Source organism: Enoplosus armatus, chromosome 9 (assembly GCF_043641665.1).
Source record: "Enoplosus armatus isolate fEnoArm2 chromosome 9, fEnoArm2.hap1, whole genome shotgun sequence".
Lineage (NCBI taxonomy): Eukaryota > Metazoa > Chordata > Actinopteri > Centrarchiformes > Enoplosidae > Enoplosus > Enoplosus armatus.
The window spans coordinates 13,219,806-13,349,203 of NC_092188.1; the positions used below are offsets into that span (position 1 = coordinate 13,219,806).

General features: G+C 40.9%; 13 protein-coding genes across 15 annotated transcripts in view; 4 read left to right on the plus strand and 9 right to left on the minus strand.

Moving 5' to 3' along the window:
* Positions 1–3,165: 3,165 nt before the first annotated feature.
* Positions 3,166–7,195, minus strand: LOC139289665 (sperm-associated microtubule inner protein 4). The gene is given in 9 exon segments (XM_070911268.1): positions 3,166–3,296; positions 4,501–5,260; positions 5,352–5,440; positions 6,080–6,254; positions 6,334–6,422; positions 6,494–6,684; positions 6,829–6,858; positions 6,946–7,005; positions 7,101–7,195. Coding segments are annotated over 9 exon segments (1,620 nt in total).
* A 3,920-nt stretch (positions 7,196–11,115) lies between these two features.
* pde11al (phosphodiesterase 11a, like) lies at positions 11,116–20,270 on the plus strand. The gene is made up of 20 exons (XM_070911679.1): positions 11,116–11,889; positions 12,577–12,735; positions 13,965–14,054; positions 14,343–14,483; positions 14,642–14,706; positions 14,954–15,074; positions 15,319–15,394; positions 15,481–15,548; positions 15,632–15,724; positions 16,681–16,731; positions 16,890–17,036; positions 17,117–17,224; positions 17,860–17,969; positions 18,053–18,143; positions 18,724–18,824; positions 19,032–19,109; positions 19,211–19,274; positions 19,478–19,552; positions 19,733–19,816; positions 19,938–20,270. Exons 1-20 carry the CDS (start codon positions 11,116–11,118, stop codon positions 20,268–20,270), a joined length of 2,829 nt encoding a protein of 942 aa, XP_070767780.1.
* An 18,189-nt stretch (positions 20,271–38,459) lies between these two features.
* cbx3b (chromobox homolog 3b) lies at positions 38,460–42,289 on the plus strand. The gene is made up of 5 exons (XM_070911619.1): positions 38,460–38,594; positions 39,035–39,175; positions 39,273–39,414; positions 39,860–40,029; positions 41,070–42,289. The coding sequence occupies exons 2-5, from the start codon at positions 39,036–39,038 to the stop codon at positions 41,188–41,190; spliced, it is 573 nt and encodes a 190-aa protein (XP_070767720.1). The 5' UTR covers positions 38,460–38,594; position 39,035; the 3' UTR covers positions 41,191–42,289.
* A 369-nt stretch (positions 42,290–42,658) lies between these two features.
* On the plus strand, positions 42,659–44,562 carry snx10b (sorting nexin 10b). The gene is made up of 6 exons (XM_070912324.1): positions 42,659–42,691; positions 42,948–43,073; positions 43,157–43,257; positions 43,383–43,484; positions 43,659–43,868; positions 44,095–44,562. The coding sequence occupies exons 1-6, from the start codon at positions 42,659–42,661 to the stop codon at positions 44,222–44,224; spliced, it is 702 nt and encodes a 233-aa protein (XP_070768425.1). The 3' UTR covers positions 44,225–44,562.
* Positions 44,563–53,701: 9,139 nt separating this feature from the next.
* On the minus strand, positions 53,702–62,795 carry skap2 (src kinase associated phosphoprotein 2). Its single transcript, XM_070912065.1, has 12 exons — positions 62,707–62,795; positions 62,171–62,276; positions 62,061–62,086; positions 61,607–61,708; positions 60,744–60,824; positions 60,328–60,411; positions 60,057–60,181; positions 59,642–59,705; positions 59,338–59,442; positions 59,062–59,136; positions 57,229–57,341; positions 53,702–54,066 (listed from the first exon to the last, which is right to left on the minus strand). Exons 1-12 carry the CDS (start codon positions 62,744–62,746, stop codon positions 53,974–53,976), a joined length of 1,014 nt encoding a protein of 337 aa, XP_070768166.1. The 5' UTR covers positions 62,747–62,795; the 3' UTR covers positions 53,702–53,973.
* A 3,369-nt stretch (positions 62,796–66,164) lies between these two features.
* hoxa2b (homeobox A2b) lies at positions 66,165–67,938 on the minus strand. The gene is made up of 2 exons (XM_070911533.1): positions 67,560–67,938; positions 66,165–67,071 (listed from the first exon to the last, which is right to left on the minus strand). The coding sequence occupies exons 1-2, from the start codon at positions 67,936–67,938 to the stop codon at positions 66,404–66,406; spliced, it is 1,047 nt and encodes a 348-aa protein (XP_070767634.1). The 3' UTR covers positions 66,165–66,403.
* A 6,205-nt stretch (positions 67,939–74,143) lies between these two features.
* Positions 74,144–75,358, minus strand: hoxa9b (homeobox A9b). The gene is made up of 2 exons (XM_070912210.1): positions 74,842–75,358; positions 74,144–74,382 (listed from the first exon to the last, which is right to left on the minus strand). The coding sequence occupies exons 1-2, from the start codon at positions 75,356–75,358 to the stop codon at positions 74,144–74,146; spliced, it is 756 nt and encodes a 251-aa protein (XP_070768311.1).
* Positions 75,359–77,812: 2,454 nt separating this feature from the next.
* Positions 77,813–79,824, minus strand: hoxa10b (homeobox A10b). Its single transcript, XM_070912165.1, has 2 exons — positions 79,064–79,824; positions 77,813–78,101 (listed from the first exon to the last, which is right to left on the minus strand). Exons 1-2 carry the CDS (start codon positions 79,822–79,824, stop codon positions 77,813–77,815), a joined length of 1,050 nt encoding a protein of 349 aa, XP_070768266.1.
* A 4,199-nt stretch (positions 79,825–84,023) lies between these two features.
* Positions 84,024–85,838, minus strand: hoxa11b (homeobox A11b). The gene is made up of 2 exons (XM_070911982.1): positions 85,232–85,838; positions 84,024–84,256 (listed from the first exon to the last, which is right to left on the minus strand). Exons 1-2 carry the CDS (start codon positions 85,836–85,838, stop codon positions 84,024–84,026), a joined length of 840 nt encoding a protein of 279 aa, XP_070768083.1.
* A 6,908-nt stretch (positions 85,839–92,746) lies between these two features.
* hoxa13b (homeobox A13b) lies at positions 92,747–93,871 on the minus strand. The gene is made up of 2 exons (XM_070911748.1): positions 93,238–93,871; positions 92,747–92,985 (listed from the first exon to the last, which is right to left on the minus strand). The coding sequence occupies exons 1-2, from the start codon at positions 93,869–93,871 to the stop codon at positions 92,747–92,749; spliced, it is 873 nt and encodes a 290-aa protein (XP_070767849.1).
* A 3,697-nt stretch (positions 93,872–97,568) lies between these two features.
* Positions 97,569–106,510, minus strand: hibadhb (3-hydroxyisobutyrate dehydrogenase b). The gene is made up of 8 exons (XM_070912082.1): positions 106,441–106,510; positions 105,221–105,381; positions 105,017–105,126; positions 104,809–104,930; positions 99,389–99,522; positions 99,088–99,164; positions 98,817–98,973; positions 97,569–98,283 (listed from the first exon to the last, which is right to left on the minus strand). Exons 1-8 carry the CDS (start codon positions 106,508–106,510, stop codon positions 98,125–98,127), a joined length of 990 nt encoding a protein of 329 aa, XP_070768183.1. The 3' UTR covers positions 97,569–98,124.
* Positions 106,511–107,412: 902 nt separating this feature from the next.
* On the plus strand, positions 107,413–123,144 carry tax1bp1b (Tax1 (human T-cell leukemia virus type I) binding protein 1b). 3 transcript variants are annotated; one of them, XM_070911959.1, is made up of 18 exons: positions 107,413–107,494; positions 109,704–109,897; positions 112,730–112,832; positions 113,350–113,540; positions 113,778–113,936; positions 114,895–115,043; positions 115,503–115,593; positions 117,143–117,328; positions 117,457–117,708; positions 118,457–118,633; positions 119,091–119,163; positions 119,504–119,622; positions 119,790–119,915; positions 120,468–120,554; positions 121,141–121,342; positions 121,449–121,606; positions 121,715–121,800; positions 122,085–123,144. In XM_070911959.1, the coding sequence occupies exons 2-18, from the start codon at positions 109,721–109,723 to the stop codon at positions 122,281–122,283; spliced, it is 2,535 nt and encodes an 844-aa protein (XP_070768060.1). In that variant the 5' UTR covers positions 107,413–107,494; positions 109,704–109,720; the 3' UTR covers positions 122,284–123,144. The 3 variants fall into 3 exon arrangements, with proteins under 3 accessions (XP_070768060.1, XP_070768061.1, XP_070768062.1); XM_070911960.1 differs by having other exon boundaries at positions 119,094–119,163; XM_070911961.1 differs by having other exon boundaries at positions 119,094–119,163; positions 121,144–121,342.
* Positions 123,145–124,754: 1,610 nt separating this feature from the next.
* Positions 124,755–129,398, minus strand: part of jazf1b (JAZF zinc finger 1b) — a 12,217-nt gene continuing 7,573 nt past the window's right edge. The window contains exons 2-5 of the mRNA XM_070912510.1: positions 127,823–127,895; positions 126,920–127,116; positions 125,647–125,816; positions 124,755–125,096 (exon numbers count right to left, since the gene is read on the minus strand). Coding sequence (XP_070768611.1) covers positions 124,920–125,096; positions 125,647–125,816; positions 126,920–127,116; positions 127,823–127,895 — 617 coding nt within the window. The 3' untranslated portion in view covers positions 124,755–124,919. The remainder of the gene's footprint in view (positions 125,097–125,646; positions 125,817–126,919; positions 127,117–127,822; positions 127,896–129,398) is intronic.

Genomic DNA, 129,398 nt, shown 5'->3' on the forward strand with positions numbered 1-129,398 from the left:
CCAAAGCTTTAGTTTCTTTTCTACATGCCTAAAACCACGTCTACCTGCTAACATATGAAACCACATGAATTATTTATGGAGGGCCTACTGCCCACGCAAAAAAAGGCAACACCTGCCACATGCAGGGAGATGCTCACAACAGCTGCTCTGCAGGTCCTATTTATCCACTTCCTGCATTATTCACTTTGGTGAGTAAAAAACATTGGTTTTTATTTTTGGAGCAGACCCTGCAGCAATGCTACACAGGTTAGTGGATGACTTATAATACTGTGTTTAGGTGACTGAAAGTGACTTCAACTTGTGCATTTACAGCTCTATACTACATCCTCTACTATCTCAGTGGTGCCAATCAGAAACACTCCATCTAAAGTAAAGACACAGGATAGATGGTGGAATCTAGTAGATTATAGGTTGTGCACATTTATTCAAAGATTCAGCTTGACGCTCGGGGAAAACTGTGTAGGTGACCTCATGCAATGCAATGGCCCACTGCTGTTTTAAATATATGTCTTGCACAGACAAAGAAGTGTTTCTTTCCTGCCGCTGCATTCCACAGATGCCTTTTGATTCCTCTCCCTCCTTCAGTATCCCTGTGTTTGACTGCAATCACTGATGTGGGAACAAAAAACCTCAGGGGCTGCAAAGGTAACATGTTGGCCAACCAAACAATCCACGCAGCTGTGACAGTGGAAAAGGAGAAGCAGTCCACATGCTGAATTTTACTACCAAGTAGTTATTACAGGACAAACAAAGTTCTTCAAAATTTACTGTTAATTTACTTTTTCCACTGGATGTGATTTTGTCCTTCACCCGTGTACCGACCTGAGGCAGGATGTGGGCACCATCCACCTTCTTCACTCCATGTCATGACATTTTCACAGAAACTCTCAGTAGCCCCTATTGAGCCTAACACAAAACACACACACACACACACACACACACACACACACACACACACACAGCCCAAGCAGCAACTGAAAAGCCTCCTCTGTAGTTCTGTTGACACAACACGAGCTGAGATAACACTGTGTAAGTCCTAAAATTGCAGCTACTCTGTACGAGAGCCACAGCAATATTTCACCAAACAAAAGTAGCTTTGACTTTTTCAGGATTAACGCAGACGTTTGACTGGAAGGTTTTGGCACAAGCCCCATATTCAGTATGAGAATCCCTGTTATTATGCTGGATTTACACAGAATTGTAATTATCAGGGACTGTGCTGATAACTGGGATTCATATTCTCTGCATGGTAGAAATAAAATTGCAAAATCTCCCATATTCCTGTTTTTGCTCCAAACACTGTGTTGAGAGTAAGAGATGCTGAGCTCAAGCCCTGATTACAACTGAAAATGGATCCTATCTGCGCTCACTGTCATCACACACCTACATCCACTCAGCATGAGAGATGCGGCCACTCATACTGTAAAGGCACATTATTGAGAGTGCTGGCTTGTGGTTACACTGATGACTTGCTATGGAGACCTGCTGTATGTTAGGTTTTTATGGAAAGACTTATCCTCCACAACTTGTATTTACTTGTGTAGAGGAAGAGGAAGGGGTCTTAGAGTTACCATGGAGACTGAAAGGATCTATTGGTGTTTATTGCATGAATCACATGTTATGATATTTTAACAGGAATATTGCACAAGATCGACTGCTTGGAAACCCCTACAGGAGACTTGAACCCAGTATTTACAGAAATGTGGCAGTAAAAGTACTTTACTGTTGGCTTGTTTCACTAAAGAGCTTTACAAGTGAGCGCTCTGTTTAACTGTTGTGAAGTGTTTCATGCTGCCTCAAAGAGCAAGAACACTGCAATGCAACTTTTAAATGACTTATTCAGTTGACATGGTTTTCGAGGGGAAACAAGACTTGCTTTGTAAAAGAAATAATTAAACTATATAGTAAAAGGACATTGAATTTTACTTGACCCCAAAAAAAAAAAAACCGCACTCACCTTGACCGAGTTACAGATGTGAATTACAGGTGATGAAGGCGGAGGTCTTGGAAACAGTCGGTTTTATCTAAACCCAAAGGAAGAGTACACAGCCAATGAGGAGATCCTCAAAACTACAGCCTGAAGCAGACGGCCGGCCCTCCCCAGTCTGACATGTACACACATGCACCGTCCGCACTCAGCCCGCTCTGAAACCAGCAACAATTTCTGCACCGCTGTACGGAGGAGGGCGGCGGTGCGTGACTGACTGAAGCCAAACTCCAATTAAAAAACAGAACAGAGATAGGCGTCACCTCAAAGAGGCGGGGTTTGTGCCATTGACAGCATCTTTTCCATGACGTATTGTGGAGGACCCCAAAAGCAAGGACACACAGTGCGGAGACAATCTCATCACTTTGCAAATGAGTCATTTAATTATGATCTTGTTGTTTTTATTGCAGATTTATTCAGTTAAACTATATTAGATTTGTATCAGTAGGCCTATTCAATCTTACATTCCAGTGTCCATTTGTAGATAAGGAGTGGGATTACTCTTTTCTGTTTTTACTAAGTGTATAGGATAGTGGAGATGATGTCAAAATCACCAAAACGACAAGACAACCGTTATCAGAAAAACGAAATGAAGTCAGAGTGATAAATAACAGATATGGTGATATACTGTCACCTGCTGGACAAACGCTGAATCACAGCTCATCAGTCGCGCTCACGGCACATTGAGAAATAGCAGTTAAAGAAGTAGAGCATCTTTTGCAAACAATTTCTGGGATTAATTAATTAAAAATATTAGCATATGCTTAATGAGTGACTAACTAGGTCTGAAAAGTTTTATGACCTTGAATGCGACATAAGTGGAAGTTTTTCATAAATGCTTGTTTGTTTAACATGCTCAATAGCAAAAAAAAGAAACAAACAAAAACAACAAATTACAACAACAAAACCATCCTTATCTGCAGAAGTCTCCTGGTTAGAAGTAGCCACACAACTTGAGATTGTCTACAATATTCTGCAAGAAAATTGTACTGGTCCATTTTGCTGTGAGAGTTTTTATTCTCCCTCAAAGTCTGAATGAGAGGCTGTTATATCACTCAAGGCTGCAGGCTTGTTGTTCAAGGGCTTGCTGTCACAAAAAAAAAAACCTTTCGCAGCGAGTCAGTCTGACTGCAACAGATTACGTGCATGAAGGCATTTTTCCCTTTCACACTGGCCAGCTAGAAGGCTACTGCAGCACCTACAATACAAAGAGACGGATTCCATAACACAGCCAGCACAATACTCTGTGCTGAACTCTGTGTCACAGTTGTGGGGGGGGAAAAATCCTCTTCACACAAATTTTTCTCCTCTCTAACATTAGAAAGGTTACAGTAAAGACCAAAGTATTCATCTGTGCTGCGTTATGAATTTACTGCCGCTGAATATTCCTTCTGTGTGGACTGTGCAGGCAGAGTGAACTCACAGAAGTGAGCTTTGAAGGCTGTTTCTTTTATTTTACCCTTACAATCTGCTGCGGCTTGTGGGAGCCTTATATAAGACCATTATTGTATAACACATCCCGAGCTCTAATGAATATTGCAAATGAAAAGCATAGAACCAAATTAGCAAATTAACAATATTTGCAAATTTGCCTGACTGTTTACTGTACTTACACACTATTGAGCAAGTACAGAGTTAACTAAACAGTCAGAAAGTCAGACTTTTATTGTGAGCATGTTAGAAATCTTACAGCCTTTACAGTCACTCTTTGTTATGGAAATTATAACGTAATAATTTCAGTCTTAAGCAACTGAATACCTTATTGTGAAATTTAACCACAGCTGTATAGGTCATGTTGAAACTGAAACACCTCTGAATTTATTGCATTTAAATATTTTATTTTGAAAACCATGTGAATTGATGTGCTTTGATTTATGTGGTTTTCCCCTCAAGTTGTTTTCAAGGTTTACAAATTCAGATTCAAATGCCCATATTCAAGAAGCTATTTTCAAGTTGCTCAAATTCTGAAGCAAACATTAAAATCAGCCAAATTCAAGATGAAAAATTCAAACTTGAACATCTGGACTTCCAAGGATACATCTGGCAGATTAGATATTTGGATCACATGACAGAATATAACCAGAGAGGACAGAATTGGACTAATCCGATTTCAGCAACCTGTATTTATGACCAATTTTGTGCATCATAATTTGAATTGAGCAACTTGATGTGATATTTCTGAATATCACACACCTGAATTTTCTTCCTGGATTTGTCAACCCTGAAGCTTAGAAGTTGTTTAGATGACCCTCTGGAGATTTCAAGGACAATTCAAAGCTAATGAATTCAGATAGATTATTTTCAAAGTAAAATTTTGCAATACTATAAACCCGGTGGTGTTTTCAACAAATATTCAGTTGGATGTTAGCATCAATGTCCATTAGGTTATCCATGGAGGTAGTAAGAGTTGATCCCATAGAAGTCGTGTTTTTTCCCTGTGACTACATTGTCCCTCAGGTTCACGGCAGCATGTGTGATGGAACTGTTAAAGCTGCGATGGGCTGTCGACTTACTGAATGAATTTTGAAGATCCAGGAGGCTGAGAGCTGTACCTTCTCTCCCCACAGTGCCAACTCTGTCCACTGGCCGAATGCCAGGCAGGACAGGAGGTCTCGGGAGGATGCAGGGGTTAGAGATACTGCGTGGCAGCTCTCTGATCTGTGCCAGTTTCTCCTGCTCTGAAGCTGCCCTTGATAATAACTCCACTGATTCACTATGGCTAGATACATTCCTTCCAGCTTTAAAATACTCATTTTTGCTACTTGGTTCATCCATCAGGATTTTCTCTCTGTTGACCTCCTTCTCTCCCTGGAAAAGTGGGCGGTTGTACGGGTCATGGGGTCGTTCTGTGTCTGCGAACCGTGCAGCATTAGCCTCTTTGCTGCTCTGTGACATGGATACTTGCATGGGACTTTCATATAACTGGACTTTACAGTTTTCTCTCTCCCTGCCCTCATACAGAGAGCTTTGGCTTGCAGTTTGTTGTTTGTGTAAGACCTCCTGGGACGGCCCTGTGCTGTGTGCTTCTGTGGAGCCAGAGCTGTACTTTGATTGACTATGCCTCCATTGGTTTGAGTCTGGTGCCTCATTATGCTTAACTGTGATCTCTTGTGGCCTATGTGGGTTTATAGGAGCTGAAGCAGTGCCTTGGTTTGGAGCTGGAGATAGATTTGGGAGTTCAGCAGCAGTGGGACTGCAGATGCTCCTCGCCTGTCTTCTTCTACATCCTCCTCTTGCTTTAGAGGGAACAAACACAGGGAAGGACCTTTCTCTCTGTAGGGAACAGAACTCATTAGGATCACTGTAAATGTTGTTGTAAATGCTGTAAGGTACGGGTTAGGTACAATGTTCTCAAGGGTTTTACCAGTGGTGCAATGTGTGAATTCATCCCAGTGAGGTCACTCATCTTTTCCTTGAAGTCATCTATCTTTAGAGGATTTGCTGGCCCCATACCTTAAAAAATCCAACTTGAAATATGAAATATTTCATATTACAATATTATTGATTATTGATGTTAAAATCATGCATATCCCATTACTGGATTATTTATTACTTTGTAGTAGTTGTACACACAAGCTTTCATCGTACTCTTGTGTATGTGTTCTTTTCATTACTTATTCAGATCCTGCTGAGGGACTGAACGAATAGTATTGGAAAAGAAGGCGGGTGTTGTATTTTTTTTTTTTTTTTTAATATGTGGAGAACAATAGTTCTGTTTTTGTAACAGGGCTTTATTATTTCCATCATGATAACTAGTAGCTAAGAGGACCAATGAGAAATGCATAACACATGTGGAAGTCTATAGTTATTAGTGTCTGGAGTCATTTATTTGAACATTTTGTCTCCAAAGAGCATTGTTTCCCTAAACAGTTGCTCACCTTCACTTTATTCTGCATTTGAACAGAAAGTAGAACATATAAAGTTAGACTATAAGATGATGCACGTTCAACATCACATGTTGAATATTTTGTTCGATGTCAAGGAGATGGTCCAAAGAAAATATTACATGTAATATAAGATTCAGCCCCACTCCCCATCCCAATACTTTTGTACTCTCATATTAACATATTAACAGTGTTTAGGCGTCTTTACCTGTGTAGTTCATTTGATAAGAGGTGACCCAGTGTGTCCTCTCCAAGTTTTTCAACATGTTGCTGGTCCGCTCAGATAACGACAAATCCCAGTCACGAAGTTTGGGGTTGGGGAGCACTGACTTTGGAGGAGTGGGGTAGAAAATCTGGTTCTCTCCGTTCAGTGGCTTTTTATGCTGGAAGAGGGTGTTGTTAGAAACTTGTATGTATTAGGTAACCTCAACGTGAAACAATGTAAAGTTTTTAATTACTCACATCCAAGAAGCCATGTTCTCCTGTCCACATAACAGCTTTCTTCCTGGTTTTCATGGGTGTCTCCAAGGTCTCATGTCTATACGGACTTCCTGTGCATGGAAATAAAGATATCTTTAACCTCTCCATCATCCCCTTTTACCACAACATGTTGCCCTCTTACCTATAGTTTTGCTCAGCAGAATGACGTCAGCTGCACTATTTGGGATAAGGGGGTTGAGGAAAGGTTGGGAGGCAGCTCTGACTCCTGTTTCAGGGTCATCTGGAGAGCGGAAGGACGGGAACATTGCAAACTGGGAGATGTGGGACGAGTAGGGATGCTGTTTTGGAGTTGCAATCTTTATCATTTTCTCCCTGTTAGAGGCACCAGGAAGTTAAATGAAGATGTGTATTGAAGTTTGAGGCAGGCAGAAGAAAATGTAAATGCAAGCAGTGAGATTTGTCAATAAGAAATCAGTCTATCATCTGTTCGTGCATCTACAGAGAAAGTTGACTCACGCCATATTTATATCAGTTGGTTTTGGTATGCTGAGAAAAGAAACAAAATACATTATTACAAGATTTCAGTGAATTTGTTAATTGTTAATAATTTATGATGAATCGATGGCTACTCACAGCTGGTCATTGAGACGAACTTTACTTTTCTTTCTGCCACTATTGTTATAATGTCGTTGACTGGCGATAAAACAACAGTTTATAATTAGGATACATGATGTAGTACATGTTTAATTCTGCAACTGTCTTTGAATTTCTATGCAGAATGTTTCTACACTCACTCAGAAATGACGGCTCCTCCACATCCAAAGTGATAATGTCCATTTAAATCAGGCGGGATGCGATGGTTTAGTGAGGACTTGGGCTCCATCTGGCTGCTGGAGCTCTGGCTGGAACGCTAGGGCGGGAATAGTGTGAGGGCAAAAATACAGAGAATTAGGCCAAATCTGTATCTGCTAATCAATGTTGTTTTTTTTAATCATGAATGTTATGCCCACTGGTCTGGTGAGTGAAGTATTTGACAATACCAGTCAGGAAAATAGACCAGTTTGTCCCTAAATGTCACACAACCAACTGGAAAATGATTGATATGTTTACACACGAGTACTCTAAGCAGTTTAGCATAAGTTCTTGCATAAATAAAACCACAATTATTTAAGTTTCTTAGAATGAAATGAAACTGTTTGAACTCTGTCACCGCGAGATTTGACTTGTGTCTTGTGTCTTAGCCTCTTCTATTTTTTTATACTAAATTAACCATCAGTAATTATGAAATACAATGATTACACAACAATTAATCCCAAAATAATTTACAAAAGCAAAATGTTCACTTACCTGGGCAGTGGTATAGCTGAAATCAATGGGATAGATTTATTTTTGCAGCCTTTCAGCCAAAACTGATCCAGAGAAGTCTGTTTTCTCCTCCTGGTGCAGACTTCGGAAGCAGTCTTCTTGGTCCAAATGGATAAGAGTTTAAATGTTGAAGCTTTCGTGGACAGAACAGGACTCCCTCGTCTTCACTTGCGACCAGGTGAGGTGGGTTTGGATTCCTGGGACAGCCAGAGTGACGGTGTTACAATGAACAATAGGATCAGAGTGGGTGACACCCAATCCAGCCCACAGCACATACTGTGTGAGCAGAGGTGCAGTTTAAAAAACACAAGACCAAGGACTGAAGACTGAAACAACATCACACATTTGGATTGCTAAGACCAGAAGAAATATCAAATGCAACCTTTTGAAAATCATTTTTGTCCTCGTCATGCAGAATTACAGTTGGAACAACTGGGGGTCAAGATGTGCTGATATTTCATATCCTGTCAATATTTTTATATCCAGTGAGCAATCACTGCTCAGGATGCCCATCATCCAGTCATCGAGCGTGGATCTGATACACGTTCACAGTTTGGTGAACTCATACAACTAAGCATGGGGTGGAATGAAAATCAAGCTGGGGTCCGGGCGGCACACACTGACACCAGATACAAGCTGTGTGTGGGTGGTGTTTGGTTACAGGAGTCAGGTTTCGTTGTCTCCTTTCCTATGCAACATGGAAACAGTTATACATTCAGACTGTACCTCAGACAAAGCCACAAAACTTGTTCAAAGAAAGTCTTAGGGCCAATCTAGAAGGTAATTTCAGTCTGAGGATCATCCTGTTCACGTGTTGATTTAGAAATTGTATGTTCATTTTTTAGAACATCTTCTTCCAGGATTTGCGTGCGCTGTCCGTGGTGCTGTTACTCTGCTATGAACAGGGCTGACTTACCGCTCTAGACTACTCATAACACTGATGAGAGGTAAAAATGACAAGAAGTAACCATAATGCAAATTGATTTCCTACATTTTTAGAGAAAAAATGGCGTCAGGAGAGTCCCTAACACTTTTCACATCAAAGGACTCAAGGATTTGTGTTATTCCTCAAACTCCATTTTGATGAAATGTTGTCCCAATTAAGGAACCTCATTGTGTCAGTGAGTGAATCAAAATAATCCCTGATTTTACTTTAAGGGACCCTAGAAAGCAGGATGGTCACCTGTCCACATTTTGGGATTGACTCAATTATACACATTTTTTACAGTAATATGAAATTACAGTAATATAAAAACAACATCCTGAAAACGTAACATATCCAAAGTCTTTCACTATAACACTAAATATTCATGATTAAATAAGCAGCAATAAAAAAAAACATCTTTAGGTAGTTTACACTCAAAAGCTCATAGGTAGCTGATAGGCTTCATCAGCACTGTGTGGGTGTGATTTGATCAGATTTTATTGACGGTTTATTGACCAAAAAGCCACCAACTGTCATCAGATTCTGATTTAAATGCTGCTAAATCCTGATTGGTACAGAGAAAATAAAGAGATTCATAAATGTCTCATGTGAAATATCTAAAACGGTTCTAACATCAGCAGAAAGTGTGTGTTCATGTGGGATGTACTCATAGTGAGGAGCTGATTGTAAAAATACATTTAATACATTTTTAGGGTCTTTAAAATAGCTCAGCACACCTGATCTGCTCCCTAATCTTTAAATCATCAGAAACCCGAGAACTGCATCTGAATACCAGTTTTCAATCAGTAAACATCCGAGACCAATAATCAATGCAGCTGCCTCTCCTTGGACATGACATGGACTGCTTTCCAAGCAGCAAGGTTTGCCTTGTTTGTTGGCCCTCACAAGACCCATATTCGGAATTCTGCGTTTTAATTGGGATTCCCAAGAGAGCTTGTCCAAAGTCTTAGCAAAACACCCAAGTCCTATCAAGCAGCCTAAGCTAAGTCCAGTAACCAATTACCCGGCTCTGCCCCAGCGGAACTGCCGCCCTCCGGATTACATTTCCTGCTGCTGCATTGTAAATGTGCCACAGCCTGCGGTGATTTCACTATTATAAAGTTATTGTGCAGACGCAGGTTGATGCTTAACCCCTACAGGGTTGTACACACAAACAGAAATTCAACTTATAATTCTTACAGTTACCTCATCAATAACCTCTGAAACACAAATTCATTCACCTCTCTCTAAACGAAAAAGACATTGGTTATTTTCTCCATTCATGTTGCAAATTGCCAGTTTAACCCCATGAGTCAAAAAAACATGCAAGAGACCCAAATATTAGCTTTGGGCCCCTACTGACCCCTGAAACCAACAACAACAAGGTTTGCAGTGTATCAATTAGCTTTTGGTCATTTGATTTATAATTATATTTAGGATTATTCACCATGTAAGTACAATATAAAGTGAAAGAATTACAATTAACTAAAACAAGAAAGGTCTAGATTTTGAAAAGGCCTTTGCAGCAAGTCTTACTGAAACAATGAAATACTATAATACAACTAGTTATATGAATGTTTTCTGATCTGCCACCTATATGGTTGAAGTTTGATTACATTTGAATGACTAAAACCACTTGGTTGCGGTTGTGGAAAGACTGTGGTCATGGTTAAAAGACACCAGCATTGACTGTCGCAGTGGGTGTTTGTGTGTGGGTATTTTTATGAGTGTGTGTGGGTGTATGGAGGTATGTGTGTGTGAGGGTGAGGTGGGAGTAAAAAAGAAACAGTTTTGCAATTTTATAATCACAAGGCCACTTGACTCCAAGGTAACACACACTTCTATCTGTCTATCTATCTATCTGTCTATCTATCTATCTATCTATTGTGTTGTGAAAAAGCATATAGTGGCCACTCTAAAATACTGTTACAAAGGTGTAGCCTGTGTGTACTTAATCTTCATTTTTCTTTGTTGGCTTAAGCTGTCCCTTTCAAACAAGCACATGCTCCCACTGCACACTGTACTTTATGAAACTGTGTCCTGGCTGCACGTTTTAAATGCAAATGAAACATCAAACTCGTTCTTGGTTTTGATTCGAGCCCCGCACAGAGTGTCTCTGGTGGTATAGAATAAAATGAGCGAGGGAACAGCCTGCCCTGCAGTTTTTTCAATTACTAGGGAGAATATAGGAGCCGTGTTTTTCGACACCTCTGCATAGTATTCCACAGAAATCCACAGAGACACAGCTCAATCTCGCTTGACAGACAGCTGTACTGTCGCCTGTTCTCCCTGGCGTCATCAATCCGGTCTCAGATAAACTGAATCTATTTGACCACTTCTGCCCCCAGTGTTTTCGGGAAGAATACGATGGACTGGGATGAATGAATACATGTTTTGAGGACATCACTTCTCTGAGAAGCTCGGCTGCAGCCGCATCAGCCCGTCATCCACTCGTCCAACTCTTGTTCTGTTACATCTGAGTGTCTCATTTGGTCCCCGCAGCAGCTTCGAGCATGACAACATTTGACTTCTCGGATGTAGAGGCGTTTTTGGACTGCCACCCAGACCTCTTCGAAGAGTATCTCGTCCGGAAGGCGAAATGTGATCAGGTGAGCAGGTGGTTGAGGGAGCATCAGCCGTCGAAAGAGTCCACAGCCGAGGAGAAGCGCGGCGCTGCCAGGGACCCGCTCTGGCCGACTAACCCGGACGGGCTCCGGCGCAGATCGTCCCACATGGAGCTGCGACGGAACTTCGCCCGGTCTAAAGCCACCACCGCACATCGGACCTACGACGAGCATGTGAGCCTGATCGAGCACGAGTCCCAGTCCAGCATGAGGCGCCGTGCGCTCCTGCGTAAAGCCAGCTCCCTGCCTCCGACCACCGCGCACATCCTGAGCGCCCTGCTGGAGTCCAGGGTCAACGTGCCCCAGTACGCGTCCAGCGCCATCGACTACAAATACAGACTCAAAGAAACCAACGAGAGGGAGTTTTTCTTGGAGTTAGTGAAGGACATCTCCAATGATTTGGACCTGACAAACCTCAGTTATAAGATCCTGATCAATGTGTGTATCCTGGTGGATGCAGACAGGTGCTCGCTTTTCCTTGTTGAGGGACCCGCGCACAAGAGGACGCTGGTGTCCAAATTCTTTGATGTGCACTCAGGCACCACTGTCAGACCATCCTCCAGCACCCTAAACTCCAATGAAGTGCAGGTGCCATGGGGAAAGGGTATCATTGGATACGTGGCAGAGCATGGGGAAACTGTAAACATCCCAAACGCGTATGAGGTAAATGTGAGCCTGGTCTACAGGTGTATGATATCTACATATTATTATACTGGGTCAAAAGTTAATGCAGAGGGATTTACAGTGAGCGAAGATATTGATTATCGATGTATGACTGGTGTGGGGATGAGACCAGTGTTTTTTCGCCATTGGGAGCAAACAAGAACATAAACTCCCTGTTGGAGTATGTACTATATTACTTAACCAGTTGTTTTTGAAGTTCCTCGAAGGGCTCGCTCATCTCGAAGAAAATACTCTGCATAATTACCTCAATTATGTCAGAATAAGAAAAACACTCTCTCTATAATAGTCAAAGAAAAAGACAAGAAAGCAAGCGTTATAATCCTCGCAGCTTCCCACGAGCCACATCTCGTCTTAAACGCTACCAGTTGCGTGCCACATCATTATATTGTGGCCTTGGGCTGCTTGGGAGGCTAAAATGATGATGCGGATCCCGCTGAGGTCTATTACTGCACATAGTGTAGATATGTGTCAGCAGGAGTATTGTAGTCTTTTTTTGTGCTCATAGTAAAAACAAGAGGCCTCCTGCAGAGCTGTGAGTTTAAATAGCCAGGAATGTGGTCTCACAAGGGCATTTACTGGCCACAGTGACTTGTACATGTGTGTTCATGTGGGATCATGTGTGTTTGATATTATGTGTAATATGTGTTTATGTGACCACTGTTCCAGGACCACCGCTTCAGTGATGAGATAGACAAGTTAACGGGCTACAAGACTCAGTCCATCCTCTGCATGGCCATCTGTAACAGTGATGGAGAAGTCATAGGTGTTGTACAAGCAATCAACAAAAATCCCATGGGCACTCCCTTTACTGAGGATGATGAGAAGGTGAGGCTCTGTTATTTCTCTCAGTTGAAAAAAACCTTTATCCGATCCACGCTACCGGGGAGGGATTTTCACATTAATATGCTTTTTTATTGGCTATTTCACATCTTCAGTGTTATTGGTTTGACCATTAAGGGCACTTTATAGATGGAGTTAACACACACACACACACACACACACACACACTAACACTTATTGCACAGAAGCTCTTGAGCCATGCAGCTGAAAACACAGTTTGTTCTGTGAATCTTCTTAATGGCTGTGGAGAGGGGAAGTAAAACACCAGAAGAATGAAGGGAGGAGGTCAACCTCTTACTCAAGTGTGGAGCATTAAATAGGTCTGGCTGTGCAATATATGCACACTTAGTACACACATTCTGAGTGGATACACTTTCAATTGCTCCCTGAGCAATCCACTTGAAATGGGTTTACTAGAATCTGCATGTTTTAGCTTCTTTTACAGCTCCACAGCTCATGAATACGACTTCATTCTCCCAGTTTGGTGATGTGCAAATAATATATTGTGCACCTTGCAGATGTGAAAATCACTGGCTTCTTGTTTAAGTGTGTAGCCAGGCAATAAAAAAGTAAAGGTGCTCATGTGATTCACTCTGGGTAAATACATTGAAAAGATAAATCAAGAAAAGCAAATACAGAGAGATGCTGGTGCAGTAAACCTTTGTTGTTACTGTTTAAGTTTGTTTAGATTTGCAAGAGTTCAGCTGCACTGAGATGCAACAGTTTGTCCACAAGGTGGCAGAATAAAGTTGTAGGAAATCATGTACCCTCAATACACAATGTTCGCTGGCCTCTACTTCAAAGAAATCAGCTTCGAACAAAGTTTTGAGTTTGCAGGAATCTAAGCATTTTTGCTGTATGTGGATCTAAAACAGAAGTCTAAATAAAGCTACAGCAAAGCAACTTCAGTAACTACTTTTAAGCAACAAAGACGCTGAAAATAGAAAAACACATCTCATCTGCCAGCTTATCTAGGCATTTTAAGGCCCATGATGTCTTACTAAAGGCCTTCTTTCTCTAAATCAATACTTCATTAACAGGGAATCTATTTGAGAGAAATCTGTGCAGAGAAGCTGCTAACGCCATCACAACTTCTTCCCCCATCCCCGCACACTCTCTCCAGTTCAGTTCTACACCCTTTTGTTTAGCATACAAATAGCTAACATTTATGGATTATGCATGCCTCTCACCACTTTTTTTCTACTTTTACTCAGGTACTGCAGATGTATCTACCATTCTGTGGAATATCGATTTCCAATGCCAAGTTGTTTTCTGAGTCTCGCAAGGAGTATGAAAGGAGTAGGGTAAGAGAATATAAACTGTGTGTTTACAAAAAGCTGTTTAACATTACAATTTCTATACTTAATTAAAAATACCAATAACAGCAGTTGAATTTCACTGCAGACACATTAACACACCTTACATTTATAGCAGCTATTCATTAGTCAATAGTTTTTATAAACATATTACCACCAAAGGGATTTCACTTAATGGCTAACAAATCCCCTCTACTGCATCCTTCAACAACATGACATATATCAATGTCAACACTGCAGGACACAAGCCATTAGCGTCCTTTCTGGTTGCCACAGGCGCTGCTGGAGGTGGTCAACGACCTGTTTGAGGAGCAGACCGACCTGGAGAAGATTGTCAGGAAGATCATGCAGCGAGCGCTGACCCTCCTGCAGTGTGAACGCTGCTCCGTGCTTCTCCTCGAAGACATCGACTCACCTGTGAGACCTCTGGCTCTTCGTCAGTTTTTCCTGCCCCACAGATTCATTTACTTTAACTTTTCCATTAAACCATGAGGCCTTTCTGGTGTCAAACTCTCCTATCTTTGTTGCTAAATGTCATTGCTGCTGGCTGTGATGATTCATGTCTCTTTCTTTAGGTTGTGAAGTTCTCCAAGACGTTTGAGCTCATGTCTCCCCTGTGCAACATGGACCATGACATCAGGTGAAAGAGACATCATGAAAACTGACAGAATGATTATTATTTCTAGGGGTTACACACTATAAATGGATACATTTGGATATGATGTGCATTCATACAAATCCATGACACTTGCATGCTTTTCAGCATAACAAAACTAGTACAAAAAAATCAACTCACTCAATATTTACAGCTGTTGTGTTGCACGGACAGGGTGTTGAACTGCCCTGTCCTGACTATTGTTCCGTGTTTCTGTTATTGGCCGCATCAGCATGGAGAAGCTTTCGTGTTCTGATTGGTTGATCAATAACAGCATTGCTGAGCTGGTGGCTTCCACAGGACTGCCTGTTAACATCAGCGACGTGTGTCAGGACCCACGCTTTGATGCTGAGGTGTGGACACAATGGTCTCCCTATTAGACCTATTAGAGCTCACACAAATGCATGGACACATACATGCTTGTGGCTGCAGTAAGTAGACACAGGCACACACCACAAACACCATCAAATACAAACAACTTGTAATTGTTACAGTACTTGTGAGCACTGGTGAATTTGTCGATGGTGCCATGGTGGCCTTTAAAATATAAATTTCTCAAACAGTCAGTCTGGCTCCATGTTCCTGTCTCCTTTACAGGCGGATCAGGCCTCAGGGTTTCACATCAGATCAGTGTTATGTGTCCCTATCTGGAATCGAACTCATCAGATAATTGGTAAGTTGACCAGAAATAATCAATTTGTCCTCACTGGGAAACAAGTTTTCATGTTACAGTCAATGATGTATGTGTGTTTTCCACAGGGGTCGCACAGATTCTGAATCGGCTAGACAGGAAGACCTTCAATGATGCAGATCAGAGACTGTTTGAGGTTAGTTTTTTAAAACTCCGATTACAGCTGTTCCATCAAAAATTTGTGTGAAGTGTTAATTGTTGCATTGTCTTTGTGTTCAGGCATTTGTGATATTCTGTGGACTTGGAATCAACAACACCATGATGTACAATCAAGTTAAAAAGACGTGGGCCAAGCAGTCTGTAGCACTGGATGTAAGACCTGCAACATATTGATTACAACTTTTTTTTAACCCCATCACTTTGGAAGACATGAGATATTTACATAGATTTGTTTGTATGTACGAGTTTTTCTTATTGTTTTTTTTTTATTTTCTAACTGTCTTTTCCTGAATTTTCTTCTCTTTCCCCATCATTACTGTCTTCTTTAAAACGTGACATAACCAAATTACAAAATAATAAAGAGGTAAAATACAGAAATACATCATCCACCAGCTACTAATCCTTACAAAGCATTTGATGGGCATACCATGAATGTATTGTACACCAGAATTTAAACTACCTACTAAATTACTCTAAATGAAATAATTTTTATTACACCCCTTGACATCCATTCAAAATGAGTGTATGAGACAATAGTAATTGAAGAGGAAAGTGGTGCCACTGATTAATGGTAATCTTAACAGAAGCTCCTGATATTCATTAGTGTCTCCATCTGTGTTCTGCTCCACTGCCCGCTATCTAACCTAAGCAGTCACATGATCCTCAGCAAACATGGTTCTGCTTCTCTACCATAAATATTTCAGCTGCTGTTAATAATTCATGATAAATACATGTGCCAATCTGCTCACCTCTCATCAAAGGTAATACACACTCCTGTATTTCTGTCACACAAGCTTTGCTGTTCCTTTAAACACCTGATGGATTTTTTTTCTCTGGTGAGGAGACCCAAAATATAGCAACAAATCAGTTTTAAGAGCAGAGATGTACTTTCTTTGATCCTTATGGCATAAAAAGATGAGCAGGAAAGATAGATCACGTGACAATTCTTGGAAAATATTGATTATCTTCTTCAGCAGTCTTTTTCAGAGTCAGTCTTATCTCATTTAGGATTAGCATAAGCATAACATAAGCATAACACATAAGCATTTGATCAGCATCAGAGTAAGTTTTCTATCTCTCACTGTTTTGCATGATTCTGTTGTTTTTAGATGCTGTCCTACCATGCAACCTGTTCCAAGGTAGAAGTTGACAGACTCAAGGTAAGGCTTCACCAACTGTATGACATATGATGCTTTTTGTGTTGTGTGTGATGTATTTGAAGGTGAAGTGTAATTTGAAAACTGAAAATGTGTTTTAGTGCTTTGCGTCCTTCCTTGCTGGCACCATATGATTGACAGCTCTGTCCTCACCCCTTAAGGCAGCTAAGATCCCCCTGAGCAGTGAGTTAGGCATCGACGAGTTTCACTTCAACGACTTCTCTTTGGACAACGATGCCATGATCACCGCGTCACTCCGCATGTTTCAGGAACTTGGTGCCGTCCAAAAGTTTAAAATTGACTATGAGGTGAGGCCCTGGAATATGTATATATATGGAGTCCACAGTGTTTATGGATGTAAATGTCCTGTATTTCTGTCTTCTTGTAGGTTTTGTGCCGCTGGCTTTTGACTGTGAGGAAGAACTATCGAACTGTGGCGTATCATAACTGGAGACATGCCTTCAATGTATCGCAGTGCATGTTCGTTATGATCACGGTAAGTTTCAAGATGCGTCAAGTCAAGTCGGATTTATTAAAGTTGCTTTACATGCCCACAAATAGGCAGATTTCGATTAGAAATGACCCAGCTTTCTAAGATGCATATCTCATATTTCTCTCATGCTAGAGTCTTGTGCCACCTTCAGTCTCTCTGTGTGTTTGCTTTCACTCTACACAGTCAAACTGTCTTATACAGTAAAGGCTGATTTCCACCAAAAGAAACCCTTAGACCTTCAATGAGGATAACAAGTTATTTTTAAAGGCTGTCCTGAGAAAAGTAAGTCTCAGTGGACTTATCATCAAACGAATCAACAATCAGTCACTAGACAAAACATCATTAGGAGGAAACATCACAGGACAAACATCATTAAGAGAAAATTCAAAGGGCGAATATTTGGGTGTCAAAGAGAATGATCAACTTTCCAGGGTGATCAGGTATGCCGAGAGCTTGCAAACCATCCTATCCTATCCTATCCTATCCTGTCCCATCCCACCCCTTCAATCCCACCCCATCATATCATATTATATTCTATCAAATGGCAATAGGTAATAGAGAATAAATAAAAATGAACAGAATGAGTGTTGTGGTGGACTCTGATAATTGGATATGGCTGTCTGCTTTACTTTTGGCAGACAGCCACTTTCCAAGATGTCCTGTCAGATGCAGAGATACTGGCACTGATGGTCGGCTGTCTCTGCCATGACTTGGACCACCGAGGCACCAACAATGCATTTCAAGCCAAGTAAGTGACCCAGGCCTAAAGTTTGATGACGAGAGGTGTCTTATGGGCGACTGAAAGTTTCACTGCTCTGTTTTTTCCTGCAGGACAGGTTCTGCTCTGGCTCTGCTCTACGGGACGTCAGCCACCCTGGAGCATCATCACTTCAACCATGCAGTCATGATCCTACAAAGTGAGGTCAGACCGATATTTCTCATATGATTATAATGCTCAAGTTATTCTGAGGTTTACTTTATTGGCTGTATTGGCTGGGTTTTCCTTTTGTGGTGTTAGTTTGCTTTCCTCAACCAATGAGTTGCAAGTGTTTAAGCATGTTTGCAACGTCTGTCCATGAAACCCATACAAAAAACAAATACATTACAAATACATACAAAACAAAACAAACACAAATAAAAATACCGCAAAAGCCTCTTTGGAAACAGAGAACCAGAAAGCCACTTTTGTGCAGTTTGGGCTTTGGGACAGTGCTGAGCAAACACTGCCTGCTGGTAGGCGGCAGCATTGACCACTAGTGATGTTATGAGGCTGATTTGTTTGATCATTAGGAACTGTGTTGTCTATTGATTTCTTTTAACAGCGGACAGAGAAAGTCTATACACATTGCTAATTAACATTGTTAATGAGAGCTTCATTTGACAGTGAGCGATGACTTTACCAATGCATCTGCAGTAAGGAGACATTTTAGCCACCATTACTCATCCTGGGCTGTTTTTGTGTGTGTGCCCACTGTATGCTATTGTATTTTTTTTTCTCACAGGGTCACAATATCTTTGCAAACCTCTGCTCTAAAGAGTACAGCAACATGATGCAACTATTGAAGCAGGCTATTCTCTCCACAGACCTTACTTTGCACTTTGAGTAAGTGGTCTTTTTAATGGATTCAGAGCTGAAGTAGTTCCTGATTAGTAAAAAAGTAAAACTGAAATAGATTTTTGCCGATTATTGGATGACTTCTTGCATCTAATTAGAGGAAATTACATTTAGATTTCTGTGTTATTACAAAGTGTGGTGAAAACTGTCTTGTGTATTACCTTGCCTTTTAACATTTTCTCTTTGCATTGTAAGGCGCAGAAACAAATTCTTCGAGTGTGTTCTATCTGGAGAATTCAGCTGGACAGATGAAAAAAACAGAGAAGTTCTCAGGTTTCTACCTTTGTGCTAAATAAAACTGTCCTGTGCCAAAATTACTTTGACTGTGAAGTGTGAAACAAGCAGCTAGAAATGAGCTTTGATGTCATCAACAGGTCCATGCTGATGACAGCATGCGATCTGGGCGCTGTCACTCGTCCTTGGAAGATATCTAAACAGGTTTGTTTGCATGTTTTGCCTTTTTCATACTGACTGTTTTAGGCTTCAGAAACGTGCACGTTCTCCCTGAAAAATACCAGAATTTAGCACAAAGTATAGCAAAATGCATGCACCTAGCTTCTAACTTTGAGCCCATTTTTGAGCCAACATCGACATTTTGAGTAAAATAATGAAATAATGATGGTTGGCATTTATGTTGCAAGGTTGCAGAGCTGGTGACGAGTGAATTCTTTGAACAAGGTGACAGAGAGAGGTCTGAGCTTAAGTTGACCCCAGCGGTAAGTAAGAAAGTCTTATCTGTCACTTGGATTTTTCTCTAGCACACAGATTTCTATCTCATACTGAGTTGCCAGCATACACTTAAACCATGTTCTTGTTGTGAGCAGTTTTTTTTTTGTCAAATGGTTATGATGAATGTTTTTGGTCATGGATGACAGAAGACTATCACCTCTCTGTAGGCCATATTTGACCGTAATCGCAAAGATGAACTGCCTGCCTTACAGCTGGAGTGGATAGACGGGATATGTAAACCCCTTTACCAGGTAGGTATCCCTTGATGTCTCAAGTTAAACTTTTACTGGGGTCTCATTTTGAAAATAGCAAAAATAAAAGCACTATTTGGGATTTTGAATATCTGTTGTACTCTCCTGTGTCTCCTCCCAGGCACTGCTGAAGCTCAACAGAAAGTTGCAGCCGATGCTCGATGGCATAGATGCCAATCGAATCAAATGGCAGGACCTCTGCTCGTCCTATCAGCAGACACGCAGAGCCTCTGTGTCCAATCAGAGTTCTGAATCAGATCAGAGTCCTGAGTCCCATGAAGACACAGAAACTAATCAACAGCCAGACTCCACAGAGACTCTGAAGCCAGTTGAAAACACCAAGTTTGGGTCAAAGTCTAAGCGCAGTCAGGAAGTGAGGTGCAGAGAGAACAAAGGTTCCTGTGATGATAAACCAGCGTCAGCTGGCAACATAACGTTGGCAGGAAAGAAGTAAAGCAAGCTAAGTGTTAAGTATAAGTTTAAACATTAAATAGCTCTCATGGGACACTTCCCATACCCTGTGATTTTCTAACACGTGCTACCCTAAAATGATTTTTAAAAGTCTGGGTAAGTGAAATGCAGTTTTCATCTGCTGAGCACATTTCTTCTCCCAAGTGTGCCAAACTCTATTAAAAGGGCAGTTTCCCATGTCATGTTCTCTATAAGCTTTTCATCACTGAGATGTACAAGAATGAGAGACTACTGTTGAAACCAAAGAGGGCCACTTATTACTGTAATGTTTTGTAATGGGAACTGCCTCAAAACCACAAGCCCATTGGAATGCCTTTACAAAACAAAAAAAGGAATCACTGTGATTTCTCTCTGTCACATAAATTGCCGTTATGAATGTAGACCGGAGCATGATCTTGTTCCTGAATGTTTCTTACTGATAGGCTGTCTTACCTCAGTTGGAAGTATTTGGCTGCATGGCATAATTTTCAATGTTTGTAGGTTAACTGAGCCTTCGGCTGTCAACTTGTTTTGTGAATTGCATGTATGTATCATATCAGTAATGTATATTGCCACATTGAGATGAAATCCTTGTATGTCTTGGTATGGAATGAGGCAGATAAATGTGAAAGGCCAAACGTTAGTGTATTGACTTTGTAAGGAAGGTCACTGATAAACTCCTCAGGCTGATTGTGTGTGTGAGTGTAACCTCTCTCTCCTCCTAATTCAGTGATTTACGGCCAAATGTGGCCCGCCATAGGGTGCCGGGTGGCCCTTCAACCATTTTCTAATTCACAATGAAAATGAATTGATTCAATTTTTTTGTTTGTTTATAACAATTAGTAAATGTTCAGGAAGTTGCATATTAGCTGATCAGAAGTGGTGACATTTCTGCTAAATGTTCATGTACACCTGACTTGCATGGGGCACATGGGAGAAGTTTGCCTTCAGGGCTGTCTGTCTGAAAGGACTTTCACCCAGGAGGCTGCTGTTCGTGTCCCGTGTGAAACCAAAAGTCAACGTTGACGTATTATTTTAACCCAAACTATTATCTTTTCCTAAACCTAACCAAGTAGTTTTGGTGCCTAAACATAACCAAACTGCGACTGTTTCACAACGTTAACCACGTGTTAGAAAGGCTCTCTGCCAGAAAGGCCTGGGGCCTGTTAGTGTTTGTTTATTAACTGGCCCCTGGCCTCATGTCATTTTGCAAAAGGGGCCCCCGGGCAAAGCAAGTTGTGTATTACTGTCCTAATTGCTTAAAAATGATGACATAGAAGAATACAAATGGTTTTGTCTTATGGGTCTAAAATTAACTTACTGTTAAGGTATAGTTTAGTTTTTTGGAATATTTATTGTTTGGACAACTTGCATTATAGTAATTCTTTTAAAAAACACATGCCTGTCTGTGTTCATTTAAAAAAAAGACATTTTATAAAATGCCTGTTTTACTTTCTCTTTACAAGCGCCCACATGTGACTGTAATTTTTATTACTAGGCTAATGAGTACAATGTATTACAGTAATCTTCAGGATGTGAGTGAACAATGAAAGTTAGGCTAATTTCACTGTTAAATATATCTTTAAACTGCACACAGCAGCAAGAAAAACATCCATGAGTTTGTCTCAGTCTGGTTAAGAAGGAAAAATTCTCCAAAAACCAAACTATGCCCTTAGAAGACTTCAGTAATGTACATACAGTGTGTAAAAATGTCTAAATAGAAGTTTTAAGGTTCTTATAAAGCGGAGTGTGTATATGTGTTTCCATTTGTTTCTGTTATTTGAGGTTCATCACAGTGTTTTGTTGTTCAGACTGGGCAGCATGCTGATTATGTTGAAACTGCATGTTTCATGTTTGATGTTGATACTGGACTTTATCTTGATGCCTTCGACTGCCCTATGAGATTTGCTTTGCATGAAGTTACTGTAAGGGCAATACTCAGTGTTGTTACGTAAGAATATTGTCGCTGCACTATTGTTGTTGAGGACAGATAAAGATTTCTATTTTCGATCACAGACTTTACCAAAATTATACATTCATTATTTTTCATACACCGGACTCTATATTTATGCAAGATGTGGAATTGGCATTTTCTCCTGCTATTTATACACTGTCCACTAAAAATACATTCTTAGACAAAGAAGACAAAGAAAGTGCTACATCTCAGATAAAAGGGAGTGAATCGATCTCCAGCTGGTTTTGTGAATAAAATGCTGTGGCATGGAAACTGATCATTTGTTGTAATTTGTGGTTTATATCTAACAAAAGTCATGTAAGATTTCTATGGTTATTATTCACAATTAATTTCTGTAATTTCTACTTAATATTATGAAACAGTCGTTGTAAAGTTTATTGACAAAACTGTGACACTGATACAAAAGAGAAGCACATGCAGCAGACTATGAACTGGAAACCAATCCAATCCAAAATAGTGTGAATTCACTGTAACAGTCACAAACTGATAATACAACAGAAAAAATGAAATAAATACATGAAAGAATGTGATGAAAGAGTACATATGGAAGGGACAGACTGATCAAAAAAAAAGCAACTTTCATACATCCATAATGTCAGTTCAACACTCCCATATTACATGAAGCTCATAGAGGGTTTACAAAATGTTTGCTGTGACACAATCAACATAGCAGAGACAAACCTCATGCATTCACAGTCATGTAAACGATGATTTAACTAGATGCATTGAGAGATGTAGGGAGGAGGTCTGGTGACAGACGGCTTACCTTACTGTTCATACAGACATGGCAGGTTATTGCACCTGGCACCTGGGTGGATATTGTACAATAACACATTTCAAGTACTTTATCACATGTCAACATCTGCTCACTGTGTGGTGATTTGGCTGTTTGTTGAAGTTGAAAATCATTGTTCTTATTTCTTTTAGTTGATGTAGAATAAGAGTGATGCAAAGATCAAAGCTGAAATGTTTGTGTCACACTTGAGTCTCTGTGGATGAGGATATTGAGAGCTTTTTGTGACTGAAATACAGTATTTGCATTTCTGATGCTCTGCCTGTCCTGTGATTGCACCATCTGCTTGGAATATCTTAAGAGTGCAGAGCAAAAAAAAAATCTTTTTACCCTTTCTATTAGACAATATCCATAAATTGTTAACTAGCACTTTCCAGATCAACCCATTGTGGTGCTAAAAGAACAAAGCTCATCTGTGAATAAAAGATTACTAGTGAGAAAAACACTTGTGACCTGAAAAGTGATGCTAAAGGTTAACTCATCCACCAAGCAGACAGTCCAACAAAACACAGCCACAGCCACAGAGAGCACAATGTGAAGAGAATCTTTACATATTCATACAGTCTCTTTTAAATCCCGTTATTCATCTGTGGAGAGTGTTTGATGTTGATTTTAATAAGGCAGCGAGGTGAGGCAACAGTAGCAGCAACAGAAGTGTGTAAAACTCAGTGCAGCTCGACGCGCATGCAGCCGCCAGCTGCCAAGCCATAGCCAGAGCCGGGCCTTAATCTATAATTTAACATGGATTGAGTTTATTCTCCTCAGGGTCGATGATCAGGGGAGAGCCGGATGGAGAGAGGAGGGAGAGCCTTCCAAACTCATTTTTGATACAGGGCCGGGCTCTGCCATAGTCTTTGATCTCTCTCTCTCTCCTTCACTTCTTTTTTTCTGTTTTATCTCCCTCACACACAGACACAATGTCTTCCACTCCTATTCAGCCTGACATACTGCACTATATGTACACACTGACAAACAGATGCAGAGCACTAAATGACCGGGTGGAAAACAAACACCCTGCAGAGACTTGTGTTGTGTTTAATCACCTCTAAGATATTCATACACCTAGTTTGTATCCTGAGTCATTCCTCATGAGACGGAGGCCGAAAATAGAAACTAAACAATCTGGGATAACCTCTGAGGTTGAATGAGTTACAGTGAAGGTATTAAACACTGTGTGTGTGTGTATAAACATAATCACAGTAATGAGATCGCTCTTTACAGCCGCTTTGTAAATGTAGAGGAAATAGCCTGTATCCATTTTTAGAAACTAGATTGTGGCAAGCAAAGCCATGCAAATGTAATAGTGTGAAGTAGACTATAAATATTAATACATACTCTCAATACTAATGGCAATGTACCAGAAATAACCTTGTTTGCCTCATGATTATTTATCTTATTATGTGCATATATTTTTTATGATGCAACAATGAAACTCTATTATGAGTTTTAAAGGCCGCTCTGGCAGCCATCAGTGTGATGGCTTCAATAATCACACATCAGCACATCATGAACCTCAGAGCTTGAACACACAGAAAACTTAAAAACACTCATTGAATGATTGTAAAGAACACTATCTGAGTGGTTTTTCCTTGTTTACCTTGATGTGGTACAATTAGTATCAAATAATACACATCAACCTCTATAAAGGTAAACTGATGATTTAGATACTACGTGCCTCTCATTTCATGTTTGACATGCATCCCCACGTTAGCTGCTTATATCAATCATGCAAACAAATTTCAAAGCAGAAATATTGGCAAAATTGAGTTTCAGAGTTTGTTCTCGACCCTGGAAACAGCTGTTGACAAAACCTCGGTGTCCATGTAGTAGCTGTTCTGGAGCTTTTGATCAACATATCAGCAAAATTCTGTTTGCATTTTATTTTGTTCATGCCGACTCCATAGTATTTTTTTCTCTACATATGGGTGGTTGAATAGATGATTTCCCATTGGCCAGGTGAGGGTTCTCCATAGATCAAACTGTCTTTGTTTCTTGCACTAGAACATGTACATTAAGAGACTATGGGGTGCGGACTGTACTGTAACAAAACCAGAACCAGCAGGGGAGCTTTAATCATACCTCCAGTGACAGGGGAATTAACCACAGGACCATCACTGGGCCCCAGATGGTGTTTTGCAGAGCCAAGACTTGATGTACAAAAGAAGTGAAAGACACACTGTCATTATAAAATATGGTAAGTTTTAACCTCGTGATTTACTGTGGACATGAATAGAGCTGTTCTCCATCCCTGAGTGCAGAGAGAAAGTCACGGCCAGTTTAAAAACAAGCCTTTGAACATTTACAGCTTGTCATTATTTCATTGGTTCTCTGACTTTGGGTCATGAGATAAGTTCATGGATGATTATTCTGACAGATAAATCAAGATGTACTGTACTGTTTAACCTTTGAATCAACCACTGTAGTCAGTCAACACCACCTGCCTTGATGAGGCTTTTAAGAGATGAAACAAGCCTGAAAAACATTTGACAAAGAGGAAAATATATCTGCCCTGGATTGGGGGCTCGTTGTGAATCCCATGTGGAGAGACTTACAGACATTCACTCGCGTGGAATAGGCTTGTGTTGATTCCCCTACTACCGTAGGCTGTTTTTAAAATCAGGCATCCATGCAGTCTTTGAGTGCAGTGGAGAAGCACGTCTTATTTGAAGGTGCTCTCCCTCAGTACTCACATGATGATGAAGCCACATACTCAGTGGAGATTGGTGCGTGTTTTCTCTTTGCCATTTACTGCACTGCCTTGTCTGGCTGTCTGTCATAATCAAAGCATCCTCAGTGTTATGACATGGAGATGAATAATTGATTCATGCAGGCAGCTCAGTGGTTATGTAATAGTAGACCCAGTGAAGCATCAGACAGAGCTCCAGTCTGACACTGTGCTGCACGTAAAAGACAGAAATGTTACAGCTGCTTGTTGATATTTGTTGTGTGTGTATATAAAGGACCATGATGCATCAGATGGGTGTGATCACAATGCAAACTTAATGAATATAAAGATGTTAAAGTCAGAACATTACAGTTTTCCTTTGGTTAGTGCAGCAACAACATCACATCAAAGCAACACAATCTCACGTGAAGATTTTCCTCAGACATCTGATTGGAACACATTCACAGATATGATAAATTGGAGATTTTTTGAAAATGATGAACAATTCACTGTTTAGGTCATTCTTAATGCAAAAATGCCAAACATTTGCTAAAATTAGCTCCTCAAATCATATTTTGTGCTTTTCCTTGTTTTATATGATTGTAAACTGGATATATATTGGCTTTGAACTGTTGGGACATTACCTTGGGCTCTGGGAAACTGTGATGGGCATTTTGGGCAGTTTTATGATGTTAAATGGATAGAAAAAAATTCATCGAGTCATTATGAAAATGACCACCAGAATAATAGACAACAGTTGCAGCCAGAATCATTATCATCTTTTTAAAAACTGCAATGAGTAAAGCTACTGAACGTAGGAAAGGGTAATGCAAGATTTAAAAAAAGTCAGCTGAGCCAGACAAAATATTTCCATCTGGGCGCAAAAACATTTTAAACATTAACATACCTAATGTATTAATATAGTCAGGAGTAGTATGTGATAACTTGTATGTAAATATTTCTGACCAGGTTTTTCAGCCATGCTTTTACTTGACATTTTGTTTAGTTTTGCCTCCCTCAAGTGGTGAACAAGAGCACTGACATTATTGAGGAGCAAGTGAGCGGTATTTGCAATGTAAATCAATGGAGAAATGAAATTGAATGAAAATGATAAAGCCTCATATGAAAGTAGCAAAAGCAATGAAACGCCCCACAACACAACTGAACTGCATAGATGACAACAGCTGAATTAGATGACAACCTGACTTTTAAGGGAAGAGAGAGAGAGAGAGAGACAGAGAGATAGAGAGACATAGAGAGACAGAGAGAGAGGGAGGAGCATGTGCTCTTGACCAATGCCATGGATTTGACCAGAGACTTTGAAAAAAAAGGGGAGGGGTGGTACCCAGAGTATCCCCATGTCCTGCTGACAGCTGGGAACGCCCCTCCCTGATGACAGGCCAGAGCTGGATTCCTTCAATGAAAAGCCCTTTGATTGTTGGCAGGAACTCCTCTGGTTTGGCTGAATGGCTGTCAGCTCTGTCACGGTGATGGACGGGCGGGTGTTTCACCCCTGATAGAAACAAGCCCCTCCAGCGAGCCGCTAACTCTCAGAGAGCAGGACCTCTGCCAATCAACTTCTAACCTCCTCCCAAACAGATGGAAACAACCACAATTGAGACGAAGGAGTGTAAAAGTGACGCAAAGTCAGCCAATAATTGGTAGTTACAGAAGAAAAGAATGACTACTGCTCAGCCCAGAGTTACATCAAGGAGGGTGATGTTTTCTTGGACATCCTTACCAACTTTTAAACTCCCGGAAAGTATTATGAACATCAACATGTGTTGACATAAGCCTTGTCTCTAGATGAGGATCAATATCATAATATCAAACCAAGCTGTAGAGATAATGCTCTTTGGATTTCATTTGCAAACACTTCGGGTTACTTGTGTTGACTCTCCTACAGGCAGTCACTCCATTATTCAACAAGGCCAGAGAGACTTCTGTTTTTGCCTCTCTACCTTTATGTATTGACAAAAAAACATGGTTTTATTTATATGCTTGATTTCTTTTAACTAAAAAGATCAGAAACTGTTTAAAAGTTATAAGTTAGGTTAAAAAAGGTTTCTGTCTTGACCCTGTCGCTACTACAGTGTTTAGCTTGAACTGCAGCCCCTTAACGCACCATTATCAGTATGTGTTCCATGGCCGGGCCCCACATGAGTGCCAAAGTAGAGTAGCCCAGGTCCTCCCTACACCGAATCATCCCTGTTTTCCTGTGAGAAGACATTATAAACACTGCAAACATGTATACTGAGCTCAAATCCCAGCTTAGTCAGACAGCAGTATTTGTCTTTTCTCTCTCTTCATCTCTCTCCAACTCACATACACACACTCACAGTACATCAACTCGACTGTAATTGTTTATATTGACTTCAACTTAGCCCAGAGGTCCTCGGTATGAATCACTCCTCGCCAGCATCGTGGCAGGCCTTCACACCGAGGTGGTCCTTATCATTGGAGGGAAGCAGCGCTGGGTTTGTGTGGGCATCCAGCCAGCTCTGACCTTCAAACATGCGAACGCAAACAGGAAATCTCTGTCTACACGAGCCTCAGTCACCTGACATCTTCTCCTCTTTCTGACTATAAAATGTTACTCTTTTATTAATACGCTACTGTAGTTCCATAATACTGCATATGTGATGTACTCTAGCTAATTCATGGATTTGAGAGGATGGATTCCCATGAAATATTTTATGAAACATTCATGGTCCCCAGAGGATGAATCCTACTGACTCTACTGATCCCCTGACCTTTCCTCTAGCGCCACCATGAGGTTGATATTTGTGTTTTTTCTAAAGATTTTCTGTGAGGCATTTTCACCTTTGACAAAGTGCAGAGAGACACAGGAAACATGGTTCATGACCTAATACCTGCAAAACTAATGACATTCCCATCACCCTCATCTTTTTCTTTGTTTGTTTAGTGCTAATTAGCTAATATTAGCACGCTAACAAACAAAACTAAAATGCTGACCACGGTAAACATTATACTTGCTAAACATCAGCATGTTAGCAGTCTGATGTTAGCCTTTAGATCAAAGCACCACTGTGTGTATACTGTGTGTCTATATTTAAAAAGGCTTTCTACAGAGGTGCTTCTATTGGTTCTGAAAAAGAACATAGATTTAGGTAATTAGGGGATAAAAGAAAACATTTTTCCCCCAAGCAGAAGTTTTGGCTTGTAGCAGGAAAAGAACAGGTGTAATTGATCAAATTAAAAACTGCAGACTGCATTCCATTTAGGTGAGCTAGTTTCAGTAGTCCTGGTATTGCTAACTTGTGTGGCTTACTGGAACTAAGACAATGTTAACTAAATTTGTCAAGTTAAAATGTCTGAATGAAAATAGGTCTATTGATTCTGAGTATTCTCAGAGCTGGCTTCTCTATCTTTGAAAAATGGATTTTCTTTGAGTCCTGTGGTATCTCAAAGTTGAAACTCTCAAACAAATCACTTTGTAGGTTTTCCACATGACTTGATGAATAAATGAGTCATTCTGATTGATTGCTGTCTAGCTGCACCACCCAAACTGTAAACTTGAGACTTCTGACTACTGACTTCTCTGTGGTTTGAGGATTATCTGATGTCAGTATTTTTTTAGACGCTTAAAGAATTCAGGTTCAGTCTTGGCTTGTCCAAAAATTGTGTTTTCGCCACCTCCCTCTTTGCTGGCAGCTGTGGCTCTTTATTCATCGCTCTGAGTCAAGGTGACCTGCACACTGTCATGGTCCCAGTGTAACACTAGCCTTCATCCTTGGGGTCCTTATGAAATATACACGACTGCCAGTTTATTTTGTTTTGTCCATCCTTCATGTAAATGATGTATGTGTTGTTCCTGTCAGGAGTATATCTGGTGAACAGTGCGGGAGACTAGTGATAAGAGTTGTTTTGATCAATCTAAAAATATAAAGATATTGCAGTGCAGTAAACAGTTAAACATTCAGTATTGATTTGAATTTTTGTTAATTTCTTAAAATAGGTCAGAAATTGATCATCATCATGCCAACTGAGAAACTAACAGCATTCAAGAATCACAGACATTTTATCTAGAGGACAACTCTTCTCTGTGAGCAGAACAGACGATTTTACCTTCAACTATTCCTCAGTCATTTCATCCAAAGTCATGTTTTGGTAACAGTGAATATCCCCAAATCCTGTTTTTATTTATTGTACCATAGTTAGGTATCTTTATCCGTTGTGGGTTTAAGGTAAATAGGGCGTATAGGGTATATAGGTCAAGGTATAGGGTAAAAATAGTCAAATCTATACCAAACATATTTTGAACTACCCTTACAATGTAGCCAGACATTTCATCAGTAAGACATATGTCAGAGAAGTATTTTCCCTCACTTGCACATAAATTTGTCTCAGCTCTTTCACATCATGACCATTGACTCAGCTCCCCCTCAGAGACAGAGGGGGGATGGTGAATCTGGAGGTCTGAGAAACTCAAGACCTCATGGCAACACACCACTCAGCCATCACAAGCACTTAAAGTCTTTTAAAAACCTTGCAGCGTTGTTTACTATTGGCTCTGTGTGAACAAAAGCAGGAGCCCTGGTGTCTCCGCACTAACACGGCCCATCTGAAAGCAGGAGGGGAAATATAAGCCGGCCTGTGCTTGTCACTTCATTTCCTGGCTGGTAAGAGCCCGTTTCCTGTGCATCAGCCTAAACATGGCATTTCACCAGAGGGACTTTGCCACTTGTTCCCCCCTGAGTTCCCCCTCTTTCACTTTTGACTCTCAGCTGCAAACAATTTATTTTCAAGACGCACTGAGTAACAGTTTCCAGATTAGCCCCTGATAGGATTGTAATTGGAAATGACGTTTTGGTGGATGGACAACGTAAATCAGCTTCATGTTTTGTCAGGTCCAGGCAGTGATTCAAACCAAGGGAGTGGTTGTGGGTTTCAGCGCTCTATACCAATGTGTGGAAAGCAAGCTATGGAAACAAATTTTCATACCCAGCAACTATTTCATGGCGAGCATAAAGCTGTCTACTTGAGGAAGAGCTGTCTTGCCTACAAACAGTGGTGGCTTTAACTTAAACTCAGAGTTGTGGGAGTTGTCTTTTTCCCCATGAATTCAGAATGATTAAAGGAATAGTTAGACATTTTGGGATGTACACTAATTTGCTTTCTTGCCAAGAGTTAGATGAGAACATATAGATATCACTCTTATGTCTGTATGCTAAATATGAAGCCAGGGTTAGGGTAGTAGTTGTATCAATTGTCTTCATCATCATCTAACTCTCTGTCATAAAAGCTATTTCTCTTCATCTGTAAGCTATTCCTTTAATCTCTGTTACTTTCTATGTAATTGTGAATGCGTTTGCTGTAATTTAAACCTGAAAACCATACATATGGTTCATGTAACTCTTACTCTTAATACGTGTCAACAGAAGTGTCAGAGTTTAGGTGCAGCCATGTGGTCAGGGAGCATTTTCAAGAACACAACAAACAAACACGACTATTGCAGTTTTCCAGCTATGAACCCTCTGTTAATGTTAATTTTAATTTTCTACTGTACCTCATCAAAACCAAACAAAGTCCCAAACCTGGCTTCAATGTTTTAATCCAAAGCTAGACTGTTCATTCCTTGGAATGGACCATTAGCTGCTGTGGCCTGTCTCCATCAATTATCCAGATTTCACCACAGTATGTCCTGCGCCTTTGTTCAGAGTTTGCAGGGTAATTACTGGCAGGACCTGCTTAAAGCTGTTATTTTCCAGATGGCAGACAGGCAAGACTCAAGTGCTGAGTCCCACCATGTGCTCACGCTGGAGCCTGTACAGGGAGCACTTAGCCTTCAGATGGCATGGAGCTGCTACAGGCCTGGCTGAGCTGCAATGGGTCATGGTCAATGTGCTTTTGGCTGAGGAAGAAAAGATTCAGATTCCCAGGACCCAGAAAGCAAACACTCTGTATTCGAGGGAAAAGCCTTGCATCCAGTACCGTGCAGAGCAGACACAGGGTTTGATTGCAGATGGGCCAGTTTCCTGCAACCAGAGGGGGGAAATGTGGGGTTTAAAGGGTTGAATCCTGATTGGATGTGGAGCAGAAGTTCAAAGCGTACAGCTGTGAGAGAGTGAAAGGTCAACAGACTGGATTCGGTGGTTTGTGGAGCTGCACTCGATGAGAGTAGACAATCAGCAGCTGCACAGTGACAAGGAGATTTACCAAGGCAAAGGTCTTCACACCACTCAAGGATGAGATACTATACATCTGTCTACTTGCTGAAAGGTGCACTAAGAGTCTGCCCATTGTTTATAGACCTCATATTCATGTGATAAATACAGAGAAGAGATATTACTTACATGTCAGTCTGTATCCAGATCCAGATACAAATGTGTTTGTGAAGGTTAAGAATTATTTTCTGGAAAAAAGCAGCTTATATATAGAAACTCATAATCACTACAAATCTGCCACTTGACTTAAAAGAATAGTATGTAGGGTTACAGAGGATTTTATGAGAAGGTTGATACCACTTTCATGTCTGTACGGTAAAAATGAAGCTACCACGAGCAGCCGGTTAGCTTAGCTTAGCATAAAAATATGGAGTGATGGAGAAACAAACATGAGAGTAATATGAATCTTTTCATCTAACTCTGGATATGAAAGAAAATGAATATATTTCCCAATATGTCAAACTTTTCCTTTAAGGCAGCTCCAGTGATGACTTTGTATGGTAACTGTGAGGATTCAAATGAAGCTTTAACTTCACCCCTTCCATTCTCCTTTCTTCTTCATTTCCCTCTGCCTGTTAGGAGAAAACCAAGTCAGGGGAGCGTTCCTTGTATGGGTTCACTGGATGGTGATGGGCAGCTGTGAAAGGGAACACTTAACATCGGGAGAAACTGAGATGGAAGAGGATGTGGGACAAAGGCAGGCCACAAGAAAGCAAACAATCTCCTTGTAGACAGCAGCAGTCATTGCTTTGTGGGTAACCAGAGAGTAATCCATCATAAGTCAGTTACTGCGAGTATTTGTCTCACATTACATCCCAAAAATCAACAATTATAATCATGCTCTGTCAGAAAATGCTGCCATTCAATGAGTACAACATTAAACTTTGCAAGTATTGTGAAAAACCTCATTTTAAAATATATTTTCTTGATCACATGAAATTCATTTTAGGGCTCATGTTCACTACCCCCTTCATTGAGAAACAGGTCAAACTTAAGTTAAAACTATACAAACTAATATCAGTGTAAAGACATTCAAAGGAGTGTGTATACTTTTCTCTCTGACAAAATCAGGCCTGTGAGCTGACTGACACATTCCTCCATGTCCTTCTGAAAGGACTTTACTCACGTTTTACTCTACCCCGAGTCAACCAGCTCCATCAGCCACAAAATTCAGAAGAACAAAACACTGAGAAAAGAAAGAGAAGTGAGGAGAATGGCACACAGAGTGACTGGGAGAAGTAGAAGAAGGGGGGGTATATAGTATTTTTAGGTTCAAAGGCGATCTTTCTCTTCTCCACTCTTATCCATTCAGTTTGTGCCACATTGGCCCCTGGGGGAATGGGAGTTGTTTGTCATTGGTGCCATTCACCTGTCAATCAGAGTGTTACAGGATCCGATGGGCTCCATGTTGTAGAACGGAAACCCCCAGCCAAGAGGCACATGGGATGAAGTCACCACCTGTTATTGCTAGTAACAAAACCACCTCCGCTGTCTGACTAGTTCTGAAACTTCTTCTTCAGCTGCCCTGATACTTCACTTTCTGATACTGAGGGAACTTGGTTATCATGATTATCTGAAAACTCTTCTGTAGAGATGAGTCATCAATTCTAAATTGTGCCGAGAGTCCAGTTCACTTATGTCTATAAGTTTGGTATAATGAGAAATGTTCTCCACAAAGATTCTACATTAAGACACTCTGGTTCGAAGGGACTCTGGTTCGTATGATGGTCAGAAATTACACAGTTTCACTTTTATGGTGAAAAAAAAAGTCATAAGGTCATTACTGTAATATGTCCTTGAGCAATACATCCAGCTTCTGCAAATGACTGATATCTGACCTATACCTGATATCTGCACAGCATACTGTATCTGAAAAACAGAAACCACTGGCGGAAGAAGAAGTCAAGTACTACTGGTTGTATAGTTTTAAGGTACTTTACTTGAGCATTTTAATTTAATGCTACTTTATATTTCTTGTTGTTAGTTGTTTCTTTGAAGATTCAGATTTTACACACAAAACGTATGATAATGGTATGATGCATTCTTACATATGTATATAGAGAGAGCTTAAACCACCAAACACATTATAAAGTGGTTGAAATCAGCTTCACCTCAATCAACTACTACAGTGACATGTAACTTACACATTAAGGCGTCAGTAATCATAATAATCCAATAGTCTTAAATCATGTAACATTAACAGAGGCCATTTTTGTGCACTTTTGTTGTAGAATTCTTACATTGAGGTCAGATCCTTCCACAACAGAAACTCCCAACTCAGTTGCTGTTAATATTTCCGTGATCTAAACAGATCTTTACACAGACATTTATGGTTTGAAAATTGAACTGATCTTTGAAATCTTCTAAACGAAACCTGTAGTGAAACGAATACTCTGAAGATACATTCCTGCTGTATTCATTCCCAGTAACTCTATAGACACAAAGCATAGCAATAACTACCGCCCTGAAGCCCTTCATGCCAGAACATGGTATAGAATAACACAGAGGAAAGTATCTAGGGGCACTGTAAGTGTTCTGAAACAGGAGACTGATTTCCGCAAGCAAATCCTGGTGGTCTGATGTCCCACGTCCTCAGTTCCTTGTGAAAAGTCACTTTTTTTTTCTCTGCCACTGCTGCATTCATAAGGAGGACATAAACTGCACTGGAGCCCGTCGGGCCAGACCCGGATTGATTCAGTATGCGTCTCTGAATGCGATCTGAAAACAGCGTGTGGAGCTGACTGAGGTGCTGAGGGCCCCTGCGGCGGTGGCAGAGTTGGTGACAGTAAAGCATCTCAGCTCTCACACTGCTGCCCTTACTCCAAATGTGCTGTTGTGTGTGTGTCTGCATTACATATGGGAATGATCTCCAAGAAAGCACTTTGTAAATATGCAGTCAATCAATCAATCAATCGGTCAGTAATGAGCTCATGTAAATCACTCCCTCACCCCCGACCAGCCATCAATATTACTGTTTCACTGAACACTGCTCTTTGTACAACCAGATTAACGCTCGGTAAGAATAACAGGACCGACGTGAATGTCCTCGCCCTGGCTGTAACCCGAGAGCCTCGAGGTGGTACTGAAGGAACGCCAGGGGCCCTCTGTGTGAAAAGGGTCCAGTCAGGCTTGGCCTGAGCCATACAGACCACTACTCACTCCATCCACAGCCCCTCACAGCAGGATCCAGCCATCTGGACTCATTTCTGCTCTGACAGTGTGGCTCTCAAGGCCCATCTGTATGAACGCTACATTCACAGTGGGCCCCAGGAATGTGCTTGTCTGGGAGGGAGCTGAGCAGATTTAAGGGATGACGGCACAACGCGATATATCTTTTTAACCCTGTACACTAGAGCATGTCATTTCATCAACATCTGTATTTCATTTTTAGTGCCCTGGTCAATCTTGGGTTCAGTCAGTTCGGTTTTAGGTACAAAAATCACTCCATTATTGCCTGTTGTTGAGTAATTTAGGCCACAAACACATGCAAGACATGAAATATGTTTTATAAAACATCTCAAATATTTCTGTAATTCCCTTAAACTATAACTCCTACAATCCCAGGTTCCCATTTAATGCTTTCATGGTCCCACAGTAGTTGAAAACAGATGATTATACAGAGTTTTCATGCTGAGTTATTTGTGAATGTATAAATGGGGAGTCCTGGTGGCCTAGTGGTTAAGACCCATAACGTATAACTGTCATCGGTTCAATTCCAGCCAGTGAGGTTTGTTGCGTCTCATAGCCCTTTCTCCCCATATTCACTCAGTCTGTCCCATGAATGTGAAAATGCAAAATCCTCTTTAAAAAGTTGAATGTATTATCCAGCTGAAATAACCTCCTGACTTTCCAGTCAGGGTTTGGTTAAGAAACCCCAAAGTGAGCCGTACTGTAGCAGAGCAGTAAATCCAGACAGGACCTCACTGCATGCATTACTGCCATTCCCGTGCCTGCAGCGACAGCTCAACCCTATTAGCTGTTCGGTTACTATGGCAACTAGTACTAAAACCCCAAAAGAGCCGACAGGAAGGGGTCAGAGTGCAACAGCAGGTCATACTGCAGATAACCAACACATGCCTCAGATTCTGGGTCTGCTCATGGGGAAAGCATACTATGACCCACTGTAGATAAAGATGTAATGTTGTGAAAACTGTAAAAAACGAAATATGGTACCACTTTCTAATAAGGCACTCTTTAAACAGAGTTTAAAAGTTGTAATGAATCCTTTATTAATGGTTAATAAATGATTAACTAATGCTTGGATCAGTAAGAGTAATAAGAACAATGTTGTTAAAAAGATCTCTCTGGCTGGTGTTTATCCTCCTCCAGCATGACACTTTTTTTTTTTTTTACCTTAATAACAATTTATTAACACTTGTAACTGCAGACTTGATGGCTTATAAAAGAAAGAATGCCGGCCAAAGGGATTCTAAACAACCTGGCAACCCAAAAGTGTCTCCTGTTAATGGTTTATAATTGATCTATAAAGCATACATCAGTACATTATTAACCATTGATAAATAGCTCTGGCACTGGCACATGTTGTTGTAGAAATGTTTATTCTAGGATGCAACTGCAAAAATCTCTAATGACTTGGTGTGTAAAGAGGTGCTGCTGAGAGCAAAGAAAGTAAATGATGTTTAGTTGTTGAGAACATCTTCAACATACTGTTAATAATTCATCACAGAAGAAAACAGCAGCTTACCACCTTGACTTTATCAATAGAGAACCTGACTCCCTGATGGCCATACCAACAGTCTATCTGTTAACTTTCCACTGCACTGGGAGTTGAATGGGACATATGTGTACATTGATTTATAACCTGCATAAGACCTGTGTCCCATCCCCTCTGAGACTGTGATCAATAAGCCCCTTTTCTGGAGATGATACACACCACATTCATCTTCCATGCATGTCTGCCAGCCTGCTCATTGAAACCCCTTTTAATAACGTCCCCAGGGCCTCCCCAGTGTCATCTCATTGACAATGAAACAGAGGTATTAATTATCAGGACTGTGGCACATCACCATGTGCTGCGTTTACTGTAGACACCCCTGTATCTGTGTTACCTTCTTATGGTGCTGTTGCAGTGCATGCATAAATTTCACCTGTTTCATGAACAAATGTTACATAATCCTGCCTTGGGGATGAAATGGTATCAGAAACAACAGTGCAGCAGAGGCTGCTCCAATGTGAATCCACCTCCTAGTAAAAACCTTTTGTTCTGCTGCCTTTTGCTATGAGCTTTCCAGCATAAATCCATTCTCATTAGTTAACTGGGCTGCAGGAGCATTGAGCCTTTGGCCCGCTGGACCTGGCAGTCCAATACAAGCAGGCAGCGTCACCTTGTGGTGTGTTGCTAAACAGTGTGGAATAACTGGTGGGAAAAAATGTAAACTTGGTATGATGGGAAGGCCTGTTAGTGGCGCTCACTTGGCCAATCAGCAGCTTTGGGGTTTCCCATTGGCTAAAAGGGAGCCGTCAATCAAATCCTCCAGAGGGTGTTTTTCTGTCATCTCCTCAGTGCGGCTCAGGAGGTCGTGAAGTGCAGATCCCCTCCGTGAAAACCCACGTACTTACAGGAGCATTGAGGTCTTTAAGTTAAGTAGAAGCAAAAGTAACATAAAATAAAAATACCACACTGCAAGTAAAAGTCCTGCATTCAGAATCTCACTTAAGCAAAAGTATATTAAACTTGTACTAAATTATTAGAAGTATTAAAAGTATTGCATCATTCTGCACAATATTATTTTCATCATGTATGTATGTTTTTGGAATATTGTTATTGATGAATTAAGCTGCATTTAATGTTGTCACGGTGGAGGTAATTTTAGCTACTTATTAACTGTTGGATAATTTAATCTGTTTTATGACGATCATATGTTTTTATATGTAGAATCCTTAGCTGCAAAGTGACTAACTACCAACTCTAGTGGTATAGAAGAAAAATATTTTCCTCTGAAAAAAGTAATTATATCAAATAAATGTAGTATAGAAGAATAAATAGGAATAGAAGTATTAAGTTGCATACATTGGAAATACTGAAGTACTTCAAATGTAAATATAATATTATGTAAATGGCGAAGCCCCAGCATCTAATATCATTTGGCAACTAGAATATCGATTATATTTCTAAATGCAGATCTCTAATTAGGTTTAGTTGTTATTTTATTTATTTACACTGATGATGTGTTTTTCTTGCATGTAGCTTCCAAATAAATATCCGGCTTCATGTTTGCTTCCACTGACAATGATCCCAAAGATCAAAGCACAAATCAAAAACCTGGAACCAGTCTATAATCCCACTGAGACGTGCCAAGTGCACACAGTTCCCTTGCCATACCCAGCTGACGCCCATGGGTGGCAGGGCTGTTCCGGACCACTGGACGGGGGGGGGGGGGGGGGGGAGGGACGAGCGGACTGCTCTCTGATTGGTCGGCGGCGTGCGCGTCCCCGTCGTCTCCTCCCGGTTTTCCTGGCATGACCTTTTCCCTTGGCAACCACTTCCTCCGAGCATCCACGGCCATCTTTAATTTTAACTCATTCATGAAAAGTTGTCTCGCTCATGTAAACACGCCGACCGACACGTTTGCGCACAAAGCAGCATCTCCGGCGCTGTGTGCATGTAGTTTCCAGCGACAGGCTCCGAACAGAGCAGAGCAGCACCGCAGCAGGCTGTCCGCAGAGATTAAGTAAACACCGACAGCGTACGTGCATATTGTTCAGTGTGGCGTCTTGTCCATCACTCGGGCACGTTTCCACTCATGTTTCCAGGCTGCTGTTTGAACAATATTCTCTTTGCTGAACTGTCTGAATGTACACGTGTGTAGATACTAACGTGTTGCGTTTTAGGACTGAGAGAGTAGTGTTGTTGTGCTCCCGACATAAACAGCAGGTGGAGCGCTATAATAAGTGTGTGGCTCATTGTGTGAAGGGCACAGCAGAGTGCTCACTACTGCCATGTTGTTCCGCAAATATCCCAGCAACAGGGAGATGAAAGTGTTTATCTTGTGACTTCACTGTGGAGTTTTAGCAAAAAGAAAAAAAGATAGACTCTTTATGTTTTTGTCTTCATAAGGCTCATGATGTGAGCGGCCTACCGGTAACAAAGGCTGGTTGTCATTCATTTGCTTCTCATTCATGGCAGGATGAGAAAGAAGCAGACAGCCAAACAGAGGAAGACTGAGGAGACTACAGTTGTCCAGGAGTTTGTGGTGGAAAAAATAATTCGCCGCAGAATCTTTAATGGAAGAGTGGAGTACTTTCTGAAGTGGAAAGGCTTCACTGAGTGAGTGAGATGTTGCAGAATCAGCAGTGTTTTTTGTTTCTGTTTGTGTGTGTGTTCTCGCCTCCCTTTTTTGATTTTTGTTTTTATGCGTTTACAGTGCAGAAAACACCTGGGAACCCGAGGACAATCTGGACTGTCCTGAGCTCATTGAGGAGTTTCTGAGAAACACCCATTTTTCAGAAGAGATTGAGGAAGAGTTCACTCCCAAAGAAGAAATGACAGAGCAGGAGACGGAAATTGTGAGTGTGTGAGAAAGGCAGTGGTGAGATGTCTGTAAGTGTATGTTGTTTCCATGTTATTCGCAGAACTTCCGCACCTAAATCTGTAAAAAGACAAAAAAAACAACATATTATTAGAATCCTTTTTGCATTGGGTTGACAGTTACACTCAAGGAGCTTTTTCTCTTGAAGTAAAAAGAAGCTGCATTGGAGATGAATGAGATCATCTGACCACGTTGGCACATTTTGTTCGTACTTTCTACGAGTTTTAAGGCTGAATATGAAACTAAATGGTGTGTGAAGGTGGTTAGTTTTGCAATGCCCCTGAAAGTGAAAGTGGTTCAATTTCCTTTTTTTTGCAATGTACAAGCATGTACAGTAAAAAAAAAAAAAAGCCACAACCAGTCCTAATGCAGATCTTCAGATCTAACTGTTGCACATTTTGTCCTTGTCACTCTCTTTGCAGTCCTTCATGCAGTCTCAGCGCCAGGCTCACTCTGTGCCGGGCAACAGCGACGTCCTCGAGCCAAACGATGAGCAGTCAGACGCCCCCACTAACCTCAGCACTTACCTCGAGCCTGAATGCATCATCGGCTCCACAGACAGACAGGGAGAGCTCATGTTCCTAGTCAAATGGTAACTCCGCTGCTTCCTCTTTTCTCTGTCCTTGAATGGATGCCAGGGGTTGGGTAAATGTTTGCATGATGGTGAAAGTCGCAGTTGGGCACATATTTAAAGCTGTAATCTATTCAAACTACAGCAAAGATGATGGAGCATGTAGTGTCAGGTTTACGAGGGGTCTTTCCTCTTGTTGTTTTTAGGTTTGCCGTGACATTGCAGTGTATATAGTGTCATTTACCGACCATGTAATATGACTATATCTTTCACTAAGGAGACAAAGTTAGACGACACCTGACAAAACATTCGTCAGATTCGTAGCTGGTTATGGAGAGCGTCTCTGTAGTGGGCTTTGCAGCTTTAAAGGGGAACTTCACCAATTTTACACGTAAATGGCAGTTTATTAGTCATGGGAAGTACCTCTCAGCTCGTGAAAACAGTTGAATAGTGTCTTCTGTGGCTCTGAAGGAGCTTTGTTAGGTTTGAGAAATCGCTTGGGCTTGGAGACTATGATTTCTTTAACAGAAAGCTTGTTTTACAAAACAAACAGGAGATGTGGAAAGTTGTGGGCATTCAACATGCACGGAGGCTCTTTAGAACATTTTAACACCGGGCTGCACAGATGCTTTTAGTTGCATTATGGGAAGTGGAGGATCTAGTGTTTTTGGAGCTTGATGCATATAAGACAAGTTTATTTAATCATTAGCACCTAGCAAACACAGAGACAATTCAAAGTGCCTTACATAAGGCGAAGAAATGTATTAGAACAACTTTTAAAACACAATAAAATAGGAAGATATCTATTCAAATAGAATAGAATTAGATAAAACAATTGACCACTTATGTATCTGTTGTGAGGCCCCAAACTTGTAAATACAGTACTTAGTAGCTGTATTGCCCCTTTTAAGTCAATGGAAAACTATAGTAATCTTGACTGACTGAACTTACTACTTTCTAAACTGGCAGGAGTGTGTGTTGCTGCTGAAACATTTTACATTCATTAAAATTAGGACGGTGCCATCTTAATGGTTTCCCTCTCCCGTGTGTTTCCCCCATAGGAAGAACTCGGATGACGTGGCCCTGCTGCCGGCCCGTGAAGCCAGCGCCAGGTGTCCCCAGGTGGTGATCGACTTCTATGAGCAGAAGCTGACGTGGCACTGTGGAGACGAGGAGCAGTGAAGTGTGGGCTGTGTGCAGAGGCGAACTGATAAAACAGCTGCGCTCTCACCTGAAGCTTAGTTTAACCTCCATCGAGTGTCCTCCTTCAGCTGACATTAGAGGCACGCCGTGTGAAATGATACGTCCCGCTGCAGGTGGAGTTTCACATTCTGGCAGGTGCTCAAAATCCTCATCGAGGATGGATTTCAAGTGCTCTCGGATCTGTGGTGCTCAACATGGTTTCTGTGCCTTTGTGGAGGCCGCGATGGAGACTAAAACTAACCTTTTGTGTAGAGCAGCTGATTTGTGGTCAGACTAACCTGTAGCGGCTTTGGTCTTGTGTAAGCAGACACAATCACTGTGGACATGTGTTTTGTTTTTATTGTTAAATAGCAATTTAGTATTTATAGTCCTGTTCAGCTACAGGGATCTTGATTGTTTAGTGCGTGCTCTATATCTCGTAAAGCAACACTATGAAGGCAGAGTGAACAAAGTGCTGTCCAGTCCATGTAGCTTTTAGTTAGGGCTGAAGATTGTAGACCTGTTGTCCCAACGTTTGTATTGTGTGAGGTGTTTCTAGCCACAGCTTTTACTGTGTCTCACTGTGTCTCTATATGACCTTCGTGGTTGATGTAAAATATTTAAAAAATGTTGCCCACCAGAAATTTCCCCTTATTTCCAATCAGCTGCTAAGTACCACATGTTCTCCTCTCCTGTGTGTTGAATTATAACAAGCATATTATTGAGTTTTCAATAATATTATTGTAGTCCTGCCAGAATTACTCTAAAGTCATAATATTTCTAAAGTAAATCTTTTGGTTTGGATTTACACTCATTGAAGCAAACATTTGTGCACCTGTGATGGCTAATAAGATTGTTAAATGTAGCACTTTAGATATGAGACTGTCCAATTATGCAGGGCATTGTCTTCCAGTAATTACACAGGTTACATGATACCTGTATCCTGATGGCACTGTCCTGACTCGACATATCTCCCATGACTGTTATGGGACTCTCAGATGAACCTTAAACCTCCTAAAACACACCTGCTACTGAATTACTGTAACTGTTGACCATTGATCTGTGAAGTCTCTGTGAATAAAGGAAACCTTTTTGTGAAGCTTTTCTCTTGGAAGTTTTTTAATGCCACACTTGTCACATCATGAGATTGGGACAATCTATTAAACAAATAGCTGATTGTGTTTTGACTGATTCTAAATGTCGGTCAATAAGCAATAAAGTGATAAGCAACAGCTTGTTGTCGTCGTGTTGGCACATGTCATGCCAGCTCTGTTCAGTAATCAGCAGGGAGTTTTATTGATTTAATTTGACGGTTTTTGGGAGGAGCTTATCTCAGTCTTGTGACTTTATTTTGAAACCTTTGTTCCTGGACAATAAAAGTGGAAATAAAAGGCACTGTCACATGCTAAGCACAGCATTATCTGGGCTGACTTCACGTTGCTGAGATTCAAACGAGAACATTTGGATTATGAGAGAAGAAACTGACAACGCTGTGAATCAGGTAGGTCTGCAGTTATCCTATAATTCTGATTAGATTCATAAATGAAAGTAAAGGGTTTCATAGTAAAAAATAGACTTTTATAATGACACGTGTTGAGCTCAGAAGCTTTAAATTCTGGTGCAGCCTTAAAAACAACTTGTTTTTTGTCCTGAGCAATACAGGATATTTGTTGGGATTTTCCTATCCTGATTCTTGCTGTGTTCCTCATCACACTTCCTCTATCTGCCAATAAAAGACTTCCCCTTTTTCATAGTAGTGCATTCAGTTCAGTGTCTCTCTTGTCTTCTCCATGCAGCAGGTCATCAGTGTCTGGGTGCGGGACCCGCGGATACGAAAGAATGACTTTTGGCATGCCTACATAGACTATGAAATTTGCTTACATGTAAGTAAAATGACCAAAGGAAGTTGTTTTAAACTCTACAATCAAATAGTAGAACCTATTGTAATATGTGTGTCCCGTTTTAGACCGACAGCGTGTGCTTCACCAAGAAGATCTCAAGTGTGAGAAGGAGGTTCAGTGAGTTTGTGTGGCTCAGGCAGAAGCTACAAGCAAATTCAATGCTAATGTAAGTCACTTTATTTGGAACTGACAATTTGAGCAAAAACAGAACACATACTTTCTGTTTTCAAGTTAAAAGTAGTCTGCACTTTGGTTCCTGTCATTTTTAGGGTGTGTTTGTGTCTTTTGCAGGGTAGAGCTGCCAGAGCTGCCCCCAAAGAATCCTTTCTTCAGCCTGAACAACGCCCAGCAGATCACTGAGCGGATGAAAGGGCTCCAGAAGTTTTTGGAACAGTAAGAATGACCTCACAGATCAATAAACATGTGGACTTTAACATACTACAACACAAACATAACAAAACTGGTCAATTCACAGTTTCCACGAACGCCTTGCCACATGACACATCAACAAGCAATGCGATAACCTGTATACAACAATCTCCTTTGTTTATTGTCCTTATTCTCTAGGATCCTCCAGAGCCCTCTGCTGCTGTCTGACAGCTGCCTCCATCTTTTCCTGCAGTCACAGCTCAGCGTGTCCAAGATGCAGGCCTGTGCTGCTGGAAGGACCCACTATTCTGTGGTCCAAGCAGTCCAGCGCTGTGGCCTGAGACGATTCCACTCTGAAGAGGATCTGCAGAAGGACCTCAGCATGTGCTGTGACTCTGACTCAGACAGGTATCTTAATGTCACGCTTTCTCCATTCCAAAAATTCAGCTTTTTCCTTAAATATCATATAACCTTTAAGGATAGAGTTCTTTTTGCATTTGCTTTGTTAGCAGTAAGAATACACTCACTGATGTATTTTCCAGGACAGATAATATGACAATTCCTCCTGCTTCATTCCCTAAATTATACAATTTAATTCACTTTCCATCCCCTCTTCTCGTCTCTGTGATTCCAGCTCAGAGTGTAGAGATCCGGAGCCTCGGATTAAAGATTTGGCAATAAACAAAGTGGAGCGTTCAGCTTCACTTGATCTCATGGGAACCAGCCAGGAGGAACCCCTCAGCTGCTCCTCTGGTTCCAGATGAAAACAGCATCATCATCATCATCATCATCATCATCACTGGCAGAAATGTTTGGACCAGAGAGGAAGAAATTTGCCTGTTACCCCGTCATACAGCACTTATGTTCAGTATTATGTTCCCATCGAGGCATTTCAGCTTGAAACATGTACAGTAACTAGGAATAAAAATGCACTTTTTGTAGTATTGTTTACCAGTTTGTTCTGTCTGCACAGATATGAAGTTGTAGCAACAATATACCTGAAGATGGCAGTGTTGTCACATCCATCTGTTTGTATATTCACTTATCCCATGAACATATGCTGTAACTGTCCATATTTACTTCATAAACAAGCTAAACAGAAGCATCATGAGTTATGGTCTCTCACAAGGTGTATTTTGCCAAATAAGAGCAGATAACAGTGCAGTATTTTAAGCAGTGACAGCCTGATGTCCCTCTCTGTGGCTGTACTCCCCCTCCTCATAAAGTGTAAGGTGTAGGAAGCTTGTCATCTGGTGGCCACTGCAGTGCTTAGCAGTATGACGCGTAATAGGGTCTCTGCAGAGTTTTTAGACAGCCCCCCTGTCAGGTGTGTGCCTGGTAGGAAGTCCTGTGGGATCCCAATGGACTCGCTCCTGTCTGAGAGGGCTACCAGGTAGACAGGATACATTGCTCCCTGCTGAACAAAATGCCAGCTGCACTGACAAGTCACCTTTTCTATCTGTCTCTCTCGCTTTGTGTTTGTGTGAGCCAGGTCACTGCAGTCAGATATCTGTGTGTGTGTGTGTGTGTGTGTGTGTCTGCTGAATACATACATGCGCTCCCACAGTGAGCAGCATCATGCTTATGCAGAGGTAATGTCCACTAAACAGAGTGACGGCAGATTGACATATCTGCACAGCTAATTAGATTAGCTTTGTCTCTCTGCAGCGGCTGTGATATCCATTATAAATTCAGAACAGACAATAGGCTTGTGTTGAAGAGAACAGAGAGGTGACGTCACCTCAGACCTGCTCTGCTCTGAGCAGCACAGCAGTTTGGACAGTGGGAACGTCGTCCATGAAGATGTGTGGGTGTGTATGTGTGTTCATGCGCATCCACATATGCTAATGCAGTATGTGCATATGCAATGCTTAACAGTGTGTGGCAGCATTACCCTGCACCTTCAAATAACATGTACTGAGGCTGTCAGTGCTGCAGATGCTTTAGCTGGATATTCGAAAGAGGTTTATGCCTCTAATACATCCAGAAAACACAGACAGGCTGTTGAAATAAGGGCATTTTTACACCAATGTGTTCATGTGTCTTAGCCAATTAGAGTGTTTTTAGACTAGATATGTTTAAGTTTGACTATTTTTAGGCCACCAAATAAATAAATAAAGGCTTTAGACTTTCTCCACCCAAATGTTATTCCTGGTGGTGTGGAGAGGACTTTAGACCTTCATGTTGGGAAATACATAAATACATGATGAATGAACAGTTCACTGATTAAATATATATATATCGTCCATGATATCATCAAAACATTTTAGAGGCCTTAATGTGGGTTTCTGGTCAAAATGTTATGAGAGTGGTGTGGGGTGTGTTGGGGAGACTCAGTATTTATAAATTCCTGGCAACATTACAATCCAGGGACAGCTAATGTAAGAGGTTGTTAAACATGTACAGTATGTCACATTACTTTCAGGAAGAAATTGTGTTGGGGTTTGAGCAGCTACGAAGATAATGTCTGTGTCTGTTGTCTCTGTTAAGTAAATCGCACATGCATGTCAGCACCTGCCAGCGGGTCTCTGTAACAGTAAAGCCTTGTTTGCTGCTTGTAGTCCTGTGGATTGAAACGTTTAAATTGCTGTTTTTAGTCTGACCTGTCCAGGAGTATTGACTCCTCTTTCAATGGACTGTGACTCTGGTCCACTGGTTGTTAACCTTGAGCCACTGTAGCTTAGCCTGTCAGTGCGGCTCTGCTGCCATGACAACACTGACACATTTAAACCCATCAGATCGATTGGCTAACAACTCCCTGCTCCATGTTGCGTGACCCCGAAGAGGTCAAATGAAGCAAAAACACAGGGAGCGAGTATCAATCACTCTGTTTTCAGGGTGGGTTTTAGCTGGATATGACCACAATTATTCAGAAAAATAGATAAGATAAAATCACGTTTTCATTATTTCCACAAAGGTTTTACCTCAGTTTAATCTAATTAGTATGCTTATTGTTTGACACGTAAAACAGTACAAGACAAGATAAAGGAAAATGGCCCCTCTGGGAGGTGCCCATCTGCCTTAGACCAAGTCAGCATGTCTTTCTGCAGCGACAGCTCAAATACACCCCACCTCATGTCTGTGATCTCATGCTTGACTTACTATTCCCTCTGTTGTGTAATTAACGCAGAATCACAAAAAAAAGCAAAAATCAATTTTATGTGTTGGAAAGAACCAAATTGTCAAACTGGAATGCAACAATATGAAATCCCAATCAGAGTTCGTTTACTGAGCAGACTGCACAGAGCCAAAAACGAATGGAAGTATTGAGGGAGATATGCTCCAGTGGAGGCAAATTACAGATAAATCAGAGGCTGCTCATGCATTTTAAGTGCCACATTATACAGAATCCATTAGTAGCAATAGGAGTTCAGCACCACTTGAGATATTAAATCTCTTTGCCTGCAACTCAGTGGAACCAGGATGAGTCAATATCAGAGAAGCCCAGCTGCACTGCCAATAGATAGGGGATGAGACCTAAAGGAATGATGCACCAACAACAGCCATGTGATAGTGGCACAGGCTGCTGGTACTGATGTGTGGCTTGTTATACAGCAAGACAATCACATTCACTAGGGGCAGATGAAGGAGCAAGGTAAATGATCTGGAAGCCTGGGGTTAATTGAATTGTTAATAACATACGCCTCTGCTCTGAACATTTTTCAAGGTCTCCCACATTTCATGCCAATACTGAGCGCTGATTTACTGAGGGCCACAAAACCTCCACAACCTGACAGCCAAAAAAGGATTTTCAGATGTTACATCTGTCCTTGTAGCTGTGTGTGTGTGTGTGTTCAAAAGCCAACTCTATATCCTAACATCAGCTTTAATCTGGTGGAAAAATACTTTTTCTCAAGGCTTAAAACATTTTTCTCATGTCACTCAATTGCCACAGATGGAAACGAGCGAACTTAGCTATCCGTCATTCATCAAACCCAACAGCCCTGGTACCTTTCCTCGGTTCTGCATGGCTTATACCTGCTATTTCCCCTCCACATGCTGTCGCCTCTTGGTGCATGGATGTAGCAATTACTGGGAACGGGCGTGATCACTGTACCAAGGCCAGCAACAGCTTCTCGTCTCCTGGAATCAGGGCTGATCAGCGTGAAACCAGCTTCTCTGCCTTGAACACACGTGCCTGAGGGGGAAGAGGGAAGTCAAGACCATCGCTTCATAATTTCCTGAAATAATATGGTGTGTAAAATCATACATGTTTCCTTTGGAGTGCACAGCTGAAAACAGATGGAGAAGGAAGTGGATGCACCTCCTGTTTATATTTGTAGGCCCTATATATACTTTATATACAATATATTCTTTAATCCATGCTGAAACACATATCTTCATATGGGTATTGTACAAACAGGATCCTAAAGGTCATAAATGACCTCAGAGAAGAGTGTAACGTGAGTGTTGTAAGATCCCTTTAGAGTCTATGATGCCTTTTGCTCATCCTTATATGAGTTGTGTCTTGGCACAAGGGAACGGCTCCTCTGTGTGTCACAAGAGCGTGTGTGAATAACAACCCCTCCAGACTTATGTCTTGTTAGAGATGAGGAACAAGTAGACAGGGAGCTCTTTGGTCAGACCCAACTCAGTGAATGGAGAGAGGCCCGGAGGTGGCAGTAAGAGGACGATGGAGGCTGGAGAAACAAGGGGGGAAAAAATGGAGGGGTAGAGGGCACCGTCTCTCGAGGCCTCTGTGCTTCGCTGCCAGTGTGTGTAAATCAGCAGGCAGCTCACGGCTGCAATGAGGTAGAAAATAAAAAAAACATAAAAATGTCCAAGTGAAATAAGAGGCAAGGAGAAATCTTTTATGATGAGCCTAAATTCTCCTTACTCTGCAGTAGATCCACTGGCCGGCTCAGCTTGTCTTCTCCAGACACCGTCCATCATCCCAGTGTCTGCATATAGCCACAAATTACTCACATTACCCCACCTGCTATTCATGTAATACATATGTAATGAGTATCCTAAATTCACATGATTATCATTCATGGTATGTTAATAGGCCCATGTCAAAATCATTAATATGCACTTAAATGATGAAGATTGAAAAAACAGGGACTCCGAAGTTCTGCAGATGTAGTTTAATACACATATAGTATTGGACAGAAGTTTATCAACATGTTTAAACTTGTGATATTGAACATTTTCATCATTCGAGGATGGAAGTTCATTCTTGACCTTTGGAAACGGTATATATAACCAAAACTATTTAAACTCAAAGATCTACTTGCTATAGCTTTTGGAGCTTTCAAACCGCTCCTCACAGTCTTCTTCAGCGGATAGGACTGGTTCAGGTGCCAGGTTTCCTTTTTGAAAGCTCAGAAAGGTAGTGAGATTATTTTGGTTATATATATCATATTTACTTATTTTGTCAGCCTTTAGCCATTAACAAGTGTACTTACAGTGCCTACAAAAAGTATTCATGTCCCTTGAAAGTTTCCATGTTTTATTGTTTTACAACATTGAATCAGAGTAGATTTATTGTGGCTTTTTTGACACCGATGAACAGAAAAAGACTCTTTTATGTCAAAGTGAAAACAGATCTCTACAACGTGACCTAAATTTATTAAAGATGTAAAATACAAAAATGCCAAAGTTGCCTATGTATTTACCCCATTTAATAGGACACAGCTAAATCATCACTGGTGCAGCCATTGGTTTTAGATGTCACATAATAAGTTAAGCGTTCACCTGTGTGGACTCAAGGAGTTTCAGTTGATTGTAGTATAAATACATCTTCATCTAGAAGTTGCAACTTCTGGTGAGCTGGTGTCACAGCAAAACAAAAAGGAGCGAGCAACCCCACAAAAAGGTGATTTAAAAGCATGAAAGAGATGGATATATGGCACATTTCAAAAGGCAATGCCAAGCACTTTATATAACGCCATATAGTGTAGCTTTCACTATCACCAAGTATTCTCATTTGCATTTAAGTATTTATTCAGTGTCACTGCAGGCGACCGAATAAAATAATGTAAATGCCTCATTGAAAAACTCCAAATTAACTTGCGCGTCAAATTTATTAGTCAATTGGAGGCCAGTCAGCAGCTACTGTGAGCAATATTACAAGGGTAGCTATCAACAGTTACAGTAAGTTTTTAAAGTAACATGAGAGAAAGTCCAGCAGGCCAAGGAGGCCAAATCATCTCTGACAGAACTGCAAGTGCATCTGTCAAAACTGCAAAATTATTTATGGGATGTGACGATATCTTCCACAGACAAACTGTACTGACAAAAAGGAACAGCGGAAAAATGATACTAACCAACAGGGAAATGAAATATAGAGACAGTATATAAAACTGTATATAGGTCATGGACAAATACTGCTGCTTGGCATTCAACCACAACCATGGCAGTGATGATTTGGACTAAGTGTAAATCTTTTGTCATGATGTGCAGTAGTCAGGAGAGGCCCGAGTCCCCCAGTGCGACCGCTGCCTCCAACCCCCTAAGAAATGTTTGACTAGCCAACAGAAAGTGTGTGAGATTGTCAATTAAAGTGTTAAAATATATATTCTGCTATTTTTATCTCCCAACACAATTGTCTTTCCCACGTAATTCTTGTGGAGAGATATGAAAATTGATTTGTATTTTTTGCCTATAATTGTCCAATTTAAGAATTTGGACTCTGAATCAGGCATTAAAACACAGCATGTGTCATTTGTAGAATGTAAACTCCTCCTCTGGTTGTTATTCTGTCCAGCCCATGTGCACGGTCACTCTGTACTGACAAGCAGCTCCACGTGTACCCTGGGCACTAAATTAGCTTGGGTTAGCTTGGCAGGACCTGTGCTTGGATACATACCAAAGCTGACATTAAGTGGGAGTGATGGCAGCGATCTGCTATCCAGTGACTCAGTTAGCTCAGCAAGCTCCTGTAACTCAACCCTCATACCTTTACTTCCTCTGTCAGGGGCAAAAAAGCTGCTATATTAAGAGCTGACATTTGAGACGAGACCTCAACCTGAATGTGGGTCATTACAACTAGGGGCATCTAACTCTGTGGGGGGGGGGTAAAAGAGAAGGAGAGAGAGGAGGGATCAGCTTGCACACGATTGGTGGGCAGCTGCAGTGAGGTGTAGGAGGTACAGTGTGTAGAGGGTTGTAATTACAGTTAGAGCATCTCTGACCTTCCCTGATTACAAACTATCCTCCCAGACCATCCAGGGTCATTACTCACCTTACTAACTAGTAGAGTAAATCAGCAGCAGTGGCGCTGATCTGATATTAGAGCCACAGCCAGAGAGTAAACAGGGCCAGAGCACGGAGGCTGGATCCTTGTAAATAATCTGTGAGGAGATGGAGCAGGAGCGAGGCGTGGGAGATGTTTATAGCAGGTGGACAAACACCTGTCACTTTGATAAGCTTGATTTATCCTGAATGACATGTCAGCACATAGCTCTACCCGGCCTGACAGCCTGGACCGCCAACCCTGCACCCTGGGACATGAGACCTGTTTGTAACAGCGATGCATGCAGTGGCCTCAGTGCAAGAGATGATGAACAGCAGCTTCATCTGCGCAAAATATCAGCTGGGACATGATGGTGTTCAAGGTAGCATCCTCTAGGGGGGTTGGTGGTGATGTTTTCGAGCCACATGGGTCTCCCCCCTCCAGCTCCCGAGATATACAGGTCTTCAGGTCATCACTGTCTGCAGCTCGCAGGAGGCAATTAACAAGAAGGAAGGACGGACACTGATAACATGTGAGAGAGGCGGGTGTGGGTGTGTAATATATGACCCATCTAGACCCATATTTACTGGCCTGCCACTAACCCTGCTCTGCAGCTCATAATATTACACATTAGATATTGAAAAATCACTGAAAGGAATGAAAACCTAAACCTCAAATTCCAGAAATATGAATTTTTCAGAGCAGCCTGTCGTGATCTTCGTTAGTTTTCACTTTAAATACGCCCTGTCTTCTCACAATGTCATAAGCCAGCTGAGGAAAAACCTTAATTTGTCAGCTGCCGTGAGTTATGTCAGCAGAAACTGACCTCAATTAAGAGTGACTTGCATTTAAAAAGTGTCTATTTCAGATTTTAAGATTCAGACCAGGGTGGAGAGGCTTTAATGGAATGCTGACAGAGGGCCAGTTGGAGAGGTAATACATTTCCTGCAAAATGCCAGGGGATACCACATAAATAAGGCAGTGTTATTCCTGACAGAAACTCTCTATGAAGCTGCGGTGTGATCTACGGCAGAGTGACCCGGTTAAAGAGCAGCAGAAACAGCTGACAGCTTGATCAAGATTACCTCTCTAAAGTGGTATAGATCAAGTCTTTAGCTCACTGATGGTATGAAATGGTGATGGCACATGATGATAATCAACAAGGATGAGCAGCTATCACGGGATATTAGTGTTCGGATTGTCCTGAGAGTTTTGCATTAATGGAGGATGAACATCAAAGTATGTGATATAATTATTAGGATGTGTAAGAATGAACATACCTGAGCACTAAATTGTCAGTATTAAATGACTATGAATGTCTTCTGTCCTGAAGTGAAATTTGTTTTATATTTCCATCATCTTTCTCAGCAAATCTAATTTTATTTATTATTACTCAGCGGCTCAATCTATATATATTTGGCCGGTAAAAGTGTATCTTTATGGTCGCAAGTATTAATTAGTGATATTCTGGTATCATTAGTGTAATTTAGTGCTCGCTAGATTAATGGCACAGTGGCATTTATCTATGAAACATTATATCTTGATGTTAAATTGCAATAAAAGAACCTGTATATTCTGCAGATATGGCTGTCCAAATCTAACGGGGGGATGGGGGTGTAGTTGACATCCATTAAGGAAATCCTTTATTGGCACATAAAAATGAGAGGCAATATTTAGCCTTACTTGCCTTTGGCAACCTAACCCATAGCCTACCATTTAAAGGAGGACTCTTAGGGGGAAATACCAAGCTATGTCAGCAGTAAAGAAACATTTGTGTTTATGTATTAAATCCACAATTCAACATCAACACCAAAACATGTTTCAAGTGTTTCTGCCTAAATGATGGAATTACACACACTCTGACATTGTCAGTAATGTTGTAGAAATGTTATCTGGTGATCTCCACACAGTGAATATCATATTGTCTCACTGCATCCCTTTCCTGTCCTAAAACAAAGCATTTCCAATGTAGTATATTCAATAACTAATTATGGTAATTCATTACATCTCCAATTAGCAGAGAGGCTTTATCGCTGCACTGTACCGTAAAGAGCAGGATTTATGTTGGCTTTGAATGTCACCCAGAGGACAGAGGACTAGCTCATCACTCAACAGGAACAAAACAGAGAGACAGGAGCGAGGAAAAAAATAGAGGGAAGAGGGAGAAAAAGATACAGTGAGTTATTGGTTAATGAACGCATTTTCCGTCTCATTTTCTCGCAACCTTGAGAAAACCTTGAGAAGGCCCCTTTTGTCCACAGCCAAACCAAAAGGTAGCGTATTAGAGAAAATTGTAGAACAACTTTTCAGTGAGGAGACTGTAAAAAGATATGTACAGTACGCATGTAACCTCAGTGGGATATACCACATCGCCTGCTGTCAAACAGCCCCTCAGAGGGTGATAAGCATCCCTGCTATCTGTGTAGGTGGCTGTCTTATTAGTGCACCTCAGCCATTTCACTCAGGCACGCAGCACAGCCAACCATCTGCCACGCCGTGATCCTCTGCCCGGCAAAGTCTCCCAGGTGCCATAAAAAAGACCCAGTGTCCCTTTGAAGCTTGGAACAAAAGTGCTGACCAGATGAAAAAAAATAAATTATTTTTCATTTATCCAGGAGGTTGTGTACATATATTTGATGTGCACACATTTGATATTGACAGTGGCCCGGTGTTAACTTCACAGCATTACAGAAGGCAAATAATGTGACTCAGTACTGAAATATTATTGATAAACGCACTTGTTCCTCATGTCTAGGCATGTTAATGGTTTCTTTCATACCTCAACAAACCTCCTTCACACTGGTTCTTTAATTAGTTTCTGCTGTTAACGTTCTTCCTCCCGTCTCTTGTTAACTGTCTTTGTTAATTTAGTCTGTAAACATAATTTCAAAATTTGTGTCCAGAGGCAACCAAAGAAAAAAGAAAGGGAAAAAAACTGGCATGTGTTCTTTCTGCCTTGAGCATCTCTGTCAGAGCTAATCTATGACCTTTGAAGAGACTCTATTGCCACCTTGTGGCTTAACTAGAAGGTTAAACAATTAAATAAAAGCTCTGATACAACAGATGTGTTTAAATCTTTATCATCTTGCCATTTGCAAATACCATATTTGCCAAAAACTGAGCATGAAATTGTGTTGTGGAACTTTTTAAATCTTGAATAGAAAATAAATACAAAGAAGCAGTGCAAAGTGCAGATAGTGTAGAAAAAAAAATACAGTCATATGAAAATCTTTTTAAATTAAAATAAGCGCATTCATGACAGTTACATAGTTTTATCCTTTAGTTTTGTGCTGAGCAAACAAGTGTTAGAAATACAACTTACACACAGGGTTGTATTTATAGGGCATAAAGCTCCATCAGGTAGTCTTTTGGGACAATTCCTATATATCCATTTTTCTCTCCAACCCACCAGCCAAAGCTCTGGTACTCCTGGAAACAAGTGGAGACATTGAGAGGATGATAAGAGTATGTTCAGGAAACACATTTCTTCATCTCTTTTATTTCATGTTGGCGTAACTACGCAGCAAACATTTTTCGCTCTAATGAAGTACATATTGCCATCAATCATCAGACCAGAAAGTTGAGGTTTATCTAAAATTTAAAATGTTGTCTGATTGGAAAGGTACAGGAGACCTTGAGAATAAAAGCATAAAAAGCCCAAAAATAGTTTTCCCGCTCCCAAAACAACACGTATACACCCCAACAACAACCCCACATTTACATTTCCCAGTGTCAGTTTTGAGACTGCACTCACTTCCCTCCACTCCACACAAAAAAAAACCTCAGTGTGCGTAGAGCACATCGCATATAAATCTGTCACGGCATGACAAGTAATAGCTCCAAATGGCTGTCAGCATGCTGAGATGTGAGGAGGACACTGTGAGGAGAGATCTGAGACAAGAGGAGAATACCCCTCTCTCTCTCTCTCTCTCTCTCTCTCTCTTTGGCCAAGAGCCTGACCTCACATCAAAGTCTTCCCAGGACATGAATCAACACTGGAGATCTCGTTCTGACAAGGTTGAAGGAAGACGAACCTGCACAATGTTTCAAATCTACGCCAAACCTCAGGGACAAGGAGGGACCACATCTGTGTCCAGTTATTCCCAGGGGAGAGTAATGGATGTAAGTGATCATATGGTAGTGTTAGACCCAGGAAGATTACAATCACAATAGTTGTCTGGTGATGGGGCATTCGTCAGGTCAGATAAAAGGCGCCTGACTTACTGTCCATGTCACAACATGAATACTGTAAAAAGTTGTCTAAATTATCAACAGCAAATTAAACATCATGTGAAACAAACAGAAAATGTCACATGATTAAAATGAAAAAGGCCCCTGAGGGATAATATAGCAGATTGACATGAGGTGTGTGTAAGAGAGTGCGAGACCGTGCGTGTGTGTGCACATTATGACTTCCTGCAGCAAGCCTTTGAAAAACAGCAACACCTCATTGTGGAGTTCTGGCTGACAAATAAGTCGTGCTAGAGTGAGTGCGGGACACAACACGAGAACACATATACAGAGCTGTGGACAACTAATGACACCACACACTGTGACAACACACACATTAACACAAATGCCCTGAACTGGATAATACTTCTGACCCATAATTGTATTACTTCTACCAAATTAAACACTCCACAGCTGATGCATCAGTTTAAAAGCACGAGTTGTACAACATGTGGTAAGGGGACAAGAGCAGCGGCAGCATGTTTGGCCAGGTTACATTTTATCAACCCATCTAGCCACTTATGTTAAGTGAGATGTTACATTTTTCGATTCATTTTATGTGCTGTGACGTGAACGAGGGAGGGGGGGGGGGCAGCATATCCGGACAACACACTCTCCCAGTCAGGCCCTATAATCAACACCCAGGTCCTGACTGGGGGGTCTCGCAGCTGTAACACTACAGCTATTTCAGGCCTGTGGGATGGGGGAGGGACGCAGGGAAGAGGGAGAAAGGAGAATTGGGGGGGCGGGGGAGTCGACTGTCCCTTTAGCTGCAGCTGGCTGCTGCAGTCCAGACAGGTTTTATGGTCATTGCCCTCGCAGCAGGCCACAACCCCCAACACCAAGGTTTCAGCTAATGGCACTCCCAGTCTGAGTGAAAGGGCAACTTGATTCTTGGTCCTTTTCCACACACAGAGAGAGTAATAAACAGGCATTTGGCCATTGAGCATTCATTGATGGGTCTGTCTGCTTTGTGCATTTGTTTCCTTCCATTAGTGCAGAATCAATTAATCAATTAGCTGGTCAACAGAATATTTATCATTTTAATCATCTATTATTTTCTTAAGTCATTTATCAAACAGAAAGAGTTTTCCACTTCTCAAATGTTAAAATTTGATGCCTTTGAATTTTCTGTTCTAAATCTAAAGATGTTACCTCGGGCTCTGGCAAATGTCGATGGGCATTTTCCACTATTTTCTGACATTTCATGGACTAAGCATTTAATCTATGAATCAGAAAACTAATCTAAATTAAAAAGTAATTAAAATTAATCAATAATGAAAATGACTTGGAGCAACCGCCATCCTGTGCTTCTGACTGAAAAAGAAATTTAACTATTAGTCAAAATTATAAAGCAGGTTTTTAGGTTTGGAGCTCATCAGTCACGTTTTTAAGACTTCATGGCTTTCAGGTGCCACTAGATGGCAGACTTGAATTTGGAAACTGACCTGGCCAGTTGACAACAGTATGTCTCAGTTGACTACATGCTCCATAGAAACCAAACCAGACAGGAAATATAGCCAGTCTAGATGGTGCACATTTCACACCTTTTTTATTTCTCTTACTCAAACCACAGGGTCGACACGCATCTGTAAAACTTTAAAATTCCTTGATTAATTTGCTGTGTGATGTTCAAAAACAAGCTTGTTAAATGTATCACAACAAAATCCAATTCTGCGCGCATATGAGCCAGTTGAGCACAAAAGGGCTCCTGTTTAGTTACATAATAAATGTAAAGAACGGCCCCTCAGTTCTCAATACCTGGCACCCACGCCTAGGCGACAAGCCTCGGAAATTGTGCGTCCACTACACGTCCTCACCTGCTCTGAATAGAGTGGCGGACTGAGCCTGGGTTTCCTGAGAACACACATTCCTATTTGGCGAGGTGAGAGAGAAGTCTGAGAGGTGTGTGGGCTGAGGGCTGCTCACCGCCTGGCATGGCAGCAGCAGCAGCGTGCTGAAACAGTCCAGATGGAAGTGATGGAATGGCACCGTGTGCCAGCTAAAGCCAGCCTCCGCCAACAGCACTAAAACAGTTTCCGTTGTGACACAACTAATCCCCATCACAGTGCCAGAGAGAGAACCTAGCCCAGTCTGCCTCTTACCATCAGCCGTCCACCTCCAGGCGGTGGGCCAGGTGCTGCCAGTAAAGGATATGAACGGTCAGTTCCTCTGAGGGCCTAGAAATAACTCACTTTAGGTGGTCTGAGACCAGCAGAACCACTCTGACTGCAAACCTCATCTAACTTTTGCATTACAGTTGGTTTGAGCTGATCCTGGCTTTACCATGCATCAAGAAAACACCCATTAAGGGACAAATTAATGTTTTACCTCTGACGAGCAGGGTTCCCCTAACCATACCTTGCTCAGGATGTAGATCGCATCTCCACGTTTGAAGGACAACTCATCTGGGAGGTCTCCTACACAGTCCCACAAGCCCTGGTAGTAGTTGGGGTAGTCTGTGCTCTTATCAACTGGAGGGAAAAAGGGGGAAAGGGCATGATAACAGATGAGATGCTTTATTTTCTACTGAGAGTAATCACATTTAGTGTTCACACAGCACTAATGGTTTGTGTGCAGCAGAACCAACAGGAGGCAGTGGAGAGCCTAAAATAGTCCTGGAGGCAGACAGAAGCTGTGAGCCAAGTTCACACTACCTATGAACGAGGAAGTATGTAGTATGGTCACACTGGTCACTCAAAACAGTCGGTATGTAGACTACAAAAAGCTTTGAGTGTGCTGTTGATGGACACTATTCTCCCACAATGCAATGCACAAAAGAGAAGGAGGAGCAGCACACAGCTGGAAAAAATTTAATTGTGGATGGATGTGGAACACCTCAGAAAACAAAAAATAACTATTGGTATCTTTGTTAAGTTTAATTTGCAGTGTCATTGTAAAGTAGACAATTTGTCGATTATTTGATTTAACAGAAAATAATTTGCAATGATAACACTGGGGAACACAATTTTTGTTGAGTTAGGTCTGACAGCTGTTTTTAACTAATTTTTGGGTGCAGAATCCAAAACTGATCTCAGTTTTTCTCTATCACGTCAAGTTTTTGAACTATAGGATCCCCGTTTTCTTAAAAAATATGAAAAATACTGTACTTAACAGATATGTGTGTGATAGTACTGACCTATTGGGAGCTGCACACACCTCTCACCGCACTGTCTCAATTGTGACTGCACAAACAAGTTGCCACGTAGCTGTAGATGAGTCCAATCGTAATCAGCTGGCAAGTCTTACTACAGCTAATCAGTGGAATTTTGCTTATCTGGAGGGTAAGCTGTGGAGAAAAAACTTGACGTGCTAGAAAAAAACTGACTGCAATTTTGGAATCAGCATGCCAATTTTAGTTTTAATCAGCATAAAAATCTAACTCAACAGAATTTTTTTTTCAAATTGTTCCCGAGTGTAATCGATTCATTGTTCTCCATTGTGAGGATTTGCTGCTTTTATATCATTTTAAAGTGAATCTCTTCTGGTTTTGTACTGTTGGCCAGACAAAACAAGACATTTGAGGACATCACCTTGGACTCTGGGAAATTGTGATTGATATTTTTCACTATTTTCTGACATTTTGAAGACAAAATGATTATAAAAACAATTATCAGCAAATTAATCGATGATGAAAATAATCGTTGGTTGGTTTTCTGTTAATATAAAATGGTATGGTTTGGTTTGTTTTACAAAAAACAGTAAGTAGTAGTAGTATTAGTAGTAAAGTATTAGGACACAACTAGTTTCTTGGCCGTTAATGTTTCCACCTTTCAGTCTATCTATTGATCTGAAGTGGAATCGTTTCCTGTTTGGTGGCAACCCTCAGTGCTTGTTAAAGTTATAGGACACAGTAGATAGTATGGCAGTTTTGCACTTCAATATGTCACTTATTGAAAGAGGAAGTTGGCCAATTTGGCTAAAAGTTATTTCCAGCATTGTGTTAACTTTCAGTTGCACATGTTCACAGAAACTTCCTCTCTGAATGTCACTTCTTCTTAACTGTGGCTCAGAAGGTTGAGTTTGCTCACAGCCACAAATAAATGATGTGTGACAGAACAGTCATTTGTTGATCACAGTCCCATATCTTCTGTATATATAGTGAAAGTTTCTACACTGTAATCCACAAACTAAAAAGGTACCGCTCATATCTACGCAGCCTTGACACCAGACACGCGTTTCTGTGCTATGTACCTGCAGCAGGAGGAGCAGGCTTGCTTGCTGGCTCCACCTTCGGAGTAGTCTTTGCTGGAGCGGCTATGTCATCATCTGGAGAAACAACACAAGATATAGATGGATGAGTGTGCTATGACTTAAAGGTGAAGACACCCTGTCTAATCTGCAATGGCAGAAAATAAACCATTTGAATTACAAAAAAGAAAGCAATATCAAAGAGATGCATAGCAAATGTGTTCATGTGTTCCTGTCAAACAATATAGATTGTCACAGTGATAAAATGCGTAGTCTGACCTGGGAGCTCTTCATAGATGTCCTCATCAATCGCTCCAACATTTCCAACATCATCGTACATATCCTGTTCCTCCTCTTCGTCTTCTGGGATGACGCCTGTCATATCTACAAACAGGAGAACACAGAAACTCTTGATTTACGCACACACAAACACACACTCACAGAGTGTATTTGGCAATAATATTTTGAGAATTTCTGGGGGTTTTTTTGGGGGGGGGGGTCATTCATTAAGAAACAAATGTTGCCGTTTCTGATATTTCAGAGCATAATAATGAGTTTTTTTTATTATTGAAACAGTTCAAACCTTTCAAAACAAAGTCTATCTGTTTCACCCATTCCTCCGCCTCTTTCGCTGATGACGCACAAAACTGTGATGAAAGAGGAGAGAAATGAAAACTGCAGTCAGTGCAATATGCTGTTCTACATATATTAATTAACATAAACAAATAATACTGCATTTATGCATAGTAAAATGTTCCACATGGAAGAGCCTGGATGTTAGAAACACTCATTTAGACTTTTTAAATATGCGTGTCAGGTTGAGCCATTGGAAAGGCAGCGGTGTCAAATGAATGAATAGGTTTTAAAAATAAAGATTTAATGAAGTGCATGCACACACATGCCTTGCCAAGTTTTAGAACACGGCACATCTCAAGTCCACATTTGTTTTTTCAACTTAGGACGTACATTTAGAGCAATGACTCATGAGACGAGCGCACCTGATAGACTCGCTTGTCTGGAGCCGAAATTTCAAAGCAACAGTCTTTCTTCGAGTCTTTCCGTAAGGTGCTGTTCATTTTGACAGTGTAGCCGTCGATGTTGAACTCCCCCTTCTGCTGCTTGTCTGGTTACAGGAAATGAAAACATCGTCATTAATGGTTCAGATGCAACAACTGCTGTCAAAAACATCCATCCATTTAAATGTCCTCAAACAGCATGTGATTCATAATTGGCTGGATAAATGAGATGAGAAAAAAAAACTGAAAGTACCTTTCTCACTGCCATAATAGTAGAAGGTATGATGGCTTAGAGCACACCATCTCTTCTGCCACTCTGTGCCAAAAAAGCTGTGATCTGAGGAGGGAAAACAAACAACAATGCCAGCATAGAAGCCATTTATTTTGGTTTATTTTGGAGGGCAATTAGAGCTGAGTATTGTATGCATGTATGGGCTACAGTCCTGTCTCTTTAGAACATCATGTGTCTAACAAATGCATAGTAAATAGTTTTGGGTGTTATTTTGTGTCATGTGATATCTTAATTGTAGATGGAGCTGTCTGTATAAATGTTATATAAACATGGACATTTTGCCAGAAGAAAACACAACATCAATACATTTTTTGGTAGCTTGCAAATGTAAGTGTGCGGCAACCTCTCCATATGTATCTTATTCGCAGAACACCCACCCTTTCTGCGCTTCTCGAGGTATCCTGCTTTAAAGACAGACGTCAGGTCCTGAGCCGCCACAGGTGGGGACTGCTGGGCACCTGGACAAGAGTTGAGGAAACCCAACAAAGTGGGTTCAGTGTTCGCCATGAACCCAAGTTTTTTTTAATATGTAAAAGTGAAAATTGCATTCGTTTTTAAGAAGTTAAACATAAGACGGGTTTCTGACTAACTTTGCTATCACATACTCGTTTGACTGATGTTAAAATAAATAGCAAAAGCCATGGAGACTCCACTATGCAATGTTTTCCCTCTCACTGGAAGACATTCCCCTTGCAGCATGCAACTTCATTGCAAATGTTCAACTGCTGTGTCAAAGTTGCTTTGTGTGAAAGAGCAGCCATAAAGCTGGCAGCTGCTTACAGCCCATAAACCCTCGGACCCTTAATCACCATTTCACATGGATTTCCCTGATAGTTAAAAAAAGTAAATACAAAATCTTGCATAGGTTGCCACGATGGAGCGCACAGGGTTAAAGCTACTGTATATTGAGGAATGTTTTTTTTCCTCAAACTACAGCCATGGCAGTAATTTTCAGTCCCCAGACTGTGAGAGCAATAAAGCATGCTCTAGCTGTCAAAGGAGTGGGGTGAAAGAGGAGGTGGGAGTAGCAGTTGTGCCCCCAAATTGCTTCCCAAGTATGTTGCCAAGTTACAGTTGGAATGTCTCCCTCATTGTGCCACTCAAAGTCACTTTCTCCAAGGAGCAGACCCAAAGATTTGTATATTTTCATGCCAAGATGCAATTTTCAATACTTTAATCCACAGCTTGTTAGCAGTTAGCAAGTCAACTTTGGACGCCTGCTAAGTGGGCTGTGGCTTACCTTCGCCAGCCTCTTCATCCTTGTCTGCGCGCTCCGACTGCAGCGACCCTCCATCGTTGTTGCTGTCAACTTCCTCCGAGTCATCCGAGTCATCTCCACATACTGGAGTAAACAGAAAGTGCTGTGTAGTAATGACGCATGTAATGGTGTAACACAGTGCTTCACAGTCTGTTGTGTGTATCTATGGAGGTGTGAGCAGAGTGGGTTTCCCCTTTTCACATTGGATGAGTTTTAAAAAGATACAAATTTTACCAGAGAAAAAAGAAAATAATAGAGAAAACTCTGAGTAAAAGTATTATATTCTACATGGCTAATCATTTCTGGATGATACAACTCTCATCTTCTGACCCCTAAGATTCATGTTGTGACCTCTTGAGTGGGCCTCGACCCCCAAGTTGGGAACCACTGGTGTAACAGATGTAAACATAAACCTCTGGATTATTATAAGACTCACTTTTGTCCTTGAAATCTTGTGGGAAGCTGTTGGGGAGACAGTAAATGGATGTTAATGATTTGCACATTTTGCATTAGAAACTTATAACCAAACACAGGAAACAGACGTACCCCAGTTTGACCTCTTTAATCCGTTTGATGAAGGCTTCCCTCCTCTCTTTTGCCTTCTTGCTTAGATTTTCCCCTTTTAATCCATCACTGAGGAAATGTTCTAGATCTAAACAACAAACACCAGGTCAAACCTTCATACAGTCTGATAACACAGTTGGCTGATTGTTGTGTTTCACTTGGGAGTCAAACGCCGCGGCGCTGCTGGAGATCATCTTACCATCTTACCTTTCTCACACACACACACACACACACACACACACACACACACACACACACACACACACAACCCAGCAGTTTGCGGTTTTGACGTCAAACTGCGCATTGTTTGATACTTGCAGCTGAATGAGTGCATCAATGAAAAAGCAGCACTGCGGCGTGTTGACGAGATGCAACTGGACTAAAACTTAGTCATCCATATTGAACTTCCTCCTTTATCAAAACGGTCTCTTGAAAAACTGGACTTTGTGCTCAGAGCCATTAAAGAACACGGAAAACAACCCGCGTGTACAGATACGCAATGATTCGTGGTTTCTTACCTGAAATGAGCGTCGTTAACTCCTCGGGAATCGGGCGCATTGTGCTCAGAGTTTGTTCCAGGCAGAGATGAACCGTCCGGCGGGGGAAACTTCACATGACACGGAAGCAGCAGCAGCAGCAGCAGCGAGCTCAGAGATACGGAAGTTAATCTGCTAATTATTTATAACTGACCACACAAACCGCCTGTTGTTCAACACCCACACTGACGTTTATTGCTCTACCAGCCTGTATCTGTGTGTGTGTGTATATATATTATATATATATGTTTTACTGCTACTGACGACCGGGAGTTGATGCTTTAATGGAGCAACAGGGTCTTTACAGACTAATAAAGTCAGCACAATAATGCGTGATCATATTTGTGATTGATTCCAGATAATATTTCTCTGGCACTTAAGTCTGCTGGCTGTGACTGACTCACTGGACACATTGTCCTTTTTTTTTTTTCTTTTTTTTTTTTACAATGATGCAAGCTACTTTGAGTTTATGAATATGTCAACATTATAAATCTAAACAGGGATCATTAATAGCTGAAAAGGCTATTAGTTCCTGTGCCAGCTTCATTCTCTATTCGAGCAACAGAGATGTTTGAAGGAGTATGTGCTACTTCTGCTGCACTGCTTTATTCCTAAATCTCAATTTAAATATTTGCACCATCATTTGTGAGATTATATTAATCAGTTTCAATTGTACAGTCAATGGCAAACACAATTTCCCATCCTATCTGATGCAATCAATGCACAAGTGCTGGCAAGAGTTAACAAACTCCCTCACCCTTCTTACATCAAGTGAAACCTGTGCCTCCTGGTGTATTCAGTGGCAGCAGCCCGTTTGTCATATTGTTTATAAAAGGTGTCAGCCGTTCATTAGTCATCTTTTCTTTTGACAGGTGCTATCAGCCAACCTGAGGTTAAAAAGACTGAGCCTTTGAACTGTATAGCCTGTTGTTGTGGAGAAATGAGACAGAAATGTCAGTGAAGCTCTGGAGGGGCTGCGTGGAGAGCTTCAGCTTTTTTATTTTATAGCTGCAGGTGGTGGGCGGTGTTTGTCAGTCACACAGGCTCTCCCCAGAAACATTTATTCATTTCAGCTTTGGGAAGTCTAACATCCATACTGTATCTATTCTGGTCTTTCTTGTTTGTCCTATAAGCATGGAGGAAAAGATGTGTTTTCATACAATATGACAGAATATTCAGGCTGCAGTGATGCATTTATATTTTTGCTTTATATGTTCGATGAAGTGTTAACATATGGATTTGTATTCAGAGTCATGTTGAGGAAAAGGAGCACCAGACCTTTAGACCTTCGGGTGATTGTCATGTGATATACAATCACATTCCTGCAAAATGAAACTTCAGATCAAATTCTACTTTTCCATGGTTGTTTCTGCATACATTTTCTGACGTCACTTCCTGTTCAAAAGTTATCTGAGTAGCCAATAAATTCTTAACTCTCTGTGGTCATTCAAAACCTGACCCCCTCCTGACCTGGCAGTAGTTCCTCCCAGTTTGGAGAGGAGAGGAGAGCCAGCTTGACCTTTGACCCGTGTGTGTGTGTGTGTATCTAGTTTCCCATAAAGCTTCATCTACTCATCTCTCATCTCACAAACTCCTCCCTGTGATTGGCTCCTTTTCCCTTTTATCTCTCATTATGTTTGTAATCCACTCACTGCATGTTGACCGAGCTGTATTCAGTCAGCAAACTGTTTCACATAACCAGACATAATAAAGAAATTACACATTTGAATACATGTATCTGATTATGTAATTTCTTTATGGTTGAATGTGCATATTGCAGTTGTCCTGGTGAAGCCTGTGAATGTTTTATTTTGTGCTCATAGAAAGAAATAAGCAGAGTAGGCGATATGCTGAAGAATATGTGGCCTGACCTTTTTTGAATAATAAATATAATGAGAGAGAGAGTGTGTGTGTGGTTAGTATCCTGTAGACACTGCAGACACCAACATGCTGACACAGTGTGGTCTCAGTATTTAAAATTAGCTCAGTGGCTTGAGCACCAAATCAAACCTGACTGCCTCTCTGCCTCCTGGGCTTTCAAATAATTTTCCTTAGTTAGTCCTTGTTTTTTTTAAATGATCACAATTAACCATCATGTAATTCCATATCTCAGCAGGAATAGCACTTCACCACCTGACCTTTTATATAGAGCCTCATAGCAATAATATATATATATATATATATATATATATATATATATATTATTGCTATGACCGCACGGTCCTGACAGCAGCAGGAGCACGATGGCTGCAGACACACTGAGGCTGTAAATGAACCCTGTTGCCTGCAGACTCAGGTCAGAATAATTGATCAGTGTGAATGTTCATCTTGTGATCGCTGGAACAATCCATGGCTTTAGCTTTTCATCAGCCATTTCCCCCTAACCATTTAGTGTCCTAATAAAAAAACAGCAACCACGGATGTTACACTGCGGCAAACGCTTCTTTATTTGCGCTTCTTTATCGAGTCGAGGTTCAACTGGTCGCTGTGATGGAGGACTGGAGCGAAATCCAGATTAACATAAATTTACCTTCATTAACATTATAACAATTTAGTACACATTATTAGAATAAACACACTCTGCTCTTAGACTGATATCTGCATGGTCAGCGTCTATTTTTTGCCTCTGTGTTATAATTACAAAATCCTATTAAATTGTAATTTACACAAATTTGAGGAAAAGAAAATCGCATGTGTGCTGCTTTAAATTAACTTTAAATAATTTTAAATCTTTAAAAGAAAGTTTTGAAAACCCCCCCAATAAGGCTTAAGGGGCAATACTTAATTCAAAAAGATTGCATTACGTTGCGGATCAGGCTATAAACAAGCTCTCTCAGTGCTGTGAGTTTTATAGGCAATAAAATTTAATTAGAGAGCCAAGAAAAGTCATAGTTTTTGGCCTGGGACTCCTAGCAGGCAATTCTCACTGCAAATTTTCTTTTTCTGGGTTTAAACATGCGGAGGTAATGAATCCTCCATTTTTCTTTTCTCTGGTCAGATAAATCACCGAGATCTATACCAGAACCACGGTCACGTTGAAATAAATATTTCACCTAAAAGATAAAAACTGTTACAAATATACAATTTTACACTGATATCACCTGCATTTTATTCGTATTTCATTGTGCTCTGTGTTCACTGCATCTATTTTTATTTGTCGAAGTTTGAGATTGTAAAATCAATAGTGTCTTCATGCTGAACACATGACTATAATTTAAAAAAACATCCTGTGGCTTTTAAATGAAACATCTTATATTCTTCTTATTTGAATACTGTGAGAAACTGTTATGAATTATGCATGAACATAATTCATTTCTCCTATGGCCAATACAATATATGCATATGTTTTAATGCCTAGGCATAAATCAATAAGCTCTCCCAACTTTTTTTTATTGTAAAATAAGACAATATGGCGCTGCTGATTCCAATCAATGTAAAGTTTTATTTCAAGAAATATATTCTGCTCAGTTATAGTCAAAATCCATATAAAAATAAACTGTGTATCGTCCTCTGGCAGCCTAATAAACTGCCCATACAGGCTCAATAGTAGCTTTGTTGTTTTTGCTTTAACTTACCTTATTTGTGAGATCTATTAATTTCCCCCCGAACCCAACGCTACAACTGAGTATATAAACTGCACACAAAGTGTCTGGATTCAAATAAAACATGGTGAAATATTTCAGTAGCTCAGGTTTTGCAGGTCGATTGTTGTGAGTGTTTCTGAGAAAAGGTCAAACGTTTCGGATGATAAAGGCAAGGGACTTTGTGTGGAATCTGACAAACTTGGTGAGAACGAGGAGGAGGATGAGAAAATGTGGAAATCCTGCAAAGACACGTCCAGGCCCGGGGACTGATCATTGTCCGGGCCTATTGTTGACACGCAGATGGGAACAGTGGGTGCCGGGTTTGGAAAATGTTTCAGATTTTTCTCATTGCTGTTCACATGCGTAACAGTCGGGCTTTGGTTGTCTCCATTGTGCCCGTTGTGACACTGCTGTGAAGTCAAGGTATTCTGGTGGAAATACCTCTCCCTCTCCAGGAGCGTCCCGTCCGCCGCCTGCTCAAACTCGTCCTCCGGCCCGTCGTCCAGGCACGCGTATTTCCCCTCACTGTCCCGGTTCTCCTTGCAGTGGGTCTGCCTCTTGTGCTTCATCCTCCTGTTCTGAAACCACACTTTCACCTGCTTCTCGGTTAAATCCAGCAAGGCAGCTATTTCCACGCGCCTCGGTCTGCACAGGTATTTGTTGAAATGAAACTCCTTCTCCAGCTCCAGAAGTTGGGTGTTGGTGTACGCGGTCCTCAGCCTCCGGGATGCCCCTCCACCGCCAACACCACCCTCTGGGACCTCTGGTGAACCTAAGAAAATAAACCAAAAGATTACTTTTTTTAATCACAGAAAAGCTGGCGATTAAAAATAAAACAGCAGCACAGGTGTGTGTGTGTGTGTGTGTGTGTGTGGTGGAAAACAAGCTCTAGGGGGGAAACTTGAGGCAAAGCAAGCACCGGGACTGGGAAGATTTATGGGCCCCCGGCAGAATATGATGGGTCTGCGTGGACAGGACAGGACGGAGGGTGAAGATTAATGAACATGCCAGCTGCCGGCCCGTGTAAGAATAATCTATCACTCTCCATTACTGTCAAACATTAACACTCGTACACTGCATCACAAGTCAGTGCGTTACTTGATGAGATTAAGCATGCTTAAATCAAAATCCTATACTGGCTTAGAGGGACGCCCACGCTGCACAGGGCCCGGGATGCAGCTTCTTGCAGAGGGGGAATCCTCAGACAATGAGGAGCCTTTTACATGGAGGTTATTAATCATCATGTCTTGCCTTGGGGGGAGAAGTAGAGTGGAGAGGAGTCAGCCGTTGTCGCAGCAGCAGAAGCAGCAGAAGCAGCAGTCTGGTTTCTCTTGATGCTTTTCTTCTCCTTCATCCACGGGTACTCCGGGGGCAGGGACGCAGCCTGCAGCGGGCTGCAGCCTCTCAGAGCCTGCTTTGAGCGGCTGTGGCGTGGGTGGATGCCCGGGTTCAGGCCGGGGATGGTCTGCTCAAAAGGAGGAGGAATCAGTGTCGCCTGTGAAAGCGCCGAGCTCTTGATTGATGAACTTTGAAATGCATCACCGACAGGGTTAGTGAGAGATGTCAGGCACTCAGCGAGCGACGGCTGGCTGTTGATGAAACCACTTTCTCGCCCAAATTCGTAATTCATCTCCTCCTTCTTGTCTCGAACACTCGCTGATTTTTCAGTTAATTTTGATTAGTAAGCAGTTTATTTCCATAAAGGACTAAACTGGATATAGTCGTATAGACCTCTATGCCATAAACTATTGCTTTCACGAGGACATGGTTGGAATTAGACCGTGCTGCTTGTCACATGATTGCATCTGCCCAATGACAATTTGGGGTTTTTATCAAAAGAAGCCACTGTCCCCTGTGATTGATCGAGAAAGTCGGAGGGGTAACGCCTCATTCCGGGGGTAGGGTTTGCTTTATTTACACATTTTTTGGGTCAGTTTGTTCACCACCACCCCCCTATCCCCCACCCCGAATATGCACCCAAAAGCCGTGCCTTCTTTGCGCGTCCACGCAGTCTGCCGTGCGGGTACGCGCGAGTGAGTCTTGGTACTTGTGTGTGTGTCCTATGTGCGTTTATTTCTATAGCGTGGCACTCCACAAATCATATCAGCGGTCAGGCAGTCATATTTGTGTCTCATAACGCGACGACGCCCACAGTCGTTATCAGTGCCAAGGCGTTAATCCTGAGACTTTCTTGAAGGTTTTGCTTGGAGAGGGAGAAGAAGCTGCACCAGACATCCAACAACATGTCCACCCCTCCCCCAACACACACACACACACACACACACACACACACACACACACACACACCACAGGAGAGAGAGAGAGAGAGAGAGAGAGAGAGAGAGAGAGAGAGAGAAATTAGTGTTTAGTAGATTTCAATGTGATTTTTAGTTAATTTTGCCGCAATGTGATCTGTAGCTCACTAATCTGCCCAATACATTATGTCATTATGTGTAACTGTATCATTGAAGTCTTTATAGGAAATATACTGAAAAAACAATATTTTGTGTAAATGTAAAAAAGCCTTTAGGTTATTTAACAGGCATTTGTCACCATTTTACAGTTTATAGCTCCCTGCCTCACATCCCATTTCATTAACTTTATTTCACCTATAGGGATAATGTTGACCTAAGCCATCATCCACATACTTCAGGATTATTGGTTATAACACAGCGCAGAGTGGAGATGATTTGCCACTGTAGTGTGAAGCGGAGGAAAGGTGGGGATCTGAAGGCTGTTTATTGCTCGGGCTCTAAACAAAGAGCCCTGGTAGCCTGCGCGTGATCAATCTTTCTCGCCAAAAGGTCTGACAGCTCCCTGCCCTAAGAACACATTTAAACCATCTAACACTCCCTTAGATCATATATGGCCAGGAAGGGGACAACCACTCTCTAGGTATAGGCTGTAGGAGAAGTTTTCAATTTAGAAATGGAGGGATTTCTTTGGAAGCACTGGATGAGACGCACGGCCATTACGCACGAAGCTTCTTTTTTTTTTTTGCTCACTCGCTCGATAATAAATCAGAAATCCATCTAAAGACGAAACTCTACCGCTTTTTCGTTTGCAAAAAGGATTATACTGGCACAGAAAATAAACACAGAGGAGAGGAATGGACTGGGTTAGTGGTATAGAAACGAACGGAGCAGCTTTTACATAGCACCAATTGTTTGCTGAGGTGAGTGGGTGTTGGCATTCAGCAGAAATCCCATTCAGTCTCATTCATACCTTTCTCTCTGAGAACACGTCTCTCCGTGGCCTGTTCGCTTTCTACAATAATTCACTTTTACCGTATTTGCTTGAAATGTTTGATTTGACTACATATAACTGTGTATTCTGACTAACAGTTATGTATGTTGTAAGAATACACTCTAAATATAAAACAGATCTTGTGAATGAACAATACCCTAATATAGCCTATAATGATAATATTAGGCTATAATGTGACTGATAAATAACTGAAATTAATTTAATTTACTTTACATTTAAACAAAATCCATCTGTACGTAGTTCATTGTCAAGCATTTATGGTTATTTCTGCAAATTATTTCCTAAACTAAGCTCTATATTTTACTATTTCTTCTCATTAAATGCAATAAGAAATTATGGTCTATATAAACAGTGTTAATCTGGTCAGAGCGCATAGATTTAAGTCCACACAGGTGAAGAAACAGAGCAATGATACAAAGAGAACAAAGAGCTTTCTGGAAAACAAATTAACCTCTACAATAGAACCTGAACTCTGCACGCTGAGACATATTGAACATTTTATATTTTACACTGAAACTACATGTTGATGTATGTCTGCTGTTGCTGCTCGGAGCTGTTACAGACATGAAGCCACATTTTGCTGCTTGTTTGTTTTGAACGAACGCAGACAGAAGACGAGTGTCTGGACGAGCTGCGCGTTTCCCGTCTGTTCTGAGACAACGAGGGACATCTGGGAGGCAAAGCAAGGCCAAACCTGCCGCCACTCACTGAACTGTTTTCAACACAGAAATATTCCAATTACCATGTTATCCTGTACTGTGTGGTGGAAATATTTTAATCAAAGGTGAGTGTGATGCAAATGTTCAACAAGACTGAAAAATAAATAATTGAACAATCACAAACTGAGCGTCTCCTTTTGTTTTTCAGTGTGTAAAAGATGTCTTATTTCATGTGAAATGTATTGAATTGCAATAACACATTTTTACGCATTTATTACACATTTTGTATGAGCGAGGTTATGCAACACTTTGAAATTATAGTTCGTGAAATGATTGAAAGTGTTTATAAAAGTGTTTATCACATGTTGTTTCCGTCATTAACGCTGCTTTATATCACACACACACACACACACACACACACACCACATCACGTTCTGCCTGAGGGGGGAAAAGTGGAAGGAGAAAAAAATACACTCAAGCCATGTAGTCCTTCTGGAAAACACATTTAGCGTCGAGCCGTGTGTGTGTGTGTGTGTGTGTGTGTGTGTGTGTGTGCGTCCTGGAAACAAAGCAGTGTGTTCACAACAGGATTTGCACATTACAGTTTTATTTATTGAGCCCCCTGGATTTGACAGATACTTCAAGAGCGTTAAAGGGCCGCAAATCAAACGACATGTGCAGAAATATAGTGATAGCTGAAAAAATAAAATTCCTCATATGGTCATTCTGGGCCCCTTTTTCTTTTGTCTCTCGGAAAATCAAAGAAGGGAAAGTAATGAAAAAGATGGGATCATAGCAAAAGAAGAAAAAGAGTATTTCCACCTACGCAAAGAGACAAACTGCCTGTCTGTCAGTTCTCTGCCTCTTTGATTCAAGTTGCTCAGTGTATGTTCAAGGCAAACATGTACATGAACATGGTTTTAGGAAGGATTTGAATCAGTATCCGCATGGCTCAACACAGAGGTCACAGAAATAGCCTCACTATTGGATTCATCCAAAGCAACAGACTGTTGGCAGCGAGGATAAGTGGGTGAAACAGACTCCCCATGTGCTCATGACTTTACTCCCCTGAACTTCTCCTGCAGAGTTCACTTGTGGCCTCCTCTGTCACCGGTGGTGTCATGAGGTTTGATGTATGGGGGTCATGAGAGGTCACCGCAGGCAACATCCAAGCCACTTTCTGTTTTTCTGCAGCATAGCTCCTCGTATGGCTGTTTGCATGGAGGATATCCATCCAAACATTCATGGGGATCAGACAGGAATGCCATCTACGCACAACACTGTTCTGACTGAAGAGGCTTCGCTGAGGGTTTGTGTGATGTGATCTTATCATGCTTTTGAAAAATGGGAATATCAGTCGACCTTAATCTTTGCAGTTTTCCCAAAAAAGGAATACGAGACTTAATGAGCTGCATGTGGGTGACCTTTCCGGGTGAGGGAGGAGGGAAGAAGGTGAGGTGGAGGGAGGTTGGGAGGGATATTGGGGGGAAACTAGGAAGGGAGGGAAGGTTTAGGGTATCTCTCACTTTTTAGGACCTCAAGTTCATCGCTCTGTGGGGGTCCAGAGAGGTCCAATCCAGCCCCTGGAAAAAGGGAAGTGATGACATGCCTATGAAAATGTATGTGTGTGTGAGTCATCAAGTCACCTCAATCATGATCAGAAGAGCACTTCGGCCCAAATTATCTGCAGGCATATGTGCTCACTCACACATATATTTGCCTTTTATGTACAACATTTCATATCAATATTTGTATCAGTCTAATCTCTGATTTGTGAGTATTTATTGGAACACACATGCAGCCACGTGTGATTTTCACAGATATTCCTCTAAATTGTTCCAAAGCACAAGGTGGAGTCATTTGACAGACTGTAGTAAAATGTAAAGGAACCCTCTGGCCCAAACAAAACCCCACTTTAATTAAATAAAGATCTTTAAAGAGCAATTCATGCCGCAGCTGACGATAAAAATTAAACAGAACACGCAGCAGCATCATATGATTTACGACGAAAACGACACAACTGGTGCAGGTCTGTAACACATGGGGAGTGGTCTTGGTGTGCCGTGAACGCATCACATCACGAGCACGGTTCCTCAGATGAGCCGCTGCCTCCACCTGCTGGCGCTCAGAGCTCAGCAGCACCCAGCTCAGCCAGGAGCACCGACACCCCCATCAGGACGGAGGCGTTTGTTAATCGAAGTTTTGGGGGTTTGTTTTCTTTTAACAACCTTTTTTTTTTTTAACAGTGTCATTTTCTACTCGTTCACCAAAAATAAAGTGATGCAATTTGTTTATTTGATTCGGGAATTGTTTCAGTGTGTGAACCATGTTGTTGGTGTCAGTGTGTGTCTGCTGAGACAAAACAACAAACGGATGTTTCTGCTCTGAGACAGTCTAATTGCTGCTAGACGGTTGTAAAGTAATTAGACGTTTTAAGACAGACCCATCTGTAAATCCTGCCATAGCCTACACCTCTCCCCTGTATGTGTGTGTGTGTGTGTGCCAGTGCTCCAGGCCTATCTTACAACAATATCACATATTTGACTGTTAGCCCGAGCCCCATTAGAAATGCTGGTTTACTGCTGTCACAGAGCCTCTACATGCTTTGCTGTTTTCGCACCTTATAAACAGTCGAGGCTGTGATTGTGGTTTTATTGCACGAGGGCATCTAGTCCAGTTTGTGGGGCGTTCAAAGGCCGAACATGTCCTGCAAAGTAATGCATACACACATGCTGCGATTCAGACAATTATTAAGCGCACAACAATCTATAAATACTGAAGTGTGTTTTGATATTTCTTTAATTTGCTCGCACTCTTTCGTGACTTTGTATATTTAATTGTTTCGTCGCTGCGTGTTGTTGGTTTGCGATCCACACTGCGGATTTCAATTCTGTGAAATATTTTAAAACGAAGGATCCAAAGATATCCAAAGATAATTCAAGTCATTGCATTTCATCCTTCCATTTAATATTTAATATTTTGTTAAACAGGATCACAAAAGTTTCTGGTATATTACAATCAAATAACGATTCCTCTCTCATTTCTGCAATAATATTATTGGAATATATAAATATTATTATTAGAAACGCATCTTTATGCCAGAAAGGTTGGCAAAAGGTTTTCTGAGAGAGAGTAAAAATGTGGACAGGCCTTGGGAAGTTTTTGTGGCTTATTTGGGTTGTTTGCGCCATAAACGTCGATGGCTACAAACCAGAAGACGCAGTAAAAAGTCTGTTTTTTAAAATCCTTTTTCCTGAAATAAAAGCAGGTTTTTCACTGCAATTCATTTTCAATGACAGAAGTGAAAATTCTAATTTTGTCGAAATAGTTTTGAAAATGTAAATAGTGGACCTAATAAAAGTAAGTTTTAGTGTTTTATTAATTTATAATATACATATTGTTAAAATGCTGGGTTTGTTTGTTTTAATATTAAGTAAAATGATGACAAATGAATAAGACATGGTAAGTTTCTCGTGTGCTATACAAACTACTCTTTATTTTGGATGAAACCAGGAACGACGAGGTATTTTAAGTGTGCACAGTGTTTTCACAAATGGATCAAAACCTCGCGGTTAAAAAACATCTAGATTGCAAAAACAATAAGTTAAATAATGCAAATAGGTAGCTGAAAGACATTCAGGTAGTCAGGGATACTCTCATGCAAATAACAAATGCTCTATAGTTGAACTATTTCTGTGCGCCAAATACAACACATATCTAAATTCGGACGAGTCCTCTCACAAACAAGTAACACTGGGTAGAAAAAGAAACATCCAGCATTATTTTTAACAACACAAACTTTACAACAACATGTGTAACAGGTCAGGAATATTAAAGACAGACCCCCCCCCCCCCTCCCTCCCCCTGCTCCCCCCTCCTGCTCTAATCCACCATCAGTCCAAAAACCAGTTAACTGTCTCTCCGCCGGTCTTTGTTTTCCTTCTTCATCTTCATCCTGCGGTTCTGAAACCAGATTTTCACCTGTCTCTCGGTCAAACTCAGGACCCTCGCTATTTCGAACCTGCGATCCCGAGGAAGGTACATGTTAAACAGAAACTCCTTTTCCAGTTCGAGGATTTGGTGCTTTGTGTATGGACAACGCTTTTTTCTGGTGGGCTTCGCGTGAAGCCAGTTGGACGATGGGTCATCTGGAAACAGGGGGTCAAAACCATGAGACAGGAGAGTTAATGCTCTCAGAATTCAAAAACAAGGTCTGGTCTGTTGGCTTTACAGTTTGGGAAGGACATGCTACTCCTGGCATATTTGTAAAGAAATCATTTTGGTTTATTTTCACTTTGAACTGAGCAATGTAATGATTGGATAGCAAATTCCTTTGAAAATTTAGCATAACGATACATTGGAGTGCGTCAATCCCCTTGAAGAATAAGCATATCTTATTTTTTGCAGAAGATCATGTCATTCACACTATTGTTTCTCTTCGAGCCTAAACAATATTTTCTATTTAAAAAAATATACGCCCATTTTATACTAAGCCAGGCCTATGACATCCAAAACAATCCCTCCACATCCTCAAGCCATTAATGCCATTCCCATTCACCCAAATGAGTCCATAAAGCGAGATCAAATGAAAACACTGCATTGCTTACTTGCATCTATCTCCCTCTTCCCCTCTGCTGACGAGCTCTCTTCAGTGGTTTTAGACGTGGATGTGGTTTCGCAGGGAATCTTCGCAAGGGACGCTTCGTTTCCAATGTCAGACAAAAGAGGTGTGTGCGTCTCCAAAGTTGTACATTCGGCGCTCCCAATCAGAGGCTCGGGTTTTATCTCATAATGCATGGCTGCCGATGGCAATCCCGTCAAACACAGGGACGCGGAGACCGGATCCAACGCCCAGGAGCGCGTAAACATGCCATCGCTGTCCCCGCTCGTGTAATGGTGATGTATATAGGTCGGAGTGGCTGTGTTCGGAGGGTGGGCCGAGATGGGACTCCAAGATCCGCCAAAAATAGAAGATTTCCCCTGCAAAGGGAAAGACTCGTGTCCGCCATATTCGGTGAGCATCGTCTGCTCCACCCCTGCAGCTGATGAGTACCTCGGTGCCATATCTTCCTGCTCGGGAAGAACAGGCGACTCAACATAATAGCTCGTTCCCAACGTCGACATTGCAAAAATGCAACAGCAAAAAAAAACAAAAAACAAAAAAACAGCGCGTTACAGTCCTGCAATGTTTAGAAAAAACACATTCATTGCATATAAAGTGCTGCGTTCCTGCACCAGCTATAGGGGCTCAATGCGTCCAGCAAGTTGAACCATGCCCAAGACTGGATAGGGCGCCCCAAACACGTGACCGTGGGACAGAACAATAAATAATAAATCAGCCTGCTGCTCAAGTAAATGGCCACCATTTTCCCCCACCATATTTTAATAGCAAATTCCCCGCGCCTTTATTGGGAAATATTACGTTTTATAAGCAATAAACGTTAAGATTTTTTGTCAAGAGATCTAATGTTGGTGTAATCGAACATAGTTGAGATAGAGGGGAGCAGGGGGAATATTACTTTAAAGCCTCCATTTGCGAAATCACCAAACAACCTCTTCCCTTAAAAAAATGTAAATTCATAAAAGCCTAAAGAGGTTATTTATTCTCCAAAATAAAACGTGCAATAATTTAATGACCTCCATAAACCTCTTACTTTGGGAATGAAAATTCTGGTTCTTGTTAGTGGCCGGAATATAAAACAAGACTTTTCAAATAAGATAGAACAAGCAGAGATGTTTTTAAAGCATCACTGGAGTTTATAATATCCAAACATATTAAGGGACAGTTTCCAAGGTGCACATTGCTGTGTCCGCAGGGTTGTAGGTCTACTTTGAAGGCAATCTAAAACGGAAAGTGGGGTGCTGTTATTTGGGTGCTATATAACAGTCCTTTTTATCACGGGCAATTGGGTTGTTTTTCTTAAGGTTACAACCTGGCTGTCTAAGTTAAATATCACCAATAAAGCTCAGCCTTTGTGTCCTTTCTCTGGCGCAAGCAGACGCATCCGGCATTTCCTACGGCGAGGCAACTGGCAGACTGCAATGATCATAACCGAGGCCTTGTCTGTCCTCGCCTCCTCTCCTGGACATATACAAGCCCTAATCCTTTCTTTTAACCCCAGCCTGCATCTTCACTTCCTGCTGTTTAGATCACACAGAGACGCTCAAAAACCTTCAGTCTTAAAGTCTTAAATTGTAGGCATGGTGAAAACTGTGCACTTCTAAGATTAAATGTAACCATGTCCAGATATATACATTTTTTTAAAAACAGAATTTTGCTTCATAATGACACAGAAAGACAAAACTCATATGAAGAGTTCCTTTTTACGCACAATAAAAACACTTTATTGCACTTTTTGGAATAATCATTTCTTTATGTGTTGGAAGCAGCCTGCTCCAAATTATTAATAAATTCGACCAGTAATTAATCGTGATTCACTTTTCATGATGCGACGAGTTTTACTGAGGTAATCAAGGCAGTTTCGTGTTGTGGGAGAAATATTATAGCCCAACAACATGAGACTACCTAAACCACTCCACAGCCCGCTCTCCTCTTCAGGCATATCTGTGCTAACGTGTTTTTAGTGTTTTCAAGGCGTGAAAATAATGTCGTTTCTCGGTATAAACAGGGCTACCTGTAACAATTTGATAAGTCTGTAAAGGCGCGAAAGACAATGCTCAGATAGATTTTATTCAGGGTCTGAAATGTGCGGCGATTCTCAAACTGCTTCGCAACATTTTGAACTGTTTTAGTCCACATGCGTCGTTACGCGGACTTTAAAATTAAGCATTTTACCATTTCAAAAAAATGTGTGTTCGTTTTTGCAACAAGGACCCACTTGTTCATAATTTTAAATACATTTGAAAAAACAATAATTTAAAAAAAGACTGCTTCTCCACTCATTGTGTGGTTTACATTTAAATCTGATGTAGAAGTGAAGTGTGCACAGACATCCGCCAGACATCTATTACAGGCCTAAAGGATGTAGAACAACACACTCCACTACTGTAATAATATTTACTGTGCACAAAGCGGACTCAGTCCAAAACACAAAGGCATTAGCACCACGCACTGTACCTGTGCCAGCTTCAGGATTTAAACACCGCGCAGCTCCCAGTCTACTTCTCTGAATGAAATAAGAAGTCTGCAGTTGCAGGGATGGTTTTATTAATTTGACCAGCAAAATGTGCAAATATTCATCAGACCTCTTGGGTTCTTTAGATGTCACATAAAGACCGACATGTAACTGTAACACAGGTATCCCAAGGGTCAGTCCAGCATGCAAAGTCCAATGGTTCACTCAGGTTGAATATACAATATGTACAAGCCTGAAGCTCTGAAACATTGTGGTCACATTCTGAACATTTTCAACACAATGGATCAACGTTACAAATGTAGCCATTTATAAATACATATCCACGATGAAATAAAAGAGACGTTGAAAAATAAGAAAGAACAACAATCAATAAGTTAGCAGTAGGGTCCTATTTTCCATGGACATTCTCACAGTTGGGTGGGGGGTTCTGCACAGGCGCCCTTGTCATGGCTGCAGGAGGGCGCCAAAGACGCAGACAGTCTCATGAGAAACTGAAGTTGCTGGAGAGCTCTCGGATCCTGTTCTCCCGGCTCATTTTTTTCAGTTTCATCCTCCTGTTTTGGAACCAGATTTTGACTTGCCTGTCAGTGAGGTGCACACTGCGGCTGATCTCCAGGCGACGCTCCCTTGTCAAGTACATGTTGAAGAGAAACTCCTTCTCCAGCTCCAGAGTCTGGTGCTTGGTGTAGGGGCAGCGCTTCTTTCGGCCACTCTTAGCTGTGAGCCAGTTAGCCGTACTTTCCATTTTTCCATCTCCTGCGAGGGAAACGAGACAGGACATTAGGCAACAGGTGTGACAAAAACAAACATCATAACTGGAGGGAAACCTCACATCTTTGTTAGAAATGATGGACTAATAAAATACAAAATAAACAAAACCTGACACACTTAATAAAATTGTGTTTTTACTGTAAACTACTGAAAATAGGGTTTAGTATATAAATTATACTGTTTGAACTGACATCTACTACACGTCCATAGAGTATAAACACCCCTATAATGATTGATTTCTGTCTTCTATTTGATTTTACTACCATTTTACGCACAGCCACATATCTGTGTGGACATCTCATATTGCTGCAATTCAGCATTTTAACAGAAACTTCTATGTGCCCCGTTAAGCAGCCTTAACCACAGCAGCCTGTAGCCAACTGCACCTTTATTAAGACATAAAACATCAGCCTGCACAGTCTGCTGAAATTATGGCGAGGCCTGTGTCTTTGATGAGGGGACAACTGACATCAGAATCCTGCACAGGACAAATTGACGAGACCGGATTGACCTTTTTGTAGCTTTAAATTAGATAATAAAGAAACCCTGACAACACAAGAATAATTCATTGATTAATTATCAAAACTTCATATAAAATAAATCCGTGCGGCCTGTTTGAATGGCACTTTAATACAGCACAGCTACAGCAGCCTATTTGTGATCCCAAAAAAAACAACTAATGAAGCACAATAGCTCTGATCCTCTGCTCTGATTGGATAAGTCACGTTCAATTTCGCCTCATGCCAGATAAACCGGTAAATACCCGATAAACGCACACCTGTGAGTGGCTGACTGCTGACATAAATATGAATACTCTAAAAGAGCAAAAACCAGCACTAATACTCACGCATCCCTCGGTGGTTTGAAATCATTGGTTAAAAAACAATGGAAGCCTAAAAATGATGTGCGCATGCCCTTTATGCTATTTGTGCAACATATTTCTACAATGTACTCTTCACCTTTCACGGGCTTTTCTGGACACTCCGCGCCGCAGGTCTCAGCGGGCTCAGGGGAGGATGAGCTTTCCGAGGAGAGGCGGCTGTCCTCCTCTCCTGCCGGGGCGCAGGGCGCGGGGACAGGCGCCTCCTCGTGGCTCTCCCTCCGCTCCGGCTCAGCAGAGGCAGCCTGGGGCTGGGAGGGCTGGCTGTCCAAGCGGGCAGGTCGTTGCAGAGTGAAGTGATTCATGTTTGGCTGCACATCGTGGTAAAGCCTGGAGGACGCGTACGTCTGAGACAGGCGGAAGTAGCCGGGGACTGGCAAGGTGCTGCCGGTGACCGGGCATGATGCGGTCGAGTAGGAAATGTCATCTACTGTTGCTCCTTTAGGACATTTGTCAGACTCGTAAAGGCAGTACGCGCTCTCCTCCTTTATACCCGGCGAGAATGAACACTGAGCCATATGCTGGCCGCTGGGCTGATCCACCCGGCAGGATCTCGACGTTTCCAGCCACGTTTCCATCCCTTGAACATACGGAGCAGAAGAAGGGGTGCTTGGCTCGTTGCGCTTACCGATCCCCGGGAAACAAGAGCCACCGGAGAGTCCATATGAATATTCCGACGCCGGTGGCAAATACACCCCGTTACTTTGGTAATAAGAACCACTGTCGGTTCTCACGTTGATTAAGGAGTCCACGAAAAACGAATTTCCAGCTTGGTTGTTGGGGCATGTCATCGTTGTGGTATAATTTGACGGAGGATGAAGATAGCCCTTTCTGGCTGACATTTCTTGTGCAAAACATTGCTGAATAATTACTGATACTCACGCTTCTCACTGTAGCCTGCAGCCAATTAAAACACCAGGCGACTACAGACTCCTCCCAGTCCGGCCGGGCAGCTCCGCTGTGTCATATATTTTGTTTTAGGCTAAGTAAAGAGAAAATTGTGGGGGGGAAGTGGTGCATCATATGGTTTTTAGGTAAAATCTTTAAATCTCCTTTGGATCTCACATTTTGAGCCTCGATCACCACCTATACGCACAGAGCTGCCTGAACAACAACAACCCCCATTTGACAACTCGGTTGTTGAAAGCTGTCCCGAACAATTATGTACAATGCATAGCTTTATGGCCACTTTTACAGCACTGTAAAAATGAAGGGTTCGAGAGGTGCCTCTGAGAAGCACAGGGTGCATCAAAAATCCAAAAGGTCCTGTGTGACTCTTCGGTCGAGGGACTCTTAACCCTTCCCGTGCTGCTCTGGTGATTATTATTGGACTACTTTTTAAAATTCCTCATGGGCTGACCAACAGCAGCGTCGACAGTGTTTCATTAGGCCACATTGCTGGTCAAACCAACGCAAAGCCACTTCCTTTAGAGCCCTCGAGCTTATCTGATTGTGGTGTGAATATTGTGGGTGCAAATGCCATGATTGCGCCCAGACACCTTTTACTGCAAAGGCTCTGTTGAGCATGTATAAAAAAGGTGACACGCAGACACGCTGAAGTATAAGCGCCACAGTGGAACAACATTTCACCTAAAACTGGCAAGACTGCAAGAAATGTAGTACGTTACTGGATACCGATAGATTACATTAGAACTCGTTAATCTCGCTTATCTCCTTAAAGAACCACTGGGAATTTGTGAGAGTTTCTCCACGTATTTACTCACTAAACACTCATGAGGTCTATACACACACATAATCTCAATTATTTTAAATTTAAATTTAATCTCAAGTCAACACCTCCTAATATCCGTTCTGCCCACGAATAAAATGCTCAACGCGCCTTTTAAAGCAGTTTTAAGTTTGTTTTTCAAATATATGGAAGATGTTCAACGTCTCTCTCTTTATAGTTTTTGTCCTTTTCATCAAATGTTTGCGACAACAGGCCGACGCATCTGAGTTGGAGCTAAATATAAAAACTAGTAACCGTGATTCAGCCAGAAAACAACAACAACAACAACAACAACAAAAATGGTTGCATAGCATGCAAAGTACAAAAGCGCATCTGTAACTTAAGGGTTAATTTAGTCTTAATTTAAAGTAAATAAGACCAATACTGTGACATGGAACATTTTGTAATGCAAGCCGTGCAAGTGAAGAAAAATTGGACATTGGTTGGTTCTCATCAAATAAGCAAACAACTGGAACACAAATCGTTCCACTGGACTGCTACAATATTTAAAATGAAATAAAAAGTCAGAAACACATCAGCCCATGCTTCCTCAGAAGACCGTCAATCAATGAGTTTATAACACAGGCCTACAGATTTAGGTCAGCATAAAAACGTCTCCAAAGGTGGGTTTACCCTGAAATACAACATCGGTTACCTCCATTTTCTTATAAGTCTGGAGCCATAAAGTCTAGAAATCAGAGTTATGTACAGCCATTTTATATGGCGTCAAACCTGCTGCAGTCTAGCCTCAATGAATGATAATAATCATTAACCCTATTGGATATTTCCTGATGTTTCAGTGTGCGCTGTGGGTGAGCTGTTCTTACAATATTATTCCCATAAAACTTGTTTTTTTTTTTATTAATTCAATTAAACTTTTTTTTTTTTAAAGAAATTCATGAAAATGCCATACTGACTGTTTTGTGTCAGTTACAAAAAGCTGCATCTTAGTATCAAAGTGACCAAACTAACTATTGTCTGTGAGACAATCCAAGTTTTCTCATTTCCACATGTTTACATAACGACTAAATACCATAAATCCAATTCAGTATTTATAAAATGAAGCATAATTCAATTTTTAAACTGTATGGGGGATTAGAAAGGTTAGTGAGCCACAAACTGTTTGGACCATAGGCCCTAGTGATCTTATTTCTTAGTGCGCATTAGTCATTCGAGGCCTGTAACGTCTGCAAAACTGCAACCCGAGAACCTGCGATTAAATTTGATGCTCAAAGAAACGAACGTCTTTTCTTGCACCGTTTACTTTCAGTAGTTTTGCCAGTGATGCTTCCATCACATCATGACATCTGCAACTTAAATTAAAACGTTTTCAGATGAAGATGAACTGAGATAAACGGGGACAAAAAAAATAGACCCACACAGAAACCCTCTGTAGTCACACAATGCACGTGATAATGTTATGCCTACCTTAACAAGGAAATCCTGAGGTGGTGACATATTAAAAGTAGCTGAGCGTTGAGTCAAAACTTCTTTTATATCTCAATTCACGGCAATGACATTGATCTGAGGAGCGCCACCCAGTGGGCGAAGACAGCAGGCCCGCGCTGCAGCACAACACAAACAGCAGAATATTCCTGCCGCGGTAAGATGCTGAAACAAATGACGGCGGAAAGGTCCGTGGACACAAGCTTTAATGCTCCCAGCCGTTGTTTTTCAGCCCCTTAGTCACAGTTAATAACCTTGGTCTCAGACGCTTTATTGCACTACACTCCAAATGCTCCAGACGAATCCGCGTTTTATGGCCAAGTTACTGGAGCAACTGGGAGGATGTGCAGCAATCAAAGCGGAATTCCTGGGAGCCTCACAGGATGCACGATATAAGGAAGGCATCAGGGCCCTTATTAGCTTATGGCAGGCCATTCAAGTCGCTTTCAGGGGCCTGGTGGTGGATGTAAAGCCACCTGAACCCATTTTTTTTTACCCATCTTTTTATGTGGGCCTGCTTCATTCTGCCTGCCTTTGCAACATAAATCATCACGACCTAAATCCATAGTTTGTTTATTTAGTATCAAACAGATGTAGGATGTTTGGATTAAACCACTCCAGATAATAAATAAATAACCATACAGATAGTGATGATGGTAATAGAGATCTGGAGTTCTTCCACCACTTTATTTACCCCATGTCACTGCCTGATGGGTCAACATAGGCTGACTTTTGGTGGATGAAATGAATATCGTCGGTGATGAGAATATATATTGTTGGCAAAGAGGCGGCATGTTACATCTGCATGCGCTCAAACAAGTGTCAGGATTGTTTCAGTAAGCCTAACAGCCATGTTAGGTCAAAAATCAGCCTTTCCACGTCGCCCCAGAAATGAATGAACCTTTTGTAATGGATATCAAATAATAACTGCAGCGGATCCCATTTCCAGCCATGAGGGAATAAAAAAAAACCATAGGACCTACATATCATGCGTCTGATACGATCCACGTGCTGGCATATAAAACAAAATATGGGATTATGTTTCATTTTGGGGGGGATTAATTCTCTTTTATCAGCGGTTTGCCTTCGAGAAGAATCCAACTTTACGGCCAAGAGCTCAACAAAGCGCCTGTACTGAGGGTCAAGCGCAGATGTAAAATATCCCTGAATATCAGACTTAAAATGCATGAAATGGACGAACTGGTGTCAGATTATAACTTAACTCATTCTCTAACAATGCAGCATTGACCAGTAATGTTGATCAGTTGCAGTTGATCACCGTGTATCAACAGTGTCAGGTGAGGTCTGATAGTAATTCCAAAACACACGAAATGGTTTCCCGTCACCGGAGTTGTATTTGTACAATAAAGTTAAAAGACTGAGAAAGAAGGAAACACGAACAGTAGTTTTGATGTCAAGATTTCTGGCCACAAAAGTTGCGTGTGCGTGCGTAAAGTTGGGAAAACAATTAAAATCTAAAGGAGAAATTAAGAGATTCTTTTTAAATTGCAGTACAGTCATCGCCGTGCGTATTATTAAATAATATGAAGTAAAATTCAGACACATCTGCATTTCCGCTTAAGGACAGCATACACTTTAAAATTTGGAAAATTGTCGATTGGTCGGGAAAGCAGAATAACAGGCCTATATAATAATAATAATAATAATAATAATAATAATAATAATAATAATAATAATAGAGCCAACGTTGTTTAATGACAAAGTAGTGTATAAATAGTAGAATTCTTTATGAAGTCTGGCATATTGAAAAACTCGCCATCGTGTCCAGGTAAGATGTAGCTGTGTAGTCTAGATGGGGGGGCTGCATGGCTGCATGCCAGTGACAGTCTTTGTTCAGTTTTTTTTTTATAGCAGGGGGTTTGTGGTGTAGTACTGTAAACGGTCTCTGTTCAGTTTCTTCTCCTTCATCCTCCTGTTCTGAAACCAGATTTTGACCTGGCGATCTGTCAGATTGAGCATCCGCGAGAGCTGCAGACGCTTCTCTTTGTTGATGTAAACGCTGAAAAAGAACTCCCTCTCCAGTTCCCTGATCTGATACTTTGAATATGGACATCTCTTCTTGCGCGTCCTCTGGCCACCTGGAAGACAAAGACATAAAAAGGCAAAAAGGTCACCACATAAGATATTATAGACACATTGCAAATCATGAAATCATTAGTCTATTTCCTGCTTTGAAGCAGCAGCAGCGGTGGTGGTCTACATGAGCTTTGGAGTTCAAGTGTTTCCCTCCTCTCAGGCCTTCAGGACCGAGATTTGTAAACAAAGACTGGACTTGATAGTGGGGCATGTTGGGCATGAAGGATTGCATGTCGGAAGTTGTGAAAACTCACTGATATCTGTAAAACCATACAGGCTGGGGTTTAAGAGTGAGGGCGTGGGCCTAAACCACACAGTCACGAGTATCATGTATCTGATATGCTTGTGTTGTCCGCTTTTGATTTCACTGAGCGTAAAGAGCTGTTGTTTCAGTGTTGGTGAGGCACATCTCATGGAAAGCATCTCGGTGGATTAAATCCTCGCAAAATCCAGCGAATTTGTGAATAAAGGAGCAGAGTTTAAAGCCTAAATCTGGTCCAAAATCAAATTAAAATGCCACTTCAGTAAACCCAGAATAAACCAGATTATAAAACCAAAAATATCCATTTAAGAAAAATATATGATGAACAAACTGATTATAATAACATGGCCATAAATATGGAAGATTTATGCTGCATCTCAAATGTTTAGATTGTTATTTAAATAGTATTTTATAAAGTGATTTGGCATATAAAGGACGTTTACAGGCCAACCATACAAGGATATTTAAGCACACATATGGAGAGAGAAAAAAGTGGGGATCTTGTTTGAAATGTTGGAAGACAAGCTTAACGCCAAAGTCTTCACGGCCAATTTCAATCCCAAGCACGTGATCTTGTCGTTTATAACATAGTTTTGTTATAGGGTAAATCTGCAGGCCCTCCATAAACCTTACGTGCTTATAAAACAGCATATAAAAAGCTTTAAGAGCAACGCGTTAGATTTCTCTCCTTCTTGCATTCAGCTGGGCTACTCACTGCTGCTCTTGCTCTGCTTCTCCTCGCTGTGACCGGAGGACGACTTGGGGCTGCAGCTCTCCGCCGTGTCCGAGCCCGGGTGAGCCGGAGCGGGGCTCGTTTTGGCGGCGTGTCTGTCCGCGTCTGCCGCTTGTGCTGTCGGTGTTGTGCTGTTCTCCGCGCCCCCGTAGGCTGTGTCGAAGAACTGGTCAAACGCCTGCGGCAGGACGCCGTTCCTGCCAACGCTGCCATAGAAGCCGTGCGCCGGGTTGGAGCTGGAGCTGGAGTGGCTCGCGCTGGAGCCGCCTTTCACCAGGATCTCTCCCCCCCGTGGGGTCGGGCTCGTCCAGCCGTCCCTGTGCACGATGTCCTCAGTGTAGCAGTGCGATAGGCTCCCCCTGCTGTGGTGCCATTTACTGGAGGTATCAATCCCATAGTCTCTGAAAGCCACATCTCTCACGGACGGGACCTGTGGCAGGGCTGAGGACTGGTAGGGGTATGTCATGGGGCAAGAGGACTGGCTCTGGGTTAAATAATGAGGGAGACCCGAGAAGTCGGCTCCGGAGACGTAGTAAGTGCAGCTCGGTAAATACATGTTAGAGCCAGAGATCCGCTCATCAAAATCCATATTCTGCTGTTGGAAACGTCCTATAATAATCCGCGCATAGTTCCTCCGCGGCGCTGCGCTCCAGTCACTTTGAGGCAGACTGGTGGAGCAGAAATCCTTAGACGTACAAGCTGACGTGGGGATCCATCTCTATCCATTCCTGAGGGCCAAAGCCATGTGACCACTGGCACAAAATGACAGATAGCCTACGCCTCAACGTGTAGGCTATATGAGTCAATGAGTTTATAAAGTAGACCTTTGGCTGTATGGGGAAGGAAAAATACTGAGAGGGAATTCTGCTCAGACCCAATTTAGGCTGTTTTGGAAGAGCTGAAGACTTTAAACACGGGTTCTCTTTCATTGTAGAGCTTCTGCGGGGCTGCTTCTATCTGCCTGGAGACTGTCGTCGTTAAATTACCAAGGTAGACCAAAACTGAGAATTACATCCAGTTTCACGCCAAGCTGCGTGAACTGCCAATTTAAGATCGTTTTTTTAAACCTAACCCTCACCTTAACCCTAACCTTAACCTCTGCGGAGACGCCTCAGACATTTTAAAGACGATGATCATATTTTTAGACCGAGGCAACACGATTTAGACTTTGCATGTAAGGCTTAATCCTTGTGCCACAAATAACATTTAACAGGCTAAACTGGAGAACTTGGTGGCTTTGATGAATTTGGGCCTGCACCGCACATGCGTCAAGCTATTTTGGAGGCTATTTTAATCAATTGAATCTATTTCATCACTGAGCCAATGGCAGGTATAAATTCGTCGTCTCTCTCTCTCTCTGTGAACTTAATATAGCTCCTCTGGCTGTACATAGACTAATCTAGTCCACAAGTGGCGCAGTAATGCCAGTCATGCTTTTGTCAGTCCAGTTTGGCACCCGGGGACAAAAAAAGACAATGTCTCTCTCCAGGCTGTCTTTACAAAACAGCCTGTAAAGACAGCCTGGTTATCTGTGATGGTTTGCTATGTGTTTGTTCGGACCAGCATTTCCAGGACCCTGCGGCAGACTTCATTATGCCCAAAATGTTTGTTTAATTGCAGGCTGCTTTCATGTGTTTATACGCGTAAAAGTTTAAAACGTCTACATGTTTAATTATCACGTGTGCTTCCACTGAACCACCAAAACTCGTGCACATTGTGCTTTAATCGCCACCTCCTGCAGACATAAAAATGTTAAAAACTTGAAGCCAGAAGCAGCCTGAATGAAGCTCATGAGGGTAATCAGCTGATGTATACGCGTTTAACGTCTAATGTAAACATACAGATGTCGTTTATAGGCTATGAATAATACAGGAAGGGGCTCCAGTCTTTGCATCGCCCAACATAAAGCTTTGGACACGGGCTATTTCCCACACTCCAATCCATTTTCATTTGTCATCACTGCTGAGTAAGTGGGCACACGTGTCACATATCACTAATCCTGTTATGCAGCCACTTTTAGAATTTGGTCCAAATTCACTTTTCATACATCAAAGCCTGTGAATTTGTCATGTGCAGGGAAGCATTAGGAGACTGTGTAATATTTCACTCTGCCCAGGTGGTTTGCTGTTGGACTTCAACGGATTGAGCTTCACTCAAAGGTGTTTTATTCCTGTGTGAAACTGTTGGTCATTTTGAGATTAAAATAGGCTTACATTATAAATTAGACGACAATCATATATTTATTCTTTTGTGCGTAATTCAGCCACTCGTACGCAGTGTCAGCATGTAGGCCGAGGCTGCAGGAGTGGCCCACTTTGTCACATTAAACCTCCTTTCCTGCTACATCTCCCAGCACCGGTTTCAAACTGCTTCAAGCTCAAAAATATTGGGTTACACGGTTTAACCAGAGCCAGTAAATGTGCATTAATCCACTAATATAAGTGAGACAGTTTCCATTGTGATCGAGTAGCTGAAAGCATGTCGGCTGTGTGTGAACACAAAGCTGCTAAACCTTGACCTCTAGCCGGTCATCATGATAAGAAAAAATATATATATATATATTCAAATTACATTTTAATTTCTTTTTTTAGATCCACTTTGACTTATTAGTGCGAAACTATTAATTCATCCAAATAAAAATATGTTAGTGTGCGTTTAAAGGGTGGGTTAATTCTGTGGCTAAAACAGGTTAATCAAACCTTTTCTTTGGTTTTGTTGCCATTACTGTAGACATGAAAGTCAAGGCTGCTCCATCGTTTTTGAGTCGTTGAAAGCTTCAGATGTAATAAATAAAGTCAGAGGGAGGAAATAAAAACCATGCGGCCTTATGGCTGCAGCACAAGATCTCAGAAGAATAATGTATAATATTCATTCAGGGCAGCAGAGAATGTAGAAGCTGAAGGCATAAAAATACATCTAGATTTAACAGAGCAGAACAGTCACTGCGTGATATGACAGCTAAAGAGGATTCAAAGAAATAAAAGCAGTTTTCGCGGTTTCCCTGAATTTTCCTTCGACACTTCAGGAGGAATGTGGTTTAACTTAACTGCCTGAAAGTCTGTGTGCGCCTCCTGACTCTCCTGCTCCCTCAGCTCATTTCACAAGGGAACATTTTCTAAAATGTAGGTAAAATGTGCCGGTTAAGATTTACAGTTTAAGGGCCCGATATGTAACATTTGAAATAAATTACAGGTATATTTACATGATTGAAGAGTTGAAGCCACAGATGAAATTTTCATTTTGTGTAAAAATAGGAAATAGGCTTCATCTATATCAAAGTTTGTTAGAATTACTGGTGTAAACAAAAAAAAAAGTAAACACTATTCATTGACATTTTAAAAGTTTGTCTATGAATTAAAGGAGTTGTAAATCAATAAGAGAATAACAGCAGGTTTCAATCGACTCTGTGTTTACATGTGGATGATGCCTTCAAAGAAAATTGTTCAAGAGGAAACCAAACAATACCATATTTCTTTTCTTATATTTATGATGAATGGAAAGTGTTTATCAAGAGGAAGCATGCTGCAAACGTATTAATTACTAAAAATAAAGTCTTTTTTTCTGGGTAATCACTGCAACGTCCGTCTGTTTATTAGAGTTCAACATGAAAAGTGACCCTTAAGACAACAGATGTATTTAAAAATGAGCGAAACACAGGATGATGTTGATGAAGACAAAAAGCATCCCAGGCTGGGTTTATTGATAATGGACTGTTTGTATTAGTTGTACAAAACTACAAAACAGGGTTCATGTCATTTAAAGTAAAGTATAGTTTCATAAAAGTACAAATTTGACACTGATGGAGGAAAATAATCTGAACATACAACAGAGAACTAAAATATTTCACGTCATCAAAGTGCAAAGACACTGAACAGAAGAAGAAGATGGTGGAGTCAGACAGCAGCTGGGGGTTGAGGTGGGAGGGGGGGCTTCTCCGGAAGCAGTGTACTATTGGGGGTTTACAACTAAAGCAGCTATAAAACAACTTAAAAACCTAATAAAACTCTCTGGATTCACAAATTCAACCTCGCATTCGTCCACGAATGTCTGTCAAGCAGATGGGATGAAAGCGCTAAAAGGCAGCAGGTTTCAAATTAAACACACATCCATCACTCTACCTGTCTTCATTTCAAAGTGTGATTGTGCTTCGCTATTATTCTCCAGCTGTGTTATAATATTTGGAAATGTTGTTGTGTCATATATCTCTGAAATAGGGTGGCGATAGAAGTGCAACAAAAATGGATCCAATACATTTGCAATACGTGGTGTGAGCAACAAATAGGGGAAAAAGTCATTAAATAAAATGCGCCAGAGACAAATGTAAATGAACAGAACATTTTCATCCAGAGTTAAATGTGCTGCTTGTGCAGTTTGTCAGGCGGTGAAAATATCCAGAGCTCACTTTGTGTCAACGCCAACTGCAGATTTATTTGTTTGTTTTGATTTTTCCTGTGAACTGTGTTTGATTCACAAATAAAGACTTTCGTTTTGTCTGAAGTTCATTGCACAACGTTCAACATCACCCACCCACACACACACACACACACACACACACACACACACACACACACACACAGAAGACGACAATGTAAGCAAAGCTTTAATGTCATATTATATTATATAAGCTATCTGATATTATAGATGTTATTTTGGCTTTTAACAGTTGTTTGTTTGTTACGGATTCATAGTAGCGCTTCAGGCCTGCATACGGGACCTTTTGGAGTGAGGTGCATTAACCTGTTTGGCTGTTAGGGGGAGCAATGACACCGAACAACAGAGGAAACACCACATGCAGGATCTACAGAGGAAGGTTTCTAAATGGACTCAACAAAGTGGAAGAATATTTACACCAACGTGACCCCGATCGTTCCCAAGCAGCGGACCAGTGAGCGCAGCCCACCTGCTTACAGAGAACCAGTTCAAGTTTCTGAAATGATTACCTGTGTTTTTGAAGGCCCATCCATCGCCTGTAAGTGCTCCTGAGCAGGACGACGAACTTGCCTGCTATTGTTCTTTAAATCGCCCTGCTCGTAGCAGACATGTGCAATGAGCTGAGAGGGTGACACTCACCCGAGGGTGCAACAAATGACCCTTTTCTTAAAATGGTATAAACCGATGCTTCACATTCAAAACCAACCGGACAGGACCATTGAACCAGCAGCCTGCCGGTCAGTGTCATGACCCGGTTCAAGTATGAAACAAAAGTATGAAAAATCGGGAATATGATATTTTGTAGGTTTCAGGTTATGTGAATTAAGCCTTTAGCCCTCTCGCTCACACTGTTTATGGGTATATATGTCGATGTGATTGTGATGAGAACATTTGGATCATATTAACTCTATAATACAACAATACAGTATGACATTGTTGGTAGCAGGCCAAATATCAACACTGACAACCAGAGAAAAGACGTGTGACGTTGAGTTGAGTTGTTTGGGCGGCGGATTAACAGGCCTCTCCACAAGCTCTCTCACACGCACAAGTCACATCACAACTTCTCGTTCACATCCCGCGTTTACGAGTAGATTGTCTTTGTCATTTTTTTGTTCTAAAATGAGGACAAATCTCCGTTTATTCTTTTAACACAAAATGAAAAAAAAAACATACCTCTCCCGGGAGGACAGGTCATGTGAGGGCTGAGTGAATGAATTCACAAATAAAAACAGACTGCACCCTTTACATTTTGATTTTCGATTGAGTATTAATCAATAAATGTGAGTATGAATTGGATAATGTGTTTCAAAATTTGAAGAGGCATTTTAGAAACGAAATTTGAATTCCAATCAGCAAAAAAAACGAACAAGAACAGAGGAAAGTTTACATATGCAAGAAATTAAGGACTGGCGAAACATGAATGGAAACTCAATAATTCGACGTACGTTTAATTCTTGAACAAATCAAGCTATTATTAAGAAAGCAGAATTAGCTAAAATATGTGTAACCGAAATATATGTCTTAATGTGAATACAGGTAATAATAGTAACAACAATAAGTGATCATTATCCTGGATTTTGGCTGTGCCATGACTTCAAAAAGGCTTCGTCTATAATATTTGTTACATTTGTCATTACTATAATATCTCTATACTTTCTCTGTAGCGCTAAAATATTTGTATATCCTAAAAAGAGATTTTTATTATTACTGAAGAAATAAGATTTTACCTTAATTGTTAAAGTTGTGACACGTTTTAATAATAATAGGTAGGCTGATTAAGTATAAATAATTCATTTCTCACACACACACACACACACACACACACACACACACACACACACACACACACACATCTATGCCTCTAGATATACAGCAGGCAGATGCATAGACTGCAGCAGCAAAGGGCAGACACTGTGCTGACGGAGCTCGGACACTAGATGGCGACATAAACTCTTAATGGCTGAAACCCACAGAAGCTCTGAAATCAACGAGGGCCCTCGTGCAGGCCTCTTGGCCTAAATACACCATCATCAGTTTAGGGGATATACTGTAGCCATGTGTAGTGTTACTATGAAAGGATTTGTAAAGCCCGTCATTGATCGATCAAGCATGAATGAAAATGACAAGATCACATCGCTTCTCTAAAACATTTATTGTCAGAAACTTTGGCTATTGCAGTCAAAAAAGGGAGAATAGATAGGCGCAGTCAGATAGTATTTACATGTTTAAATATGTCAATGTTTTCAGAACTCTTCTGCAAAATCATTAACTGACAGGCAGAAATTGCATAGGTCAGCCTGTTGACAGGCACAAAGTGTGGGTAAACCTATTGAAGTGCTCGGGACAGCTTCACGTCTGATAATGTTTCATCAGATACTGGCTGATTAACTCAGAGACAGATGTTTTAAATGAAGCGATTGAATTTTAAAGACAGGGCTGTAGTGTAAACTCTGTTTTTCAAGCTTCCAAACTGAGGAATATAGTTTATCAGAAGAATTTAAATACCCAAGAAGTGCCGCAGGCGACTATTGCCTGTACAAGGAAAGATTATTGAGAGATAGTCTCTTCCTTTAGCCAGAATCAATGCTGAAAATATAATTTTCAAGATTCATTTTCTGGTATTGAATTATTATTTTACTTCGCATTGTGATGCTCACAGACTGAAGGTCTATGCATCACCGTCTAAAGACGACAGCGGTTATTGTAACTGATTTCAGGGGCTTCAGTCTTCATTTGTGGATTAAACGGAATAAAAGCGCAGGATTGTTCGGGGTGTCTCGTGCCTTTAAGGCAGAATGTCTCATTGTTTGGTGGATATTTGAAGACGATCATCCCTCGCAGAATCGCGTCGGTCAACATGTCGCAAACCATTTCCGATCTTCTGTCAACAGGCCGCATCGACTGGTTCCAATTAAAACGTGAGGAAGGAAACGTGTAGGTCAAAAACAGAGCTGCTCTGGCTACAGAGAGGCCGGTCATATATTGTAATAAATTATAGCACAGTTTTTTGGACGAAGGCACATCCATATCCGCCCTTCTCCTCCTGGTTCAGTATCTCCAGAGCTAACTGGAGCTCTTGAATTTATTGACGACCTTCTTCTCCTTCACGCGCCTGTTCTGAAACCAGATTGTCACTTGTCTCTCTGTCAGGTTTGTCTGCGCGGATATCCTCCTCCGTTTGTCCTTGGTGATGAATTTATTGGCGGCGTACTCCCTTTCCAGTTCCTTGAGCTGCACCTTGGTGTATGGCACACGCTTCTTTCTCCCCCGGCGGATAGAGCTGTCCCCACCAGATATAGTGTCTGTGGAGAAACAAAAAAGCCATCATCACATTTTAACCTGCTCGCCTGCATCAGAAACAGAACACCAAATATTTATTTTTACATTTAATTCTCCACTTTTTCCCCCCATCTTTCGGGCGCATTATTAAAGATCAACATTGAAAAAAACGTTTAGTTTTTTTACATTAGACTTTACATTCACATTTTAGCAAGTTTAACAGCACATTCTCATGAACAGCATATTTCTGCATTAATAAAACAATAAAAAAATACCTTGTAACGAGGATTTCCACAGAGGATTGGACTGTGGCTGCTCCTTGGTGCAGTAAACTTGACCACTCCAACCATTGGTGATGGCCCATGGCTGGTAGGGCTCCATGGGCAACAGAGACTCGTGTCTTGGCTCAGATGGAGCACTCAGAGCAGGGACGACAGGGACATCCAAGTAGCTGGGCTGGTAAGGACCCGAGGAGTAGCCCTGATAAAACGCAAATTCCTTCGCCCTGGTTGAGAACTCCTCGCCAGAGACCGATGAGTCCATGTATTTATCGCCATAACCAGAGGGCTGCGCGCAAGCCTTGACGCTGCCGTGTGACATCCTACATGGGTAATAACTGCTGCCAAAATATCCATAGGGCAAAGATGCATTGGGCGAGCTCTGAGTGGCAGAACAGGGGCTGCATTGTTTGCCAGGCTCCCCCATGCCAGAGACTGGCACCTCACTCGCAGTGTAGGTGGTGCTCGGAGCCAGCGAGGTTGGATGCGCTAACAAATTCCTGCACTGGTTTGCAGCGAAATTGCCTCCAGTAAATCCCTCCATGTTCTTGCTTCTTTCATCCAAGCCGTTGTCGTAGAGAAACATCACCGGGTCAATCCAGTGCGAATGGAGGAGTAATGAAGCGGTCATAGCATGCCCTACATCGAGACGACCAACTCTTTTTCAAAATCCCCTCGACTGAGCAGAGACAGGGACTCGGGCAGAGTAACGATACCAACACGCCTGAGTACATAAAGATCGCGAGGTTATTGGCCAGGGCCAAGCACGTGATATGCAAAGGAGATGATAAACGTCTAGACATCAGATAAAGCAGATCAAGCTGTATATTTGTGAAGATGTAGGCCTACATCAGTATATCCATGTTTTATACAAACATACAATTATGGTATTTTTTTCCAAAACAAAGTGATATTGGAATCTCAAACCGAGTGAAACTGATGTAGAGGCGATGTAGTCTATCGCACAGTCCCGTCACAACACGCTTATTTGAGAAAAACAGGAGAAAAACTATATGATATTTGCATTTATTTCGATGGCGGAGTGGATGCGCAATTACGCGTGCCATTTGGGTCGCACAAGCTCTTAATCCAAGAGTAAAGCAAAAATGATTTCGGATATGTGGATTCTAAATAATTTGGGGTTTATATGTAAAGATTGGATCTTTTTAATGCGCTTTCAGTCAAAAGGTGAAGACTTTTACCAGAAGTACCATCATGTTCTTAAATGATCTGAACTGACTGGTCGTCTCAGAGCGAGGCCTTTGAGCATAATGATTACGCAGGCGAATTTTAAGAAACTAAATAAACAGACCGGTGTCTTATGGATACATTTAGAGCGCATATTAACAACATTCATAAATGTAGTCATCCTCACATTTGGCACTGCGACGTGTAAATCCAGACACAAGTTCAGAATCCACAAAATACCAAAAAAGCATGCCACATTTGGCAGCACTCTTCCTCTACGGGTTAGACGCGGCTGGAGGCCAAGGTCAAGTTGAAAGTTGCAGTCTGGCCAAACAGGCAACTCCACGCCAGGAAGCCCGAAGAGAAAACACCGCTAAATGCCGAAGAGGAGATTTCATCGACAGACTGGGCTGTGTTTTTTTTAAACACAAGTTACCTGAACTTCTCTTGGCTTTCTTTAATCATATCAGACTTTGGCGATGAGAAAGAAAATCCACCGGCATTAAATTGTCAAAATCAAAGCTCAAGATGAATTGTTTTATCCTTCTAGTAGAGTAAGAAGGCGACTTACAGGAAAAGAACCCGTTCGTCAGCAGGCCTACATGTTTCTACATTCTGCGTAAAATTGCCTCCATAGGTGGCCTCTCCCACGCAGAGCTAAAGCATTCTTGCATTGGGGCACACACAGGATGTACAAACAAATATTTCATGAGTATGTCTCTCGTGTAGAAATAGAAATAAAATGTTGTTTAGCCTATACATGGAACTGAAACACTCCGCTGTGTGGGAGCACTGATAGACTAAAGAGGAGCACATGGACGAGAGGGTGAAGATTGGTGTCAAAGTAAATACTGTTAACTTCCAGAATTCATTTTTGTTTTACATTTTCGAAGCTGAGACCACAGACGCAGGGACATGTATCCCCACCTAAATCTGAACACTTTTTTTATTTTATTTTTAATAGAGTTTTCCCACCTTTTGAGGCTGTAAATCTTTATGGCCCAAGTTCATAGCTTGTAGGCAAGAGTGAGTAGTGGTCTACGTTTCAGGAAAAAGGCATAATGTTTTATGTTATTGAAAAGGTTCACGGCTGATTTTTGTTTTAACTGCGTTGTCGTGATAGCAGACTTTAGATAAGACCGATCGGCGTTTGTATTTACTCATATAGTACTCTGCATTTTGAATAGAAGAATCGCCCACTTTCTTAAATGAGAACGAGTGAGTGTTGGCTGGACAGGAATCACCTCGGCCGCGTTGTTCACACATTAGAGGGCGGCGGTCTCTCTAAACATATAGCAGCTGCGAGGAAATGTTACAGGAGCAGTGAAGCCAGTTAAACGCAAAAAAAAAAAAAATGATGCATGACTAAACTGCATATCGGTCACGAGTTGTTGATAAAGAAGCTTTTAATTTGTTCGTTTTATTCTCATTTCAATAGGCCGTCATAACACACACACACACACACACACACACACACACACACACACACACACACACACACACACAATGTGCAATGAAGAGAGGCCTACTTTGTGTCTAAAAATGAGATGATAACCGAGGTGGTGTTATTAACTAAAGGCACAATTTGGACAAATGTAACCGAGGGGAAACTTTACGTCTTGAATTAATTATCACACGCTAATAGCGTCTAGTCTAAACGCTGACGTCAATTTACAGCAGTTGCCCTGTTGAAATCAAATGAATTGAAGGGTGCCTGTTGAAGTACGACAGCTAAACAGAACCGGGTTTAATAAAAAAAACATTTTTTATGTAATTGTTGATTATTGTATTTTGACAATATTTGGATTTGCAGTAAGTTTGATTGGTTTGGTCTAATACGTTAGCAGAGAGTACTTTACAGTTCTTTCATTTACTTTAGTTTGTAGATTTGGTCCTTTTTTACAATAACACACACACACACACACACACACACACACACACACACACACACACACACACACACACACACACACACACACACACACACGATTATGTGACTGTCATTGCTTCGAATGTAGAAAGTAAAAGAAACTGCGGATTGTGGCACTAAAGGCGACAATATGGGTTAAGAACAATTTGGAGCAAGAAAAGGACAAAGATATTTTGTGACAAGTCAACAATGCACACAGTATAAATGTGTAACACCACCGTGTTTAAGAATAAAACACTGCTGAATGCAAAGCTTATTTCAAAGTGTCGTTATAAGTTGAGCAGGAGGGATGACGTGCAGCGCTGCAGCAGATGATGTCAGGCTGCGTGTGTCACAGTCTGCTGTAGGCCTGAGACCAAAGTGCGGCTCTGTTTGCAGAACCTATCAAGTAGATGACAACACAGCTCTTAGCCTACAGTGCTTAATGGACTTTTTATGGGTTTGTCTTGTGATCGCATGACCTATGGCACCTTGGCCCCTCAGTGGCTCTTGGCAAACTAGATCAGAAACATGCCGCCCTCCTGGTCTGGCCTAAGTGGGGATAGAGAAGAGGTCCAGATCCCCAAAACGACTGGGGCTGGCTGCATGAAGGGCCCGTTGGGTCACAACTGTGTTCCATAGTTGTGGAGTAGGCAATAAAAATTATTAAAATCTTCATTAGAGAGGAATGTGTTGGACAATTTAGCTCCAACTGGAAATTGGTGGTGTCCTTTTCGTTTGGAACACCGTGTGCAGTTTGGCCTTGTGTTCCTCGCATCCCGCCGCTGCATCTGCTCTGCAGCCAAACTCCCGAAGGCAGATGTTTGTTTTATCGTGACTACGGAATCACTGGGACACACGATGCAAACTAGAAGAACATTTGGGAGCGATTTAACTTACTAGCTCTCAGAGACATGGAGGGAAAATTGTACAGTGCGTGTCCAAATACAAGCCATTCAAATTTAAATTGGCATTTTCATCGCGAGAATTAGTATCCTTCATCTTCTCTGTCTGGTGTTTGGCTGCATTTGCATGCAAGTTTGTGGAGTGCATAAATTCACGTATTTAAGCTGCGTCCCTTTGAATCTTTCAGTTATTCCAACAAAAACTGAATGTATGGCATTACTACAACAAATCAGCAACAATCGCTCAATAAAGGTGGTGCTTCCAGTTGTTTCTGTTATTAGTTGAAATTTAAATCTAAAATTAAATTTACATTAACTGACATCTCAATTTTTCTTTATTGCCTAACAAGATATGATATGACACTCTTATCCCAAAGTAACAATGTCAAGAGAAATAACCACCATGAAAAGAAGAAAACAGCAGCATAAAGAAATCATCACAAACAATAGATAAATATGTGGAGACTAAACAGTGTTTGTAGCTGTTTAGCCTTGACAAACAGGGCTAATGAGTTGTCTCCTCAACACCACAGATTCCCACCGAACATTTTAAGTAGTAAGATCTGCAGAGCTGCCACTGCTCGACAGCCTGCTAATCTTGTGGATCCTCCATATATCTGACAATTCACATGCCTCTAAATCTGAAAGGAGTGCTGTATTTTAAAAAGGCTAGATTGCACAGGAAACATGATTTCCTATAGGAGAGAAGTGCACATATGATCTGTCACGCTGTGTTGGAGCTCTGTTGGCTTCACGCCTTTCACAAATTTGAAAAAGAAAAAAAAAAAAAAAGTCCTCAGGGTGAAATGCACCCTAACTATGCTATGTTAGTCCTGTGCAGGGCCAGGCCTGGCAAGGCTGTGGACGGGGTGGAGGTTGACATTACTGGCCTTCCTCCTCACGCAGGAACTGGAATACGGAGGAGAAATCTTTATTGGCATAACCGCGTGCGCACATCATACGGTACATCTGATGGGCTAAGGAGCCGAGAGGGACAGGAGTCTTTGTGTTGGTGGCTGTGTTCTGTGCAAGGCCTAGATCCTGAAAAAGAAAAGCAAACATACATTAGAAAAAGCAACAGAGCTGAAAATTAAACTCTAAAACCAAAACCACCAGTCCACGCACCACAGAGAATTTTCTTTACATTGTAATAATAGGGATGGGACATAAACTACTGCTGAACCGTTCACTGCATCGTTTAAAGTGGTGACCCAAGATGGAAATTCTTATTTTTCTTCCAACAATGTCACTGAAGTCCCTGTCACATGCACGACATATGACTCCGACATTAGTCCATGACAGATCTATGTTTATGAATGAGAACAATTCACTTAAAGCAAAACACAAATACACTTTTGTATCCACAAACATTTGGGCTAATAGAAACAAATGATTCCTCCACATTATTAGGACACAAAACTGTTACTGCCATATAATATGCTTTACTTCCTCATATTTGTGATGACAAGGGCAACATACACACATAAAGACGACATTTTTGTGGAAACACTGCTGAAATGTTTTTCAGAGCCGTGAAAAAAAAAAAAGGTTCAGTACAGCGTCATCAAACAGACCTTAGCCATCAGCTGGGTGCCGAAGCCTCCCTGGTAGTTGTTCCCAGAGGGGACTCCCTCCATAACTCCAGGCACAGGGTTGTAGGTGTCACTGGACCAACACCGACCTGAACTCATGTTCAGGATCTTGGCCAACAGTTTAGGGTCAAGACCAAGTCTGTGAGTAAAAACAAATTCCATATAACTGACACAAAGGCTATCGATGCCGCAGCAATAGTCACATTTTAAAATGATTGCATATGCTGTTATTTGTAACTGAGAGAGTGTTCACCTGATTCCCAAGTTCATTGTCTCTGAAGTCCCGATCATTCCAATGGCTAGAAGCATGTTGTTACAGATTTTAGCAGCCTGTATCAAGATGACAGAATGTTAGCATTCAATAACCCAAATATCACATTAATTGCTCATATTTTATCTTAAAATTTGGATTTCATTAAAACTGACAAACAAGTACAAACACACTTGAACCACTTTCTTTACACATGCAACTTATGAAGAAAAAGGCCTCTTTGTTATCTGAATGACAAATGCATCGTCCTAGTTTCTTGAAAATATGAAATATCTGCTCATACCTGTCCAGTTCCAACTTGACCGCAGTACACCACATTGGCTCCCATGCAACTGAGAAGTTCTTGGGCTGCAGTAAATTCCTCCTCTGCTCCTCCAACCATAAAAGTCAGTTTACCCGAACTGGCAGCACCCACACCTGGGATGGGAAATCGTGCTTACATACAATGAACCACGTGCAAGCATGCAGAGATGGTTGGTATATAGTGATTTTCTTAAAGTTTCATAAATTGAAATGAAAATTCACAGGCAAACATGTGAATTAGCTCAAAGTAATCACTGTTAATCATAGCAGCCATCTTAAAGTAGCTGGAATAGCAGCTGCCATGCTTTATGATACATGTTTGGCATAGTGTGGAAACTTCCATTCTTTTGACACTTTAGACTGAAGTTAGTTCATAGTATCCACATGAAAAGGTCCATCAAACTTCTGTAAAGACACCAGGTGCTTCATTACCTGACAATAGCCATACAGATCCATATATTCTATCTCACTAAACTTCATTCTCCTGATTGACAAGGCTTTCTTTGGAACGTCGAGGCGCAGTACAACCAGAATATTTTCAATGAGACATCGGGAGATAATTAAATTAATATAAGTTTTAATGTCTTTGTTGCATCTCTCTCCACTCATTCCCTGTCAGCTTTGCCTATCTATGCCATCAACTCTCTAACAAAAAGGGGGGGGGGGGGCGCAAAACTTCATCATTTGGCTATAAAATATGATGTTATATTCATAATATACATTTATGACATAATCCAAAATAAATTAATATATTTGTATTTGTGGTCATGTCTAATTGACATTTAATTTTGGAGTGAAAAATGGGTCAGTTTCCTTCAGTTGTTTAGAACTACAGGGACTAACTCACTGTAAATGTAAGGGACCTATGAACCATTCGTAGTAATGATCTAAACCGAATTACAATGTGCCTCATTAAAAAGACAAAACAGTATTGCAAGCATGGTTCTGCTACATAACAAATAATAATAAAATGAAAAACAAAAAAAGGGAATGATCACAACCGTTTAGGTATTAAAAGAAAGTCTGTTAAAGTGCGTCTTTAAAAAGATTTGGATGAATAATCTATAGTCTGTTCTCACTGGGAAAGTCAATCCAAAGATTTGGGACAATGTTGGAAAAAGTGTGGTCAGCCTTTGCCTAGATTTAGAAACATCTGTTTCTGGATCTGTTTGTACATTTGATGGTGCATTGAGGTTGGGGTTAAAATCTCAATAACATGATGATATACAATAACCAGGTGCAAGCTACACGGGTGCCAAGAAATTAACCAACATAGTCTTATAATTAATCCTAAAGTTTACAGGAAGCCAATGGAGAGAGGCCAAGAAGGGTGTAATACTGGGTCCTCGTGAGCAGTCTGCCAGCACTGGAACGACTGAGCTGCTGGAGACAGGTGGGAGTTACAACAGTCAAGCCCAGAAATAACAAAGGCACTGGTAATGGCTTCAAAGTGTATTCAGAATAGCAGTAATTATTTTAACAATGTACTGAGATGTAAAAAGCAAGATATAATAACTGAGGTAACGTGTCAAAGTGGCACAGAGATGTATACCATTCAGCAACAATATTTCAAAATACTGTATGATCAGTAGCTTTGTTGCAACAGATAACTTTAACTTCTGATTTGGTCACATTGTAGAAGTCCACAGACATCTAATCTTGGAGAATCTGTGGACAGTTATTGAGTTATCTGCAGAAAACTGACAACTGATAGTGACAGTGAATGACTTGTCCAAGAGGTGACATATTGTATAGATGGAAAACATATTTGAGGTTGAATAGTTAATAAGTAATTAGCTATACGGAGGTGAGTAATTAAATACATTTTAAACATGATTGATACTTTAAAGAGTAGATTGGCAGAAAATTTCATATTCATAATTTTAAATTTAAACAATTCAATTTCTAAAGCACCATATCCTCACAGCACAAAAACCATAAAGACCTGTAGAACAGATCCAGTTCATTGTTTAAAAGCAGACAAAAGGTATATTTCTCTCTCCTGTGGAACAATCACTACATATGTAACACGGCATTTGGTTAAAATACCAAAGCTGTCAGAGAGCAGGTTTGTGGATTGTCTCCAGCGGAAACATTCCTCTCAACTGTGAAAATGCTAAAACTTTACCGAAGCATTTAAGGTGAGAAGTGAGACCTGAAACTGGAGAAGCACTGCTGTTTACAACCTAAGAAAGGACGGACGACTACCTAATTGTTTGCAGTATTTTGGAGAAAAAACTCATCTAACAAACACCTAACCAGCAGACATTTTTGTCAAATGTCATCCATTTGTTGTTCAGGAAGGTCTACCACAAAATTGCATGTCACTCCCCATCAGAGACGTCCCAAATACAATCCTCCTTTGGGAAATTACCACACTTAATACATACTTCTATTCTCTACCACCAGCTCACCAGTCTCTTTTTCAGACCTCCTCTCCAGCCTTTGGTAAGGTACGCATTCCAGTGTGAGGAAAAATGAAAGATGGCAGTTATCTCATCTGGTCTTCCCATTTTTTTTTTTTTCACACAAAGAAACAACTATCAGACACATGCTGACTCAATTACGTCCCCACCGTCATGTGTGCTTTTATGTTTAAACTTTAACCACACTAGATTAAACAGTCACTACCATGCCACTGCGCTTCTTTTGATTCCTGTCTAACCACTGGAGATGTTCAAAAAGAAGCTAAAGCCTGGTGATCGACGTGATGTATCAAAGTATGACATACACTTCAGTTTGCACTAGTTAAACTGCCGCCACCACACACACGCGCGCACACACACAAGTTCAAGGCAGAAAGCTAGACAACTTTAATCCATGTGCACTACCACAGGACGGAAGCATATAAATCATTACTAATCTTTAGGGCCAGGCAGTAAAATGGACCAAAATCAATCCAAAGAAAGTGGCTGTTCTGACGTTGACGAGGCCAAGTTCAAACAAACTGTTTTTCTGTGTGGACCCCCAAGAAAGTCAGAGCACACACTTTACGGCTAGCAACATTTGTGCAGGCAGAAGTTGCTCCTCTTCCTCTTCTTCCTTATATACAGTGGCTTGCAAAAGTATTCAGCCCCCTTGAACTTTTCCACATTTTGTCACGTTACGACCACAAATCTAAATATATTTTATTGGAATTTTATGTGAAAGACCAACACAAAGTGGCACACAATTGTGAAGTAGAAAGAAAATTATATATGATTTTAAAAAAAAATTACAAATAAAAAACTGAAAAGTACGGTGTGCAAAAGTATTCAGCCCCCTTTTCTCTGAGTGTAACCAATTGCCTTCAGAAGTTGCCTGATGATTGCTGAATGATCGAATGTTGATCTAATGACTAAATAGAGTCCACCTGTGTGTAATCTAATCTGAGTAGAAATACAGCTGTTCTGTGACGGCCTCAGAGGTTTGTTAAGAGAATATTGGGGAGCAAACAGCATCATGATGTCCAAGGAACACACCAGACAGGTCAGGGATAAAGTTGTGGAGAAGTTTAAAGCAGGGTTAGGCTATAAAAAGATTTCCCAAGCTTTGAACATCTCACGGAGCGCTGTTCAATCCATCATCCGGAAATGGAAATTGTATGGCACAACTGCAAACCTACCAAGACACGGCCGTCCACCTAAACTTACAGGCCGAACAAGGAGAGCACTGATCAGAGATGCAGCCAAGAGGCCCATGGTGACTCTCGACGAACTGCAGAGATCCACAGCTCAGGTGGGGGAATCTGTCCACAGGACAACTATTAGTCGTGCGCTGCACAAATCTGGCCTTTATGGAAGAGTGGCAAGAAGAAAGCCATTGTTAAAAGAAAACCATAAGAAGTCCCGTTTGCAGTTTGCCAGAAGCCATATGGGAGACACAGCAAACATGTGGAAGAAGGTGCTCTGGTCAGATGAGACCAAAATTGAACTTTTTGGCCTAAATGCAAAACGCTATGTGTGGCGGAAAACTAACACTGCACATCACTCTAAACACACCATCCCCACTGTCAAACATGGTGGTGGCAGCATCATGCTCTGGGGGTGCTTCTCTTCAGCAGGGACAGGGAAGATGGTCAGAGTTGATGGGAAGATGGATGGAGCCAAATACAGGGCAATCTTGGAAGAAAACCTGTTGGAGTCTGCAAAAGACTTGAGACTGGGGCGGAGGTTCACCTTCCAGCAGGACAACGACCCTAAACATAAAGCCAGGGCTACAATGGAATGGTTTAAAACAAAACATATTCATGTATTAGAATGGCCCAGTCAAAGTCCAGACCTAAATCCAATCGAGAATCTGTGGCAAGATCTGAAAACTGCCGTTCACAAACGCTCTCCACCTAATCTGACTGAGCTTGAGCTGTTTTGCAAGGAAGAATGGGCAAAAATTTCAGTCTCTCGATGTGCAAAGCTGGTAGAGACATACCCCAAAAGACTTGCAGCTGTAATTGCAGCAAAAGGCGGTTCCACAAAGTATTGACTCAGGGGGGCTGAATACTTTTGCACACCGTACTTTTCAGTTTTTTATTTGTAAATTTTTTTTTTAATCATGTATAATTTTCTTTCTACTTCACAATTGTGCGCCACTTTGTGTTGGTCTTTCACATAAAATTCCAATAAAATATATTTCTGTTTGTGGTCGTAACGTGACAAAATGTGGAAAAGTTCAAGGGGGCTGAATACTTTTGCAAGCCACTGTAGATACTGTTGGTGCTCTTTATCAACCCTAACTTTACCAAAAAGCAGCAGAAGTGGCAACACTGGATTTGCCACCACCAAAATAATAAGTCCAGAAATACCAACAACTACTTTAAAGTTCAACTGGCCATAACAGCTGGTGAATTTAGTTAATGTGTTACCCAAAGAGTAGGAGTTCCCTGCAAGCTCCTCATAGTGTGTATATATATATATATATATATATATATATATATATATATATATATATATATATATATATATATATATATATATATATATATATGTATATGTATATATATATAAAAACACATTAGAACTCATGATCACACAAGGTAGATTGTTGAATCTACTTTTACAATAATGTAGAGCTAAAACAATAAGTTCATTAATTAAGCAACAGAAAATAAATCTGCAGCTATGATAATTGATTAATCGTTTAAGTAACTTCTTAAGCAGAAATTGCAAACATTCACTAGGTCATTAGTTTCTCAAATTACGATAATTTCTGCTTTTTTCAGACTTCCATGACTGTAAACTTAATATATTTGGGTTTTGGACTGTTGATATGACAAAACAATATACCACCATGAGCTCTGGGAACTTGTGATGGGACATTTTGGCTAGGTGAAGAATACCTGATAAACTGACAGCCACATATGTATTTCAAGATTAGCGAATTGTAATATACATTATGCACCATGATCAAAAATGTAAAATGTACCTCCTGATACAGGTGCATCCATAAAAACTGCCCCCATCTTCTCAGCAGCAGCAGCCATTTCTTTTGACACAGCTGGGTCAATGGTGCTGGAGTCAATGAGTAGGGAGCCTTTCTTCACCTTTCTGTTGAGAAGTACATCATTTAGAACCGGACTTAAATCCATGAGGTTATTATGTGTGCATGCATTGAAAGAGAAACCACAGTGTACTTGAGAATGCCATTGGGTCCAGTGTACACTTCTATGACATTGGGACTAGAGGGGAGCATGGTGATAATGCGGTCAGCCTTGTCTGCTACCTCAGCAGGATTATCCACAATCTGAGAAAACAAACAAAATCACCAGGTAAGAACAGAACAAATGGGGGAAACTGTTTGAAAATTAAAAAGGCTTGTGTACATTTTACACTCCCACCTGAGCACCCAGCTCTTGCACTTCCTTGCAGGACTCTGGGAACACATCTGTAGCAATGACTGGGTATCCGTGCTTCAGCAAGTTCTTTGCCATTGGGTTTCCCATATTGCCCAGACCAACAAACCCCACTTGTGTCTTCGAGGCCATAGACCTAGTAGAGACTAATACATAACAGCCAAAAGGATCAATGATAGCACCTAATATCCTTGTTAAATGTTCAAGGACAAAAATGCTTGTCGTTAGTCAAGATGCCTAACTTTCCCCCCAACATTGTTTATCTAACATCTCACATAGCTTAAAATTTATATTTTTTCTCCAACCAAGTAATGAAAAACCTTGTTCAGGTGTGATGTCTTAACATAAAGTGAGAGTGCCACATTTAAATTTCATTCATTTATGTAATTCCAATGTAATTGCCCTTCAGTGCCAAAGTTATCTGATCTAATGGTACCTAAGTCTTTTCAATATTTACTTAGCTATTCCTTGATAACAGAACATTCAAGACATATTTCATTGTAAGTTCAAAGAAATAACTTTGACTCGTGGAGTTTATCTTCACACTAATAACAAGAAAGACAGACATATCCTGTGACGTTGTTTTTCTACCATTTGTTTACCCACATAGTATGTATCTAAACGATAATACATGGTTGTACAAACAGAAAGAGCATGCGCACAAGATAAATAAATAAGGAAGTAATATCATTTTGAAATATGATGATTAGGTTGTCTCTCTCAGAAGCTCATCTATTTAAGTGGCTACAAAGAGCCACCTCCATCTTGCTACAAAGAATTTGACATGACAAAGTGCACGATGACTGATATTACGTAATGTGCCTTAAATAGAAAGTCCAGATACAGTAGTGGTAGGACAGAAGAGCATAATACGACCATTTCCCCCTTCAGCGTTTTGAAATATTGCAGTCAAGACGCATTGGCTGTTAGTACGTAGCTCTGGCAAACGATCCGGCACGCAAACAAGACGTAATTTGAACACAAACGCTCCTTAACTAGCGGATTGTGAGCTGGAGCCCCTTTAGCAGCAGCAGCAGCAGCAGCTAAACACAGTCCAGTGAAAATGCACTCAAACTTCTCTTCAAACATTTCAAGTAAAAGTAGTGTTTTCATGTCACAAAGAGCATTCAAATAACAACTTGAACTTCTAAAGTAAGCGCAGCGACGTGCACAATGCGTACACTGTCTCAGTTTGTTCTCCTTACCGGATGCAAAGTCAACATGCTTGCAACACCTTCCAACTAGGTACCGAGACCCTCTCAACACAGCGGCCATGCTTCTTTCCTCTTGACCTTACGGTGTGACGTAATAGTACGTATATTAATGGCGGATCCTCCCTCCAATCAAATAATAGACATGCGCAACACCACCTCCAAAATTCAGCCACTGAGCTGTAGGGGAGGGCCTTGGAAATATGAGTGCTTTCATATCAACAGATAGATTTGTTAAATGTCCTTTATAGTTTTCATATTTATAACTTAAATTTCCGGACAATGATATTCATTTTTAAAAAGAGGTTCTACGTGTCTCCAGCAGCAAAAGCTCCTATTATACACAGTGAAATACTGAAACAAAAGTCCTCCTTTCAAAACTGCGCTTAAGTAAAAATACATCAGTAAGTATTATAAACAAAAGTATCAAAAGTAAAACTACTCAACTAACACTATATGTTACTACTAAACTATATTTCATTATTTAATCATTATTACTGGCGTTTTAATGTGTAAGCATTTAATGTTGTATTTGTCCGCGGTTGAGCTAATTTTAACAATATACTGGTAGCTTAATCTATAAAAATGCACCATATTTTATGATTAAGTTGAAATGTATCTTGTGATGTAAAAACTTTATATATAACGTAACCAGTAACTGAAGTTTTGAAATAAATGTAGTGCAGTAAAAAGTACAATATAGTACTAAAATATAGTGGAGCAGAAGTATAAAGTGAGTAAAATACAAGTACCTAAAATGGTTTAGTTACTTTCTACCACTGCTCATAGTCTTCGAGTTACTAATTATATCTTTTAAACGTGTCATGTATGTGAATGGATCCACATTGATGATATAATCTTTGATATCGGAGGTTAATTCATTGTTAAATATTTCAGACGGGTGGGATTCCCAAGCAGGTCCCCTATACAGGAAATGACGTAATGTTGTTATTATTCCAGGAAGAGGGTAGGGGAAAGCACTGAACTGCGTCAACAATTGTTTTTATGATACATTCGGATTTCAGCTGCTGTTCAACATGGCAACTGGGTATGTTTAAGGTTTATTTTATAAATGTGACTAACAATACAGCGGTTGTTGATATTTTCTCCGGTTGACATGTGTTTTGAGAAGCTAACGTTACCTCGAGAGACAGCGTTGCTAACTGTTTACGTTAGCTAACCTTGTCCTCCAGTTGATAGCAGTGCTCTCTAGTTAGCTGCTCTGTTTTTCGTTAAGGGCGTTGTAACGTTACTAACCCAAACGCTGTGTTTAAGTTAATGTGAATATTTTGCGTGGTAGTTTATACATTTCATAGCAACAAATGTGTCCTTGCCTCGCGGTAAACGCGTGATCTTGTCTAGTCAAGTATGTAACTTACGCTAGCTAGCTGCATAGCTAACTTAGCCAGATATGATCACTGTTTTCACATTAGGCCTCGCCTCGTAGCTTGAAGTTGCCAGTTGTCAATTTCAGCCATTACAGTCGACATTTGCCAAATTATTATTTAGCATTATATATCAGGTTGAGAACCTCGGAGATTGCTGTAGATGACAACAACGTTCAGAGTTTCCGATCATCATCCGAGGAAATGTTTTGACTGCCACGGGGCTAACGTTAATTACGTCGGAAAAAATGATATGAGCTGAGGCCCAAATGGAAAATCCACTCTGAAGTAGTACTCACGTCAATCATGTGGCCGTGTTTTTAGTTAAAATATAGGTCAGTTTAATGAAGCAAGGTTTTTCTCTGCTGTCATCTAATTTTTCATGAATTATGTGGCACTGTGACAACATGTCAGATGAATATACCTGAAAATAAAGCGGCCTAAAAGGCAATTAAAATGCATTCTAGGTTAATACTACTTGTGGTACTAAAAGTAAGTAAGTTATTTTGCCTCAAAAAAGAATGAATGTCAACCATTATACAATATGTAAAAGTCCTAATATATCAGTTGTAAAGAGTAAAACTAGGTTATGCTTCAACATTATTTGCAAAGTCATTGACTTATTACCATAAGGGATAAAAAATTAAACATAGAAAAATCCAGTTCCAGGGACAACATTTAATACATTAACCAAATTAAGGTTTATTTATTTATATTTATTTATTATGTATTGAATTACAAATGTAGTCTGGGAAATCTAAAGAGTATAACTAGCTATATAAAACCTTGTAAAGTGATAAATACTTTATTTAAGAAAAAAGTAGTACAATCCTGTGCAGTAATAAAGTATTCCTACTGTTAGATATTATTTACACCACAGAGGATAGGTATATTTTTGCATTTGGATCAGCTGTTTCACTTTTGCATTAGCAGAAGGAAGCTGTCAGCTAAATCTTGAGGACACTATTTTAATCCTTTGCATACCTATCAGTGTTTCAGCGATGAACATTTACTCTAAATTGTGAAATATTACATGACCATGATGATTTTAGCAGGCATTTGAAGTTGCATGGATACAGCTACAGTACCATTAACTTGCTGCATTGTTTGTCCATCATGAGTTGGAAGTGAAAGGTCATGACTTGTGCTGTAAACTTGAGTGTCATGGGTCTTGCCTGGGTTTCCCACTGACAAATCACCATTCTGCTTGTAATTTGAGAGCAAGTCACTGGTGGCAAACTTGGATTTTTTTTTTTACTTTACATCTTTACAAGGACTTCCCTACAGTGTCTGTGAGACTCTCACACTGGGAGAAGGTACAAGCCCATTAGCCCAGTAGTCTACAGTCCTACACCTACATTAATTGAAAATGTAGATTTGCAATTTGCCCTTTTGTGGACAAGTTCATTAAAATCAGGCGTTTCTTAAATTGGGACAGAGATTGCATGCGCTTCAGTCACCTGTTTTTTTCTGTTTGAGCCAGGAACCCTTTACCACATAAAAAAACTAAACAGCTGGTTCAAAAGCTTCAAATTATACTATTTCCTGAACAAATCTATCCAAATCTATCTTAAATATTAAGACAGTCAATGCTAACTCTGGTGTGATGGTATTAGCCATGACCTTGCATTGTAATTTGCAGATGTCTGTTTATACTTTGTAATTGTTTGCAGTTTTTAAATTTTGTTTTGAATGGAGGAAAGCATACTGTATACCATACAAACACCCCACACCAATGACTCAACATTAAAGATAAGAAAAGAAAAGAGAAATATCCTGTAAAGAAACTGTAAACTGTAAAGAATGGTATTTGAATTGTTTCTGTGGTTATTATTGTTTCTAATCACATATTTTATTTCTCCTCCTGTGTAGCCACTGCTGAGTGATTTATGGCACTGTTCCTGGACGGGACTTTATTAAGCAACAACATGGACACATCAAACTTTGCCCACGTCATCTTCCAGAATGTGGGGAAGAGTTACCTGCCCCATGCTGCACTGGAGTGTCACTACACCCTGACGCAGTTCATCAAACCACATCCAAAGGACTGGGTTGGCATATTCAAGGTGATTAACCCTTTTCAATTTATTATAGAAGAGTTTAAAGAAAACCATTATCAGTAGTTGTCGTAGTAGAAGTATTACAGTATGTATTCTAATGACTATAGCATATTGTGCATGATTTATTGGTAAACCTCTAACATACTGTATGATGACTTAAAACCTATGAATCTGTGCCATTAAACACTTTGCAGCTATATATTTTTTTATTTAGCGAAAATAACAGTGCTGAGCTTTTACTTTAAAGGTGGGAACAAAGTATTAATTCAGTGGTGAGAAAAACAGAGAGATTGCGAGTGCAGCCATTGTCATGTTTATTTGAAAAATGAGCTCCACAGAGGGAATGGAGCATTTTGACCTCCACCACACACTTGAGTGTCCCACATGGATCTGGTTATAGGAGCACATTAAATCCAATACAGTGGCAGTAATTTATTTTAGCCTCATCTGTAGTGAATCGTGGATGTAGACAGAAGCAAATGGCTCCAGGCTCTTCTAGATGACATTCTTTTTATCTACCAGAGATGAGATGGAAGCTGGGATTAAAGCATACCAGATCAAAAAAATCGAACTAACAGCTCTCTCTGTTTGTGTTGCATTCTGTCCAAATGTGGTCCCAGTGTTAAGAGTCAGAAACATACTTGTATCACGCACTTATTTTTGTAGCATACTGTAATGCCAAGACAAATTGTTGCAAACAGCAGAGATTTGAATTGTTAATGTCTTTGTAACACTGATGAAAACCATATATTTATTCTGTGTCTGAAAAAAAATCAGTGATTCATATACTTAGTATGTGCTATGCATGATATTTTTGTAGATTTGTGAAATGGATGTATACAGAGATTTTTGCCAAGCCTCAATGTGAAATGAGGTCATGTTAGGCTACTAGAGGTGGATCAGGTAATGTCTAGAGGCTGTTTAAATACTGTTTTCAGCTTGATGCCACATCACATAGTCTTTAGCCTCAAGGTAGGTACCAACTGGCAGGATAGATCTTAAAATCACAAATATCTCAAACCTCTAAAACACAGCTGAGCTGGAAAAGACTGAGTGCAGGATCATAAATCGTGTAAATGTTCTTGGCAGTGCTGACAGATGAGACATTTGGTGCCAAGTTCTTGCGTTTGTATGCATAGAGATACCGGGATACGCTGTGTGTCAGTGTTACCTCCTGAACACACAAACCTCTAACCTCCTTATTAGTTGGAGGAATTACAATTCAATTGAAAATGAATTATTTTCTAATTTTTGATTTATGCTTTCACATGTCAACCTGAAATAATTTACACATGTTTAAATTATACACTTTAATTTGGCAAGACAAACAAAAACTACATTTGGCTATTGATGATAAATAGATGGGAGACAGGTTCTTGTTTGCACATGGACAAAAAGCAGCCTTTGGCCTTTTGATGTTGGAACATTTTCAATGCTACGTGATGCAAGTTGTTCTCAGCCTCATGGAGGAATGTTGTTGGGACAGGTTGTCAGAGTGGCCTAGGAGAAAGCAAGCACAGCTTTATAATTAACCTGTCTCTGAGCAAAACGCCTCTGTGTGATTCATGAACATCTCGCTCCTGAATTTATACAGTCTGACTGGCACATAGACAATACGTTTCCTCCTGCAGCAACATGCCCCCGGCTTCTCACAGCTTTCTTGCAGAAGTATGACTTTGCTGGAATGCTGGTGAAATGACATGTTTAAACTAAAATACCTGTTGCATTGTTTGGCTTTATGGTCACATTTTGCGCTTATGTTTTTGGAGATTTTACTCTTGCAGTGTTATCACTTCAGTCACCATTTTTCTTGTGGTGGCTCTACATCGTCTCTACCTCCTCTGCTCCTATTTATACACACTGGAGACCAGCCTGTTGTAAGTGAAAGAGTTCCTCTCAGAGTTTTCACCCACCACCACCTCTGCTGCTCTAATGAGTGGACTGGTAAGGGCTAGCCTTCAGTAATGACACTCACTAACTAGGTGCATGTTTTAATTGCTTCCTGTTCTTTACTGCTGGAGGCTGGAACTGCACTGGTAACAATTGGGGGTTTTGGAGCACCAGGGCCTTCTATCTCTGGCTCTGATGAACACTTGCGGTATTGTAGCTGTAGGCTGTTTGTACACAGGTGAGAAAATAAACTGCCCAGATAGTGGAAAAAAACATCAAAAACAACATCTGTTGCAATAGTGTATATTTAAATGTGATTTGTCTGCTTGAGAATTTAAAATATAATTTGGGCAAAATGTTCTTTGGTAGAGGCTGGTGTAATAGGTTGATTTGACTGGGCTTGTTGTGGATGCCTGTGTGTGCCTGAGTGTGCACAAGGAGAGCCAGCCAGCTCGATGTGACTCTGATTTTGTTTGACAGTTTTATGGCACCGGGCTGAAGTTATGGATGTATTTTCTGTACTCCCCCCTCATCAGCCATCAGTTAACAACACATAAAATACGTGTAATTACGTTTTGGTTTTCATTTTCAAGTCACCTATGTATAAAATTTTCACCTATTTCCCTCTTCCTGTTAGAAGTGAGTTGTAGCTATATTTCCACAGTTCGGCTTGTTCATGACAAGGGCCAGGCCACATGCACATGGTGACCAGGAGTTGGAGTGGTTTACAGAAATGATCAGTTTTCTTGTTAGGAAAAAAAGTACTTGCACTATCATCCCAACATAGATTGACAACCCCATGATTACTGTAATAAACCAGTTTGAGATATTTTGGAAGTGGTACTGTGTGGATTCTAGGAAGTCTCCCTGTTAATCCTCCATTGTTATTATCCTACACTGATGTGGTGAGAACGTCTGGTTGAATGGATTCCCCACAATGTCTCACAGGTTGGTTGGAGCACAGCGAGGGACTATTACACATTCTTGTGGTCGCCTCTCCCTGAGAACTATGTGGAAGGCACCGCAGTCCACAGAACAGTGGTCTTTCAGGGTAAGATCATACCATAGTTTTATATAACTTTGACACCTTTTAATAACCACATATCAGAGGACTGTTCAGAGGATTGTTAAAACTTTAATACCAAATCAGTGAATCGAGTTAAATGAGAAATGTTCCCCACAGATCTCTGTTCTAGTGTAAATGACATTTCAGTTTATGTGTTTTTTTATCTTTTATACACTTTTTATAAAGTAATAGAGAGTGACATGAAGCAGAGAAAGACTTATGTCTTATTGGCTTTTTAGATTCAAACCCACACCACACGTGTAGCGTGTGCTCCAGATTACTGAACCACTACAGCACAACCGTTTCTGCATTTTTTTAAGTTATTTTTTTTATCTCCACACACTTTGTTCCAAAGTTATCCGTACTTTGTTATAACATTGGAATAAGTGTGCAGTTTAAGATAAGCTAAGGACTGGGGTTAGGTTAGGGTTGTGGGTGTATATGTTTTGCTTTGCTTCTCTGTACTGCTTTAGTTCACTGACTGGATGTCATTCTTCCACAGGATATTATGTGCCCAATGACGATGGCGAGTTCTACCAGTTCTGTTATGTGACCCACAAAGGGGAGATCCGGGGAGCCAGCACGCCATTCCAGTTTCGTGCCAACAGCCCCTCAGAGGATGAGCTGCTGACTGTGGAGGATGAATGCAACTCTGACATCCTGGTGGTCACCACCAAGGCTGGCTTCCTTGAGGTACAGTATGCCTCAGCAGAGCTACTCAATACATCAATGTTCTCAGATCTTATTTGGCCGTCACATCCAGAACAGCTAATTAAATCTCTGAGTTCATATTAGTTTGATAAGGACATAATGTACAATGGTGAACAACATCACATACTATTTGAGCATGATGGGGTACTTTGTTAATGAAGTGAATTAATATGTGAATGGCCCGAACATCCTGAATAATTCACCTTTTCATCTGTGCAGCAAAAGGTGGAAGAGGCCCAGAGAGAGAAAGACGAGCTAGTCAAAAACATGGCCCTCCTGCAGCAGGAGAAGGAGCAGCTGGAAACTGAGAAGGAGAGCCTGCAGAAAGAGTGTGAGGAGGAGAAAGAAACCTGTGCCCAGCTGAGAAGAGAGAACCAAGTAAGCTGAGAATGGACGGAGTCTGTTTTTGAAGGCAGATAGGAGTGCCAGCAGGGAGGAGGAGAGAAAAATGTTTGTTGCTGTTGCAAAACTTTTGTCAGTGAAGCAAAAGGCCTTGTTCTTGTTTTGTTGTATAGTATAGTTGTTCTTGGTTGTTGATTGAGAAGCACATGCTGCTCAATGTGCTAAATGATATGATTGATGCTGTTTTCTAGTTCTTGTAGTTATTCCGAGGACAGTTTTACATTTGGCCAAACAGTCTCTTAGCACCCCCTAGTGAAAGACTGCAAACATACAGAGCAGTCCAAACTAGTGATTCACTAAAAGTATAAATCACACTCTGACAGATATGAATGTCTGTGTTATCAAAGTTGTAATTCAGCTTTTTATTGCATAACATTAAGCCTTAAAAGCAGTGTCAGTAATAATTCATATTGCTGTCCTCTCCCATAAATCTGCTGGTTTTAAAACGGCTTTCAGATGAAAACATGATTGCAGATTTTGTGGCTGTTAATTTTATGACTATACTTTTATATGATTTTTTTATGTGGTGTGAATATAAAGATTCCAAAATTCTGTCTATAAACAAACTGTAAAATAAACATTTCCTTTTGCTTTTTTGATGTAATCTTTTAAGTTTGAAAACTAATTTCAAAACCATTTCAAAGACGTTGAACTTTTTATGTTTTGCACACGTTTTCCACAAGCGTAGACAGAGAAGCAAAGTGGTATACCCTAAAGCTACCATTATGTTGTCACGTCAGACTTTAACCCATCTAGATTTATGTAGGTCTTGGCACAAATTGGAGTAAATTATTCTATGAATGAGAATGATTAATTAATTCAATAAGTCATTAGATCATGCAGAACACTAAACTGAGGCATTTTCTTGTGTATTTTATTTGGTCTTCAGCTTTTTTTTTGTTTGTTTGTTTTTGTTTATTTATTTGTCTCCCAGGAGGTGCAGAATTCTTCCCAGGCCCTGCAAGAGGAGAAAGAGGAGGTAAAGAGGAGGCTGGAGGAGGCCACAGCCAGAGTTATACAATTAGAGGAGGATCTGATTGGAGTCACCCAGAAGGGCTTACAAAAGGAGACTGAGCTGGACAAGTGAGTTCAGGGTGGAGGGGTTGTTGCAGATTCACTGAATTGCTGATTTTGGTAACATGCACACAGAATTCTATGTTTATCTGTTTACTCAAATACTCATTAGAATAAGCTGGAAAAAGTCACACTCAGATTGTCATTGTTTGTGAGAGTTGTGTGTAAATGAGTGCATTTAGATATCAGCTTGACAGTATGTTTAGCTGTAATATCAACACAGGAGGAACGTGATCATCACGTCTCCTTGTTTTATATGTAACTTCTTGTTAAGTCAAGTAGCTTGTAGCTGTCACTTTTTCATATTTTCTGCTTGTTTTGTCTATAAGTGATGCATAAAACAACATAAAAATTTAAAGACGATAACCTATGGTCATTAATCAATTATTCCAAACACTGAATGTGATCATAGACAATGTGATGGGTGATACAATTTGTGGCTAACAGTTTTTATGACCCTTTCTTTAGTCTCAAGGATAGGGTGAAGAAACTTACAGCAGAGAAGGAGGCACTTGAATCTCATCTCAAGAATGAGAAAGATGAGAAGGAACTCTACAAGGTAATGCACTGGTAGGATTAATATGTTGCATGTGCTTCCTCAAAAAAGTACATTCTGATAATGCTTCTGCTGTGTTAATCTTAAAAAAAATTGTTATTACATGAAGATTAATAAGAAAATAAGGATGCCATGGTTCAGGTAGGTAGCAGCTCTCATGTCACAAGGTCATTATGTCAATGGGGTTGGCTTAGCAGTGGTTCGGTTGACTGCTATGTTAGTGCCAGTTTTATAATCTGTATAGTTAACAATATTTTTGTTATGTTAGATTCCCCAAAATTGGAGGTCCAGTTAATTGACTTTTCCTGTTTTTCACTTTTTACTACTGTGATTATTCTGCGTACTCTTGCCCAAACATTTAGTCTAAACAGGGCAACGCTTATTCTGTCTTCTTCTGGTCTGTCTGGTGTTTCTGTGTCTTTGTTGTGGTGGCCACTGCACAGGAACTGGGAGTGCCACATACTGTACTGTCGCCTCGGAAATGGAGCCAAAAACCCATATCTAATTCAGTGTTTCCTAGGATTTATTTCAGTAGTGGGTGGAAAGGGCTTTGTTGTACCTGGGTGGTTAGTCTCTAATTTGTTAACGCTAAGTACTAACTTATCAATTATCATAGCCATTTATACATAACTGTGAGGTATTTATTTCGAAATTTTACTGTAGTACATCTATTTTTTTTAATAGCCCCATCCAGGCTTTGATTGGTCAGTTCACGAAAAGTGACAATGACGAGCACATCGATGTTATAAAAAGTTGAACATGTTTCAACAAAAGGCACACGATATTGCTAAATAGCTAGCCAAAACAAAACCTTGCTTATCTTATTCCTATTGTCTTTTTCTTGGCTTATTGGCTTCAGCTGCAAAACCTCGACTAACAGTTGAACTGGTGTTGAGGATGTGGGCTGGTGTATTATCAAAGTGGGCTGACGAGGCATCTCTCTCGCTCTTGTTTATTTATAATGGGCTGCTCAAGCGGTCCACAGAGCAACAGGCCCACCTGGATTACTCCCGGTGCTCCCGATGGCCAGTTTGACCATACTCTTCTCTGTTTGTCACTCTGCCTGAAGAGAAAATACTGTACTCGCACTGTTGTTCCTTTGGTTGTCAAGACTTCGCAAGTGATTGACATCCTGTCACTGTTCCAGTTGCTCATCCTCAAAGTGGAGAGAGAGAGAGTGGACGACTGTTCGTTTGAGTTGAGCTGACAGCTCCACAGAGTCGTGTAATTGCGACGTCATGACATTTCATAAAATTCTGAAGCAGCCACCACTGCAAAATGTGTATTATGGAAACACTGTAATTTAACTTGCACCATCACACCGGGGCTGTTACACAAGGAAAGCTTTATGGGCCTATCTCAATCTCTGTTTTGTAATTGAGGTCACGCAACATTTATTTTAATAGTCATATGCTCTTTGGTACGTGATCGTGATTGGTGTTGTATAAATGAGGCAAAAGCCAACAACTTTATGTTTTATAACTTCTCTTGTGTTTTATAACTTCTGCTGTGTGCGTGTGGGCATGTGTTTGAATCTGTGTGTGTTCACCAGATTCACCTGAAAAACCGGGAGCTGGAGAACACTAAGCTGAGTGCAGAGCTGCAGATGCTGAAGTCTGTGGACGTGAACAAGGAAAACACCATTGCCCAGTTCAAAGAGGAGGTGGGACGCCTGCAGGCGTGCCTCATTGAGAAGGAGAAACAGTACAGAGAGATCCTGGCCAAAGTTCCCCCATTGGTACAAAGAATGTCATATGATAATTAGAAAATGAGTAATAACAACAATAGGGAAAAGAATAATAACATATTTATAGCGACCTCACAGAAATGAATAACCGTCACATAAAACGTGTTTGTTTCTGGCAGGGAGATATGAAGGCCCTGAAGGAGCAGCTGCGGCAGAAGGAGGAGCAGCTCCAGGCCAACCAGCAGCAGTCCTCCTTGTTAGCCGCTGAGTTGAGGGACGCCTCCAGCACCCGCGACCGTACCATGTCTGAACTGTACCACATGAAGCTGGAGGCCGATGCCCTTCGCCAGGCCAAGGCTGAAGCTCAGGCCCAGTGCGTCCGCCTGGAGCGCCTGGTAGAGCAGATGAAGGCAGAGGCCAAACAGGAAGCTGTAAGGATGATGATCAATCTGCTAACAGGCTTTAATGATTTAATGTGTAATTACATGTTTAATGTAATTGTAAGCAGGGGGTAGGTGATGTGTGAGCGTCAAAAAAAACATTTGTACCAGAGAAGCAAAAAGAATTCAATACAAATATATAATAATGTTTGGTAACATGTTAAATGATCAAATTGATGTGTGGCCATAGTTTCAGTAAACGTAATTAGATTATTTGATAGTTAATTTTTATTTTCCTCTTTATTATATATTTGGATACAACATTTATGTCACAGTAACATTTTCATTATTTCAAGATTCAGGATTATACATGATGATAGTACTGAAAATATACAGTACTATTATCATCCGTCCAACCACATTCTACGTATGCTATGTTTTAGTGAGCCAACAAAATAATAGAAACAGAAATAAAAAGTCTCTCCCACAGGAGGTTTTCCTGGTTCTACCTTTGAAGGAGGCTATAATTCTTTCCATAGTTCTGACCTAGCCAGATCTAAACTAAATCAAAAAATAAGACATTCTCCCCTGAACAGTTTTTTTTTTTTTATCACTACGTGTTTACTGAAGAAACATTTGATAGCACTCCTTTATTATAAAAATGCTAATAGACATTGTAGATGATTTCTTACAATCATAAAGGTGCTATTAATAAGGGTATCTAAGACTTCACAGGGCAATTGGGCCATTAATGTGTTTAATGTCTGATCTGTTCTGCTGCAATGCTTTTCGTCACCAGGCCGAAGAAGAAGAAGAAGAAGAAGCTGCTGCAGACCCAGCTGTTTTAGCAGAACTGCAGAGAGAGGTGGAGGACCTGAAGCTGCGGCTGCACATGGCTGCAGAACACTACAAGGAGAAATACAAGGAATGTCAGAGACTGCAAAAACAAGTGTTTAGACTGTCTGAACAGCAAGGGGTAGGTCCCACCAGATACCAGCCGACACACTGTATACAACAAGTGAAAGAACAGAGCTTGCATTCGTTTTCTGTAACACTGTGCCTGCCTGTCGCATCCAACTAAATGCCCTCAGAGGTAAAAGGGGATTTGGCCACTCATCAGTCTGTGTTGCTAATTTCTTTACTGCAATTAATTACAAAACACCCTGAGATTAAATTAATTAATCTTCATCAGCATTCAGTGTGCTTAGACATTTCCACAAGCACATATTAATGTCTCTTTTTGAAATTAATATGAACTTGTTTAAATACACAGAATATAATCTGCTGTAAAACTTTGTTGTGTTGTAATTGTTTTCAGTAGCATACTTTGTACTTTTACTTGCCTGCGCCAATTTACTGTTTCTTTCAACTGTTTTTGTCCTCCAGTTGCATCGAGAGCTAATTCTCAACACTCATTTTTTTCCTGTCTGTAGGAGCTGAAGAGAACTTCAACACAAGAGGCCACAATAATCCCAGCATCAGTTAGTCCAGACACGTCAGTGCCCGGTAGGTTATATCTGACTGTTCCTAATTGTTATGGAATGTTAAAAGTTATGGAATTAATAATTGCATTTAATCATTAATCAAAATCACGGGTAAAGTTGGTAATGTGCTTAGGTGGCTGCCTTTTGTTTTATATTTTGCCTCAGAAATCAGTCAATCAATAGTTTATTACTCTGGTTCTTGATCTGTTGGTATGTGGGTGGGTTGTAATAACATGTCACATTTAAGTGTATCATTGGGTATGAATTTGTTATATTAATAATCAAGAGAACAAAATAACTTTCTTATTCCCCCTGTTGCTTTGGTCAGCAGACTCTCTGACTTGCCTTCATTGTCTTCACAGGGAGTCCAGGTTCTGCTGATCCTATGCTGGAAGCCATCATCCAGGAGAAGCTCAAAGGCATCAGCAGAGAGGCGTCCGACAGGAATGACAAGTACAGGAAATGCAAGCAGATGCTGGTGGTAAGAAACATGCTTTTATTGTTCATGTGTCCCCAAATTAGACGTACACACCCTGTTTTCAAAGACATGTGTTCTCCAAAGGTATGATATACAGTATGTGCTCTCTGCATTGTAAGATAGAGGAATATGATAAAAAGAGCATTGGTTAATGTCTGACTGCTCATTAGGAGGAGAAGGAGCGTAGCTGCATGTTTGCTGATGAGCTGGCCAAGATGGAGGTGAAATTTAAGGAACAACTGAAGACTAATGAGAACCTGAAACTGCAGTTGGCAGCAGAGGAAGATCGCTACAAGGTCAGTTCATCCCACAGACACTTGGGATCAGGCCATTCGCTGCCCGTGATGTTCTGCTGCTTTCGAAGCAGGTCTGTCTTTGGACACTTACTGTGTTTTTACCGCTGGGTATGGCTGGTCTAGCTCAGGGATAAGGCCTTTGATGCTATCTCTCCCCTTGAACACAGTCGCTCTGACAGTGTTGTTTATGAGCAGGCCTATCTGTGAGACGACATTTTACTGCTGTTTATGTCAGGCTCTGCAGACAAGCGAAGCTTGGCTCTGAGGAGTCATCTCCAGTTGCCTGGCTAATGCTGTGCTTGGCTCAGGTCTGGCGGATATTTGCTTAATGTCTCAGAGGAATTCAAACAGGTTGTTTTGCCTTGAGCGATATTGTTCATAAATCAGTCCTCTGCAAAGGGAAGCCTTTTATGGTTGTGATCAATTAATGTCACGCACTGAGGTCTGAGAGTATTTCACTGATGCAGTTTTCAATCAGCAGCACATGTCAGATGTTTGAGAATTGAAAATGTCTTTTAATTCTTCTGTTTTTGTGTCTTTCATGTACTTCAGAGCCAGGTAGCTGAGAAGGGACGGGAGCTGAAGGAACTGAAGGACACACTAGCACTTGTTGTGAAGGAGAAGGAAAAAGTGGAGGGGGTGAGTGACAGCTTTCATTTTCTCTTTTATGGACTTCTTCCACTCTAAAAATTCCCTGAAAAGTGCCATTCCCCTACCATTTTCCCTCTCCCAATCTGGTCTGTGTTTAATATGCCTCTAATTGTAGAAGCAAAGTAAATGAGTTCTTATTTTCCATTCCATTACTTTGGACCACAGCAAGGTCCTGGCTGACCTAAAATATTGCTTCGAGGTAATGCTGTTACAGCTAAGAGGAGCAGAATGACCCAATTTGAGGTTTAGACTGTAAATTAAATTGGCGTCTGTAACTAACATCAATAAAACACAGCGTCACATTCCCTTTGAAAATGAGAAGAGTTTCTTTTTTAATGAAGGCACTAATTAAACTGTTTGTGTGAGCGAGAGAAAAGGCAAGAAGTTGCAGCTCAGGAGCTGCTGTGTCATTATAAGCAGTGATGTATTACTTGCCTTGACAGACTGGGAGGCATATAGAGATTAAACCAGATATGTAGCTCCCCAGAAAACATGTTGATGCCCATGGTGGCATTTACTTTTGCCACTGGTCTTTGTTGTGAAAGTGTTTTAAATTCTGCCGTTTCTTCCACAGGAGCTCCAGAAGGGCAGCAGCAGCAAGAAGGCAGATCAGGGGGCCAGTGAGAAAACCAGTTTGGAGAGCAGCCAGTCCAGTGTGCCTTTATTCCTGCAGTACCCTGTCCCTTACACCCAGGATGCCCCCACACCGCTGCTGGTCTCTCAGAGCCCCAGCAAGCTGCATTTTGGGAACCCTTACTCCATCTCAGACTCAAAAGGTTGGTTTCCTTTTCAGAAAGTAACACATACCTTTATCCAGTAACAACTGCAGAAATCATTTACTTGTATTTATGGTAGCTATGTCTCTGAATTCTTTATCTGCAGATGAGGGAGATGAGGAGTTCTCAGATGACCAGCTGCTTAGGCTGCCCCCTGTGGGCCCACCCTCCTGGGACAGTAATGTGGTGTGTATCCAACCCACCCGCAACCACAGCCGGCCAGAAGGCCACGAGGAGTCAGAGGAAAAGCAAAACAACAACAACGTAAGCCTCTCAGACTGTGCTGTGTGTGTTCTCTCCCATGTGCAGTGGTGACTTCTTTTTCTCCTTGTTTTAAATACTCACAAATGCTCTTTTACTTGTCTTTCTCAGGGTAATACCAACGAACAGCCCGCAGCAACTGAAACTCACAGCCCATTTGTGAACGATGGACAAACTGCCTTCTGCTTTGATCCCAGGTAACACACCCTCATATCCCCGAACTCTCGTAAATGCCATCCAAGTTTGCCGCACCCTACATTTTCTAAACCTGTGCATTGTAACATGTGTAAAGTGTTTGTTCTGCTGCACAGCCCCCCTGTTGTTGGTATAAGTCAAGCAGCAGGCCACCCACGTCGCATCAGACAGATGCTCTTTATTAGCCCGCGCTCCTGGTTTGCCCACATCATCACTTGACTGCTTATTAACGTGAGCTTTCTCTCTCCCCCCCGCCTTTCTCTTCTGTCCTCTTCCCCGTCTGCAGCATGGACATGAAACGATGTCCACTGTGCGAGGTCATCTTTCCGCCCAACTATGACCAGAGCAAGTTCGAGGAGCACGTGGAGAGCCACTGGAAAATCTGCCCCATGTGCAGCGAGCAGTTCCCGCTGGACTGCGACCAGAAGGTGTTTGAGAATCATGTGCTCACTCACTTCGACGGCCACCCACTCAACTTTGATTAGAGAGAGAACAGAAAATCAGCACATCCGGTCTGCCTACTTCCTGTCACCACTGAAATAAATCACTCTGCACTCTTTTCTGCATGTAATGGTGTGAAGATCCACTCTTTAGACTATACTGACTTTCGCTTTGTTACTTCAACTTATAGAAACACTTTGAAGTGATGTGACATTTTAAAAGGACATTCTAATTCAGTGTATAGGGCAGGGCTACTGAGTCTGTTTGCAAAGCAGCTTTTTTATAGGTGAAAGATTTCCTTTCATTTGGATTTGAAGAATAATTTAGGGGGATAAGACTGTTGTACGTATATATACTGACCTTAAATTGACTCGGCTCTCACGGATCTGTTAGACTACAGGATGTAACGAATCAGGGAAAGAGATAAGTGTTTACCAAACTTACATTACAAACATCCAACCAAATGTTTTCCCCCTTGAACATCACTGTACAAGTCATTTGCTCATTCTTTATAGGAGGCAGCCTTGGTGCACTATATGCAGTCAGGGAGAAATCTTCAATGATTACATTCAGACATTATACAGTGTATCATGAGATCATCTATTTTAGAATAATTAAAGCCAATGATATTGTGAAAGCCTTGATACTTTGTGTATGATAGATTTGTGTTATGTTAGGTTTCCTTTCTTTTGATTTGGATTATTTAATTGGGTTTTTTGTGTCAGAATCCTTAAGAACATCCATATCATCATCAGCTAATCAGTGCATGCTGAGCTTATGTTAAATTTCCGTCTTTCGTTCTTCTCTTTTTAAAGCATTAAGTTATTTCATTCATAGAAATGGTTCATTTGTTAAGTGAGTTCCATGTATCTAATACAAACTAATAAAGTCTGTTTGAAACTGAATTGTGTCCAAACGCATTTAATAACACAGGAGTCTTTAGGCACACGTCAGAGGAGGTTTTATTCTAAATGTAACAAAAGTTTACATGAAGCAGCTTTTTGAAGAAATACAGTACATCACCATTCGTTTCTCCAAACAACCTCTGATTTTGTCTTTTCATACACATTATACTATATATTTTTTTTTAACTCCAGAAACATATGAAAATATAATTTAATGCACTTAACACATAACAATACATTCACTGTACACTATATCAAAGACTTTCCTCCATACTGGCAGTACAATACTGTCACAATTCTCAATTGGACTGTAGTTCCTTAACACTAATGTACATGCAGTGAAGATGTTACCCAATGGCTCAATGTTGATAAATCCCCCATCTTGTGGCATTTTATGATCTGGGGTTCATTATTTCAGGGATTAAATGGTGGTCCACATACCCTCAACTGACATTATGTTATTATGGCACAAAGTAGGAGGCGTATGTGTTTCTCTCAACAGCAGGACTGTGAGAACGTAAATGTGCTGAATACATGGCTGATGTCGGCCTCCTTTTCTTCTACCCATGACGAGTACAATCACATGGTTGCAAACAGTCTGGACTGAGCTGCCTGTGTAATGTCTGCATTCAGCTGAATTCGTCGGAACTGTCACAATGAAGCCATTCAACGATCTGTACTGATTGGAATGGTTTACAATTCAAGGCAACTACTGTACATACAGAAATCTCACAATACTGGAAACACTGGAGGTTTGGTGTACATCTTCCCTGGGAGCAATGCAAACTTCTGCTCTGAAGGCCTTTTCCTCGTTTTGGTAGCAACTGTACATACACCAGAAACGAGATATTGGCAAAAAAATGCTAATTTGTTGGCAACTTGTTACAAAAAAGTGCTTCAATCCCTTGCCGTAAAATAGCGAGGAAAACTGCTTAAGTCTTGGAGAAAGTGGCCGGGAACTTTAGGAACAAGGACACACAGAGTTCCTGTGATCCCACTGAACAGCATAAATACTATCAGAACACTTGGGCAGGATTGTGGTGCTGAAATGCTTGCAAACGTCACCTGAGATCATCCTTTGGTGCTCACACAGAAGTGTTTGCAGTAAAACAGATGAAAAAAGGTTTGGAATACTTGTGATATGAAAAAGCAACGACTGATTATTAACATTGAATCTGATAGAGAATGAAACATGTACAAAAGTTTTCAGCTTGGATTTTTTCATGTTACACCACACACATTCGGATTTCTTTTCATTTGCCTTTTGTCACATTTGTAGGCTGAAATGAGACAAAGGCAAGGTCATGGTGCCTCCATTCTCTTAAAAAAAACCATCCAAATCTTTCCTCAGTTTTCTCTGACTTCACACTGCCTTTAAAGCAGGATGCCCTACTGCACATGCAAGGCTACTCGTGACTCGATGGTGTGGCCATTCTCTAGTCTACAACACACCCTCATCATCAAGGAGCACCATATGTCAAAAAAAATCATAAAGTCAAATAGATAAATGATAGCTTGAATGTGCAAAATACAAAACTGTGAACTACATAAAGATTCAACATTCTGAATAAAAACGAAGGATGAATAATAATACATTTATACCATGCAATCAAAAATAGTGTCATAACAAAGTGGGATACGAGAGAGAGAAAGAGAAGGGGCATTTAAGGATGAGAGGGACGGGGTGGAATGAGAAACAGCCATTGCTGGTGATGGTGGTGTTCAGATGGATTGGGACGTGACCTGAAGGAGAGTGCTGGTCGCTCACTCGCCGTCTACTGCTGCATCTTGCGGATGATGTCAGTAGAGATGGGTGGGTGGAAGTTGATGGTGTGGTGGCGGAGACCCTGAGACGTTTTGTAGCTCTTCCCACACCGGCACTTGAAGGGTTTGCGCACCCTTATCTGGGTTCGATGGCCGTTCTTGGCATGATACTTGATCCCGTTCACATTCTGTAACGAAGCAAAGAACAAGACACTCAGCCGTCACCTTGGCTCAGTTTCCCCACATCTACCTGTTACAAGTGCAGCTGAGCTTCTTACATACATTACAATATGTTGACATTATATTTAAAGCTGTAGAGAGGAGAAATAAAATGTGTTCTTGTTACAAATCTGTCTTGTTCTGCCCCCAAACAGATGCCCGATGATGCCTGCTGCCTCAGACTAAGTCATCGCCCATAACCCTGTCATTCACGTCAGCAATGCAATTTTCTCAAGCTGCACATAATTTATCCCAACCACACACACCAGATGTGAATGGAAAATCCTGTAAAACTCCACATCACTGAAGTGGACTAGATGTATGCATCTATGTTGACATGCTGTAATGCTCAACTAAGAACTTCCAGTTTCCATTGTCAACAGCAGGGACTCCATTTTGATTTTAGCAAATAAAATCACATATCTCACACTTTGTACACTGCAAATATCTCAGGCTTTTGTTTGGGAAACATACTTCACACTATAGAAATATAATCAATAGATGCTGAGTGGCACCTACCTTGTATCTCTTTTTACAGCCTGGCACGGGGCAAGCAAAAGGCTTCTCGTCTCCTCCGTTCATGCACATAGAACTGAGGATGGACTCGGAGCTTATGGCGCTCTCTGTAGTCCACGACTCATCACTGTCAGACTCCTCAAAGTCTACCTCCTCCTCATCACACTCGCTACCTGTGGGAGGGCAGAAGGTCAAACAGTGTTTGACTCAAGGCATCACGACCAGACGTGCGATCATACAAACTGTTCTCCAAGAAGCTCTGATTTATGCACACTTCATGACTAATCTCTGGCGATGAAATCCCCGGCCTTCGAGCCTTCAGGCTGACAAGTGTGGACCGTTCTCAACATGTGCTTGGGGCCAGTGTTCCCATAATCTCTGCTTCATGTGTTACAGCGCCCATGTTTCCGGAAAGACTGAAAAATGCCAATCGTGGGAAAGAATTTTTGCATTTTATTGAGGTCTCAGGGTCAGCGAACTGCAATAGTTTTATCGATTAATTAAAGATGTTACGCCAGAAGACGAGCTACAAAACCACAAGAGCTAAAAACACGACTGTAAACTAAAGACTGCATACTTTACATAACAAGTACATGAGTACATGGGAAAACTTTACAAAGAAAAAAACCTCCTCCTGTTATGTAATGTACACTGTAGTGAATTAGACACATCGGCTGGAATATGAAAGCTGCCCCTTATTCTCTGTAGTTTCAACGTGAGCTTTATTAAAAATATGGCTCCTAAGCAAAACACCTAACCAACAATTTAACAGTGATCACACAAGTGGGATGAAGTATTTTCTACAAGCAATACACAATCATATCATTTCAGTTTTAATTAGCCAATAAAGCCATTACAACTGGCAATAAAGTGAGAAAAGGGGTGGAAATATTATGTGTTCTCTGCCAGTCTCTTGACATTCATTTCAGTTTTTCTCTTCACCTAAAACAGTGAGTGAGCCATCTGTGTCATCCTGTAAGGTCATTTTAAAGCAAGATGATGAGGGGAAGAGGCCTTGTGATTTTTTGTGATTCTTCTTTGATCCCTGAAGAGGACATTCACTGTTTGCCTTATTGCTCTCCTTCATTGTGTAGTAGGGTGAGAGTACTATGTAAACTGGCAGAGATTCAGATTTACTTCAGCAGGGGCAATGCCTGCAGTCACAGTGTCTTGTAAATGGACCTCCTGGTTGAATGTCAGTCTCCTGAACTGTTACACCACTCTGCTGCTTGCTTAGTCAACAATGTATAACATTACATCTAACTAGAGAGGTTACCTGTGGGCGTACTGCTGCGGAAGGAAGAGGAAGGGGTGATGGGTGGGGTGACTGGAGGAGTAAGGTTTCCACTGGTGTGGCGAGGCGGAGTGGAAACACTGCTGCGAGACAGATTGCCTGTCAGAGACAGAGACAATTTGGGCTGCACCTTCTTCTTCACGGCCTCGTGTTCTCGCCGTGCAGCATCTGTCATGAACCTGGCATTGTGGGATATAAGACTGGTCAGGGTTTGCAATCTTTTCTTCATGAAAAGAGGGTCATCTCATTCAATGTTGTTACTGTGGGACCTCCCTGATGTTTAGAAAGTTCTACTATTTTGATACTGTAGAACACATGTTTGGAAAAAAATATCATTGGCTCTATTCCCATCAAAAAAAACACCAGAGTTTATGATGGATAGTAAAGTCTTTGGTAAATGTGTATCATAAAAATGAAATGTTAACATAGACATTGTTAAAGCAAAAGTGGAATTAACAAATTACACGATAACCACATCAAGATGTGTTTGTGAAGGCAGGGAGACAGCGGCAGACCTTCTTGTACACTGGCTTGTTGCCACTAAAACCACTATTCAAGCACCATATCAAAGACGACTGGGATGATCCTAGAGCAATAAAAAAAACAACAACTACCAAATACTAAAGCAATTCATCTAAGCAATCCACCAGATGACATTTGAAATTGCTGGTAGAAGCTCATAGGAGCAAACACTTCACAGGACACAATAGTAATACTCACTGATGTAGGACTTCTGTAGATAAATCTTTACGAGGCCAAAGACTAATAACATTAATGTCATAATTATGTCAAATTTATACAGTAGGTTTACTTACAATTGAATTACTGCATTTATAAGGGACAATTCAGCTGTTTTCTGTCTCAATAATAGTTACATTTCTTTACCTGTTGATGTAGCTGAGGGCAACATATGTCGGCTGCTGCTGCTCCTGCTTCTCCAGAAGACGAGGGTCTGTGTCTGAGCAGAGACAGAGAGTGGAAGAATTATACATAATATAACTTAATAATAAAGTACAAAAACTGAACTGTGGTTGTATCTTTTGAATGTTGAAGATGAGAACTTTTGCTCTTTGCTGCCTGAGCAATGCAGAAACAGTAGCAGACTGTGGTTGAACTGGGTGAGTCCCAGGTATGAATGAGTATGCATGAATGTGAGGAGTTGCATGCTCAGCTGACTTGACAAATAAAGGCTAATAAAAACTATTTGGTGAAAATGATCAAAATGCAGGATATTGAGCAAGTTGCAGTACAATTAGTTTAAGCATGATGTCATGTACCACTGTCTAGACTACAGTCACTGTTTACTTTAGTGCTGCTGGAGAAGCTCCACAGTTTTCAAGTTGGTGCTGGTTTCTTGATTTATTTCCTCTATACTTCATATATACTTTTTTGGAGAAGTTGATTTTCCCTCTGTACTCTTTACTGCACGATGAGGCTACTTCCCTGCTGGTAAACTGCAATAAGCCATATTCTGCTACACTGTTACTTTTATTTAAAATACACAAGGAGGACTTATCATCTCAAGTGCCTTCTCTTTTGAATTTCCATGGCACTTTTTTGGAAAAGCTGCTCTGCAGACGCCACATTGCTCATACATGACCACACTTGACACATACTGCGTTTTCCCATGCTGTGCTCCAGACATTCATCTTGCTCAGCGGTGCTAAATGTACAACAATAGCCAATCTCCACACCCTGAGGTGAAGCGGGCCTGACTTCAAACACTCTTCCCACTGCCGTCCATGTGGGAGAAGAGAGATGCCCCATAAAACAACAGTGTCTACCACTTACCAGCTGAGCCTCCCTGTCTGCCTCTGACAGAGCTGTGAAAGACTGCTACCCCCATGTGGTTAAAACCATCGCTTGTTTCCATCCACAAGCTCATTTATGCACAACATTTACACCTAAGGCTATTTGTAACATTAAATTCTAAATTATGCTTTTGTGAGGCACAATGACTACAATGCAGCTTTAATAGAATCTGTATATTAAGTAAGCAAAAAAAACCCTAGTCGATATAATTTAAAAATGACTATGGCAATGATGCAAAACATATGGAAATGGTGTAATTAACATTTTCCTGGTTAAAGGGGTAAGCAACACCTAAGTGAGGCTGTAATAAAACCCTGAGTCATAGTCAATTATTACCTCCACAGCCTTTAACTCCTGTTTGTTTGTGTGTTTGTATGGAACAAAACACCTAAAAACAGATTTCCATTAAATTCCTGCTGGACAAAAAGACCCTGTGCCAAAGAAGAACTGGTTAGATTTTGGTGCCGCTCTCTGATCTACTTTTCATTGTAATGGGGACAAATTCTCAAGGTATGTCTGAAGGAGCAAGACTAGGACTGGGTATTGAACGTAAATACTTTACCAACTGAGATCCATCTACACCATCAAAAATAGATAAATGTCAAGTATCACATTTAGTCTTGTTTACTTGTGCTTTAACCATACATAG

Coding starts and splice junctions, on each gene's coding strand:
- pde11al (XM_070911679.1), top strand. CDS start 11,116: ATGACAACATTTGACTTCTCGGATGTAGAGGCGTTTTTGGACTGCCAC. Junction 15,725..16,680: donor AGCAGTCTGTAGCACTGGAT/GTAAGACCTGCA, acceptor TGTTGTTTTTAG/ATGCTGTCCTACCATGCAAC. Junction 19,110..19,210: donor AAAAACAGAGAAGTTCTCAG/GTTTCTACCTTT, acceptor TGTCATCAACAG/GTCCATGCTGATGACAGCAT.
- cbx3b (XM_070911619.1), top strand. CDS start 39,036: ATGAGAAAGAAGCAGACAGCCAAACAGAGGAAGACTGAGGAGACTACA. Junction 39,176..39,272: donor AAGTGGAAAGGCTTCACTGA/GTGAGTGAGATG, acceptor ATGCGTTTACAG/TGCAGAAAACACCTGGGAAC. Junction 39,415..39,859: donor CAGAGCAGGAGACGGAAATT/GTGAGTGTGTGA, acceptor CTCTCTTTGCAG/TCCTTCATGCAGTCTCAGCG.
- snx10b (XM_070912324.1), top strand. CDS start 42,659: ATGAGAGAAGAAACTGACAACGCTGTGAATCAG. Junction 43,485..43,658: donor CTCCAGAAGTTTTTGGAACA/GTAAGAATGACC, acceptor CTTATTCTCTAG/GATCCTCCAGAGCCCTCTGC. Junction 43,869..44,094: donor TGTGACTCTGACTCAGACAG/GTATCTTAATGT, acceptor CTGTGATTCCAG/CTCAGAGTGTAGAGATCCGG.
- skap2 (XM_070912065.1), bottom strand. CDS start 62,746: ATGCGCCCGATTCCCGAGGAGTTAACGACGCTCATTTCAG. Junction 61,709..62,060: donor ACAAGATTTCAAGGACAAAA/GTGAGTCTTATA, acceptor TGTTTACTCCAG/TATGTGGAGATGACTCGGAT. Junction 60,412..60,743: donor CCTCGAGAAGCGCAGAAAGG/GTGGGTGTTCTG, acceptor TTCCCTCCTCAG/ATCACAGCTTTTTTGGCACA.
- hoxa2b (XM_070911533.1), bottom strand. CDS start 67,938: ATGAATTACGAATTTGGGCGAGAAAGTGGTTTCATCAACAGCCAGCCG. Junction 67,072..67,559: donor ACTCTACTTCTCCCCCCAAG/GCAAGACATGAT, acceptor TAGGTTCACCAG/AGGTCCCAGAGGGTGGTGTT.
- hoxa9b (XM_070912210.1), bottom strand. CDS start 75,358: ATGTCGACGTTGGGAACGAGCTATTATGTTGAGTCGCCTGTTCTTCCC. Junction 74,383..74,841: donor GAAGAGGGAGATAGATGCAA/GTAAGCAATGCA, acceptor CCCTGTTTCCAG/ATGACCCATCGTCCAACTGG.
- hoxa10b (XM_070912165.1), bottom strand. CDS start 79,824: ATGTCAGCCAGAAAGGGCTATCTTCATCCTCCGTCAAATTATACCACA. Junction 78,102..79,063: donor TGTCCAGAAAAGCCCGTGAA/AGGTGAAGAGTA, acceptor AATGTCCTGTCT/CGTTTCCCTCGCAGGAGATG.
- hoxa11b (XM_070911982.1), bottom strand. CDS start 85,838: ATGGATTTTGATGAGCGGATCTCTGGCTCTAACATGTATTTACCGAGC. Junction 84,257..85,231: donor GAAGCAGAGCAAGAGCAGCA/GTGAGTAGCCCA, acceptor TTTGTCTTCCAG/GTGGCCAGAGGACGCGCAAG.
- hoxa13b (XM_070911748.1), bottom strand. CDS start 93,871: ATGACCGCTTCATTACTCCTCCATTCGCACTGGATTGACCCGGTGATG. Junction 92,986..93,237: donor GTGGAAATCCTCGTTACAAG/GTATTTTTTTAT, acceptor GTTTCTCCACAG/ACACTATATCTGGTGGGGAC.
- hibadhb (XM_070912082.1), bottom strand. CDS start 106,510: ATGGCCGCTGTGTTGAGAGGGTCTCGGTACCTAGTTGGAAGGTGTTGC. Junction 105,127..105,220: donor TGCAAGAGCTGGGTGCTCAG/GTGGGAGTGTAA, acceptor TTGTTTTCTCAG/ATTGTGGATAATCCTGCTGA. Junction 104,931..105,016: donor GGACCCAATGGCATTCTCAA/GTACACTGTGGT, acceptor ACTTCTCAACAG/AAAGGTGAAGAAAGGCTCCC.
- tax1bp1b (XM_070911959.1), top strand. CDS start 109,721: ATGGCACTGTTCCTGGACGGGACTTTATTAAGCAACAACATGGACACA. Junction 112,833..113,349: donor CAGAACAGTGGTCTTTCAGG/GTAAGATCATAC, acceptor ATTCTTCCACAG/GATATTATGTGCCCAATGAC. Junction 117,709..118,456: donor CAGAGGCCAAACAGGAAGCT/GTAAGGATGATG, acceptor TTTCGTCACCAG/GCCGAAGAAGAAGAAGAAGA.